General features: G+C 36.5%; 1 protein-coding gene and 1 non-coding gene across 2 annotated transcripts; one reads left to right on the forward strand and one right to left on the reverse strand.

Moving 5' to 3' along the window:
- Window positions 1–601: 601 nt before the first annotated feature.
- WDR44 (WD repeat domain 44) lies at window positions 602–69,421 on the reverse strand. The gene is made up of 20 exons (XM_010985857.3): window positions 68,932–69,421; window positions 46,075–46,108; window positions 40,205–40,279; window positions 35,527–36,163; window positions 34,911–35,041; window positions 33,715–33,810; window positions 32,300–32,436; window positions 31,187–31,270; window positions 27,622–27,728; window positions 26,694–26,845; window positions 25,018–25,156; window positions 23,659–23,723; window positions 12,869–12,982; window positions 9,448–9,570; window positions 6,602–6,793; window positions 6,295–6,396; window positions 5,967–6,082; window positions 4,852–4,979; window positions 4,328–4,462; window positions 602–1,661 (listed from the first exon to the last, which is right to left on the reverse strand). Exons 1-20 carry the CDS (start codon window positions 69,006–69,008, stop codon window positions 1,567–1,569), a joined length of 2,739 nt encoding a protein of 912 aa, XP_010984159.1. The 5' UTR covers window positions 69,009–69,421; the 3' UTR covers window positions 602–1,566.
- Window positions 69,422–73,584: 4,163 nt separating this feature from the next.
- Window positions 73,585–73,656, forward strand: TRNAV-AAC (transfer RNA valine (anticodon AAC)). Its single transcript has one exon. It is a non-coding gene; the product is annotated as a tRNA-Val (tRNA).
- The last annotated feature ends 70,523 nt before the right edge of the window (window positions 73,657–144,179 follow it).

Below are 144,179 nucleotides of genomic sequence, written 5' to 3' on the forward strand. Positions count from 1 at the left end.
AGGAAATATATGAATATGGCAACACCCCAATTATCAGCCACTGAAACATCAAGCACCACAGCAGACAAGTCCTCAGGCAGAGGTCAGTGAAAGCCAAGCAGCCTGAAAGAGTTGAAGACATCAATCACACTGCCATCCACACCCTGAAACTAAGAAAATGACTGGTTAGACAGCCAATGGCATAACAACATCAGGTAGAGCACAGAAGAGCAAGCAGAGAGCTGGGGAGAGGCGAGTGAGAGAGGGGAGAAGAAAGCACAGCACTGGCAAGAGGAAGACAGCTGCATAGGGGTAAGAGCAAAGCAAACAGTATGCAGTGAACTAGAAAATCCAGGACACCCCAACACCATGATGATTAACAAGGATACTTCCCAGCTGCTCACCTACATACTGAAAACATGCAGTAAAGAACTTGTAAGCATATAGATGAACTCTTAGCAGTGTTCATTTTAGAACTAGAGATTTTCTTTAAAGATATGTAACTAATGCATTATAATTCAGGGGTCTAATATTTGGTCTTCTGCTTGCTAAAAATCAAATTATAAAACAAGACTCAATTTAGTGAAGTCAACTGAAAATAAAGTCACATGTTTAACAAGTGTTGGCGACCAACTTTTAATAATACATACTTAATTTTCAGAAACATATGCTAACCATCAACAACATGATCAGGGTTCTTCACCCCAGATGTTATTTCATTGGTACTTTATATCAATATTTACAAAGGCTTTCAAATTCAACAACACAAAACAAAACAGCTTAATTTTTAAAACTACAATGCTTTAAAAAAATGTAAACAGTTTATTTTTACATTATTGTAAAAAAGAAGACTCATTCCTTAACACGGCTTAATTTTTTTTTAAGTGAGCAAAGCCTGGTGCTCATGGATAAAGAATGAAAAGAATTTTTTTACATAGAAACATTGTGCTCCAGTGTGGCAAAAAAAAAAAATTATATATACACATACAAAGAAAAGAATCTTAAGTCCACAATTTAGACCACACAAAAAAAAGATCGTCCCCCAAATTGAGAAATTTATAAAAACCATTTACACATGGTTGTTGACCTACTGAAAACCTATATAACATTTTCAAAACAATAACTCAGTCAAAAGATATCACTTTTCTTAAAAATGAAATTTTGTGCAAAAGAAATTATTTAAGCTAGAAACAAGGACCACCCCCACATAAGAGGCCAAAAGAGCCACTGAAATAATTTAACTCTGTTAGATTTAGTGCATGTAACCAAAAGGCACACACATATGATTAATATATTAATATATTTTCATGCAGAAACCTGTGCATGTTCACAATTATATAACAAAACACAAACATAACAAAATGTAAAGCCTAATGTTTGGCAACGTTATTCTAGCCACACTCCTTTCTAGTCTGTCAGTCCAGGGTTTACTAGATCATTAACACTGCCTCTCAAAAAATATATTATATTTGAACAACTTCCAATAAAAATTAAAAAAGGATGTTAGCCTGAAACACTATAATATTTTTTTCAGTTCTGATACGTATAGAAACTTACTGATATATTTACTTTAAATGTCATTTCAAATTAAGATACATTTTTCCTTTTGTTAATAAACACTTTGATTGCTCCAGTAAAGTCAGCAGAAAGAAGAACTTCTGTGTTATCTGTCTTCATAATACCTTAAAAGCATAAAAAAAAAGTTTTTAGTTGATTTTAAAGGAATATGAAGCCTGCTGCCACAAATGACACATGCCCATGACTGTCCACCTCTGGGGCAGAAGAATGTCTCCCCGCCTTTTCAGTCTCTCTTTCCTGACTTGCTTCTGTAATCCGCTCATCCTCCTGTACGTCGCCTCTCTGAGGCTCACTGCCACTTACCTTGTGTCAGCTGGTCTTTCCCTGGTGTAGGAAGATTATAGTCTCTCAGGGCCTGGATGCCTGGATTTATCCTCTAAGTTGTCTAATACTTCATTTCGTGGCAAGAGGCTAGCGTGTGATTCAGCCCCAGGACTGGATGCTGGCAGGATGGACGGGATCAACTGGGCAAATCTTTTGCTAACAGGTTCATTAACGGGGTTGACAGGAAGGTTTACGGCAGAGCAGACAAACTGAAACTGCCAGGAAATGAAGTACACATGATGGCTCTATGAATGCTGAGGGCACCTTTGTCTTTCCAGTCTGTGCTGAGGAGCCATGTAGCTATGCTGAATGGCAGGAACGCTTACCTCTTACATTTGCCAGCAAAAGCATTTAACAAACAAAATTCAGTGTTAACCAAGTATTATACATAGGTAAAAACTGTAGATTTAAGAAGGACCGAGGGGGAGGGTATAGCTCAGTGGTAGAGTGCATGCCTAGCATACACAAAGTCCTGGGTTCAATCCCCAGTACTTCCTCCAGAAATAAAGAAATAAATAAAACCTAATTACCGCCCCCCACACACAAAAAAAAACATAAATAAAATAAATGAAAATTTTTTAAAAAAGGACTGATTAGTAAGGAAGAAAATAATCCAAACTTTGACTGGAAAGTTGTGTATAGGATGAGTGGGCCAAAATGGTTTACTTAAATTTGCTAAAAACATACCCTAAGTCTTTGAACATTCCAAGCTACCCTTTCAGTATATCTCAAAGTAGTGCTGCACAGCAGAAGCAAGAAACTGAGGGATATCAGAAAGGCTAGCGAAGAGAACAATTCACCATATACATAGAAACGCTTTATAAGGTACAATAATAATGAAGATGATGTTTCTTACATGCCAGGCATTTTGCTAGGCACTTTATACATGTCTTCTTTAATTCTTATCACAACCTTGTAAATGAGGTATTAGCACCATTTTAAACATGAGGAAAATTGAAGCTTAATTTGCCAAATATGTCAGGAATAGAGAGAGAGAGGGCAATCAGATATATCTTATGATCTCATACCCTGAGATTAAGAGTTTATTCTTAAGAGTATACCTAGACAGGTAAAAAACAGCAAACACAAATCTGAGTATGATCCAAACTTGTGCCTCTTTAAAAAGGACCCAGTGAAGTAACTGAACCTTGTTAATATGGTGGTTTTTGAGAAGTTTAAAAAAAAGTACTTTTCATTTTTCCTCAAATGGTTTGCAAAGCTAGAATTTTCTGTGGAATATGTAAGGGAAATGTATAGAGTGTAAAAAGGTATCACTGGGGAAAAAGGAAAGAAAAAGAAATCCAATCAAATGACTTAAGTTAGAAGAGAGAAGCAGTATTTGATTGAGAAACAAACAAACAAAAAAAAGAAAATGAAAATAAATGTTTCCAAATAGGCATTTAGTAAAGGTGTAAGAATTCTGAATTGGTTTATTTTTACATCTTGTAATTAAAAGAAGTGCTAGACTGAAGTTCATCTTTGTTATCAAAAATTTTCTTCACAGACAGAAGAAATAGTGTATTTAGTATAGTGTAGAGTACAAATAATACCACAAGGGAAATTACTTGATGTGAAATGTGATAAAAATGCTTGAGAACTTTTAAATATTCAAATATTTTTACACATACCCTTTGTACATTGTATCTATTGTTGTGGTTTTATAACTCTCTACAAGGCCTGGCTGTAATCTCTAAAGTGAGAAAACACATTTAATAAATTATTTTGCAATCGATTTTAATAATACAAACTTGTTTTCCTTAACAACTGGTCCAAATTTACATGGTATTACCTGACTCTTAACGATTAACAGGGACCAGTTTTATATAATTGGCACTCAATACTACTTGATGGTTTCTTTTCACTTCCTAATCTGAACATCTGATATAACTGAAAGTACTGCTCATTCTCAAAGCACACACATGCTGCAAAGGGCAAGAAATTATAGGCTTGTAAAACAGCTGTCTATGAGAAGCTGTAAACTTGTGGCAAGCAGAAAAGAACACTGTTTTCACTTTGGTTTAATTCACTTATTCTGCAAATGTTTATTAAGCACCTACTGTATGTAGGTAAGCACTGTGCTAGGCACTGGCACTACAACAATAAAACACAAAGTCTGTCCTCACAGAGACCACAGTGCAGTAGAAGAGACAAATAATAAATTATATTTATTTCCTCTTTGTGTTTCTCCAGAGAGAACAGTTGTTCATTAAAAAAAAAATTATGAAGTTTCAAAATTTTCAGTTTTAATTCGCAGGTGAATTTAAACAAAGTAAAACTTGCAAGAACTATGTTACCAAAATGTTCAGAAATGGACACCTGACAACTATTATGTTGTAAACAAGAAATAGTCTTCATACTCATGAAAAAATCGTAATACTCACAGGTCAATGAGGCTATTAAATGCTAACTAGAGAAAATGTAGGACAAATAAAACACAAGTACCTACCAGAGGGCATGGTATCCAAAACTTCGACATCTTCACCTTTATCGTTACCTTCCGATTTTTCAGACTGCACATCCAAGGACAACATCAAACTCGGATTTGGAGCAAAGATGGCTGATGTAACAACTGCATTATGTGCTGGGAAAAAAAATTTACTTCAGGGTAACTAATAAATTTAATTCTAAACATCAAGAAAAAAAATAAAATATGCAAAAAATATAACAGTGTATATTATATGCAAATATCTAAAAAGTAACATATAAGTAAATAAGAACTATTTAAAATTCCAAAATATTTTCTAAAAAAAACTCCATATACAAGTTCTGAGATTCCATGACTTCTCAAATTTTAGATAAGTGTAAGTTCTTTCTTGGTATAGAAGAATCAAACAAAGCCAATACAAATCAAAAGCAGTTATAATTGCCAAACTCTCTCTCTGCAATAATGCCTATATACATTTACTTATAGTTCATCTCCACTTTAACTTTATTCATTTATAAGACATACAAAAGTAGGCATTTACTTACCTTTAATACCTTCCCAAAAGTCATTACGATCTCTCCTGACTGAAGTAAACTTGCTTAAGTCATGGTAAGTACTCCAGATATAAACATACTTATCTTCTGAGCCACTAACGAGGTAACTAAAATCATGGCTAAATTTATGGAAGAAAGGAAAAAAAATCAAAGTTGTGGAGTTTTTAAAGTTTCCCTCTATCAGAGCTTCCTACTTTAAAACACCTAGGTATTTTTGTTGCAATACAGACTCCTAGTCTCACTCCAGAGGTTCTGAACATGTATGTTTGACATGGTGGGGCCAGAGGCACTAGAATTTCCATCAGAGTTCTAGGTAACTGCTGTTGGGTTAACACTGGGAGGAATGCCTACTTAAGAGAGAAGTAGAATACTTTACCAATTAATTTACGGGGTAATTACTGAGTAATTCAAGAAGAAAGGAGAACTAGTAAGAAAAGGGCTGAAATAAAGAGGGCTATAAAAGGAGAAGAGGTAGGTATTTCAGAAGAGCCTGCAGACCCCAAATTAAGAGTTCAAATAATGTGGGAAGGTATATAGCTCAGTGGTAGAGTGCATGGCTAGCATTCACAAGGTCCTGGGTTCAATCCCCAGTACATCCATTAAAAACATAAATAAACCTAATTACTACCCCCCTAATAAAAAGGAGTTCAAATAATAACGACATGCAAAGGTGTAAATATAGGACACTGTACTTTAGGGTGTCAAAATGCTTTATTAGCTTCTGTTCCTAAAAGGATCAAAACCATGGGTAAGGTGGGTAGCGATGGGGTAAACCTCCTTTAAGAAAGCTTACATAAAAGTACAAAATCACAAATTCTGGAACAGGGAGTCTTCTAATCCTGGCTCTGCAACTACCAGTGTGACTTTAGGCAAATTAATTTTTTTGGTCTCAGTTTCTTCATCTGCAGAGTAGAAGCAAGTCAAACTGTTATCTACCCAACAGGTGGATAAGGTAAGTTTTGCATGACTGATAATACGAGATACCAGTTGCACAAGTGCAAAGAAACTAACACCACCATATAAACCTAAGGCATATCTCAATGAAAAAATGGGAGCAGAGGAGAAATGTTCTGATCTCTTTCGGGAATTTCTCACTGCCGATTTACCTGAAACTTGCTTTGATCTGGCTGCTGCTGTTGACATAACCCTTATACTTCATGGACAGTGACAAATCTCTAAGATCATAAAGTCTGATTCTGGAGTCATTTGAGGTTACCAGTATCTAAAAACAAATCAAAGGAAAAGTTAAAAATACCATCTTTTAATCTGTTTTAAGGTATAACCAAAAAAGGGTGTTACACACATACAGAATATACTTCAAAACTAGAAAAAGCAGTATTCCATAGGAAAGGAAATATATTCTTAGCCAAGATATAAAGAACTTCCAGGAGTCTTAATATAATGTGGAGAGAGATGGTTTTGAAAGCTTAGTACCTTATTTTCTCCAGGTAAAGGCTCAATGCCAGTAATTTTTCTTCCAACCTTGTTGCGCCCTCTGGTGGATCGGACATGTATTTGTGTGTGGTATTTCAAATGCTAAAAAGAAATCACAATTTAAAAAGATCAGAATTAGAAAGAACCTCAAAGATTATCTAAGCCAACTCACAGACAGACATGGTATTATTTGTCCTAATTTATAGATAAGGCAGTTAAAGCCCATAGAGGATATATCAACTTATCCCAAACCACAAAAGTGTTTTACTAAGTATTTAAGCGCAATTTAGACAAGATACCCATTTACCTCTGTATCATAGAAAATACATCTGCCATCATATGTTCCAATCACTGCATATTTGCCATTCTGACAGAAATTTGCAGCTGTGATCAATTTTGTTTGACCATCTACTTCATTCCACAAAGCCACTTTTTTGTCAGGTATGTTCCAAAGGCGGAGCTTTCCATCCAATGACCCACTTAGAAAATACCTGTCATCCTAAAAATGTGGCAAAAGAGAAAGCTTTCACTTTACCACATTAAGAGAAACGAATTAGCAAATAAATACATTAAGTCTTATCAGAAATAATGTTTAAAATATGTAGATTTCATTTAAAAAGTATTAAAGTAAGCATTACTTCATTCACTAAAAATAACAATTAGTAACCTCAGTATTCATTTATACTGAGAAATTATATTCTAATCATTAAACTGCTTTTTTCCGAGGTATGCATGTTAACAGATAATGGGTTGGAGTGTATATTGTGTAGGAGAAGGATTCTGTGATCAAATAAGTTTGAGAAATTCTGGGTTACAGAAAGTTAAACAGGATTATCAATTAACATGCATTCTGAATCTCTAAAAAGGGGATAAAGTATGCAGCATTTTTCAACTTAATTGGAAACACACAGACTTTGTGTGTAGGGGGGCGCTTGGTAGGGGGTCAGGTAGGAACATCTAGCTGGGCTAGTCCTTTCAAGGAATATGCTTTGGGAAACATTATCCTATAGTGGTACATCTGCTCATACCCTCCTTGGGATACATGCAATAGCTGGATAAAGGAGTAACTAATGCCAGTCAGTCCACTGAACCAGTCAGTTTCTGGAACTCTGACACCCTGTCAGCAGATAATCACTTCGCTATTTAAATTCGCAACCTCAAACCAAGAGTTTTTGGGGCAATTTGATCCCACAGAGGACATCTAGCAATGTCTGGAGACATCTTTGATTGTCACAGTTTACAGGGTGGGGTGCTACTGACATCTAGTGGGTAGAGGCCAGGAATGCCGCTAAACCTATAATGCACAGCACAGCCTTCCCTCCCTCTACAACAAAGAATTATCCAACCCAAAATGCCAACAGTGCAAGGCTGAGAAACTGTGTTCAAAACTAAACCAGATCTACCACTAAACTGACCTAATTTTTGGTAACATAAGAGTTAAAGAGAAAATAATTGAGATACCAAAACAAGAAACAGACTTCTCCACTCAAGACCATTACTCTTACAGACCTCTGAAGCCTGTCAAGGATAACCTACACAGAATGGGCATTTTTATACTGTGGTGTAGTAGGCTCGACTCAACATCTACTAGTAGGAGAGTCGAACAACTTAAAATACTTCATCTTGGTCTTACAATTTGGAATTTGTATATATGCACATACATATATACACGTGTGTAAATGTATGTGTATCTCCATTTTGCTATTTCTTTTATAACTCATCTTGCTTCCAGGTAACATTATTTGATAGAATTACATTTCCTAAGAAAATGTCAACATCACCCCATTTTTCCCTAGCCCCTCTCAAAAACTCCTCAGGTCAGCATAATTTTAAAAATAAGGCTTTCACGTTTTCAAAATAAAACCAAATAAAAGTATAGAGAAATTATTGACTAAACAGAAACCGTAATAATAAAGCACTACATAGATAACAACCACCACCTAATACTCCTCTCTTGCCACCCTGATATGTTATAGTTAAAACAGAGGTGGGGGGAAGGATTTTGCTCACAGTTGCTGACAGGGGTAAATCCATCCTTTTGTTGCATCCTTGGGTGACAGGATGGGGGTATTATTCAGAAAGAAGCCTTGAAAGCTTGATGGTCAAAACTGATACAGTATTAACACAGATTAAGCATTTTTAATTTTCAACAGTCTTAATCAAGTCTTCTCTAAGGGCTTAGAACTATTACTGCCTATGTTATAAGCCTGCCCAGGGAGGGAAATTATATTGAGAGAAAAAGTCATTCTTCTCTCTTAATCTGGGGAAAAAGAGAAAGAAAGGTGAATACAAGTAAAAGGCTGCATTAAAAAGACAATGGGTGTTAAACATACAGAGATGAGGACATGACTGAAATGTATTAATGGAAATCATCTACCAGTGTAGGGGAGGGAAAGCCAACTAGGGGCAGCTGAAGCCCTCCACTTATTTCAACCTAGCTGGTGGAGCAGCTACAACATGCAACATCCCTTGTGCTTATAGCTGCAAAGAACTAAAACTAATTTAGCCTTATGTATTTGGTGGCTCTATCCCATAAGAGCATAGGATAGGGCTACAATTCCATGAGGGTAGATTTTACTCCTTTGGTTGAAATCATATGAAATACTTTGTTTCTAGAGGAAATATGTTGAAGGATTTTCTACACTGAAAATGAATAAGAACGGATCTCAAGATTAACAGTGTTTCCAGACATTAGATAGGAATTCAGTAAATCTTGTAATGAATTTTGGTCTTTGCCTCTTTCAACCTTTTCCTCTATGTCTCTTCCCTTCCCAACCCTTCTACAACTATTCCTGCCTATATGCTTTCCTTTCTCATTTATCCACCTGCTGTCTTGTCTTCTTCTGCCAACTCCAACATCTCTCCTCTTTAACAGGATACTTTATTTCTTTATTATACCCTGCATGCCGTATTAAAGATTTGGGATGACTTTTCACTGTTATATTTAGACCATAACTTTTCCAGTTCTTCTAATGCAGATTAGCAGAATATTTATTTCTTTTCTCATTTTCAAAGCAAAATGAAACACTAAATTCAGTTGCTTTTAACTATGGGGCTGTTAATAATTTTTTTCCTGCAGTCCAATTACCCTCCAGAGAAACTCGGTTCCCTCACCTTCCTTATAGTATAACAAAAAAAGGTGTAAACACTTACTCTTGGATGGAAAGCTATGGCAGTGACAAAATCTATATGTTGAAAACAACAAAGGCATTCTCTTCTGGAAATGTGCCAGAGTCTGACTGTTTTATCCATTGAAGAGGAAAGCAGAAAGTAGTTCTACGGATAAATTGACATTGATTATTTTATCACCATGTGAAAAAAAATGCACTTATACCATAAAAGTGAACTTTTGGTTTTAAGTACCTCAACAGTTTTGCCATTATTATTGTTATATGCAGCATAAGAAAGAACAAAAGATTATCCAATTCACTTGAACAGTCCCATTTTTTTCCCTGAACAATTAAATACTGTATTTCTTTGATTCTGAGACTTTTGCACATTACCTACTCTGAAATTAGGATGAATCTTATGACTTTTGTCAAAAGAAATTTGCTAGGCACCAGTAGAGGACTAAGGTGTGCCTTAGTTGTTAGAGCCTGCATATATTGGAACTTAGCTATGAATACAAGGCATCTATTCACTTGATTGTCACGTCAGTTATTTTCAAATCGATAACACTGGTAAATTTTAACTCACATGGATTCCCTAACTGACACTTAAAATGCCTTAAAAAAGATTACCCTATAATGTAGCACGGATATGAAAAGTTATCGTGTACCTGTCACACCTTAGGCAAGAAAATTAGAGAAAAGAAATTGTCAAATCTTTCAGGACAGATCACAGAATTTTCAAAGCTAGAAGAAGGTGGTGTAACCAATTTAAGCATTGTGATGGCCCATCACCCAGAAACCAAACACCTATCTGTCAAAAGCTTCCAGCTGGCAGTAGCTTTTTAATTTCTAAACACAATCAATTTAAGGAGAGAATTATGAGTTATACTGAATGAGGAAACCCAAATGAGACCCTTGTATTCTTTGTATATGTAAAGGTACTAAACAAATTGAAATAATGATGACATTGACTGAGTAATTACAATGTGCTAAACATTGTTCTTAGCACTATACAGCAACCCTATGAGGTAGGTACATTATTAGCCTCTTTTGCAAATGAGAACACTGAGGTAGAGAGGTTAAATAATTTTTCTAGGACTACCCAGCTTGTCAGTGGCAGAGCTGGGATTCGAATCCAGGTAGTCTGGCTCTAGGTCCAGGCTCTAACCACTATAGTATTCTGCAGAGTGCTTACGCAGAACACATGTTATGAAAAACAAGATGCTTTGTCGTTTGCTTAAAATAATAAGACTCTTTAATGTTTAAATGTGAAGAGACTAAGCACAAACGTGGATTTTGGTATGTTACTGCACTAATACATGCATGCTACTTGGGCCAGTTTAAAAAAATGCACATTTTATGTGGTATATCTGTTTTTAAATAGATGGTGTACCTTACATTTAAAAATAGAATTCTGGAAGATTTATAATAACTTTTGAAATATTTAATAACAATTCTTTTTATTTTCAAGATCCAGTCAGTTCCAGAAAAGTTTTGAAGAGTACATGTAGTTTGCTTTATATTTCCTCCTGATTAATAACAAGTGTATATAAACTAAATCTATGGTCTGCTGTTAATTAAAACTGACTTTATCCAAGTCTTGCAATAGTCCATTGCTTTAAGCAAATGAAAGAAATATAAAGACATTCTTAAAGTGAAGATGCTGAAGACATGTTAAGACTTGTTCTATTATGCTATCTATTGAATCTATCTATTGAATCCATGAAATAGTTTTCTTAAACTAAGCATGATCTTGGGAGTCAAATTAGAGTCAGATCTAAGTTCTACTCACAACTAGTTTTGTGACCTTGGATGGGTCAAAGGCCCAGTCTTCTAATCTACAAAATGAAATATCACCTACCTCACAGGGTTGTTATTTTAAGAATTAACAGGTAATTCTTGTTACCTGGCACAAAGTAAGTCTTCAACAAACAGAAAACCCACCATAAACATCAACTGTGCTAGACACTGAAGAGAAACAGCAGTAAAAAAAAGATCTGGTCCCTACTCTTGAGGGGCTTAGAATCTTGTTGCCAACAAGACCTAGAAATGTACAAAGGTAGTTAAGTAAAAAGCATACAGATAAAGGCCTTAAGAACAAAAAGTAAGGTTTCCTGGAGAAGACTTCAGTGTGACTCTCGCTGAATTTTCAGTCTGCCAGCCTGCCCTACAGATTTCAAATTTGCCTGGTCCCACAATTATATGAACCAACTCCTTAAAATAAATCTCCTTATGTATATATATCCTCTTGGTTCTGTCACTCTGGAGAACCCTGACTGATACAGTGGCCAGTGGAGAATTAATTTCTTCAGTTAGTGCTACATTTCAGAAAAAAATACTGGTTTGCTTTAAGAAAGTAAAATGAGTACAGGGTTCCCAATTAGGTGCTTTGTACTTCTTATTCTAGATAAATAAGATTATCGGATTAAGGACACTTCAGATTTCCATCTTCTGACAACTCAGATTTCACACAGGGTGGGGAAGGAGTACAAAGATACAACGGGGGCTCAGTTTAAAACCAGACTACCAGGTGAGGCTCAAGCTTATTCCTGGAGCTTAGAGAAAGATACTGTGACAGATGGGCCATGAAATGCACCCACAGCATCTAAACAAGTATGACAGGAGCAGTAATTAATAAGTGGAGTGATTCAAAGCTGGAGCTCAGGGAAAGCCTGACTTGCCAATATATACCAGTGATATCTTTGTGCTACATCAGGTTTTCCTGACATAGTTAAAATATATGGGCATCACCGGTATCCCTGACAGTATTTTGTAAACTCAGATAACTTTTCTCAACTTAAGGCTTTTAAATATCACTTTTCCCTACAAATTCTTAATATAGTTTAGATTCTGATTACTGACAAATTTTAATACAAAGAAAATGTAAGGTGTCATGCATTTATTACAAAAACTGCTTCATGCTTCAAACACCTTAAATAAAATTAAAAATATTTCTTAAAATTTTTGCCAATTTCTAAGATATTTCATCAGTGGCAAAATAGTGCCCCTCTACTTCTAAAATAATTTTCCTCTAAGGAAAACAAAAATCACAAATTGAAGACATACCACTGATTTGTAGAATATAATTCTTAAATCTAAATTAATAAGTTTACAAATATAGCAGATTAGCCCTAAAACAGTCTTGATTATATAGATAAGGCTTCACCCTTGTAGTTGAAGTCATATCCATTTTGTTGAGGATACTTACTTGCCAAAATTACTTTATAAAAGAAGCAAAAAGTACAAGTATATAGACAGATCCAGAGAGAAGCTGTTAAGTAAAGATTTTCTTATTAGCCTAATCTGACGTTTCTCTTTTTTAACTTCGATTAATTTGTAACTCCCACAAAGTATATATGAACATTCAAACACTGATAGTGTGACAATCATACAAATAAAGTATTTGTTTTTATCCTGAAATAGTTACATAGAATTAACAGACAATTCAAATAAGACTTTCTTACTTTAGACCATGAAAGATCAAGGAGATCAGCAGTATGGCCTTTATATTTGCAAAATGGCCGTTGTCGAAATGGTGCATTTTTATCATCAGGGTCTTCATCAGCTCCACCGCATACCTATTTAGATATGAAAACAAATGTTAAAACTAGAAAAACAAAAGGTTCATACTCTTTCCACCCCATGTGTTCTCTCATTATTTTGTATGACACCGGATTGAAATCTTGATCCACCAAAAGCCGACTCCCCTTTATGCTGCATCTACTACTTATCACCTCCTCACCTCCTTGTCCTAAGAAACCTGGATTATCTTTGAAGACATCATGCTACCACAATAGTTCCCTCCCTAACAGAGCCCCCACTTTGTCTCTTTTTTGACCATCCATTCCTTCAGGAGAGGCAGGAGCCAGCACATGGGGTGATCACAGTCGGTCTAAGCTAATTCAGATGAGCTCATTCCCGTTCCCAGTGATGACTGGTTTAGGCGTGGGCATGTGCTATGATTTTCATCAGACACGAGGGCAAGTTTATCTGGGGGAGGGGGAAAAAAAGGGAGGCTTCTAGAAAGATTTCCTCACCCTTAAAAAGGGGTATACTAAAGGGACCTTCCTCTTTCCTGCCTCTGAACATCGTTGTCTGCAGGTGACACCTAAGACAGTAGTAGCCAGTATACCATGAGGGGAACTAGCCCAAGAGAGCAACAGATAAAGAACAGTAAGGCGGGAGGATGGCAGGACCTTATATCCCTGATGATACTACTGAGCTGCTGAATTAACCAACCCTGGAACTGCCTTACCTCCAGACTTGCTTCCTCATTGGTTAAGCCATTTTCAGTTGGATTTCTGTTATTTGAAGTCAAAAGCATCCTGACAGAGGTAGGTAGAAAATAATGCCATACATGTGTGCTGTGCATTTAGTTTTACAACATGCTTTTGTATTCATTATCTGAATGAATCCTCACAAACTCTGTGAGGTAGTTATTAACTTTATGAGGATGAAGAAATTAAGGAAAAAATGAGGCTCAAAGAGGTCAAAATAACATATTAAAGGTCACACAGCCACCTGTAAACAGCAGAACCAATGCAAAAATACAAGTCATTTAACTGTAAGTCCAAAGGTTTCTCCTCAAATGTTTTAAAGGATGTTGCATAAGCAAAAATATGGAGTGTCACCTAAGCCTTGCATATTTAGGGAAGGGCAGGTAGGATGACAAGGATGGAGAAAAAAGCATATGGAGATATAGTAGGGGGGGATCAGGGTAGAATGGTACTTTGAGATCAGATAATAAAGAGCCTTGGATTTATGGCTTAAAATGTCAGATATTCTAAGGTGATGGAGAAGCAACACAAGTTTCTGAAAAGGAAAAATAACATGATCTGACTGATGTCTTAGAAAGAGAACCCTAGGCAATAATGTAAAAGATGGTTTGGAAAGAGAGAGGAGGCAGGAAGAGCAGTCAGTATTTTAAGTAAGAATAATGAGGGCTTGAATAAAACAGTGGCCACGGGGATAGATAAAAACTATCACTGCTATCTGTCTACAACTTTACAGTTTATAAAACCATCTTCACATCCACTGTGGAGGTAGACCAGTACACAGATGCCTGACCCTTTGCTAAACACTTCTAATCCTAGATGACTACAGCTACTTCCCCTAATTTTATGGCCAGATTAGTGAGCACTGCTGGAAGACATAAAACTAAACAGGCTTGCTCTGTTACATAAAATTCAGCTTTTTGCTTAATAATCATTTTCATTTTAGTAACTCTTTAGCATATTTCCTCTAGCAGTGATTCCAGATCTTTTTTTCCTCCTTAAACATCCATTTTCTTTTCCCTGTACTCTACATTTTTTCAAAATACTTAAATAATGTATTTTTTGATTATAAAGTAATATATGCTCAGGGTAGGTAAAATTCAGAAAACACAGAAAATAGAGGGGAGGGTATAGTTTAAGTGGTAGAGCGCATGCATGAGGTCCTGGGTTCATTCAGTCCCCAGGACCTTCTCTACAAACAAACAAACAAACAAACCTAATTACCTTCCCCCAACAACAACAAAAAAACCTCACAGAAAATAGAAAAACTAAAATCAAAACCACCTATAATTAGCTAAAATTTTGACCATCTTCAATCTCATTTTTCAAAAACATAATTGAAATTATGATTTCATGATTCACTATCTTCCTTGTTATCATACGTGAGCACTTTCAGTATTTTACTCCTTGGAAACATTTACTAGCTTCATATGGATACACCACAATTTAATCATTCTCCAATTTGTTGGTCATTTAGACATTTTCATTTTTTTGCTAAATAAATAGCAATTCAATGAACATCCTGGAACATGAATCTTTATCCCTATTTTATTATTTGTTTATCCTAATATCAAGGTCCAAAGGCTTAGAGACTTTTATAGTATCTTGTTGTTTAATAAAATTAGGTATGTTTATTAAAGAAAATTTTAGAAATAGTGAGAAGTATAAAGAATCAAATAAAGATGACCTAAAACCCTACCCCCTAGAGATAACTACTAGTAATAATTTAGTTTATTTCTCTTAAGTTTTAAAATATATAAATGTTTGTAGATTTTTTTCAGTCAAAATTGGGATAATATATCTAATTGTTCAGTGTGCTTTTTTCACTTTACATTTTATTTAGAATATTTTAAATGTCATTAAATAGTCTTTGTAAACAATTTAAGGACTGCATAGTATTCTACTGTACGGATTATACTATAGTTTCTATTTTTCAACTAGTAAAAATTTAGTTTGTTCAGATTTTAGCATTGTGAGAACACGAATATGAAAATCCTGCTTACATTTTTGGACATATAAGATGATTTCTTTATGACAGAGTTTTAAAGGGAGAATTACCAAGTGAAATGCTATATAGTTTATCTATATTTTTCTGAATAGATGTCTATATGTAGAGAGATATTTATATCTCTATATCAATATAATGAAGTTTGATATCAAACTTTATCATGGACATTTCAATTGTATACAGTAGTAGATAAAATATAATAAATATTATAATAAACCCCATATATCCATCACCTGCTTTAATGATTATCAACATTTTACTTATCTTGTTTTATCAGTCGTCCCACTTTAATGGATTTGCTTATTTTTGCTGGAGCATTTAAAGCTAGATCTAAATACCCATGATTTTATTAGTAAATATTCTATATGTATCTCTAATTAATCAATTCTTTTAAAAAATAACTAAATATTATCATACCTACAAAATACCATTTGTATCATCTAATATCAAATCCATATTCAAATATCCTGATTATCTAAAAATGTCATTCTAAAGTTGGACTGCTTTGAAACCTTGTAAGCCTTCTCATACACTTACTATATATACCAGATACTGCATTAGTTACTTGAGATTCCAAAATAAATAAGATATTTATTATCTACTTAGAATCTATTCTTAGTATTTAAAAGCTAGAATGAGACTTTTATAATATGTCAGATTATTTCATTCTCTGTTCAAAAAGCTCCCATTGGCTTCTATCTTTCTCAGAGCGAAAGCCCACGTCCTCACAGCGGCCTCCATGTTATGACTGCCCCATCTACACCTCTGTGACTTGATTTTCGACTACTCTTCCCCTTGCTCACTGGCTCCAGCTACCCAGGCCTCAATTATTTCTTGAACTATAAGGACTCCTGCCTGATAGCAGTTTCGCTTGCCATTCCCTCTACCTGGAACGTTCTCCAAATAGCCAGATGATTCCTCCCTCACCTCCTTTAGATTCTCCTCAAATGACAACTTCTTAGTGAAGCTTGTCCACCTTATTTACCTCCCATCACTCTACTTTATCTGCTTTTTCTCCATGAACTTTATCGCCTTTCAATAAATTACAAAATTTTACTTAGTTTCTGTCTCTTACCAATAGAATAAGCTTCGTTATAATAGGTTTTGTTTCTTTTGTTCACTACTCTATCCTCAATTCCTAGAATAGTCAGTCATTAATACATAGTAGACACTGAATAAATATTTGTGGGCTAAATGAAAACATAGTGCCAGACCTTAAGATGCCAACTAGCGGAGCATAATGGTTAAGAGCATAAGCTCTAGAGACAGATCAGAGCTGGGTTCTAATTCTGGTGCTGTACCTACCAACTGTGTGAAATTGGTGAGTTACACAATATCTCTAAGCCTTCTTTCCTTCATCTATAAAACAGGGTTCTTTTTTTTTTTTTTTAAACAGGGCTCTTAATAGTACTTCAGAACGACAGTACCAAGGCTGTTGTGAGTTTAAATGAGATAAAACATAAAATGTACTTAGCAAAGTACATGGCACATTGTAAGAGCTTATAAAATGTTAGCTGTTGTTCGGCACATGAATTTAGATGACTTCTGCTTATTTTCCATGTTTCCTCCTTTCCTAGATTAGACATGCTAGGGAAAAACAAGTCACCTTGTTTTACGCTTTGGCCTGAGCACAGTAAGAAAAGAAACAACCATCACAATAAAAAAACTTATAAAAGCATCAAATAGCTTTGTCTTGCTTTTGCTTAAATTTTAATTTAAAGCAACTAAGATCCAAACTCGTTGGCCTATTATTCAAGAACACACATCACGTGGAACTCATGGACCTATCCCTCTACATCTGTGACTTCACACTTCACGCTCAAAGCCAGCAGCACCTAGTTGGTCCTACTCACAGCTCTTTCTTCTGCCAGGCATGTTCTTCATTTCTCCAAATTCTACCTACTCCTCAAGTCTCCAACCAAACGCTACCTCCTCCTAAAGCCTTCCCTGATCTCAAAGACAGAGGCACTCTGCCCTTATTAATTTCTGTGGCATGTAAATTACAGTAATCTATGTGTATGCCCATGAGTTTAAGTTTCTAGTGGAGGGCAGGCAGGCCCAGCATCCGTTTATCTTCACCTGCACCAGACCACTTTGTTCAGGGCGGTGTATGCATCCTGGAGAGTGCTCAAATGTTTGTTGCATTGAAAAATGAATGAACATCACATTTTAAAGCAAACCAACCAGAGTTCATGGAGTTATATGAGCGATGTATGTCTATCTGAACGCAATGATAAGAAAAGGAGCTGTGACTGGGGAGTCAAGCTGCAGACACAGGAACAGTGTTAAGGAGTGGTCTGGGCATAAATCTTCATGTGAGCTGAAATAATACCAGCCGAACGCCAACCAAGATTAGTGCTTAGGCTCAAAGAACTAACAGCCACAGAAGGCACCCCTATTAGCACTTCAGGATTAAAGGATGTCTGTGAATCATCAAACTGTGGGTGGCCACAAGCTTTATCTCAACAGTTCCAAACAAAGGGTAGGTATGAAAATGCATCATTTTTACCTTAATTATCTATAAGTAGATGTGATACAAATATCTGAAGACATGACTGATTAGACCAATTTTCCCAAAGAGTATTCCAAAAGAAAGATCTGGTCACAATATGAAGAAATGGGCAAACTGTGTACTCTGCAACTTTGCTTATGGCTTGAGAGAAAAAAAAAATCACTGGCTTGTTTAAAATTAAGAATTTATTCCTTGGTGCTTTGCTTCTAATTTCTATTTGACAGTTTCATGCAACCATGTTAACTGGACCTATCAAAGGTTAATGATGGTGAATAAAACCTTGTTTTCCAAAAAAAACAAAACAAAACATGTTTAGCTATTGTTACATAAATTGATATAGTATGTAGTAAGTGCTTTTAACAGGACTATGGGCAAAGTACGATGGGAACAGTAAGGGAACACATGAGTAAATTACTCATTAGGTGAAGCAAGGAATGTTTTGGTGAAGAGATCTGAGTCTTAAATGAATTTGCCAAGCAAAGGGGAATAGCATATATAAATACATGGAATCAACAAAAGTTCTGACATTCTTGTTGTGGCATGAACAACCAAGTGGCTCCGAGCATAAGGTCTGGAAGAGGGAAGGGTAGGAAATGACACTGAGAGCTGAGGTCAGGCTGATCTCTGAAAGATGGAGTCATTCATCTAAAGAATTTAGACTTAATTCTATAGGAAGAAAAAAGAGAGCCAAAACGAGTTTTTAAACAGGAAAGAAACGTGATCAGATCTTTTATAGGAAAGTAATTCTGCTGGCAGTGTGGATGAAAGACTGGAATCTGGGAGAACAACTATAATGGTCCAGATAGGAGATACAGGCCTGGATTGCAGTAGTGCAAATAAAAGGAACGGCCAGATTCCAAAGACATTTCTGAGATCAAGCAGGCAGGATTTGGTAAATGAGCAGACACTGAAGGGAGAGGAGAGAGTAGAAAGTGATCACAGTTTCTAACTCAGGAGATGGTATGTGTATTAAACAATGAACTGATATCAAGTGTATACACCATCAAAGGAATGGTCTTCTCGGGAAAATGATACTTAACTCTGTTTTGGGCATATATCATCATTGCCAATATCTGTCTTCCCCAATGCATCACTCCTTGACATGAATTATTGACTGCATCTTTATATTTTCAGTGTCTAACACATTTTTGACATTTAATAATTGTTGACTGAGCCAAATCTAAACCAATGTCTCTTTTTAATAAAATACTGCATATGAACAATTTCACAATAATTGCCTCCCACTCCCTTATAGCCTTTTCATTCAAGTTTTAGACCCTCATGATTTTGAAGGGGATCAGAATATATCACCCCAAAATATGCCCCTTTGAATAAGTATTATTTTGAGTTGAAGGCAACTGAGAAGAAACAGACACAAGAAAATGTCTGCCCTCCTCCTCTCTACCTGAAAGCAGAGCATGAAATGCCCTTTGTGAAGGTGTCTTCCCCTCACCTCTCCCCTACCAGGAAGGGAAGAATGAATCTTATCTGTATAAACAGAACCTTACCAAATACTCCTTATCTTCCATTAGTTTCCCCCAGTAGATTTACCTTCCCACAATTTACCACCCCTAAAAGCCTAAATCCCTTTTTCTTTGTCTTGTCACTTTTCCACAAATGCATTGCTCTTGGCTGAAATGATATATAAACCCTTGGGTTTAACCACTTCTTTGGGCCTTCACTATTTTTCTCGGAAGGCCTCCATATGCATACATAATAAGCTGTTTCTCTTCTTAGTCTGTCTTTCGTCAGGTTATTTTGTAGATTCCAGCCGCAGATTCTAAGAAGGTAGAGGAAAATTTTTTCCTCCCCTATAGTCTACTCTCAAAAATTCTAAGCAGCAGGTAAATGTTGCAAAACCCATATTGATGTTCCACTAACCCAGTGCACCAAATGTAGATTTACAAAAAACATTAATTTTTAGGTACACAGCACACTTAACAACTTCTAGTGTCAAGAAGAAATGTTACAAGTCTCTAGTATAATGGAGCAAACTAAGCACGCCCCTCTTCCTTTCTTCCTTACGTTTACTGAGCTACTTCTGGAAATCAATAGAAACAGAGTGTAACAGCCAGAATTCTAGCTTGGCATGACCAACGAGTAGGTGAGTGATCTTGGTTCTGTACACCCAACTGTACAACAGGTATTTTTATGCATTTTATTTTACACGGATGCTAAGAAGGCAAGAGTAAGAACGTAGTTCAAAAGAGATAAATATCAGATATCACCATCACGAGAAAAAAAAGAACACACATATCAGGAAAATAAAGCCCACTGTGCTTAATGTGCCTCACTGCAGTGAGTACTAGGTTCAAAGATAGTACCAGATACCAAAACCCAAAGGCATACAAAATAGAGGCCTCTTTTAAGTATCCCCGTACAAAATGACAGAAGTGAAAGAAGCCCCAAATAATCTTTTCCTGAAGACAACAGATACAAATGATACCAACTACTCCAGAAAAAAAGCTCGGTACTCCAGGGGGTTAATACTTTTTGGGTCAAAGAACGACTATGCTCTTCATTTAAAAGACTTTGTATTCAAACTAGATTAGGAGTTCCTTAGGTTTTTGGGGGGGAAGGGGAGACAGAAGTGGTTAAAAATCTGTAAGTAGGATTGTTAAAATAAGCATAATACAAGATGGTACAAATAGTCCCTGTTTTTAATAGTAATCAATGTCTGGAAACTTTATGGTGAATTAAACTAATAAAAGCAAACCCTTTTCCCCTAAAGCAAAGCAGTTAAAATTTTCGCTGCTACATTAGTCAGTGAAGGCTTTATGGAGGAAGTGGGCCTTGAAGAATGGGCAAATTTTGAGCAGAAAAAAGGGAGATTGCAGGCATCCAGACAAGGGGACTGGGAAGGAATAAATAAAAGGCACAGAAGCAGGAATTCAACACTGATTCGGGCCTACCACAGTCAGGCATGGGGTTGGGCTGCAAAGAGACTAAGATCTGTGAAGTACAGTTCTTAGCCTTAAATCAGCCTTGAGCCTAGCCAGCGAGACAAACTGCAAGGAAGGCATGGTAATTATTATCAGTGTTAAAGCACACAGGACGTACTGTCAGAACAGTGAGGAACAGTTTTGCCTGCCTGAGTCAGGGAAAATAATAAGAGAAGATAAGATATTTGAGTTGAATCTTGAAGGATGAGTAGGGCTTCACCCTGTGAGAAAAGGGGACAGGGAGGGCATTTCTGGCAAAGCAAGCAACATGAACAAAGACATGAATGTGAGAGTGTGTTTAGGGTACAGACCCATATCCGGCATGGCAAGTAGGATGCACAGGTACTAGGGAATTAGAACTGAGTTAAAAAGGTAAGATGAGGTAATATCAGGAAGGACCTTATTCTGTAGGTGACAAGGAGCCATCAGAAGATTTTAAATCACAAATGGCAGTCAGATCTTTATTTTGAAAAAACAAAAAAAAGCAGCTGGTAGCAGTAGAGACCAGAGACATAAAAAACAATTAGGAGGCCACAGCAAATATTTAAATAAGTGTCAAGGGCCTAGATGGTGTGAGTGATGAGGGGACTGACTCTATAGGTGAGGGTAGAGTACATAGAACAATTATCTAATTTGAAGTGTGGGCAAGGAAGAAAAAGTAATAGAGAGTTTCTGACTTCAGTTAAAAAAGGTAATTTATGGATGTTGATGCCATTAAAGGAGGTTCAAAAGAGGAGAAGCAGGGCTGTGGGCAGTTAATAAAAGTATATCCATGAATGATCATTAACATCTAGCCAGTTACTCAAGACAGACACCTAGGAATCACCCCAGGCTGCTCACTTACTACTCCAGCTAATCAGTCATTAAGTCCTTCGGTTACATCTCTCAAATTCAGCTCCTCTTTATGGTTTCTAGACCCACTGCTATCACAATCGAAGCACCCATTTTTCTCCTGGGTTGATAGCCTCTAAAGTGGGCTCCCTGTCTCTAGCCTAGAGCCCCCATCCAATCCATCTTTTACACTGCTACCAGAATGCTCTTTCTAAAACAAAAATCTGAATATTTTAATTAACTTTCCATCCAAACCCCTCAAAGTCCATCCTCCCCCAGTACCTTGAGGATAAAGTTCATGTGTCTTAGTTTAACATAAAAAGCCATCCAAAATCCCAATCCTACCTACCTTTCCTACAGCTCTCACACAAGCACCCTTTGCTCCAGCCACATGGAATTTCTTGTAGTATCTTTAACAGGCCATGCTGTTTCGGCCTCCATGACTTTGCATTTGCTGTTCGCTCCGATATGCCCCTTCCCTCTTTCTTCCTTGTCTCATACAATTAACTCCTTACTCAAAGCCTCCAGGAAACTTTTCCTGACACTCTGACTCATAAGGCTAACTTGCATACTTGTGGAGTACCTTCTATAGAATACTACCATCTGATACTGTAATTGCAGATATATCTATTTCACTAGCCAGCAAGGTCCCTGAGGCTGGAGAATATGTCTCATTTGACTGTGCAGAATCTAGCAGTGTCTGGCACATGTAACAGGCACTCAAACAACATTTGCTGAGGGAGTTCAGTATCAAACTATTAACTGATGTGCTTGAAGAACATGTAGGTGGAGAGAGCCTATAGATATTGCTATGTGCAAAGGGCAGCATGCACAATAAGATTTCACTGTTGTTAAAAAAAACATAGAACTATTGGAAGGAAACCAGAATTATGGAGCTAAAGCCAGATCAGGATTGGAGGCAGTAAGTGAACATGCCAACTGAGAATGGCCAAAGGACAGAATCCTAAGAAAGAGCAACATTTAAAGGGGGTGGAAGAGGAAGAGACAGCAGAGATACAGTAAGAAGACAAGGTAAAACAGAACCACAGAGAGCTGAGAGGAGTATGATTAGAGCAGGGAAAAATTAGCCTCAAATAGTACAGAGCCAATGAAATCCCAGGAAAATAGTATTGAGCAGGGGGACATTTTAGTTTCTCTTTGTTTACATTACCCATGCTTCATTCAATAAACAAGAAGCATAGGAGACAGCTTAGAATAATATTTCGCATTCTGCTTTTTAGGTTTATATATGTAACCTTCCAGCTCTGAGGCCAAATGAAAATCATTAAGATATTTTAAACTACCCGACACGTAGATAAAGCATTTATTAAATCAAGAAGATGGAAAACTAAAATATTTCAGTATTTTTTTCTTTCCTTAATTATCTCTTATTCAGGTATATGTTACCATTATTATTTTTTAAATATCTAACATGGAATTAAGGGGAGGGAATTTTTCTATTTAAGTTTACATTAGTATGGTAGCTTGAGTAATACTAGCTAGGATCTGAAAACATTTAAACATCACAATTTTTCATTTACCAATTCTAACAGAAGAAACTCTCATTTCTAATGCATCTCAATTTTAAGTGCTTTCAAGCATCTGTAATTTCTAATTAAAAATAAGGCACTTTGTGGTAAACAAATCATAGTATGTAACAACAGTAACCATAAAATAATGAACATACCCCTGTATCTGTATCAGATTTTGATGAATTTAGACTTTCCTGAGAAGGTGATGGGGACACACGTCCTAAAACAACATAATAATTGTAAAAAGGCATGTATGTACACAAGTACAAACACACACACACACACACACACACACAATCAATCAGAAATAATGATACAGTAACACCTAATTAAAAGTCATAGAATATAACATTCTGAAAAAATACATTTTTCTAGACAAGCAAAGCATTAACTCTTAGGCACTAAAATATTTTTTTATCATTTTAATGTAAAATCCTTATAAAATAGCTTAATCATTTCCCCAATTCAATAAAATACTGTTAAAACCTCGTTACTATAGTAAAGACATTCTTGTCAATCATAACAAGTAGCAAGATGAACAATACAGGGGCAGAAAGAGTCTGGGCTGGGTTAAGTCTCCAAGGCTACTGAAAAGTTTTTCTCCTCCAGGCAGGGCAATAAAAGAAATGTATAGTAAATATAGTTTTACTTTTTGTCTACTCATTATCATGTTGAACTATGTATTACAACATACTGCAAGCAACCCCACAGGGCTGCAGTATAAGGGCCTCACTTGCCAGTTTAGTGGCTCTCCCTAGATTTCTATGTTCTTCAAACAGCTGCTTTGACTATACTCTGTACTCCTCCCCGTGGCCACCTATATTCTCCTTGCTCCCATCCCTAAACTTCTTGTATTCAGCCTTGGATGACTGGGTGGGGAGGGGTTTGTGGAGGAAATGCATTGCAGTTAAATAATGACGATAATTACAAGAAAGGAATCTGGTAAACTTAAAGCTCCTATTTACATCAATTCTACATAATTTGCTGATAACTTACCATGATACAGAAATATTTCACATAGTTGTTTGTAATAATTGTGTACACACATCATGTTCTGAGGTTTCTCTTTTCCATTTAATCTATTTTCACACAGCCTTTGATGTACTGACAAATCACATTTACTTTCCATAGCTGTGTTTCCTTAATCATTCTTTACTTATTAGATGTATATATTATTCTCATTCTTTTTCTAGACTAATCAGAAATTTCATTTTAACCTTGGCAAGAACTGAAGGTTGCCAGGGGAAACCAAGTAATTTTGTTCTCAATAGCTGATGATTTAACTCTGCACTATACCTGAAAAGAGATAAAGTCAAAAATTTTGTGATAGCTTTTTTCACTGGGTTTAGATGCTTTTTGCTGTTGATGTCTGTCTTACTCTTAGGTTTCTGGCTTTTATGGAAAGTAGTAGTTGCTGTAAATGATTGCCAGATAAGGGGGCATTATTATACCTAAAATGTAAAAATGCCAGATGTCTCTAGATTTTTTAACTCCCACCAATAAACAAAAAATACCTTCAGTATTGTATTTCATTCGCATATTGTTGAAATAGTCAAAAGCATTTTTTAAAGCCCATATTCTCACTACATTGTCTTGTCCAGCTGAGGCAAGTAATCTGCCACAGTGAGAAAATTTCATGGTCCAAACAGCTCCCTATGAAAATAAAGGAAGGTTCAAAGTTATTACTTTAAAAGTTGAGACATGATTTTTAAGCCAAAGAAAAAAATTATGCCAAATTATACATACTAAGATAATGCTCACATTACTAACACCACTTAAAGCCAACAGTCTAATGGTGCTATAATACCACAAAAAGGGACTTTTAGAAGAGAAGAGGGATAAGACAGTTGCAGTTTGCCATAATATATGCTAACAACTTCAAGATACAAAATCTTGTCCACACACTAATGGAAATGGGAGATCTGAGGTGGCCAGAAATCTTTATTGAAAAAGCACAAATCCTAGTTTGAGATCTCAGTCTCCTAGCCGAACTTGAGGGCGAATGGGATAGGAGGGGCCACAGCCCTCAGAAGAGAACTAACAACTGCTGACCCGGGCTGAGCGAAGAGTAAGGCCCACCTCAGCAGTGACCCTCATAGCACTGAGTATTTAGAAGAAGTGTTGGAGTGGTGTGGTCTCATTCTATTTTTCTCCTCAGAAACAAGGCTTTGCAGCATATGGCTAGAATTCCCAGATAGATACTGAAAACTGTGTGTGTGTGTGTGTGTGTGTGTGTGTGTGTGTTGGGGTGGGGTGTAAAGAATGTGAACCCTTAAATTGGAAGGCCTAATTCTATTACAACAAACGTTGTTACAAACACTATTATAACACACATCTATGCAAATCAAAAAGATTATCCAAGTTAAAGGCAACAGCTTATTTACTGGAATAACATTCATTTCCACAAAATTCAAGTATGTTAAGAAATTTGTCATTTGAAGCCTACTACAACGAGATGTTTACTTAAAACTGGAAATAATGAAAGAGAATCAATACAGTACAAGGAAATTAATCAGATTCCTTAAGGAAGTTACTATAATCCGCTCAAACATTTTATGTGAGGATTAGGAGCACCAAAGTTTAACTCAAAATCTGGCTGCCATCTGATAAATTTAAGCCAAATTTAGATTTAAAATCTAAATAGATAAGTAGATCATGACCCACAGCATCACTTATCCAGTTCTCAGTTTATTACTACTTTCCCTGTGTTCCTAGCATTTTCAGAGGGTAACTGAAATGTTCACTTGTAAACTTTATATCTACTCTGGTACTTTTTAACTCTGATAGACAACATGTACATCTATCTCTTCCCATGTTCTAGCTGTCACTTTACAAAATATACTGAGCTTCTGAAATATTTGTATAAATTATCTTAAATACACCAGGGAACATTTTAAACATTTTTTAAAGTGATAGATTACCCTTAACTGCTTTAAATTTTCATACCTTTCTTTGGTAAAAGAAAGTTTATATAGCTTTCTTAATGATACAGACTTAGAGTTTACTTATTCAATAACTCAAACAACAATTCAGAGATAGACTCTGCATTACCTAGTCATTAAATCATATTAATGTCAATTTACCCTTCTCGGCTCAGGCTAGCAAAATTACACACATAAGAAGAGATCAGCTTAGTATATGTCTCCATGAAAACAGATTCAATCCTGAAAAATAAAAAGGGGTTGCTTACCATATGTTCCCCACTAAGATCTTGTACCACTTTGATCTGATCAAAATCATAAGGTCCTTTGAAGCCATGAGCTGCTTTGAATTTAACTGGTCTTGTGTATGGCATTCCTTCATCATCACTTGATGAAGGATCATCTTGATCAGTATGAAACACTGAATAGAAAAGCAACAGAAATCACCACTAGCTAATGTATATATAGCTGCTGTTGTATTTTCATACCTACTGCTTATTAAGAAGATTCATTAACTGGAAAAGCAAAATCTGTCCATCACTAAACAGCATGTTGGTTAACAGCATGGAGTCTGGTACCAGATTGCCTGGGTCCAAATCCAGCTCTGTCATTTATTACCTGTGTGACCGTGGGCAACATACAGAAACTGTGCCTCAGTTTTCTCATTTATAAAATGGGGACAATAATGGTACTTAACCTCATAAAATTCTTAAGAGGATTAAATGAATTAAATACAGGTAAAAATGCTTAGAACAGTGTCTGACACAGAATAAATACTATATAAGTGTTTATTAAATAAAACAAATGAATATAATTACAACAAAGGCATAGGAAGTTAAGGTCTGTGCAAATTTAGAAAATGTAACTAATTTTAAAAATATTTATAAAAACCGAATAGCCTTACAAAACTAATTTACAACTGACTATTGAATACTCAACTCTTCCAGGTTGCCACAGTCACAAAGTATGCACAAATTCATGTTTAAGATGCATAAATTCATTTTTATTCCCACTTATAAAACTGATTTTATGTGAGGTTTTAAAAGTGAGAGTAACATTATTTATTGAAATGCTAAGATTTTAGCTATTGGGGTTTATTACTCTCAATAAAAGAGAATGCTTCTTATACATTACAGGCTAAATGTAAATGATTACGAATCAACAGAATATTCAGTTGAAATATTCTATTTCACTCACCTTCATCTCTAACGCTTTTAACTTTATTTACAGCTCGTTCACCATATTCCTCAGCAAGGTGCTTTGCTCTCTTTACTGATTTTCCCAGGAACTTCTTTAATTGAGTCCTTACCAAAAATACACAGAAAACCCCACCAAATTACTTATTTACTCAACTAACTGTAAAAGTTCAACAATTCAGAGATAATTTCATGAGCTATGACTGGTAAAGTGTATTATTTTGAAATAGCTCCTTTTTTTATATAAACAGTAGGTCTTTGAGCTCCCAAATCCCTTGTTATATGGAATAAATATATTCGAGTCAATATGGCTACAAAGGAAATACAGGCAGTTCTCCTCAATGAACAATATCATATCATCTACAGCATTAGTTTTCAATGGTGAATAATAATCACTTGGCAGGAATGGAGTGAGAAGGGAATATTTAAAGTGCAGATACCTGGGCTCTATCCCCAGATTTTCTGATTTAGAGGGTCTGGGGTGAGGCCATGAATCTGCAATGAGAGTTGTTTTGAGAAGACTGCTTTAGAAAGTCACCCCTAAAAACATTTTACCAATAAAAAGAAATGTAAAGAGGTATTTACTTACAAAATAAAATGCTCTGGTAGCCTAAGATGGCTCCTTGTCCCTTCTCTTTCAGTCTAGGTGTTTGCATGCAATATAGTTAGGCTGAGCTTTCCCAGTACGTATTCCCAAACAATGTAATGCAAATGTGCATTTGTTGCTTTTTCAATTTTCTAAGTCTCAAATTTCATATATTAAAATTATAAAAAAACAAAGCACAGTACATGATATTTAAAACCAAAACAAAATCTACAAGCCAGGGGTAAATTCTTAACAATTTGTGGGAGCACATGATATTAAGAATAGTATTTGAAAAAGCTGCTAAGCATATATACAAAAATGTTCACTGTAGCATTGTTCAGAATAGGTAAAAAGTAGAGATAAACCAAATTTTCATCAACAGAGAAATGGATAAATAAGTTATAGTATATCCTTTCAATGGAATGCAATAAAATAAATGAGGCAAACCTCAGTTCTTTAAATGTACCAAGCTCTTAGTCACCTCAGGACCTTTGCACATGTGGTTATTTCTGTCTGCAACAGTCTTCCCCTGGCTAATTTCTATTCATCTTTTAGGTTCCAGACCAAATAGCTCTCTTTTAAAAAGAGAGCTATTTGGTCTTGACTCTTTAGTCATATACGGCACCCCATATATTCTTTTATAGTAACTACTACAAACATAGTTAGAATCATCTGTGTAATTACACACTTAACTCTGTTTCTCTTATTTAACTGGATGCTCTATGAGGGCAGAGACTATGACTGTCTTCCTCACTATTGTATCTACAGCACCAAACTCCCTTGTCTGACATAAAGACTGCAATATGTTACTATTGGTACTGACATGAAGAGATGTCCACTACACAGCAGGTATCAAAAAAAAGGCAAGTCAATAAACTACAGACACAGTATAACCTCACTTTTGTTAGAAAAAAAAATTCTATGGAGAATATACCTAATGATTATTCCTGGGGGTGAGAGTATGAGAAACATCCATTTTCCTTTTTACCCATCTCTGTATTTATTACTTTTGATAATCAGAAAACACAGAAGATAAACTCTTTCATTTTTTGAGGTATAGTTGGTTTACAATATATTAGTTTCAAGTACACAACACAGTGATTCAAAATTTTTATAATTATACTCCCTTTAAAGTTATTATAAAATATTGGCTATATTCTCCATGCTGTACAACACATCCTTGTAGCTTAATTACTTTACACATAGTAGTTTGTACCTCTTAGTCCTATCCTTATCTTGCCCTTCCCTCCTTCTTTTTCTACACTGGTAACCACTAACTGGTTCTCTATACCTTGATATAGATTGAATACAGATATAGAGATTAAAAACAGATAAACCATTTTAAAAATCACAATAAAGTCTTTGCTACCTATAATTCTGAAGTTATATTTTCTTAACTATAGGTTTAGTACTACTTTAAACAAGAGAACAGGTATTTTAATCATTTTGGTTGAGAACATTTCTAAAATACAAACTTTTGTACCTTCTTCAGTGGCACTTAATGTTCCATAAGTTTCTTTCTTTAATAAATAAGGTCATTTATCATCTTTACTGTTCTTTAATACATTCAAACCCTTTCAAATGGATTGTAAGCAGGCCAGAATATTGGTTCCCCTCTTCAAGGTTTTATCTTCAAGGCAACAGGGTAAGGCCCAGGGAAGCCAGAACCCTGGGCCAGTCTTCTTTGGCCATCAGCTGCTTCAGAATACCCCAGAGTTCAGTGCAAATAATACCATATTCTGTATGTCATGACATGAGAAGAAGCTGAAAGCACTGCCATTCGGAATGGTTGTGCAATGCATGAGTCCTTCTTACTCTTCTGATTCCTCTTTTGCAATCAGAGTATTATCTGACATTCTTATGTGTTGACTTACATGCTGTCACAGTTTACTGCTTCCATTTTGCTGAGATCAGATACTAGATGACTAGATTTTTAAAAATTATGCAAGAAGTAAGTATAAAGGCTTTGAATAAACCTAAGGAGCTTTTCTTTTTGAAAAATAATGAGCCTGAGTGCACAGATTAAGTGATATCTTTCTTGGATGTCTATGTGTCTCCTGAATAATTCCTAATTCTCCAGTTCCTGATAATTGCCACTGCTAGACAGCCAAGGCCCAGATATCTGAGATGTTACCATATACCTCTATTGTGAGTATACCTTTTCTGAAAATTCTCAATGCTTTCTTTGCTACACTTGCCACACTAAGAAAAGATCAGACTCAAGTGGAGAACTCACTTTGGGCCTTAGACTGAATTATCGCCAATTAAGTCACTTCTGTATAATCAAGCAAAACCTACATGCCCATCATCATACTAGATTTTTGTAGAGGAAAAAGAATAATGACATGATCAGAATCCTTTTTCAACATATGGTCTAGTTCTTTAATATGTATTCATCTTATTTTTTAAAATCAGAAAACAGTTTAATATGACTAAAACATTATGCTGTACACCAGAAATTGATACACTGTAAACTGACTATACTTCAATTAAAAAAAACAGAAAACAGTTTAAGATAAAATAAAATAAATGGCAAATGTAAGTTATATAGGCTATAGGTGTCACTGAAATTGAGAAAAGGAAGAAATTTATTATAAACTGGAGTAGTCAGGAAGAATCTCATGTAGTTGGGTTTAGAAAGACAAATTGGATTTGGAGAGATGAAGAAAAATGGAAAGAGCAACTTTAAGGACAATCATGTTCTTCTACCAACACTTCTGGTACCTACCATCAGAAAAATACTACAAGCATGATGCAAGATTTACTGAATATTTACTGTATGTTAGATGCTATAAAAAAGACCAGATGCTACAAAAACAGTCTCAAGGAACTCATCATCCATTGGCCGAAGGCAGGGAGTGGAGGTAGTGGATGGACATATAAACTGGACAGAGCACAGACTTAAAATAGTGTGGCAGTTCTCATTTTTTAAAAATAAATAAAAGCTTGAAATGAAGAAAAGGGATGTAGTATAACTCACGTTTTCTGTTTTAGCCTTCCACCATCAGTATCTGTTTGTTGAGACTGTAACTTCTCTTCATCATCAGACTGTGCCGCGTCATTACTATCAGAAGAAGAAGCCATTAAAGTAAGTCATTTCCCCTATACTTCTCAAAAACCTCTATGTATACTTACAATACAATTAGCTAATCAGAGTAAGAAAAAAAAATTAACATGATTTATATAAGTTTAATTTAAAGGATGACCCCAAGAATTAAATGACTTGAAAGATCAAAGAGTAGAATCTTTAAGCAAGGTGCAATGTACAAAACGCAAAAGCGTTCAGCTTAGGAACTTATGAAAAACCTATTTTGCTGTGCAAAATATGCTGCACAGAAATGACAAATTAATTTGTAAATATCTTCCCCCTTACTCATAAGGCCCATCACGTGAAAGCTTTGCTTTCACAGAAATTACTTCTTAGCTCTACACACATCTCACTGTAAAGTCAATCTCCTTACTCTAAAGCCATTTTCTGACCCTAAAAAGACAAAACAATTATTTATAAAATTTCTGATACTTAAAGCAAGGTTTCAGAAGACCAGGTGTTTATCCCACATGGCTTTTTAGCCTCAGTATGTTTTAATATTGTTTCTAGTATAATATAAATCATTTTAAAAGAAGAGAAACCCAATACTATGAGATTTAAGATATATGCTATTTTTGCCAAGTAATTTTAGAGTCTTCAGAAAGAATAAAATTGAATAAAGAAAATGTGACACATACACACACACAGGAATATTATTCAGCCATAAAAAGGAAGGAAATTTGGCTATTTTTGACAACATTGATGGACCTTGGGAGCATTAAGCTAAATTAAATAAATCAAACTGAGAAAGACAAATACTGCATGATATCCCTTATATGTAGAATAAAAAAAAAGAAAAAGAAAAAAGAAAGACAAAAAAGAACTCATTTTGAAAAAATGATAAAGGTTAAGAATACATACATTAACTAACTCTATTTTAATTCTAAATTTTAAAAAAAGAAGGCTGAATGAAACCAAATTAGGAACTGTCATTGTTCATAAACAGAAATCTTCACCACTCTGAATGAAATACTGCAAATGGTAAATAATAACATTAGGCCATACCTTACATATTCCTTAGTCCTTCTCATGATGTGTAGAGTGAGAGGATTAATACCTGTTGGCAGTTTCTCTTCTGCAAGACTCAAAGGTATTTCTTCTCCAGTATCCAGGTTCTTAATCATTACACTGGCTAAAATTTCCTAAAGTAAAAAATAATACCAAGAGAACCTATAATTTAATTATCTCTTTGACTCTACAAAATCCTCAAAAATTTAAGCTAAAGACTTTCTAGATACATTCAGTACTGTGTATAATAATCTTTAACATTTTCAGTGAGATACAATTCATACACCACAAAATACACTTATTTAAAGTGTTTAATTCAATGGTTTTGAGTACACTTACAGAGTCGTGCAACTATCACCATTATCTACATTTAGAACTTTTCTACCTCCACTAAAAGAAACACCATACCCATTAGCTATCATACCTTATTCCTCTCTCCCAGTCCCTGGCAACCACTAATGTACCTCTATGGATTTGCCTGTTCTGGGCATTTCATATATATTAAATCATACAGTATGTGGTCTTTTATGATTGGCTTCTTTCACTTAGCACCATGTTTTCAAGGTTCATCCATATTGTAGCATGTATTGAAATTATATTCTTTTAAATTCCTAAAATATAGTTGATATGGATAGATATACAGCGTTTATTTATCCATTCATCAGTGTTGGACATTTGTATTGTTTCCACACTTTGGCTAGTATGAACATCTTTGTACATTTTTTGTGTGAACATGTTTTCATTTCGCTTTGGTGTACACGTAGGAGTGGTATCGCTGGGTCATGGCAACTTGATGTTTAATATTTTGAGGAACTACAAAACTGTTTTCCAAAGTACGATAATTTTTTAAATTGTATTGTTTAAAAGAAACAAAAGCTAAGACTTTGCTTCAAAACTTCATTCTGAATAAATCTGTCAATAGATGTATACTAAACTTTAATGGTAGGAAGTCAGCATTGATTCCATGTACGCTGTACCTCACCTAACATGTATAAAACCATATACCTATAATATATGATGTTCTTTTTAAACCTGCTTTCTATAAAATATAAGCCTTGCTTTCAATACATTTATTTCACCATATAATTGTGAAAGTGCAAGTTTAAATCAGAGTTACAAAGTCTAGCGTATTAAAAAATCAAAAACTAAGATGATCTTCAATTTTCGTTTTCTTCTATGTTATGATTTTTTTTTGCCTAAAAGCAATAAACTTAAACTTTTAAAAATCATGGTGAAATATATATAATATAAAATTTACCATTTTAACCATTTTTAATTGTATAGTTCAGTGGCATCAAGTACATTTACACTGCTGTGCAACCATCATCACCATTCATCTCTAGGGCTTTTTCATCTTCCCATTATGACCTTTATATTTTATGTTTTCAAGAACAAAAAACATCTAATTATACCTCATCAGTAAGCTCTCTCCCAGAGTTGGATCTAGGTCTCTGAGGACCCATCACTTCACCTGCTATTGTCTGCCCATCAGGTGCTTTTCCATTTTCCTGAAATTACAATTTTATAAACAGAAAATAGACTGAGTCAATTTCTATAAATATTCAATTATTCATTACCACACACAGTTCTAAAAAATTCCATAATACAGATAATGGAGCCTACTGAAAATTTAAATGGAACACTCCATTTCAGTCCTTTATTCCCAGCATGTTGAAAAACATCAGGTACCAAAACTATTGCTGCTTGTGAAATGTCTCAAGTCGTCTTGAAAGCAAATAAATGTTCTCTTTGAACCTGGCCCAAAAGCAGTTCTCTACTAGTAGAATGCAGCACTAAGATTGCCATTAATCAGGGCTATACACATGGATAGCTCAAGGGCAGGGGTTGGCAAACTTTTTCTCTATAGAGCCAGTTAACAAATATTTTAGGCTTTTTGCTTCACACATAGTATATACTGCATATTCTTTTTCTTTTTTAAACAATGCTTTAAAAATGTAAAGACCATTGCTAACTTGGGGCCCCTATAAAATGAGGCCACTGCTGACCTCTGCTCGAAGGCTATGACAAGACTAGTGTCTTATCTCCCAGTCTGCTAACTTGTCCCAACGACAGCTACCATCTAAGTAACCCTTGAGTCCCAGAATTTGGCTGTGGTAGAAATTCATGTTAAATCCTTTCTATTGCCTTGTATATGGATACATAGCCTCGTGTATGAGGGTTTTTTTCATGATTAGGAAAAGGAAATTATATATATATAAAAATAACCAATTTTGACCACTATAGGTTAGATAAATGAAGACTGTAGTTGGTATTTATTAATATCAATAATATTACATATAGCAGCACCTGTCATTTTTTGAATGCCTTCTACATGCCAGGTACTTGGTATTCTTCAGCTCATTTCAATCTCACAAGAAACCACCAAGGAAGGTTTTTCCCCCCATTTAATCAGTGGGACATCTTAGACTCAGATGTTGAATAGCTTGCTAGAATCAGCCAGCAAATTAGTAGCAGAGCTGGGCAAGGAATGTAAGGAAGCCAGGTTTGGGGGACTGGAGAAGAAAGAATGTTCAACAATCAACAAACAAGCCAGTTGCAGAAAGTTGATAAAGTCTATCTCTATTAAATATAACATGAATTCACCAACCTGGGCAGTAACTATTTTATCTCCGCTGGTAGCACTTGCCAAATCAAGAGAAGGCTGAGAATCTTTGACTGTACTCTCTGAAGCCATGTTCGTAGGTAGGAGAGTATCAGATGTAACATTCTCCTTGGGAACTGCAATAATAATAGCAACAACTAATATTTACATAGGACCTTATACAGAGCTTGAAAAGTGCTTTAACCCTTATTTGTCTGATTCTTAGAACAATCCTATGAGGAAAGTGGTTTTATTACTTTTATTTTTTATATGGGGAAACCAAGGTTCAAACAAGTTATTTAAATTCCTCAAGGCTATACAGCTTATACATGAAAAGATCTAGGACTTGAATTTAAATCTTAAGTCTCCAAATTCTATGTTCTTTTCACCATGCCACACTGGCTTTCCAATGGTAACAGATTTGAAAGTCTGAAATGTTTTATTATAGTAATGTAACTTAACACCAATGTAAACATTTTGACTTTCTATTACTAAAATAAGTTTTATAACTTGGTCATCAATGTGGTTATATATAGCATGAACTGAAAAAAAATCAGAAAGTTAAACAGTTTCAACTCCAAAGACTCCCCACAAAAATAGTTATTTCTCAATTAATACTTGCCATCTAGATCAGGTGTCTTAAGAGCCTCAAACTCCAATTCGCTTTTCTTTTTTCTTGGTGGTGGAGCAGGTCGAGATGGAGGTGGAGGTCTAGGAGGTGGGAAATTAGTTGGAGGAGGTGGCCGTGCTGGAACAGGCTTCTTCGTACTAGCCACTATATCAGGTTCTGGAGTAAGCTGTCTTGGGGGTTTGGCAGGAGCAACTTCTTCCACAGCAGCAAAATCTTTAGTAGATAAGGAGTGAGAGGATACAGGTTCTAGAACATCACTTTCTTTGATTTCCACCGCTTCCTTGTTCAATACTTCTGTTTCAGTTTCAGGCACGTTAAGCTGTTCAGTTGAACTTATTTCAGTTAACTTAGTGGTTTCATCTACTGGCTTCTCACATGTGTCATCAGAAGGAAAACATTTTTTTGATTCTAATTCAGCTTCTTCAAATACATCTTGACTCTCTGCCTTCTGGGAATCTTCCTGTAGTACCTGATCTATGGCTAACAGTCCAGGTATATTGCTAAGATCTGTGCCAGCCACGACAGGACTGGCAGTAGCCTGATCAGAATGTCCTTTTCCTTTGGAATCCAAAGAGTCATCTTCAAGCTGTAGTACTTTCTGACTCTCTTCAATAATACTTTCAATAATCTGATGAAAGGTTAAAAAGCAGTTTAAAAAAAAACAGTGAAGCTATTTACAAGAACATAATAACAGCAAATCATTTATATAGTACTTACTGTGTGCCAGGCAATGTTCTTAACATTTTATGTACTTTAATCTTTACACCAACCTTATAAGATAGCACTCTTCCTATCATCATTACACAAATGAGGGAGCTAAGGCATAGAGGGATCAAGGGATTTGTGCAAGGTCACAAATCTAGTAAGTGATGAATCTGGCATAAATGCAGGGTGTTTGGTTCCAGGAACTGTACTCTTAACCATTATAATAGGTAATCTGTGTTAGTATGTGTAATCACAAAAGTTCAATCAACCTTGTTAAACAAAGTTCAAACCTAAATTTACATTCAGTTGCTTCATGTCAGTTTATTTACATATTTATTCCAAGTTAGTTTCAATAAGTCTGCTGGTTTGAGCCTAGTTAACAAACCTATGAGAATCAAAACCACCTTATATAAGAATTCAAGTTGTTTAGCTCTGAACTCAAGCCTGACATAGAAAGCCAGCAGATGGAGGGAGATTAATGTTCTCCAACAGACCACATCTAATCCCCCGCTATGCAGAGAGATGGCAAAACTATAAAAAGAGTTCAAACACTCAGCTCACCTTGCCTTTTTTCCCTTTTATTTCTTATGTGTAGTTGAAAAATACAAACAGGCTTTCTGTGTCTTCTACCAACATGTAGAAGAAAATAAACTTTCTATCCAGTCCTGTCATTATTAACACATTAAATCTCCCAGCCCACTTACCTTCCCACCATGGAGCCAAGGATGACTTCCGCATTCTCAAGTCCTTGGCTCCAGAAAGTTAATAAAATGTGTCATGGGACCATCCTGATCTAGTTTACCACAAACACATGCTAAGTTGAACTGGATATTATTCTACTGAGGAATATTCATCCCTGACTTCCCAGCATATTCCATATATTAATTTTTATCAATCTTCAAATTTTTATCCTTGACCTACCTCGCTTTTACCAGAGGAATATCAACTAGAGTCCACCTAATTTGTCAACTATGTAGTTACTGAGCACTGAGTACTTTAGCAATAACAGAAGCCAGATCACAGTGGATTTCAGAATAAATAAGAGGTGAAGACAGAGAGGTAGCCAGCACCATCACTGTTCTCAAAAAGCTTGGCTATACATAGAAGAGGGTGCAAGAAAGTGATCTAGCATTTTTATAAACTGAGGGGAAGAAGCCAGTGGAAAGGAAGGTAACGTTCTGGAGAAGAAAGGAAAGAGGGTCTGCTGTGTGTCAGATCCAGTACACACATTTTCTATTTAATCTTCACACAGGCCTTGTGAGGTAGCTGGATTATCTCCCTTCTACAAAAACAGGAATCTTAGGTAAAGGCCTTAGGAATTTTGCCCAACAGTTTTGTAGTAAACTACAAAGTCAAAGCTGAAATCTGGGTTTTTCTCAAAAAATCCAGTGTTCTTTACATTATACCATTCTACTCCGGACAGGAAAAAAAAATGAATAATAAATTCTCAGCAAGAACATGAAAAAGAGGTAAAAGATAAAAACAAGTTAGCAGGTGAGGGGAGCGAGAGATGATGGAAAGGAGTGAATTCAGGCTTCTGAGCCCCTACCGTCTACACGTAGTGGGAACCAAGGTTATCTGCTGGAAGTGAGAAGATGCAGGTGGGCACAGGGAGCATGAGGCGAGTATCAGGGTCTGAAATAATCACCAGGCATAGTGGAAAGGCCTATGCCGCCAGAGGACTTCAAATGAGGTTGAAAACTTTAAGTCTTCTCTAATCCTTTATCTCTTCCTCTTCCAAACTCCTATCATTCTTACTGTTCATTATAATGAACTAGAATATAAATACACAGTAGTACATGAGCAAGCTCTGTACAAATATTTTCTCCACACCAGACAATTAGTTCCCTGAAAACAAGATCCATGTTTTCTATCTCTTGATACGCCCTCACAGCCCCTATTCACAGTACCCAGCCCTGTATTTTTTTTTTCTAGGTTTCAGGAGGCAGCAAATGGGGAAAGACCAAGAGAACAGTGAGAATCAAGACCAACATAGAAATGATCATGCTAAAGCAACTGTTTGTTTCCTATCACCTCCCTGCGTCAAACAACTGTTTTCCTAGCAACTGTAGAATAAAAACCAGATGTTTTAGTATGACATAAGAGGCATTCCCATAATCTGGCCCTAACTTTGGTCTCTAGACTCATCATCAAACATTCTGCACATTCCTCATCTCCATGCCTTTGGTTATGCCTTTACTCTCCCATCTCTGCCTGCCCAAATCTTATCCATTCATCAAGAACCAGTTCAGATGCTACTTCCTCCTTCCCCATTCCTACCCCCAAGCAGGAAGTAAAGTCTCCTTTTGTGTTCTTATAATAGTTTGCAAGTTTATTTGGATACTCATTACATTCTGTTTTTGTGTTTATCCAATTTCTTCTACTAAAATGCAAGTTACTGGGAACATTAATGTTGGATACTTAATTCAACTGAAAAGGCTAGAACTTAAAAAGTAACACCCAGTGTCTTAAGACTCACTCTACTGCGCCATAGTGTTTACTCACTATTTTTTCAGCTTCTAAACTCTCCTTAAGGATCACCTTTTGGGGAGCTACTAACTATAGTTACCCATTTGTAATTTATCCTAAAAAAATTATTAAAAATGGAAAAAAAAGCTCTTGTGGAAAATAGAAACATTTCAGGTTTTCAACAATAAAAATGGCTAGATACATTACATTTACTTGATGAAAGCTGATAGACCACATGAAAACTGAGTATTGAAATCATGTAGAAATATGATGAAAATCTAAAACTAGTAAGAGGAAAAGGTAGAATACAAAATTCTATCAAAAACAACAACAACAACAACAACAACAAATTCTATCTACACTACAATAAGGCCAAAAAAAAAAGTATGCAAATTAGTGAGAACCAGAAGGGAATGCCAAAAAATCAAGACAGCTGCTTGTTAGTGTAGAATTGTGGGCAACTTCTGATTAAAAACAAAAAAAAAATGGTGGTACCACTCTTGTCATCTTATTCATGCTGACACACAATACCATTTCTCCCAAAAAGGAAATTTTTCTTTTTAAAGAAAAAAGTATTATCACTATTAAAAAATAGTCCATTAAATTTCTAAATCCCATAAGGGTAGAACAGTGGATCTCCATTGTGGGTGATTTTTGCCAAGTACCCTGCCCCCAGACATTTGGTGATGTCTGGAGACATTTTTGGTTATCACAATAGGGTGGGGGGTAGGGGAAATGTACTGACATCTAGTGAGTAGACGCCAGGAATGCTGTTAAACATTCTATAATGTACAGAACAGTCTCCCCTTCCCTTGACAACAAAGAATTACTCAGCCCAAAGTGTTGCTGTTGAGAAACCCTGGGATAGAGAATGTGTCATCTTGTTGGTCTCTGGAAACCCACTGGCTAGAACAGTGCCTGGGGCAAAGAAAACACTCAAAACTAGTATAAATGAATGAACACATACCTTTCTTCCTCCTTGGGTTTTAGCCTGATACTGTGAACTACCCATTGTCAAAATTTTTACCTTATACTCAGTCTTTCCTCGTAAACCCAACTCTGAAGCTTCATACCATCAATCCTTTAAAAGGTATCAAAGGCACTAGCAGAGTAATGACTTCTTGTAACCTCTAAATCCTCAAGACATCAGAATTTGCTGCACTGAGCTTTTCAATACCTTTAACTCTTGGTACTAACCTGAAGAGTAGCTACAGCTTACTCTAATAAAAATAAAAGCATCAAAAATAAAGCACGTTATAAAACATTTTTCAAAACACTGTTTTAAGGATAAATTACCAATTACTTCAATTACAAAATGACTTCTAAAAAGCCTGATGCATCTTAAATCACAAATTCAACAGAGTCAAGAAACATTTACTGAACATCCACCACGTACAGGGCACTATACTAAAACAATATAGAAAATGTTCTGCTTTAAATATACCATTTAAATACGACATCTGCTCAGCTAATATTGACATTTTATCTTACCAACCTTTTTAGACACATCTTGTTTCAATTCTTGTACAGGAGACTCATTTCCAACTTTGTATGTGGTGTTCTCTGTTTCCTATTTTAAAAAGGAAAGAAACAGACCAAATGATGATATCTTTTCTTTAAGACTCTGTTTAAAATGGGTACAAATTAGAAATCATAGCATTAACAAATCAAAGGCACACAGAGGGCTTAGATATCTGTATACTGATAGATGCCCAGAGATTTTATGCCAATTGGGACAATGTAGTTTGCATAAGGTTACCAATCAGTAATTTTCTATTTGTCTACAGCAATAGGATATTTTCCTTTAAATATACCCAACCTTTTAACATTAAAAAACTATAGGAAGATAAGAACTACTAAGTACCTTTGCAGCTTAAAAAGATTAAGGATTTAAGGAAAGGGTTGAATCAGAATTGTTCTTTTTCTCAAAGTACTGCTCCATAAATATGAATAAATACAAAAGTACATAATGTAGAAAACCATATTCAGAGAATTGTTTTCTTAAAAGCAATGCTTTACATAAGAAGAATCAAGATTTAACTGGAAATTAAATGAAGTCCCCAGAACAGTAACAGATGAAAAATTTAAACCCACCAAAAATACATATATATCTACGTATACATTTATATACACATACGTACATATATATATATATTTGGGGGGTTAGAGAAGCTAGAAATGGATTTCTGCTGGAAAAAAATGTGGGTAAAATAAGATAATTATACATTTGCAAATCTTAACACAATATTCTTTTCTGTCTTAAGTTTTCTTTACATTTACAGAAGTATAGCAATTTGAACACTACTATTGATACTGAGGAAAAAAACTTTTCATAATTCTTGGTGTTTATCACAGAGCTTGTCAGAAGGTCACTATAACCATTTTTGGCAGATTAGTGACTAAAGATACATAAGGATGTATATGAGTATTAAGGTAGCAATTGTATAAGTATCAGGATATGATCATAATAGGCTCCATGATAAAATTACTCCAAAGATTATCATAACACTAGAGATTTAATGTGCTAGAGAAATTTCTGAAGGACTTTCAATTCTTCAAGCTGAAAAGTTGTTTCACTGGATTCCTCCCAGCATTGGGGAAATACTACTAATCTTACACAGATTCTTTCAGATAAAAGTTGCTTGATGGGATTTGAAGTGTTAGGAAAAATCCAAACTCTACCACAGGCCATGAAAGCCTAACATGATATGGCCCTGCCAACATCTCTGACATCTTCTACATCTCACACCTCCCTCTCCCACCACAATCCCATAATTACACTTTGGCCAACTGGATGGTTTCTTATTTTCCTTAGGGTCATAGCTCAAGGATGAAGATTTCTTTGAGTGTATGTCACTTCTGTACTAATGATTTGTGAAGCTGAGTTAGCCTTCCCTGACCACCTTAAAATAGCCTTACCTCCTTAAATTTCTATCACATTATCCTATTTTTTCTTTTTCTTCATTGTACCTACCATCTGAAACGACCTTGTTTATTACTTGCTTATATTTTATCTTGGAGAATGTAAGCTCCATGAGAGCAGGCAGGGACTTGTTTGTTTTGTCTACCACAACTTAACCAGCACTTAAAACAGTGCCCGGAAAAAGTAATCATTTGCTGAATGAATGCTGAATAATGCATGCTCAGGCTTTTCCTCAGTTAATACACAGGTCTTAAGCTTATGTATCTTTTTGTTGAATCTTGGTTTTAAACTGTAAAAAAAAAAACCCTCTAATTAAAACCAACTAGTTAGATAATCTTGACAAGATGAGGGAGAGAGAATTCTTGAAGGCTGATGGTCAGTAAGAATAGTTAATGCATATTAGAGAAACCCCTTCAACTCTCCTATAAATTACGTATTATCCTCCAATAACTGTCCATTAGTAAGAAAATCAGAAGCACTGTACAACCTGATTCTGTGGATATTTCCCCTAAGTTAACCTAAGCAAAAATATATACTAATAATTCCTGTACCTCAATTTAATTTGTTTTAATTAAATACTTAAAAAGATCACAGATTAACATTCTTACACTGACCAAAACTGCTAAGCAGTGGCTAGACTTCTATTTTATTTGGCTTTAACAAAACTCTCTTGGACTTTGAACTTTTGAAAGATATCAACTCCTGTAAGGTAACTGTTGCTGAGTCCTAATTTAAAGGAGTGACATGGCGCCTATCAGAGGATCTGATCTCTAGAGAAGTTAATCAGAAGATTTCTTAGTAAAACTTGATTTAGTAAATACAGTCATCTATGATTCTCTCCTTAGTGCTGTCTAAAGTCCAAGTCCTTCCCCCAATACCTCAACCAGGCTTTGGGGATAAAGCAATGGAAGCCAAGCATGTACCTGTAGACAACCAACACAAACTTAGCTAGACGTAAGCCAGTCCTCAATTATTACCTTTTTCTGGAGATGGGCTACCCCATTACTAAAGCACAGTTCCTACTAAATCCTAACTTCCCACCGTCAGGCCATTTCTCTAACTCCTACCTGTCACAACCTCAGAAACACGCTTCCTTAAAAGGTACGGTAGATCACTCAATTTCTAGCAATTCACACCACTGTTTCTCTCCATCTGTGTTGAATATTAGAGAGCTGCTTGTATCCTTCTCATAATATTCAGTTACAAGATTTGAGCTTTTTAATTTTAATAAGCACATCCAACAAAAGACTAACTCAGCTTCACAAATCATTTGTACAAAAGTGACCTACACTCAAAGAAATCTTCATTATTATCTACTAAAGAATATTAAGCTAAAAATGTTAGTTATTAAAAAAATTTAGGTCACTTCTAGTTTTTAGTAATGAGGAAGCAGAAGCTATTAACTGTGACAAAAGTGAAATAATAAAAAAAAAGTTTTAGAAATGTGACCTCCACTCTTTTTTGCTGAGGAGAGGGGAAAAAAAAAAAAACCAGGAAACAACGCTTAAATAGCTGTAATATCTATCCATCCATCCATTCCTATCAACACTATCCTGTTGGAGTCTCATATCTTGACATTCTGTCTCTTAATAGCTCTCTCTGCACTTAGTCTTTTTCCTCCAAACATTCTTCCACCCTTCTACCACTTATTTCTTGTTAATTCCCCAGCAAAAAACCTTGGAAAGCACAAATTGCCTTTTAAATATCTTGCTTCATAATTTTAAAGCCCAGAGTTCTTAGCCTGACAGTCAGGGCTCATGGAAGACTAGCCCCCAAGTTACTTTTTCAACATTTCACCACTGAAATGTTTACATTGGTCATACCAGTCTTTCAATGATCCCAGCAAATCCTCTGCCTTTGCAAGTTAATCAGTTCATACTATTGCCTAACATACAATGCTTTCTCAATTTTTCTTTGTCTACCTAAGCAAATCTCTTCCAGTTTTCAAAGCCTAGCACAAGTTCTACCTCCCCTCTAAAACTTTTCTCTGCTATTCCAGGTAACAGTGCTCTCATGACTCCTTTATTTCTCCCTGCCTCCTTCAAACTCCTTGTAGTACTTAAGGTCTATTCTATTCTACAAACATCAGTACTTCATATATTATCCCTTCCTATCTATGTCTCTTCTGTGAGATTGTAAAGTCATCAAAAATTGGGACTATATCAAATTTTTCTTTGGCTTGCTTAAGATATCAAAAGATATACTATTATACATAATAAGCACTCAATAACCCATGTACATCCATACCATAGAATACTATTTAACAATTAAAAGGAATGAACCCTTGATGCATGCAACAACTTGGATGGATCTCAATTATCTGAGGCTAATCTCAAAAGGTCACATATATATGATTCCATTTATAGGACATTCTCAAATGACAAAATTATAGAGATGGAAACAGATTAGTGGCTGCCTGGGGTTAGGGATGATGTAGGGGAGGTAGTGGGTGTGACTTCATAAAGGGAGATCTCTGTGGTGATGAAATAGATCTGCATCTTGATTGTGGCAGCGCTTACATGAATATACACATGTAATAAATTGACACAGAACTATACACTCACATTGTACCAATGTCAAGTTCCTGGTTTTGATACTGTATTATAATTAAGACATAACCCCTGGGGAAAATGGGTGAAGGATAACAGGACTTCTCTGTACTATCTTTGCAGCTTCTTGTGACTCTGTAATTATTTCAAAATAAAAAGTAAAAAGAACAATATCCAACTTCATATTTATTTACTAAGTATGTACATTTTCTATCTAATTTCATTCAAGTTAAGGACAATCTATGATTATTGAGATAAAATAAATTCCCCAAACCTATTTGTTATAACCCAAAAATATCTTAGCACTAAGTGGCTTTTAAAATCTACAAGCATAAACAGCAATTGTGGAGGGGGGGGCAGAGGGTACAGCTCAAGTGGTAGAGCGCATGCCTAGCATGCCTGGGTTCAATCCCCAGTACCTCCACTGAAAAATCAAATAAGTAAGTAAATAAATAAACCTAATTACTTCCCCCTGCAAAACAAAACAAAACAAAACAAAACAAAACAAAACAAAACAAAACAGCAATTATCTCTGGATAGGGGGTTTGGGAAGTGGAGGGTAAGGAATGGAAGGGTAGCTACATTTTCAACCAACTACTTTTTGCACTGAGTGAATTTTTTTTGCATATTTTTTAAATTGAAGTGTAGGCAGTTTACAATGCTGTGTCAATTTCTGGTGTACAGCATAATGCTTCAGTCATATATGAACATACATATATTCATTTTCATATTCTTTTTCACCTGCACTGAGCAAATTTTAATCATGTCCATGTATTATTTTCTTAAATGGTTTTATTAAATAGAGTCAATTCAAAGGGACTCTTACAAAATATAGGGAATAAAGAATTATGATATAACCTTTCTTAAGCACTCAGTTTAAGGAAAAAAAAACAGCATTACCATTAGCATTCAAGTCTTTTGTACATCATCTCCATTTCTTTTACATTCCTTCCCCTTCTGAGATGACTGATATCCTAAACTTTGTGTTTATCATTCCCTTGCTTTTCTTTATAGTTTTACTATGCTTGTATCTTTAAATAATATATTCTTTAATTTTGCATGCTTTTGAACTTAATATAAATGAAATCTTACTGCATGTATTTTTCTGTGACTTGTTTTTTTCCTCCACTCAACACTATGGTGCTGAAATTCATCCATGTTACCATGTATAACTAATTTATTCATATCCACTGCTAAAGAATATTCCATATACATATACCATAATTTATCAAAAAGATCAGTACTCAATGTGTATAAATAGAAGGTAGGGACACTGGAACTGAAAAAAAATAGGGCATGTTTGAGATTATACATGCATATGTACAGACATACACACAAACACAACCATACACAAATATACACATACAGTATATATTTCTATTTGATGTAAATAGTTCTGTTTGGTGATATTTTTGTATTTAAAATGGCTTTCATTGGCATAATGTCATATCAAACCACTTTACTTGGACATAAGGATAAGACTAATTTTTATATATACTGATGATATCAATACATGTGCCCAATAAGAAGTATACATGTGTTTCAGTTACTCCACTTGTTTTTCATGCAAATAATTATGTTTTCAATTAAAACACACACATACAAATACAAATATTTTATAATTTTTTATAAACCAAAGAAAACAATAATAAACCAAAGAAAAATCAGTGGAAATCTAAAAAATACTTATAGTCCCTTCCTTACAGTACAACATTTAAGTATTTCTAGAGTACCCAATCACACCTTGAGCAAGATACAACGACAATATTACTTAGCAAAAAATAAATTATAGATAGCAAAAGCAGAAAATGAAGAATTACGTAAAAGAGGAATGAATGAAAAGTTTATACGATCTATAGAAACATACTTATAATTTCAGAAAGCACAACTTACCTTTAATGTTGAAATCCCAGCCTCTTCTGGAGACCTGTTCAGAAATAAAAGCAAAGCGGCGTTCAATAGTGGAGATGAGAAGGGAAATAATTCCACAGACTCATTAAAGACAAGCTCACATTAAAATATATATATATATTGTAATTGAAAAAATCTTCTATACATCTAGAAGATGTAGAAAACATAAAAAATTAAAGTGATCCATAGTCTTAACCACCAAGAGATTTGAGTTTGTATTTTTTGTCCTCCTAGATATATAATACTATAATTAGCATCTTTGTGCATAAAATTTTGTGCTTCTCCATGATAAATTTATTTAAAATAAATTTCTCTAAAAGTGGAACTGCAGGTGAAAGGTAAACACACTTTTCAGCATTTTGAGAAACTCTCAAATTGCCCTCCAGAACAGCTGTACCAGTTTACACTCCCACTGCTGCGAGTGCCTGTTTCTTAATACCCTTGTGTATATATACCCTAAATAAATAAATAAAATGCTTAGGATGACACAATATTTTAAACTGACTATACTTCAATTTAAATATATATATGTAAAACATAAATAAATAAAAGTTAAAACATAAATAAATAAAATTTGTACTTCTCTGATTTACAATACGTATGAAAAGTTTCATATGCATTAGACATTTATTTTGCTTTTGAAAAGAGCCCATCTTTCTTCACAGCCCATTTTTCTACTGGAGCAAGCTCTATTCTTAAACACAGACTACTCTAGATATAAAATTTTAAAAAGTAGTTTTTCACAAATTACTCTCACCCCTACTACATTTTTCCTCAAACAGGAACAGTTTGACACCTGCTTCAAAGCATAAAGAAGAGACACATCTTTTATTTCAGGGTTATGCAGTAAGAAATACTTTTAAATGATTAATATTAATATGTCATTCCTAAATTTTTTTAAATGCAGTGATCACAGATAATACAACTTTGCGTTAAAAGGCACCTTCAAGATCATCTAATCATAGACCCTTTTTTTATAGATAAAAAAACCCGAGGTGCCAAGAGATTGACTTTCCCCAAAGTCACACATTTAGGGGCAGAACCAAGAGAAGCATTGAGTCCTATTATCATGCTCTTCATGTGCCAAACTGAGTAATCCATATTTGGTACAGGAATCTTTGACCTCTAATCAAAACAGTGTGATAAAAAATTACTTTTGCCACTCAACAGAAAATCAACTCCTTTATTCAACAAACATTTATGGAACACCTACTATGTACCAGGGACGAAAAGAAAGTTGATTAAGACACAACTCTAGTTTAAGTTTTTTTTTTAAAGCTTGTTTAAAAAACAAAAAAGGTAGCTATATAAAATAGTGCCCACCCATTTAATTGCAATTTCTGGACAACATAATTTTCATGTTAACAAAGGAAAATTTCCAGAAATGAAGATTTTTATATCTCCAATAATTTTGCTTCCCTGGCAAACATACACTGCTCTGTAACAAAATTCTATTTATCCAGAGATGATCAAGAGCAAGGCTACTCCAATTTAAAAAAAAAAAGAATAAAGATTCTACATTAAGGATGCATAAAACAAGTGCAATCAAAACAATAACAAAAATTTTTAGAACAAAAACAAAAATTCTTGAAGGGGCTCAAATTTCCATGTGGCACCTATTCTGAATGCCAATCAGGGGGGAAAAAATCAGAGACAAGAGGAAATAAGATTAAAAAAGCAAAAACAAAAACTTAAGTCCTATGAGGTAGAGAAGGAAAGAAAAAGAAAATCTGCCTTCCTGATGACCCCCCACTTTGAGAAACCTGACTAGGTTTTTTTAGCTGTCAAAAAAAAACAGAATAGGGCAGCACATTTATCTCTTGTATGTAACCGGTTTCATAAAGATAACTTTCTGGCTGATCATTCACAGGATCTAAATTACAGACCAATTGTTGACACACATGGAAATAGTTCGGATTGGATTTACCTATAGCTGTGTACAAACTATAAACAGTAATTTATTAATTCCTTTTGAGAGCCAAGAGAACACAGTGAAAAGAGCATGTGCTTTTGGAGCAGATAAACCTTGTCTGAATATTGTTTCTGCCATATAGCCTATGTATGATCTTCGTCAAATGATTTAATTGCTCGAAGCCTCAACCTTCTCCTCTGGAAAAGAGGTAAAACCATCTATACTCCATAGGACTACTATAAGGATTAAGTGAGAGCGCACATGGGGCACACACAGTCAGTGGTAGTTTCTTCAGCAGCTCTGAATTGCTCCATTGAAACTCACAAATAATGTGTCACCAAGTTTCTCCAAGAGACTTTGGCAGTCTGTCAGTAGTGGGGAGCCTGCGACCAATTTCTGGAACACAGAAAACATACCCTACCAGCCCGTCTATCTCCAGCCCATTTAACAACAGGGAACATGAAAAACACCAGATTATGCTGAGCTGATGATAAAAATAGGATCCTGCTTGCATTTTGTGATGTCATTAAACAAAAAATGAATAACAAAAGCCACTAATGTTTGTAACATATTTTAAATATTATAAAGTTAAGGTCTTGGTAGGTAGTAAAACATTTCATAGCTTCTTCCAGTCTAATTAAGCCTAAAATTGTCTTTAACAGGGTAGTCTGTAAGACCAAAATTATTCTGTGACACATTTTTTATCTATTTATAGAACATTAGCATCTAGTAAAAAAGTAAAAGCATATTTATAATTTGCAAAGTTGGCTAAAATCATGATGGGAAAAGAATAATTCATTTCACCATAAGAAACAGTAAATTATTATTTAGTATTCCCACAGGAATACTTAACAGAAGACTTGTAATAATAATCGCACAATGACCATCACTTACTAAGCATGTGCCAAAAATTGTGCTAAGACTTAACTTGTTTTAGCTTCTTTAGTCCCCACAACTTTCCAATGAGGTAGTTATATTACCTTCCCTATTTTACACAACAAAAAAACTGAGGCTTGGGTCAGATGAGGTAATTTAAATTGCACTTCTAGTAAATAGTTGGGCCAGAATCTGATCCTGGGCAATCTAACTCTAGGGTCCACTCTCTCAGCTACTTTGCAATATTGGCTCCTTTCTGTGCAAGGTCTTAAAAGATGACGGTTTTGAAAATATTCTAAGCGGTGCTATGAATGCCAAAGTAAAGGCAATTAGCGCTGCTTCTTGGGTTGGACTAAACTGATTAAGTCAAAGGCTCTGAATCCTGATCTGCCTTTAACAACTACAATTAATGCCTAATTGATTTGGCATGGCTGGGGAATAAAATAATGAAATGTTCTATATATAAATTGCCCGAGAGATGAAGCTTCTCTTTGAGTGCCAAACTTCCGAAAGCATTTTAATTATTTTTGAATTTCAAATTTCAAAAGCAGCTTGTAAATAAGTACATTATAGACTAAGCCTTGCCATTTCAGTAATCTTTCCCTTGAAAATACCTTCTTAAACAAAGGATTTACAATTGTACATTTCTTACTGATTCAGAGTAATTATCATGCTCAAATACTACACTCTATTTTAATACAGTAATGCCCCTCCAGGGACCCTAAGGTGCAGGGAATTTATTTGCCTTCGCACTATAAGACCCTAGGCTACTATGCTTGGAATGTCTGTGTTTTATAGTTTTGCATCTCTCTACTCAATTGAAGTGTCAGTTCTTACAGCTGGCCAAATGCCTGCCTTTAAAAGCTTTCCTCCCCATCCCCTTCTAATTTTTGCTTCTAGTCTGCACTGAGCTGGGAAACCAGACTTTTAAAAATGGAATTGTATGGTAGAGGAAGAATCCAGAGATTCTGAGAGTCTCCCCAGACAACCATTCAACTCTTCTCTGTAATTCAGTGTCTAATTTCAAAGTAGAGATAATAACATTATACTATTTCAGAGTGATTATGTGCCTAAAGAAAATAACTATTCTTGTTCGAGTTTGGGGACTGGAGAAATAGGGGACTAGGTCAAGAAAATTGAGTTCTACTCTTGGCTTTCCCAACCAACTACCAGCAAGAGCTTTAAGCAGGGCTTTTTAGAGTTTCTGTAATTTTAGGAAATTTTAAGACCCTTCACTGGTTTGGTAATGAAGATGTAATTTTTATACCAAGATTAATGATCTAAATTTTATACTCTTTGATTCCTTTAAACTTGAGATATATTATAGAAAACATAGACATAGTCCAGCGCGCACACACACACACATCCAGAAATGTCCAGTTAATACTTTGATCCACCTAATCAACTAGAAAAATATTCCTTCACAATTTTCCATAGATAATGGAGCAAATTAGATTCCTCCTGTTTAAAGGTTAAGGTCAGTAATTTTTCCCAGAAAAGGTAAAAATGCCTACATAAAATACCCCACACAAGTGAGAAGTCTTAAGAAAACTCTGAGGTAACAGAGAGACATATTTAAGTATTGGTAGTTTACCCCACTTTAAATAAAACCTTTATAAGCCAAAATGAGAACTTCAAAAGTTCATTTTTTATTTCAAAAGTTTTCATTTTAGGGCATTCTTAAATCAAATGTTTTTGATGCATTTAAATACTAGATTAATACAATTTAATTGAAATAAGAAATCTGTTTCTTAAAAAGCTGAGCAAAAATATAACTGTAATGGGCTAAAACTTCCTTGATCACCTAATAGCGTAAAAAAAAAATCTTCCAACATATTCATACTAATCACAAACACAGTAAATCTTTGATTTTGCAGCATAATTTCTGAAATTGAAGACAATATCTATCAATGGTACTATTAAACTCAAACATGAAAAACAATTTTTGAAATAGCTCCAAAATAAAGTCTACTTTAAACAAGTATTGGTATTCTACTAAAAATAAAAAAAAAAACAACACCCACATGGCTTATGGATCCAATACTTAAATTATTTTTAGTGTGGTTTCCACTTAGGTTTTGAATATAAAAGCAATTTTAAGATTAGTACTTCAGCAACTTTCAATACAAAGAGAATATTTTAATTAATTATATCCTGTTTTCTGTAGGAAAGTTATTTTCATGTACACGCTATGTTGAGTTTATACTAACGAAGCTCATGTTTGGATATAAAATAATGTGACAGATGCTTTCTCCAGTCCCTATCCATTTAGCATTTTAATTATATGAGTTTTCCTTTTACAGCTAGGATATTTGTGTTCAGTACCAACGCATTTTAATACCTGCACAATATTCATTATCTTAAAAATGTTATGTGGCTTCAAAACACTGCTCTGGTCACTTTGCAAGATGGTATAGGAATTATTTTTCTTTTATAAACTATGACCTGATCCAGTAATAACCTTCAGATACCTGAGGTAAAGTTTCATTAGAATAATAAGGTGATTACTCCCAAAGGTGGGTGCCTAGTCCTAGGATTTGGATCTGATGACAATAATTACAACCTACCCAAAGTTGCTCACCAAGTTTCCATAGGAAGCAAATTCTATGTCAAATCTTTTATAAACTCTGACATAGTAATACTGCATTCAATACAACTTCAGTGAAAGGTACAAATATGCAAGCAATGCAACATTTTATTAAAAACCCTCTTAGCTTGATTTTGGAATTTGCTAAACTCTATTCTCTAATTTAGTATGTTGAAAACAGTATTCATTTACTTAATGGAAACAAATCAATCCAATAGAAGATGCATAGCAATATGCTATTTTTAAGAGATTTGGATGCAACATTAACTGTGGGTTTTCTGTCACAGGTTAGAAGTGAGCACACTACCTATTGATGTTATGTAGTGTTAAAAAGAAATTAATAGCAATTCTTTTCAAAATCCTAAAAGGATTTTAAAAAATCAGTAAGAAGGGAAGAATTTTTTTTAGTGTTTGAAGGAAGTAAGCATCATTTAGACCAACTATCTCATTTCACATGTGAGGAAAATGAGGCCAAAGGTTAAATTAATCCATTCAACATTTACTTACTGCTTACCACTTACCAGCACAGTGCTAGGCACTGAGCGTAAATTAGTGAACAAAGCAGACACGGTCCCTGCCCTCCCAGAGCTTATGCTAAGATCAAAGGCCTACTTAGGTCCAGGACCCAAGTCTCTTTGCTGATTCTAAAAAACTGCAGCCTGTCAATTTACTCTAATAATTCTAATATTCTCTTCCTGGTTTCACATAGGTAGGTAGCTGGTCAAGTGAAACTGGCCATTTATTAAAGCCTTAGTTATCTAGGAATACTACCACAAATTTCCTAGGGAAGACTTGGGGGGTCCCAAAAACTGAAAGGGCAAAATAATATCAATCTGGAAGGAAAAGGGCTATAAGTTTAGCTACACAGTGAAAGAACATGAGCTGGAATCAGTAGATCTGAGTTTTAGTCCTGAATCTGCCAGTAATAATGTATGTGATCATAAAAAATATTTTGGGGGAGTTTTTCCAACTTTTAATTATAGCTATTTCAAACATATACAAAATTGGGAGAATAATATTATGAACCTACATGTACAACATGTTGACCACGGTCAATAATGATTAATATCAATACCCCTCCCTCCACTCCCCTGCCAGATTATTCTGAAGCAAATCTCAGAAATTATTTCATTTTTACTCATAGAAACTTCAGTACGTATCTAATAAAGAAGTCTCTTTAAAACATAACCACAATACTATTATCAAATTTAACAATTCCTTATTATACAAAGTCAACATTCAGACTTCCCAGATTACCTCAAATTTTTCTTGACAGTTGGTTCACTTCGATCAATATTCAAATAAGGTCCATGTGTTGCAATCAGTTGATATGTCTCTTTCAATCAGTAGGTTCCCTTTCATTCTCTTTTATTTCTTGAAGCTCATGTATTGAGGAACTAGGCTGTTCATCCTGAAGAGGATTTTTTGGGCAGTGACACTATTATGTATGATACTATAATAATGGATACATGCCATTATGCAGTCGTCCAAACCCATAGAATCTACAACACCAAGAGTGAATTCTAAGGTAAACTATGGACTTTGGGTGATTATGGATGTGTCTACATAGGTTCATCAATTGTAGCAAATGTAGGAGATGGCTATATATGTAAGTGCGGAAGGGGTATATGGAAAATCTCTGTACTTTCCTCTCAATTTTGCTGTGAACCTAAAATTGCTCTAAAAAATAGTCTTAAACAAACAAACAACACTAGGTTGTTCACCCTGTAGAATTTCTCACTGTCTGAATTTTGTTGATTACGTCTCCATGGTAACATGTCATACGAAATATTTTAAATGAAAATATGCAGAAGAGATTGGAGGGATGGAACAGGCACATATCCAAGGAAAAGTGAAAAAACCTAAGAACAGTGTCAGAAAGACTGGTGCTCAGAATGTGCTAGGATCTAAAAAAAATTACCAGAGACAGTTTTTCATTATTTTAATTTACATTCAGAACAAGAACAACAAAAAGAAAGTGCAGGTCTCCTTATACATGGATAAGGAGTATAATGTAAAAGGCTGATTCAATTCTTTCTTTTCCAATGAAGATTACTGATAGTGAAACCAGAAAGGGAAAAACAAATTTTAGAATGAGGAAACTGAATCCCAAAACATTCAAAGAGATAAAAGCACCTAGCTACTCTAAATGAGTTCAGTTCTCCTGTCCCAGACAAATTATATCTCAGTATATTCTGAGAATTTACAGAGCTCAATCTCTACCTAAAACCTCTGAAAAATCAGTGAGGATGGAAGAGGATGCTAAGGAAAACATTCTAGTAGTCAACACTGGAAAGCTGGGAGATGCTGCAAACTATGAACAGATTTGCTTGATGTCAATCTCAAGCAAAATTCTTAAACACATTGTGAAATGGTTTAAGAACCCTAGGTGTGGGGAAAAGAAACTAAGAGTCAGTAAGCATTCACAGAAAGCCAATCATGCAAAATTAATCTAATATCCTTTTTTGATAGAGTTACTAGCCTCGAATATAAAGGGAATACTGTACACACAGAAAAAATCTGGATTTAAGCACTGAATTTTATAATTCCTTCATGATATCCTTTTAGACAACAATACACTTAGGTGTATTGGTAACTGGTTGAATGTTACTCAAGGTGTGTTGATCAATGAAAAACCATAAGAAAATACCAAATAATTTTTCTTGTGCTCTATCCTACTTGATGTTCTTACTAATGTCTTATATGAGGACGCTGATGGCATATCTACCAAATTTGCAGATGGCACAAAGTTGGAGGGATAAGGAATATACTGGCTGACAGGATCCAAAAATATCTCAACAGGTTAGAATGGTAGGCCAAATCTTAACAGAATGTAATGTGATAGGGATAAATGTAACATGCATGATTGGGGAGATATGATTTAACAACAGATCATGTGAAAACATTTTAGGTATTTTGTTGATTGCTCAGACAGAGTAAAGGCTGTGATATGACTGCTGAAAAAGCTAATGTGATCTCAGGCTGAATTAACAGAACTATTATGTCCAGGGCAAGGGGAGTGGTAACTTCTACTCTACTTCTCACTGATAAAAGCATACTTAACAATATCATGTATCATTGGAATACTACATTTTAAAAGGAACACTGATAAAACAGAACATATCTAAAAGAGAGAAACCAATTTGGTGAACGTTCCAGAAACTGAGTAGAATGATACAAAGAACTAAGGATGACTAACGCAGAGAAGATAAGAAAGAAATGAATGCCTCTTTACACTTTTTTGGATTTATTTTGGAAAGTACAAGCAGTGAAACTTTCCACATAGGCTAATTCTGTTACCAAAACTTATGTTTTAATTTAACTTTTAAACTGTTATTCTATATTCAATATGTACAAGAGTATCATGTAGCATACACATGTAATTATGAAGCATAACAAATAAAATGAACTGTGACTGTACCATGTCACCTGAGAATGAGAACAGCATCCAGACCAGTGCAGCTACTGTGTGCCCTCTTCTGTGCTTTCCCTTAGTGGGAACCACCAGCCCACATGGGACTTATCTTTCCCCTTCTTTTTCATTTTTAAAATGCAGTATATCTCTAAACGATATACTGTTAAGTTTTGCTATTTCTGAGCTTTGTTTTCACTGACACACTTACAAAGAAAAAAGTGTTGGGCTCTTAAAATTAAAAATGCACTAAAAAATCTTGGTACTGTGTCAAAGGCTACCCTCGTCACTACACACTCAGTTGTATTTCAGTCTCACAACTGTGCCGATACCCACTAGTCACCTGCTTTCCACCCCCGCCAGGGTTGTCAGAGTTAGCAATGACAAATACAGGCTGCTCAGTTAAATTCCAGTTTCAGATAAACAACAAATACATTTTCAGCATAAGTATGTTTATGTGAAATTGAGATTTAACTGGGAGCCCTGTATTTTATTTGGCAATTCTACCCTATTCCTAAATTAAGTAAGTGGCCAATTAATCTTATGGTCTGTTCCTGTGTGATAAAGGGACAAAGTGGGAGGAATTGCATGGCCAATGTCACTGTATAAATATTAATCTAAGTATTCAACAGCATTCACTGACTGGGGAAAAAAACTGCACATGTGTGAATTCAGTCAAAGCTTTTCAGGGGGGTGGGTATAGCTCAGTGGTAGAGCGTGTGCTTAGCATACACGAGGTCCTGTGTTCAATCCCCAGTACCTCCATTAAAAAAAAAAAAGCTTTTCCGGACAATGCACTCAGTTTATATGCCCAAATGCAAATATTGTATATATGCTATTATGTATATTTTCCAAAAACACTCAGTGAAGAGTAGAAAGGTGTATTAACAGCTTCGTTGTTTTGGCTTAGATTGAATTCCACAAAAAACAAAAACAAAAACAAGGTGGCTACTGTAAACAAACCAACAAATCTCTAGATACATAAATTGACTTATAACCATTATTTATAGATATTTGTATCATTTTGAACTGTCCTCAGACAACAGGTTAAAAATGAAGTTAGCCTATAAAGGCCAAATAAACATCAATAGATAACTTTCTGGATAAATAATCAATTAAAATTATGTTGTCATTGAAAAGGGATTCATTATTCAATTTACAAAGTTATTTTAGGACACTCTTCACTTCATAAAAGGGGTATTAGAAATATTTCAGATACATTGTTTCTTTTTCAATCAAAAAACTGACAAGCCTTCTGCAGTATGAGGTAGAATCTGCTTTTCAATTCTGTCAATACATGATCTCAACATCCTCCCACAACCTGAAGCACTAATAGCTCCTAGATTTGAATGGCAATCAATGTAAGTGTGTATTAAGAACCCATATAGATTAGATTCCTCAAATAGAAGCCAGTTGCATTTCCTCGCCTGTCTTACTGCAAAACCGACATTTTGAGATGAGGTACTGACATGGCTGACTATTGTAGGAGTCTAACATGGTTTTTCAGAGCTTCAGCTAGTGGTTTCTCTGAAGGCAATCATTGGATCACCTTTTCCAATTTTAAACACAAATCTTCATCACTCATGCACTGTGGCTTTAGGATAATCAGGACTTAAAATCACGGTGCCAGTGCTTAAGTCTACTTTTTAAAAGAACACTGAATTTCTACCGTTTCAAAGAGCCAGGTCCCATAAACCATCCTACCTCTAGTTTCTCACCCTTTAGCTATAGACACATTCTCTGCCTTTTGGATTTGGTGTTTTTGTTCCCTCTTACCTGAGGGTTAACTAAAACACACACACACACACACACACACACACACACACAATCTATACGCCTTCTGAGAACAGGGTGGAAGGAATGTGCAGACTAAATGTACATTTGCCACCTGCTTCACAGTCAACTAAACAACTAGGAATTAAAAGACCCATTACCTAAAGCACACAAAATGTAAGAGTAATCTCACATTTAACATTTCCATTTCTAGACTTCTCTTTATACTGAGTAAAAAGGACACACCAGCAATCGGGCAACACAGAGAAAAATGGACTAACGCGGTCTTCTTTTCTTTTTCTGTCAGTAAGAGGGCTCAAATTTTTATTTTAGGTTCTGAGAATAAAAGGTGGTTGGCTCTGAAGAGGCCTCTTGTCAGGTTGCAAAATTCCTGACAGACTCTAAGAAGGTAAAAAGGAGCAATGACATGGAAGGAAGAGTACAGAGTGAGTCAGCTAGAATAAAGCTGGTGGCTTGGCAAACATTGTTCTTGTAAGAAGGTGACTACCAAGGGCTTAACAGAGAATCGCCTTATAGCTTGATTTTGTTTTTACCCACATTGTCTTTTTGTCTTTGCCATCAGGAAAATATAAAAGTAAGATGACCTTAAGCAGGACATCAAGGAATTGAATCGAGCAAAGAATAGCTTGCCTGTACAGAAGTGTCGGGATTCTAAGGTTCTTGAGGTGAACAGGAGATGAGTATAGATAAGGCCCCAGCAAGTCATTAAAGTAAGTGGGTAATGAAAGGGTTTTGATTTCTAAAGCCCAGCAAGTTGAAATAGGAAGATCTGATGGCAAACCAAGGCCAACGCAAAAGTGCTAAGTCTAAGCTAAGAATCAGAAGGGTTCTGGTGCTCACAAAACACTGATGTGAGGATTTCTTCCCTGACTTAGGCAAGGCAGGAAAGCAAAAATCAAAAGCAAAAACAAACAAAACCCCAAGTTCAAGTTGAACAAAAATTAAGAACAGTTCAAATTTAGAGAACAACATACTGCTTTATTTTTTAAATCTTATTCTAAGTGCATAGTTTTAAAAAATTCGGTATTCACTGGAATTAAAATGTATATAATGATGCATATACATCATTAATTAATGCATTTGTTAATTAGTTATATTCTTATGGCATGTTTTACTAGATTATATGCTAGCATAATACCCTCCATAAAAGGGGGTTTCCCTAGATACATGGTAATACTGGTTTATTAACAAGATTAACAAAAAGCCAATAATATAGTTATGGCAGTTATCTAATAGGGAATTAACTGAATCCTTAAGATGTGGATTACTACTTTTATTAGCCTTCAAAAGACCATTTCAAGTTTTAAATACTATGAAAGCCAAGAAGTAGAATATATCTAAAATACCTAATAACTATTTTATCAATGATGTTAAGAGAAATAGATGGTGAGAAAATTTGGCACAATGGCTCTGTTTTCTGAAAGTAGGTTTTGTCGCAACATTTAAAAATGATCTATAATGAAATCAAAGGAAACTTTATAATGAAATATAAATCCAGTCATATTTAAAGTAATTACAAACTTAAAGTGGACCCTTAAGCAATAATATCTTGTCTAAAACGACGTGATTTTTTCAAAACTAATTTGCATAATTCATATTATTTTATGCCATATTCCTGAAAGAACAGCTTGATAATCTGTTTATTGACAAAATAACAGAAAAATATAACAGTTCCCTGGGCCTACTCAAGAATTCTAAACTAAAAACATTCTACTCTGCACATTTACAACCATTCAGTAAGTACCCACATGCAAACAGTAACTCCAGGATAGGACAGCTATATCACAACGTCCCAATTTGTCAAAGTGGATTTGATAAAAGTCACATCTATTAATGATTCAAAGTAATTTCTAGTAAAATCGCAACAGAAACAGAAAACTAAATTTATGACTGTCTGGAGAAGTCAATACTAATGCAATCATGCTAAATCACTTTACTTTTTCAAAAGTAAACAAGATATTGGGCTACAGGCCATATTACAGAAGCTTTATCAAGTTAATGTGCTAACATGATTTTGTAATGTATCTAAAACACCTAATGGTGTACTAACCTTAAAAAGCAAATGCCAATAACTTGTAAGGTCACCCATATAGAAATTAGAGCTCTAAAGAAACTGTCACAAGCCCTTCTTTTAAAAAATTTAAATAAATCAATTCTATTATCAGTGAACTGATTATTTAGACTGCGATTCTTTGATTTTCTCCTTCTGAGTTCACTATTCATTACCAAAGATGGGAGAGGAACAAAAAAAAAAAATCAAACCAAACCATTAATTATGTTTCTTAAATTACAAAAAAAAAATACTGTTATCTCTGATAAAGATTTGACGGGAAAGGAAGTTGTAAACTAATGACTAAACTGAGGTTTTAGTGTAACTGGTAACATTTATTTTTTTCTATTTTTTTCCCACGGGGGGAGGTAATTAGGTTTATTTGTTCGTTTGTTTGTTTTAAGAGGAGGTACTGGGGATTAAACCCAGGACCTCATGCATGCTGAGCATGCACTCTACCATTTGAGCTATACCCTCCCCCTCTCCTTTTCTTTTGTAACTGGTAATATTTAATTATTCATGTTCTCCCTCAATATCATGAATAATAGAAAATTGGGCATATTTCGGTAAGATTTAATATTAAGCACTTTAGTTTATAAATTCTACTTTTATGCTTTATGTATCCGAATTTCTACTTCTGCATTCTTTAATGAAAGTTGTATTGATAAATGTTCTAGAAAACTCTCAAACTACCTAGAATGCTTACCTACATAAAACAATCTGTAGGTCAAGTTTATTATTTAAAAAAGATTATTCCTTATTTACATCTTAAATAGTAATTACTGAGAATGTAATTTTGCTAATTATCTAGCTACTATGAGTGCATTTTCCCATTAATGTGATAGCCAACAGAGGTCTGATTAGGTGGAAAATATTAATAACTACCACATGCATTCATTGTGACTGCTAGAAAACACCTTTGAAGGGGAAGGGAAAAAAAAGAAAGAAACATTGTGTTTCCAATTAGTGGCTTGTAGCCAAAAATATGAATCAGAGTTAGACAAAAAAAAAAAAAAAAGGGAAAAAAACCCCTGTGGCCTAACTAAACAACTGACAACAATCTACAAAACAATTACAGAAAAAAAAAATCTGGGATCAAGACCTTTTGATGAGGTACAGAAGCCCAAATCACCAGTGTTTCACATATTGTGGGGTTTTCCCTTAGGAACAAAGAACATACCCTTTGAAATGCAGTTAGCAGTGTCTGGGATCCAGCTCTTTCAGTAGCAAGGTTATTTTCTGACTTAGCTACCATACCATAATCAATTCTGTCAAAGCTTAAAAAGAAAAGCATAAAAAATACTTCTTGTTGTTTTAAACAGTAAATTATACATAACCAAATGTCAGGAAAGTCAGCCTCATCATTCTAATAATTGACATTTAAAATATACATCGCAAAATGTTTACAGTTTAGAAAAGGAAAGGAGGGAGGACCCTAATGTTTTGCATCTCCATTCAAAACCATCATCTGATTACCACAAATTAGTGAAGTTCCACTTTTGCTGGCTGTCCTTGAGCCTAGTTTTTTCTTATTTGCAAAATTAGGATAATAATTGTCCTGCCTATCTCACAGAACTTTTAAAACGAATGTCCAACATTAGTTGACATGGCATTACCATTCTTTGCGTGTTTAACAACATGCAGTACTATAATGTTTCTTCCCTATTGCGAATACACTCATCCCTGAAAAACAAAAGTTGCTAACAAGGAACGATCTGATTGCAGCATAACTGGCAACACCTCCCAAGGCTTCACTGTTAACATTTAGTATTTATTGCATACAGGATGTCCCCAAGTTACAAAGGTCCCACAAATCCAAAACTTGTCCTTGCCTCAACCCGTTCCCTTTCTTCCCTCTTCACTCTTACAGGACCTGATGTGATGTGGATGTGAGGGAGTGGTGGGGGGTGAAGATGTGAGAGAACCAGGAAGTCAGAAAGTAGAAGAAACTGTGAAGAAGTGGAACACCACAGAGCATGCCTATTCACCATCCATATCGCCACCTAAACCTTTTGTAGCTGCTACACCTCAACTGCAGACATTTCTCTATGCTGGGAAATAAGGCAAAGGTTAAAAGTCAACAGCCAGTAGCTATGACCTGGGATAAAAAGGATAGTAAAGTTCACTTAAAGGAAAAAAGACTGATCTGTCATTAGCCTTAATCTCTAAAGCCAATCCCATAAAGATAAAACACCAATTGCAAAATATTGACAAACTTACTCACTTTCACTCACGAAGATACTAGTTTTATCAAGCTACCTATTCATTCTGTTCACCTACCTTCCACTAGTCCAATGACCTACCCAACCCGTGACACTAACCAGTTCCACTTACCAATGCGTCTGCTATATCCAATTGAACCAATCTTTCCCTTATTCCTTTCCAAAGGCCCATCCATTCACATATATTTCATTCATCACTGTTCTTTCTCAGTTGTAAAGAACGGCAAGTTATTATGTTGGGGAAATCTCTGTACTAATGACTTTGGGATAAGCTAGGAAGGAGAAAGTTGGGGGTGAATTGGGTGGAACTGGGGCTGGGAGAAACATTCAAACCACCTGCCATTTGAGTAGATAAGCGTATTTTAAAATAGAAAATTTTAAAAACCACACAGAATGTTCATAGTCCTGCTAATAACTAGAAAGATGATTCCCTCATTCTCCCAATTTAAATAAAGACTTTCAGGAACAAATTTAAAGGAGGACTATGGATATTAAGTTCATCCATGGCTAGTCTTTTTAGTTCAAGAGCAATGCCAGAAAGAACACTCCCACTTCTCTTGAGCCTACTTAGTAACCAGGATGCCTGCTTCTGAGAAACTGGTTTTGAATGCAGCTCTACGTTCTATTTACTGGTTCTTTAGAGAGCTTGATCTGTGGTTCATAAGAATGTCTATGGTTCAGTAAGTTTGTACTGGAATAGTCCATTACAATTAGTAGTGGTCAAGTAGGTTTTATACAGGTATGGCCTGCTCTGTATAGGCTACCTACTGGAAAACATTGTTAAAGTCAGTCGTTTCCGAAAATTCATTTCCATTTTCAGTAGTTTCCAAAAACTTTATGCTTCACCTTTGGCCTTCTTTTTAAAAAAAATTTTATCTCCCCCCCACCATTCTTTTTAAAAATTTTAAGAATAAGGGCCCTATGGATAAAGTAAAACCTTTTCTGCTCCTAAGTCTATTTGTGCAATTAAAATAAAGTTCTCCTTAGCGCATCATCAGAATTTAACCAGTTTTGAATAGGATACACTAATTTTAAAATGAAACCATTCAGTGGGAGGGTATAGCTCAAGTGGTAGAGCACGTGCTTAGCATGTGCGGGGTCTTGGGTTCAACCCTCAGTACCTCCTCCAAAAAAAAATAAATAAATAAGTAAACCTAATTACCTCCCCCACCAAAAATAAATAAATAAATGAATGAAATGAAACCATTAAAATCATGATTTAAATAAAAATTCAAGCCAGGAAAATTTAATTTAATCATTTCACAAACTTATAAGCTTACTAAATATTCTAATTCAAATTCAGAAACAAACACTTTTTGAAAAGTACACACAATATCTTAAGAGTAAAATTCTAATTTGATTTAAAAAAACACTACTTATTGTTATGTACGGAAATGGGTATCAATATTGGCTAAATCACTAACAGATTAACCACCTCAGTTAACTCAAGAGATTAACTGTGCATGTTATTAGAAGTTATTACTACACAATACAATATTAACAAGCACGAGCACCAAAAATAAACATTAACACAAACACTAATAAACTACCATACAAACTATCAGTTCATATATCCTAAATGTTTTTTCAGCAGCCTTATTTTTAGCAAGACAAACATATTTATAATTTAAAACTATTTTAGTTATCTGAATTCTGAGGTTTTTAAGAGATTACAAAATGTGTCTGTCAAGTAAATAGAAATACATAATAAAGACCCAAACAACTATTCAGTCTTTACCTTTTTTCCCATTTATTCAAAGGCTGAAAAAGGAAGATAATCTTTCCTATTAAAATTCTAAACTGTTTTCTCTAATTAGAATTAAAAAGTCCATTCTTTCTACAACCTATAGAAATCATTTTTGTTAGAAGCCAGATTATTTATTTGGTAGTTGTTAATGAATCAAGGTAATTCTAAGTCACTTCAGCTAGTTTGTGATGATATAGAGTCTAAAATCACATCTGCACATATCTCTTAAATGGTCACTCTTGATCTTAAAATTTATTCTAGCTGATATGACAAAGGGATGGTCATTGGATGGCAATGATGCAATGCATTCAATCTTCAAGACAATGACTAACAAGGGAAATGAGAAAATTAGTATGAGAAAAACGCTGCCTAAATGTGTTCTTGTTAACTTCTGTGTGTTTAAAATGTTTGGAGACAAAAAGGTTTTGTGGACTTAGGACCAATTGACCCTGATGGAATGCCAAGCTGTAAACTGCCAGACAGCTGCAGCTGGTAATAAAATGCTAAGACCCAAAGAGCTTTAGCAGAACCTGATTATATGGTAATCCTAGTATTTGAGAAGGCAAAAGAGCTAGAAGAATAACTGATAGGCTGGTTGCTATAGTAACCAAGATAAATTTGTATACTGACTGGGGAAAAACATTGGGGTTGTCATCAGGTACGAGGCCCACATTATGTCTTATGTGCTTTTTCCACAATTTTGAATCACGAGATGACAGACCAACACAAAGACCGCTCAGTTTGAAATAAGAGAATAGATAGGGCTCCGCTCTGAGGACTAAGGAAAGCACCCAATTAAAGGTTTAGCTTGTTAGCAGAATAATATCCGACAGCTAGGGCGGAACAGACCTTGTGAAAGTTTGTAGCAATTAGCTTAGCTCTGGGTAGAAAACAGAAATGTAGGTTAATTATCAATGCAAGTTAAATATCAGTAGAGCATCATAAAGTACCCACAATTTTTATTACTTTAAATTTTGTTTGAGGTTTCTTATGGGCTGTTAGTTTCTGACAGAAAGGATTGTTTAATTCACTGTGTAGGTGTGTATCTAAAACGATAGTAAATAGTGTGATTTGTCTGATCTTAGTTATCCATCCCCCAGGAAGCAGCCTTATAACCTGGTCTCTATACCTTGGCTGCTGGGGCTGTCTTTACCACCTACTCCATCACCACCACCCCCATTACCACTTCCTTCCTCCACCCACATACCCCAGGAAGTAATTACGAGAATTGCAGGCAGAGTATGAGGAAACAAACAGCCTCTTTAAGGAGCTTGCCTGGCAAATTCACCTGACTTTGTCAAAATCAAAACAGTGAACTGAAGAGAACACATGGATTGTCATGTAATGCAATGGTTACACAGTAAGTCTCAAATATCAACAATTAGAAGTTATTTTTTGTTCTGTAGGATCACCATCAAACTGTTAACATCCTAAAACTATCCAGGTTTTCAACATTTTTAAAGATCAATTTTTACCTACCCCACTTTATGAAGTAGGTTATCACAAGAACAGATTAAAGTTTTCAGTTTACAGGAGTTTGTACAGATTCAAATTGAGCCCCCAAATTGCTGTACTGCTTCAGACTGTCCTGCCTCCACTAGTCACCAACTGACAGTTCGAGGCCACTAAATTTAGAACTTGAATTTACTAATTAATATGCAGAAGGCTCTCCCCCCCACCCCGATCCTATTTCAATAGGATGTTACACGGGTGACATAAAACAGCATATGTAAATATACTTCTATCAATCCACAAAGCCAATAGCAATCAAATATAATCCATGATTAAATATAATCTGTGCTTAAATGTTAACCCATGAACAGCCATTTTTAAGGACTCTTTCCTTAAGTGACCCGTATCACACAAAATTTTTTTTATTGAAACTTATATCAAATTGCAATTCAGAGAGAAATGTTTCTTTTTTTAAACATTTTTAAACATTTTTTATTGATTTATAATCATTTTAAAATGTGTCAAATTCCAGTGTAGAGCACAATTTTTCAGTTATTCATGAACATATATATATTCATTGTCACATTTTTTTCTCTGTGAGCTACCATAAGATCTTGTGTATATTTCCCTGTGCTATACAGTATAATCTTGTTTATCTATTCTACAATTTCAGAGAGAAATGTTTCTGATGCCTAAGTGAGAAGCTGAGTTTTCAACAAAGACAGTTACGCAACTTTTTATTTTTTAGACCAAACAATTCTTTGGGACAGTTTGATCTCAGTTTTTGACTTAAAAATCAAGATTTCATCATTATTCCAAATCTAAAATGATAAACTGGTGGCTGACTCTAATGAAACTCGTAAAAATAAAATAAAACAAATAACAGCTCCTGTTCTTAGATCAGCTATTCTGTCACTGTTTTTTCATCCTGACTTAGAGAAAATTAGTGGGCAAAAGTTAGGATCCTAAAAAACAGTCCATGTCCTCTGACAGCAAGGCATGAAAGGATCAGAATCATGGTAGATAGCAACTGACCATCTTAGAAGTCCCACTAACAGGGTAAGTGCCAGAAACCTGGGATACCTGGCAATACTTTCCCTCCTTCTATAGATAAGGCAGTATGGTATAGATGAGGATTCAGGAGACCTGGGTTCTAGTCCTGAGTTTGCCACTAATCAGCAGCGAGTCACTTCCCCTCTCTGAGCCTAGGTTTCTCTTTCAGTTAAATGGGAGGGCTGAGCTAAATGATCTCATGTCCCTTCCTACTTTAAAAATGTTACTATTCTATGCTTCTTTCCAAGGCCTTGAAAATATTTTGGTTGCCAATAAAACAAGGAAGAATGCTCAAGATGTCATATTTATTTTTATAACGTGTTCTCAGTGCCAGCTTTTAGTATGTGTATGTGTAATCCACACAAATTAGTAGGAACATTTATTTCATATATAATTTACCCAGTAAATATTTAATTTCAAATCTACAAGTCTTGAATCAGGTCTTCAAACTCTCTTCAAATTAAAGATGAGGAAATGAAATGACTCATAGTCCAGGGCTTTTTTTCTACCATACCAAACTTCCTCCTCCCTTTCCTGCTTTATCAAAAGACAGCACGATAGCAGAAAAGAACACTAGACTGTGAAACTGATCTGGATTCTAGTCCCAACTCTGCCATTAATTTGCTGTGGCACCCTGGACAAGTCACTTTCCCTGTCCAGGCTTTGGTTTTCACAACATTTTATATGAAGAAGTTTAACTAGATGTCCGTTCTAGCTGTAACATGCTATGATCTTATAACGTTTCTATCTGACATAACAAAATACACATTCCTGAAAGACAAAGTGGAACTTTCTAGCAAAGAAAACTGAAAAGCTTAGGCTGCTAGTTTTAAATATATGCATCAGTTCTATTCAGCAAGTTGGTCCTAAAGCATTTTACTCCAGAATCTCTTGGAGGAGGTTACCCTTTATACACACACAAACACAGAGCACACACCCAGTGTGGAGCAGTTACGATATACTAGAAAAAAATACTGGAGTAGGAGTCTGAAGAACTGGTTTCAAATCTCAGCTATCACTTACAAACTGTGTCTCCTAGGCCAATTCATTAACCTCTCTGAGCATAAGCTTCCTTATAAAAATGAAGATGAGAATAAGGAAACCTGACCTAAAATGTCAATCAAAATAAAGCACTATAAATGTGGTGTATATTGCAAAGATAGACAAGTGGAGATGATCTATCACTGTGGAAAAGTAGGTTGCATTTGAATTAAGTCTTTCTATAAAAAACTGGGCTGATTTTTAACTTATTACATTTGTTTTCAAGGAATAGAATAATAAAGCTGAAGACACCATTGGAGGGGGAAAAGAAGAAATAAATCAATTTTAGGAAATGGATTGTTTATTTGGATTCTGCTGATTAACAAAACATGAGATAACTCTCAACTGCCTACTCAGTTTACTACAATTTGGTGAAATGGTCTGTGTATACTAGAACACACAATAGCAAGGAATATTTCTTACAATATTTCTTACTCAGTCTGTTAACCTCTTAGAGTTTGTACGGTGTATCACTCCAGTTCATCTCAAGGGAGAGAAGATATTTCTGATGACCAGATATCTAGTGACACCATCTGTTTCCACAAATCCAAGATTTCTCACTGCATTTCTAGGTTATTAGTTACCCAGCCAAGTCTCCTCACAGTACCTTATGCAAATAAGAAAAACTGTCACAAAAGATAGAGGAAATGTTAATGACGCCAAACTTGTGCAGTCCTCCCAGTACTGCTAGTTCTTTTCAGATGCAATTCTCCAGATGAGTCTAATTCTCTTCCAAATCCCCTCACTAATACAAGATGGAGCCGTGAAATTCACAGAGTAGTTTTATCCATAGAGCTCAGCACCTTCAATTCTTTGGTCAGGTTAGCATTAAAATCAGAAGGCTAGGTCCCAAGAGACTTTTTCACTTTTCACCTAGTATATCAAAGGATCGAAGTGCTTGAGAAGGTATATTATCCCATGAGGGAAGAAGTGACTCTATCAATTCTATCAAAATGATTCATTCGGTTTAGATAAGTTAAATAACTCCAAGTTCTGCATACTTCCTCCCAAAGTAAGCACTGTATGAAGTTAAACGTGCTAATTTCAACATAAGAAGGAGAAGGGAATGAACATTTGAGTTCTTTCTCTGTGCTAGGACTGGACTAGATAATTCACACAGGTCCTGATGTAACTGTCCTTCAAAATTAAATCTGTTATATTCATTAAAAAGGAATAATATTCACATAAGTCTAAACTGATTAAATCTTGGAGGTTACCCTTTATCGTCTATTGTTATTTCCCACCCCCTGGCGCTAACACACACACACATACTACAGGATCAGGTCTCTCATTTAACCTGAATGATAGTTCATTACTTTAAGGGGAAAATCACAAAGATAAAATTTAATTTCAGGGCACTCCAATGTATTTGGAAATCCAAGTGAATTTTTTATCCTCTACCATCTAGCTATGAATTTGTTTTAGATATTGAACTTAAAGGACATTCACTGCCATCTCAAGTTTGGTAATTGCTACCCAAAAATCCTGTAATGGTGATACGACGGTTGATGAAAACACACAATCATCCTCAATCTACCAACGCACATTTGTCTCTGATTTCGTTGCTGTAACTTTTGGGGTATACATTATATATAATACATATTAGGTTTTAGAACGACTTCTAGAATGTACAGATAACTTTATTTACATCAAGGTATTTTTTCCACGGGGTAAGCTTGCAAATAGAAGGCAGCTGACTCCTGGAACCATATTAGTAACTTACATCAACATACAAATTTTACCAATTCTCAAGTTCTTACAGCATGAGAATGTATTTCACTGCCTCTAGCTCCACACAAGTCCGCAGAAGAGTTCGGTGAAACCGATTTAAACACTACTCCAACTTTGAAACGTGAGGAGTGGGAAAGCACAAGTCAAACGAAGCATTTCAACTACTGTACTTCCTACACAGAATCTTCCATATTAATTACCACTAAAATGTCTTGCAGAACTAGATAAAGAGCACAAAGCTGTGGTTCTCCTTCTAACCAAAGATTACTCAGCACTTGTTTGTATCTCTGTAGTCGGTTGTGAACATTTATGTCCGGCTACTCTTTAAAGTAGCCGCATTCTCCCTAATGGTAAAGGACCTTGTCTTCGATTTCCTTTGCCTCACGGTAAAATGCTATTTTAATAAAACAGTGTCGAGCAAGAGTACATCAGCTAGAGGACTTTCCTAAGTAAACACCCAGTCTTCCCGCCCCCCCGCCCCCGCTCCTTTTCTTTTTGTGCAACGAAAAGAGGACGGCAAATAGGGAGAGTTACAGCCACCTCTGAAACGAATAGGTAAGTTAGCGGCAAAAGAAAGAAAAAAAAGACAATGCAATTTCCCTTGTTACTGTTCCTTTTATCTATGGTCCCCAAGGCCAAAACGGATGCTTCAAAGGTAAGCTCTGAACCCCACAAATACAAATCTTCGGTTCTCGGGTTCGTAAACTGACCCACCACGCAAAAAGCTGGACGAGAAAGGGGCTCCGAGAGAGCCCCCGGGGCCGATCACCAAGGAAAAAAGGCGGAGGTGGGCCCGAGGTGGGCGATCGCCCTCCCTCGACTCCCTCTGAAGTGCCCCAGTGAGACTGAGAGGAGCAGCGGTGGCGGACACAGCGGGACCTGGGAGGGGTGTAGGGGAAAGACACAGGAGAAGCCGGGGGACAGGAACGCCCGGCTTCTGGGACATAGCTCCAATTACTTACCCCACAGGGTAGCCTCCCCCTAGGTGCACATCTTCAGGGGCATCAAAGAATTCCTCGGTGTCGCTTTCCGACGCCATTTATAGGACACACCCGCGGGTGAGGGGGCCGGCGCCGCCTGGAGGGAGGGTGACTCTCGTCTCTTCCTCGTTGTCCTCCACCCCGGTGAGACCGTGGGGAGGTGGGTCCCGGGCGAGGATGAGGAGGGAGCAGATGATCTGAAGTGGGGAGCCGGATAGGGGCAGGGGGCCGCCGGCAGTTGCTAGACTGCGGGAATGACCGGCGCAGCGGTCTCCTGAGGAGGCGGCGGTGGGTCCAGGGACTGTTGCTGCCGCTGCTCCCGGGGATAGGTGTATAAGGAGAGCGAGAGAAGAGGCGGTGGCTCTCCTCAGTGGGGGAGGGCGGACACTCCGACTACACCAGCTCCAATTTCTCCCGCAGCAGCAATTACAGCAGCTGAGAGAGCTAGTTGCCCGCAAAATACGGACGCGCACCTACCCTCGCGAGATTTCGGGAGGGGCCGGTACAGCGTGGGTGGGGCGAAGAGGTGGTGGGGGCGGTACCAGAGAGGCAGCGCTCAGATTTCTTCTACTCGGGAAGCCTATCAAAACAGCGCAAGCGCGTTGAGGGCGTTTGGTGCGGGCCGGAAGTAGCCGGGAAGGGTAGGGATGAGCGTACTGAGGGGAGGAGTCTAGAACCTGCGTAGGCGCGGCGCGGTGCCTCCGCTCTGTGGGAGCGCGCCTGACGTAGGTGGGGTCTTGCGGAGTGTCCTACCCACTAACCATGCTTTTCCAAAGAGAGGCATTTTTAGAGTGGTGATTTTGGGTCTGCCTTTTTTTCTTGTGAGGACATGCTGTCGGAAAAAGTTGGCTTCGCAGTTTGAATTTACGTCGTTTTAATTTATCCAAGCCCGGAATATTCTACCCTAGGGCGTCGGCAGGTCCACCACCTCTAGCGTTGCGGGCATAACCCGTCTTATTTACTACAAGATCTCTAATTGAGATCCCTAGATACGATCCTGCCAGAGGGTGAGTCCACGAGAGATATGTGAGGAGTGTACCAGTTCCATGGAGTAATGATGGATTTATGGCTGGAGCTGAGCCAGTGTAGGGCCTCCGGTTACTTTTTCTCTACAAATATCTGTTGTTGCCCACACTTAATGTGAGAGAATTCTTACTTACTGGCCAAGATGTGCGTCAGCCAAATGGTGAATATATATTGAGCAGATTCCATTGCAAGGCCAAAAGCTAGTTACTTAATTCCGATCCTCGACTGCCCAGTGTCCAGTGATGAAAATAGAAGGAAACCAAGATGTTCTTAACGCATCATTGACCATCGAAGTGATAATACTGACTTTCTATATGATCGCGAGGCACATTAATTTTTCCCACTGACCTGACAGAAAGGCCCTCTGAGCTGTTTGCGCAGCCTCAATTGTTGCTCAAGATGGTAGCAGAAAAGACAATTGGGAACAGGGGCATTGCCCTAAAGAGTCTGGAATGGGGCTCTAGAATCATCCATGTAAAGCAACCAGGAAAAGAGCTGGGGTTGTCTGGCGGACTTGTGTAAAACCAAATGCCATATACTGTATATTCTGTATACAGGAGTTCAGGGAAAACACTGCATAATCAAATAGGGTAAATTTTTTTTTTTGCAACAAACCATGTGGTTATTCATAGGGGGTACATAAATACCAGTAAATAGTTTCCTTCAGTGCAGGTCAGCCACTACTGCCAAATTAGTTTAGGCCAGGTTAATCTGACTGTCAAATAAGTTACTAAATATACAAACCAAAAATTTTTGGTTTCCAGAGCTTTTTGAACTTAAGAGTTGCACATAAGGAATTTGTGGATCTTTGTGAGGACATGACTTTTGTCACAATCCAGTAATTATTAGCTTTTATGTGTTTTAAACATGTTAATTTCCGAGGTATAAAAATATATCTCAAAGTACTAATTTTTTATCTTGTTGCTCACTAGGAAAGATAATGCTTTTTTCCTTATGGATTATGGAAAGATTTAAGTGAATAAACTATCTGAATTTATTTTCTTCCTAGTTACCGAATAGTGAATTTACATTTGCCTTAAAAATTAAAGTTTGGTGTCATATACTATTCTAGGTGCTGAGGATAATTCAAAGATGAAGAAGAGGACTTTGTTCCTGCCTTTCAGGAGCTCACAATCTAGCAGTGGAGAAAAATACGGAGTCCTAATTTGGTGCTTTTTTTCACTATACCATACCACCTCTCTTGGACCTTTTAAGGTACCTTAAACATTATACTTAGAAAAAGGTTAAAATGAAATAGGAATGATAAGCTGATTACATTTTTAGAGCTATTAAAGTTATCTATTTAAATGCTTTTATCAATTGTATGAGAAAGTGAATTTCTGGGAACATGAAAGCACATGTATACCACCTATCCTCATTTTTAAAGATGTCAAAAGATGTGTTTGTTTTGCCTGAAACATCTGTTCTTGAGTTTTAAAGCGGCAGGTTTTAGGCTTAGTCCAAGGCAGTGGTTTTGAAGCTTTTCTCCTTATTAGAAATGGAACCCTTTAATCAAACCAAATTTCATGCAAAAGCCCACATATCATAAAAATAAAAGCTATTCTAGGGGGGAGAGTATAGCTCAGTGATAGAGTGTGTGCTTAGCATGCACGAGGTCCTGGGTTCAATCCCTAGTGCCTTCATCAAAAAAACAAATAAAAACCCAATTACCTCCTCGTCCCAAATAAATAAATAAAATAAAAATAAAAATAAAAATAAAAATAAAAATAAAAATAAAAGCTATCCTAGTTGAATCAGGGATATTTCAGGTCCCTGCCTGCTTGGCCTTCTCTGAGTCTCAAGAGACTGTCTTAACGCTCCATTAAAAAAAATGTGAGGGGTGGAGGTATGCTCAGTGGTAGTGTGTGTGCTTAGCATGCATAAGGTCCTGGGTTCAATCCCCAGCACTTCCATTAAATAAATTTTTAAAAAGTAAAAAAATGTGAAAACTATTGCACCAAAGCAGGGGTTGGCAAATTATAGTACTGGTACACTGGACAAATCCTTCCTGCTGTCCATTTTTATAAATAAAATTTTATTGGAACACAGCCAGCCCTATTTGTTCATATATTGTGTATGTCTGCTTTCAGAGCAGAGTTGAGTAGTCGGGACAGAGACTCTATGGCCCTCAAAGCCTAAAATATTTACTGTCAGGTTTTTTGCAGAAAAATTTTGCCAACCCCTGATCCATAGGATACTATTTTCTAGGGTACCCCAGCACTGAAATTGCACTCGAATTAAATGGTTATTTGAATTAGTTTCACAACAGAATTGTATAATGCCATGAAATCATACCTATAGATAAAAATGACAATCAAATATTTTCCGACCTGGCTCACTCCCAATGACTATAAAAACTATACAGGTCTAAGGCTAAGTAAGGTGAGTTTAAGGAACCTTTGTATGCCTCCTTATCTGCATAGCATAAACTCTACCTAAGGGTTTTAACGGCTGGGGTCACAGCTAGGGTATGGAACAACTTGTCTGTGGGATGCTTGCTCTCTCCTCTTGTCAGTAATAATACAAAATGGCTGTATCCTTGGGGCCAGTTTTGCTCCAACCCCAAGGGTAATCACTCAGAACATCAGTGATAAAACTGTAATGCATGTAGGCTTTGTTATAAATAAGAGTTAAAATGATAACTCAGGGAAAAACTTTTTATGTATAGGGTTAGGTGATTTGAAATACAATATTGACATGAAAAGATTTAATATTGCAATCTTTATAAGAGTTTTAATGAATTTTAAAGTATCAGAATCCATAAAAAAATTCATTCTGAAACTGGCCAAAATTTTTCAGGGCCAAAATTAAATTCTGTAATCATCAGCTTTCAATTATCTGTTTGAAAAGTCAGTTGTGTTACAGATTATAATAGTAAAAATTCAAAAAATCTATTTGGCTTTGGAATTTTTATATCTCTTTCAGGTCCACTCCACCTTCCTAATGATGGTTTATGTTAACATTAAAATGAATTTTTAATCTCTGAGCACACAAGAACTGAAAGTAGAGAAAGACAGTCTAGAAATGTGTCAAGAGACGCAGAAAGCCAGCCTGGGACTGAAAATGTGTTACTATAGTGTAATGGAATATTTTGTTGCCATGTATTACTGTTCAGGACCCTGGAAGAAAGCTAACTGGTATTATCTTAAGCAAAAAAAAATGTATTTATTCACTTACATAATTCAATACAGACTGCTATAGCACTTGTCTGTTCCTTTGTGATTAATATAGTAGAGAACATTTTAAGCGTAAGGCGAATTTTGCATTTGTTTATGTGCAGTTTTGTCAACCAGAAACATTAGGTGAAAGCAGAAAACTACACCCTGATGAATCAAGTTGCACTGAAATACATAAAATGCACACAGACAGACTTCAGATACCTACCAGCCACCTCAGTGCATTGTCTGTTTTGAGCCACACCCATCCACATCTAGTGTTACAGCTTTCCATCTGATTTCAGATAACCCTCCTTCTACCACTTAAAATAACTCACAAGTTGCAACCCTTCTGATACCCATTTCCCCAGGCAAACTTCAGGTCTTTTTCAAAATAAAGTGGCATATTTACTGTAGTATTTATGTATTTCTTAACCATTTAACATGTAAGATGGGGGGTATAGCTCAGTGGTAGAGTGCTTGTCTAACATGCAAAAGGTCCTGGGTTCAATCCCCAGTACCTCCATTAAAGATAAATAAATAAATAGATAAAAGCTTAATTACCTCCTTCACCAAAAAAAAAAAAAAAAAAGCAGTACATGTAAAACTGGACCACCGTTTCTATTAGGCCTGTATCTTTGTGTGTGTGTGTGTGTGTGTGTCACTGACAAAGTGTTTGAATGTTGTGCTCTTAGCCCCATTTCCCCCATAAGCCCTGTGGTTTTATTTATTTATTTATTGAAGTATAATCAGTTTACAATGTGCCCTGTGGTTTAAATTGAACAACTTTGCATAGTGCAGTAATTTTTAGGAAAGCATATGTTGTCTTATAGCAGCGCTGACTGTAGTCCAGATGAAGTAGCTTCAGGCATGGCTGGATCCAGGTTCTAAGCAACCTCAAAACTCTCTCTTTCAGCCTGCCTCTTTGCTTATCTCTGTTTCTTTTTGTGCTTTGGCTTCAGTTTTCCTATCACAGACAGCTTCCTTTTTGTAGTCAGCAAAGGTGGTTGCAAGCAACTTTAGTTTATAATGTCCTGATAATTCTCAATCCCAAAGGAAGTAAGATTTTCTCTCTCTCAGTGTTGATATATTAAATCTCAGAGTCTGTGTTGATTGGCCTTAGGAAACCCCTCTAGCAAAGGGAATAAAGAACTCTGATTTTTCAGGACTGGGTCAGCTGATTCCTTGCTACACGCCATGTGGGGAGAGACTACTGTGATCATCTTCCTCACTAGGACCACATGGAGTATGCGATGGAAATTTTTTCTAAGAATGGGTTTCTAGCAGACAGGAACAATGGGCTAACCACAACAAGTTGTTAAGGGGTAAGTCTCTGTATTCATTGACATGACAGGAACTCATGATGCATTAAATGAAAACATGTTATGAAATAACTGCATGAAGAGTAATCCCAGTTATATAAAGTTATTTATCTATGTATCTATATGTATATTAAGCATAGAGAATTCTGGAAGAATGCTCACAAATGATTGATGGTGTTTGTCTTTTACAGACTTCCCCAATAAGTGGTCACTCAGGAACATGGAACTTACTAGTTACACAATCCATTTTTTGATGAATGTTAACAAATGTCTTCACTATATTTAGCCCAAATCTGCATTTCTGTAATTTCCAGGTTATAATTCTGGCTATTAAATCCATACAGAACCTTTTATCTATTTAGAAATGGTTATCAGTCCTCTTAATGTTTTTTATCTTGGAAATATACATTTGACCCTTGAACAATGTGGGGCTTAGAGGTGCCAACCCTCTGTGTAAGTCAAAAATCCACATATAACTTTACAGTCAGTCCTCTGTGTCCGTGTGATTCTGCATCCACGGATTCAACCAACCTCATTTCATGTAGTACTGTAGTATGTATTTATTGAAAAAAATCCACATATAAGTGGACCTGCACAGTTCAAATCCATGTTGTTCAAGGGTCAACTGTATGCTGATGTGTTTATACTTAATGTGTTCAGAGATAAAGATAAACGGGAATTTCAACTGCACAATTAGAGTGGTACATTAAATAAGTACGTGATAATATGTGTACATACTAAACATGTCCACCTTATGTACAGGGTACCTGTCTAATGGTATGCCCCCTATGTGTACCTAGTGATAATATGTTACATTAGAATAGCTGTTTATACTTTCTGAGAGAGTTTTACATGTCTTACTCAATGGTAAAATAATAATTGCTGTCATTAAGTTAGTGCTAGATATTGTATTAAGTATTTTGCATATATTATTTCACTTAATCCATGCACTATATGGGGATTATACTACTATTATAACCATTTTATAGGTAGGGAAACTGAGGTTAGAAGAATTAAGTAACTTACCCAAAGTTTCACAGCTAGCATTTAGTGGTCAAAATTTAAGCCCAAGGTCACACTTTTATTTTATTTTACATCTGTTGTTATTATCTCTGCAGAGTTTCCTCTGGTTTGGCTAGCTTGTAGCAAATGAGATGTGTTAATGAGTGAAGTGTCTGAAATAATAATATTACAACAAAAAAATTAAAGTAATTGATTTATATTTTTTTCCCCCATTTTTATGGTATTTGAATGGGACTATCTCAACATTGGGGGTTGTAGTAGACAGAATTTTAAGATAGACCTCCAAGATTTCCTAGCTCCTAGTGTACACACGTCTTCTCCCAGTTATTCAGTTCAGTGCTAATCCAGGTGCTGCTATGAAGGGATTTTGCAGATATAATTAAAGTCCCAAATCAGTTGACTTTAAGATAGGGAGATTATACGGGTGGATCTGACCTAATCACATGAGCCCTTTAAAAGCAGAGTCTTCGAGTGGTGGGAAATGAAAGTCAGAGAAATACACTCTGGCAGACTTGGAAGAAAGCAAACATCTGAAAAAAAAAAAAAGCAAGCAAGCAACAATCAAGCAAGCAAACATCTGTGCTGTGTACTGCCTTTGGGGGCCAGGAGGTGTGGAATGTGGCTTCTAGGAACTGAGAGTAGCCCCTGCTGATAGTAAGGAAATAGGGACCTCAGTCCTCTAGCTGCGGGCCCCGAATTCTCTTAACAACCTGAATGAGGTGGGAAGAGAACCCCAAGCTCCATATGAGAAGGCACCCTAGCCTACACCTTGATTTCAGCCTGGTTGGACCCTGAGCAGAGAGCCTAGCAACACTGTACACAGGCTTCTGATCTGTAGAACTGTGAGCTAACAAATTAGTATTTTTTTAAGCCACTAACTTTGTGATAATTTGTAAGGGAGCAATAGAGAACTACTCCAGAGGTAAATATCCTTATCCTCCCTCTGCCAGTTAAGAACCACGGATCTAGGTAGATCATGCAAAACAAGCATAACATATCAACAGGTGCTGTTTGCTTTCTAAAGTCCTTGAGTGCACTTGGGAATAAATATAACACTGGAGTGAACATTAAGGTGTAATGTAACAGAAGAAAAAAACAGTTCAGAAAAAATAACCTAACATGCATTTAAAATATGAAAGAAGTATCTTGCTTCACATACACTCACACACACAGTACACCCCAAGTTCAGCCCTGTTTGCAAAGTATTCTCCAGAGCCTCAGCAATCCTGCTACCATGAGATTTTGCAGACTCTCTGGTTCCCCTGCTTCTGTGGTCTTTAACTATTGAGTGAACCTACTTGCCTTTAGAATTTACACTTAGTTTCAATGTTAGTATTAATACTGACCTTCCAGTATTTTTATCTGGTTTCGCTGTGTTTGCTTGATCATTCATTCATTCAGCAGAGCGCTTACTGTGTTCCAGGCATTGTATTATTAGTGGGTTAACAGTGGTATGGCTTAGTCCTTCTGGGCTGGGCTTTTCATTCTGCCATCTAAGCTCTTGATTTGCACATTGACTTGTCGCTTCAGTACTCTGTACCTGGAATCTGACACATGTGATCCAGACCTCTGGGAATTGGGCTCCCAGTAGTCATTGCCCAGTCCCTGAATAACTAAAACCCTAGCTTTTCATTTATGGCTTTTGCTTATGTTCCTCATCTTTGAAGACTAAATTCTGGTCACCAGCCTTCTCCAGCCTACCTTGACCACAGTCTTCCTTCCTGTGTTCCCTGGATAGTGCTAACCTATGGGCCCGAAATCTATCTTTTCATGCCAGATCTTTTTGCCTACTTCAGTCATCCTGTCCACCTGGGTCACATTGGCTGGCCATTCTGGTTGATCAGTATCTCTTCAATCCTTAGACCGGTTTGCCCATATGCATCTTGAAGTTGAGAAATTTTAGCTTTTCAAATTTTTAACAAAGTTTTACACCTCAAAGGACCATTTTGTCAAAAGTAGACAATTTATTTAAAAACTAATCATGAATCTGACCTCAGTCTTGAACAAAAGTGTAAAAGTCATGACCTCAGAAGAGGGATGGGGGGTGAAAAGGGAATAATCATTTGTTCTGCACCAATGATCTGGCTGGCTGGCATTTTACATATTATCTCAGTCATTCAATTCTCCAATCTTCTTCCTGCTGTATTTTTGTTTTAATTTTATGGGTAGGGACCTGAAGCACAGTAGCAGTCAGAATTTGAACTTAGGTGTACCTGGCCCTTAAATACATGCTTTTCCTAGTATACTGCATCAAAATACATACTTTTGTCTCTGTTTTTCCTTTTGAAGGTTGCAGAATGGCCAAGCTAGGAGGTAGAATTAACAGAGCTTACCTGCCAGATAGCACTTTAGACTCTGAAGGAAAGATCTGCGTTGACTGCACATACTCTCACTTCTAGTATTCTGGAAAGAAAAAAAAAACATAAGGCTTATTCAAGCAACTGCACTCATTGTCCTTTGCTCCTTTTGAAGGACATGAATGGATATCCTGATTGTGGTCAATCCAGGATTGTCATGTGGGCAAATGAAGGGTTGGCATTAGCCTAATAAGTTTAGTAGACAGAGTTGAGTAAACTTGCTAAATGTAGCCTAAATCTGAGGATTTGTATATTTCACTAACTTTGGAAAAATTTCAGCCATTCTCTCTTTCTTTTAGATTATTTTATTTTATTTATTTTTTGAAGGGGGGAGGTAATTAGGTTTATTTATTTATTTATTTATTTTTAATGGAGATACTAAGGGTTGAACCCAGGACCTTGTGCATGCTAATCATGTGCTCTACCATTGAGCTATACCCTCCCCCCTCAGCCATTCTCTCTTATTCTATTTAATATTTCCTTCTAGAACTTCCATTAGATGCGTGTTGATCCTTCTCATTATATCCTCCATATGTCTTCACCCGTCTTTCGTATTTTCTCTCATGTGTATTTTGCTATTTGTGAGCACACGTTTATTGGATTTTTCTCTTTGGAGATTGAATTAAAGTGAATTCTTCCAGAGGAGAGTTGCACTTACTTTTATTAGTCACCTGGGAATACTGCCAATCCAGAACTATTTTAAGCTAAATTTCTGGTATGAGGCATTTTGGCCAGAGAGGTAATGTGAATTCTGGACCCAGACCTGCCTGGAGTTATGATGTCATAAAAAAAGAGAGAAAAAAGAGGGTAATTTTATCTCTCTCTCTCTTTTTTTCTTTTCTACTCAGAGCCAAAACCAAGACAAGCACATATCTCTATAATCTACCTCTGGATGGTAGTTTTTCCCTCCTCTTCATCCATTGAGAGCATCACCCCTTGGGGGTCTGACTTTAAGTAGAGAAGGAAAGGGATGATGTGTGACTGATCCAACTTCTAAACTTTCCTGGGCCCCAGGATTTGTCCTTTTTGTCCCTTGCACTTGATTGGCCCATTAAAACCACTAGGATTTTTAAAGCTCCAAGGTTATTAAGAACCAGTAGCTATGCAAAGGTAGATGCCAACTTCGTAACTCCCTTTTTTATTCTGGGTTAGTGCTGACTTATCCTTACTGGCTCTTATTTTTGCACCATCTCAATCATCAGCCCTGCATTTAAAAGACTATATTCAATCTAGCATTTCTACCTATCTATCTGTCTGTCATTTTAAGATGTGCTAAACTGGAGGTATTTCTTCGGCCATGTCTTCTGCTGTATTACCTCAATTCAACTCTATTCCACAGAAAGATGTCTGGATAAGTGGATTAAGATCTGGTGGAATTATCGTGGAGGCAGTCCTTCAGGCAAAAAGTAAAACTGTATATAGAAGCTCTGCCTTTGGGTTTATATGGATTAGGCAATTGCATAGTTGTGGATATGTTTTACTAGATTTATTATGCCTTTGAAAAAAATAAGGATGTTTGAGGTCCTGGATCAGGCAGTGTAACAGAACTACTTCTACCAGCAGCAGGTCCTGAAGCAGATGCTTTCTGGACTAGAGAATTGCAGAAAGTAGACTAAGCACTATTTGGGTGGAGAGTGAGAATCCATTCTTTCCAGAAGAGCGTAAAGATATCTAGTCTGCCTAGGAAGTATAGAGACTCAATTTTTTTTTAACATTTTTTTATTGAGTTATAGTCATTTTACAATGTTGTGTCAAATTTAAGTGTAGAGCACAATTTTTCAGTTATACATGAACATATACATATTCATTGTCACTTTTTTTTTTTTTTTGCTGTGAGCTACTGTAAGATCTTGTATATATTTCCCTGTGCTATACAGTAGAGATTAAATTTGTTTGAAATTGAGCTACTTTATTACTGAGGAGCCATAACCTTTTGTCTAAGAAGGGGTTATTGATTTCTTTGATTGGAATCTAAGTCTTCCTCCTTTCGGTATACATCAGTTAGTGGACAGCTATTCAATGTCCATCATTTTGGTTGAGGGGTGAAAGTCAATGAGGCTAATAACGGAAACCCATTTCCCCTGGCCATATGCCATATGTGGGAAACTCAAAGTCTGAGCCATATCTCATACTAGCCCTGGGAGAGACTCTGGATACTATCAATCTCTGAGGATGCCCATTGTAAATCTAAAAATCATTCCATCGATCAAAAGATAGACAGCAAGAAGTGATTAGGTAGTAATACCCTGAGCTAGTGCTGCCCCAGGAGTCAGGGTTGGTAGTTGAGGATGTTTATAGGGTTATAGAGGAAAAGTTGTGTTATGGACTTGTGTAGTAAGAGAAATAGAATTTGTTTTCAGTTTGTTTGTTTGTTTATTTATTTATTTATTAAACTTTTTTATTGAGTTATAGTCAGTTTACAATGTTGTGTCAATTTCCAGTGTAGAGCACAATTTTTCAGTTATATATGAACATACATACATTCACTGTCACATTCTCTTTCGCTGTGAGCCACCACAAGATCCTGTATATATTTCCCTGTGCTACACAGTACAATCTTGTTTATCTATTCTATGTATGCCTGTCAGTATCTACAAATTTCGAACTCCCGGTCTGTCCCTTCCTACCTCCTTACCCCCTGTGTTCAGTTTAGGTTCAAAACCATGAGTGACAGAAACTAACACAACATTATAAATCAACTATACTTCAATTAAAAAAATTTTAAAAACTCCAAAACACGAGTGGCTCTTCCCAGGAAAATGTATCTAAAATGCATCTCCCATTGTCTCACCCTGAAAAATGCTGATTTAAAACGTGAGAGACTCCAACTGTTCCAGAGAACACAGATGCAGAATGCTCTTTAGACCAGTAGTTCTCAACCTGAATTCCCTACTGAATCCGCAAACATAAGTCTTGCCAAAATCTCAGGTACCCTGGACAGAAGGCACATACTACTTGAGAAACTCCTCAGTTGATTTTCATATATCCCCTTCCCTCCTCACCGGCTAGTACAGTAAGTAGTCAGTTGTTTGTAGAACATATTGGAAGGAAATAAAGCTTAACGTAGAAATCATTTAATTTTCGATACTTAGAGCAAATGCATGGGATTCCTAATAAGCACTCTGAAGCAAGAATTGGATCTCCCAGGTCAGTCAGCATCGGATAATAACAACTTGGGAGACAGACAGTGATCCCCAGATCCTCGAAGGACGATGTACACTGAGCCTTCAAAAGGAAAATATGGAGATTGTATCAAACCCACCATAGACCCTTATAGTTTGTTTTATCTAAATATATGCAGTATGTAAACAAGCTCTGTGTGTGTGTGTGTGTGTGTGTGTGTGTGTGTGTATGAGTAGGTATATAGTTCTTGTTATTAGAGTTCAGTTCAGGTTCAGTTATTCTCAACAGATGTTTTTGCTGTCTTCATAAAGTCAAAAATTAAAGAACTTTCCACATACTATTTTGGGTGTATAACTTGATGACCATGGTCAAGATCCTAACACCTAACTAAAGTAAACAAAGCTGAGTAAACAGCACATCTTACTGCAGTGGTTTTCAAACTATGTGCTGTCCTAGGGAGCCAGTTAAAATATAGATTCTGAAACTTCACTCTAGACCTATTGAATTCTGATTTCTGGGAGGCCCCTGAAATCAGCATTTTAAGGAGCTTCCCCCAAGTGACTGTGATGTAGGTGCTCCTTAGATAATACTTTAAACAAGATTTATTTGAAGAAGATTCACATCATATTTTCATACTGTAAGGATTGTCATTTGGCCATCAGACTGAGGATTCCAGCCATAAATACTCAGAGAGACATCTATAGAAAAAAATGCCTTCCTTCCTCAAAGTGACTGTGAGATTGGGGAGAGGAGGTCTAAAACTGGGACTATTAAAATTTAAATATAAGAATCTTAAGTATATGTAATGATTAATGGCAATTAGTGTGTTGGGAAGGATGCTTTTGAAGATGTGTATTGTTCAAGCCTGAATAGGGGAAAAATGAAACTACAGGGAGGTAAAGAAATGCAGCCCTACATTGTGGGTGGGTGATACCTAGGGGTAAACTTGTTAAAAAAAATAAATCCAAAATCCAAAGGTGGTTTTTGGAAAAAACGAAAAGAGAGGGAAGAGACAGAAAACATGGGATGACCAGAGTCAGGGACAGAAAGAAGCTCAGGAGCACTGGGTACAGAATATGTAATGGAAGGCGGCAAGTACAGCAGCCAGGGAGAGTCTGGAGAGAGGCAGCAGAGAGAAACTGACGTGCATGATGCTACCATCCTGGGAGCAGGGACCGGCAACAGTGTGGGAACAGGGCCTCTGTCACAAGCAGGGAGAAAGAGATAGAAACAGGGCATCCTGGGAGCAGCCAGAGGGAAACTAGCCAAGTGGGTGATGAGAGGTGGTCAGGAAGTTAATGCTGCTTCAAGCTGAAGCCAAAACCCCTGTCTGTTGAGGGCCAGATAACAAAGGCCTTTGCCCTTCTAAAGACCAAAAAGGAAATTAAAGCTTATATTGTAATCTGGGTCTGGAAGGTGGGAGTAGTGAAAATTAATTAGAAAAACTAGACTTGAAGGTTGGGATCTAGTGACTGTTGTCACTTCTGTATTATAAAGAGTATTGGCAGTGAATACTGGAAGGACCTACTTAGTGGTTTAGCCCGTGCAAAGTTGAACAATACTTTGCCATTACCACAAATGTAAATAGCTTTTCCCCAGATTTTCCTCTCAGTACTTTAAGTTTACTCGTGTCTGGAATAGGCCAAGGGAGCTGGTCAGTAGAGAAAAAACGAGGAGCCCAGCTGGAGGGGATGCAGGTCCATTTCCTCCCATCTGCAACCCCAACAGAGCTTTCAGTTAAAGCAAGATGCTTACTCTTTAAGTCCTGAAAATAGGAAGAATGTTTGCCATTTTTATCTCCAAACGATCCTCCTTAGAATAGAGCTGAGGCAGCCATCAGTCTCCTGGCCGTCTGTAGCTATGTCTGTGCTCTTACATTAGAGTTTGTTAATATGTGTTCCAACTACTTTTGAACCTTGGTTTTCGTGATCAGACTGCACATACACCAAGGTACTTTCTTGCTGCCAGTCCATGGCCTGTTCAGGTCCCTGTTTTGGATAGGAGTTCCGGCCCTTAAAACCCTATGTGTATCTAGAGAAATGAAGTGAGAGGAGTTGAGAAAGCCTTTAACAAGACACCCCTGCCAAAGCAGGGTACAGGTTAGGAGAATGTATGTCCCAGACCCAGCTCAGGTTAGGCCTTCACACTTCCCTATGGGCCAGAAACCTCCAAACTGGTTGAGCACTCTTACCTAGGATGAAGACCCAAGTTGTCTGGTGTCTTTGTTGTGGAATGACAACAACAGGTGTCCTGTATTTCCATGGTCTCTTAACTATCTCTCTTCTAATCCCAGAAATATCTTCAGGTTTTTTGGGCTGGGCTGGATGAGCTGTCCTCGGGACTTTTTAGCTAAGCAGCTGTTGATAAGAATGTGATGGTGTAATGAAGGCATCTAGGGAAGCTGCTCTGGGGATAAATTGTCCTTGGTCACAGGATCGAGTTCTATCTAAAAAAGAAAATTTTAGGTGGCTTCATTGCACTCTGTGTCTCCTACCAGACCCTAGAATGCTGCTGCATGCCAATAGTAAATATAGACCCACAAAATAGGAGTAGCTAAAATTATAAATAACTTCTAAAGAGATTTATTAAGTCCTCTATAATGGTTTTATAATAAATTATTATAGGAAGCTAGAATTATTATAAGTATATCTTTGAGTAGGTTGAGGTAGTTGTCAATGAGGACAATCATGTTCTTTTACACTATTAGTGACAATATTTAGTCTAAATCAGCAAGACAATTCTTATGTTCTTCTGAAGTAATGCTACATCATATTTTTACAGAAGAGAATTATATGTGGTTATTATATAGTAAAAATATTAATGGAAACTTGTATTTTTATATTACTAGGAGGCTTTATTCCCTTGGTCATTCGTTTCTTTCCCACTGGTACTAGGATTGTAAAATTGAATAAGACAGTTTATTCCCTCAAAAACCTTAGAGTTTAGAAAAGAGGACAGGTATGCCTAAACTGCTTGAAATACAGTGTACTTTTAGAGATATGTGGTAGCAGTGGTTCTGAACCTTGGATACACATCAGAATCACCTGGAGAGCTTTGAAAACTCCTGATAACCAGGCAGCACCAGAGTGACTGCCTTTGCCTGGAAAGAGAAGGAAACTCCATAGCTGAATTTTGAAGGATGCCTAGCTTGCCAGGTTAGAAAGAGGAGGAAGGGCATTGTAGACAGAGGAAATAGCACTTGCAAAGGCACAGATGGGGAACTGCAAGTTTGTAGATATCAGATCTTAGCATGCAAGAGAGGGGGCTGTGTTTGGAGAAGTGGGCAGGAGCTAGATCTTAAAGAGCCCTTGAGATATTTGTACTTTATTCCATATGGAGCCACTAAAAGGTGTTAAGCGGGGGATTGCCGTGTTCATGGTCAGCCTTTTGGTTTAAAAGCTCTTTCTGGTGGCAGTGTTAAGGGAGGAGGAGACAACCCCAACAGAGAGACCTGTTAGGAGGTTATTGTAAAAATCCAAGTGAGAAGTCCAGTGGGTCTGGACTAAGGCTATGGCAATAGAGATAAAATGGAAGAAATAGATATGAGAAATACATCCGTTTATATCAGTTTGGAGCATGGAGGGAGGGGACACATAGGACAAGGAAGCATGAGACTGTGGAGTTTCTCCTTAGGTGACTGGGAGAATAAAAACATCATGGACAGAACAGAAGCCACAAGGGGAAGTCACTTTTGGGAGGCATGTGTTTGATTTTAGTGTTTAGTTAAACGTGAAGTGGTGGACAATCAGGAAGAAATTGCTAGGATGCCCTTGAATATACATTTGAAAAATGATCAGGGCAAGCAATAGAAAAGCTTAGATTTGTACTCATCAAAATGATAGGGGAAAAAATGATAGAAACTGAGGGAGTAAATGGATTCTCTGAAGTTTGACAATTTTGTTTCTTCCCTCTTTCTTTTGCTTGCCATACCTGACAGCCCCCTAGTGACAACAAGCACTTACTACATTTCTTTAAAGTGCTTCCTCAGTTAATGTGATCATGAAATAGATCTTCAGAACCCTGATTTGGTCAAGATATTATTGTTTTAATTTCTCAATATTAGTGTGTGGCAGCACATCTATGCAACAAGGGCCTCAGGGGGTCTCAGTTTGAGCCTAAAGTTGCTATTCATCGTGATTCTAGGAGATTCAAGAGGACTTGAAATTGACCTACCAGAAATCTAATTTATACGTGGGACCAAGGAGGCCCCTGAGGAAGAATTTATTCCAAAGCAGCGGTATCACATTAGAATCACCTAGAAAGCTTTGAGAAATACTGATGCCTATGATGCATCCCAGACCAATTAATCACAACCTCAGAGGGTGGGACCTGGCCAGGCATCAGACTTCCTCGGGTAATTCTTTGCTGCAGCCAAGATGGAGAACTGTAGCTCTAGAGGATGAGAGCGTAGAGATACACAGGGCTGAGTCGAGGATACTGGCCAGTGCAGCAGGAGAGGAGTGGTTCTGGGTAAAGCATGTTTCTATCAATCAAGTTGCCCCTGGGTTTAGCCCCCAGGAGTCATACCTGTGGCCATACCTGAATTGCCATACTTGAGACCTAGGTCTAAGGAGCTGCAAAAGAGTAAAAGCTAAAATAATGGTGTCCTCTAAAACTCAGTAGGATGGTAAAAGCACAAGAGGTTAAGAGCTTTGGCATTGGCAACAACACTGTCAGGACTGGTGATGCTGATTCCTTCATTCAGCAAAATTTTACTGAGAGCCTGCATTTTGTGCCAGGCTCTAGCTGAGGTGCTAAGGTTACAGTGGCAAACAGGATTGACAAGGTCCTTTCTCTCTTGGATCGTGGATTCTAGTTTTGTTGGTGGAAATGGACTAACAAAACAACATCAGATAGTGAGAAGTGCTGTGCAGAATATTAAATGGAGTGATATGATAGAGAACAGCTGGCTGTTTACTTGAATTGGTAGGTCAAGGATGGTTGCTTTCTGCAGAGGAGACATTTAAGGTAAGGTATGAATGACGAGAAGGAGGCAGCCCTATGAAATGCAGGGAGAAGAATATTCTAGGCAAGAGGAAGAGCAAATATAATGACCCAAAGGCAGGAGAAGCTTGGCATGTTTGAGGAACAGAAAGGAGGCCAGTGTGGCTGGACTGGATTGACTGAGGAGAGACTAGCACAAGATGAGGTTTTAGAGGTGGTCAGGGGCCAGATCATGTACAATCAAGTGAGTCATGGTAAAGAGGCTGACTTTTAATCTAAGTGTGTTGGAGAGTCACTGAATGGTTTTGAGCAGGGAAATGATAAGAGCTAATTTATATTTTAAAGGCTCATTCTTACTACTGTCATGGAAGATGGATGGATTGGTGTGAGAATGGAAACAGGGAGAGCAATTAGGGTATTTGCAATGACAAAAGTAAGCTATGATGGTGGCTTGGGCCAGGGTGATAATAGTGGGCTTGGAAGGAAGTTGACATATTTGAGATATATTTTGGAGGTTGAATCCATAGGACTTAGAGATAAATAAGACGTAGGGGTGAGGGAAAGAGAGGTGCCAAGATGATGTGATGGTGGCAGCAACATCGGCAGTGGCATCGTTGAGGGCAGTAGCTCTGTCGGCAGTGGCACCTTGAGTGTTTTTGACAACCGGCATTGGCACTTTCAACTCAGATATCAGCTCACGTGACCTTCATGGGCATTGTTTGCATACTAGCTACTCTTGGTGGTGGAAAGAACAGGAGACATCATTACTGGAGGAAAATGGCAGGCACCACATGGCAGCAAAGCAGACTCATTTACAGAGCATATGTGAGATAGCCTCTGGGGACTTAATGCCAGAAATATTTGGGAAAGATTTAAGAAGAGTTATTTTTAACTTCTGCAAAGCAGATGGGAGTGAAGTCAGAGATATACCATTTTGTGATTGTGCTTGTGAGCCCATATTATCCATAAACTGCTTTGACAAAAGTAATCTGGATTATTTTAAAAGAAGTCCCAATCAAAGCTCTGCTAAATTAAAGATTATCAAATATATGGTTTGTAAAAATTTCCCCACCCACTATGTAAACATTAACATTTTTATATTGCAATTGTATAAGAAATCTTTAGACACATGCTTATAAAGATTCAAACAATACAGAAATTAAATGTTATAATTGTCAGTCTTCCTCCATCTGCTCTGCAGTTACATTACCCCACAAGAGGTAACCATAATGAACAGTTTAGTGAGTTTCTTTCAGAATATTTTTCTATGCTTTTATATATATATGCTTTTTTGATGTTTTTATATATTAAATATATATAGATTATTAAAAAGCATATAGAAAAAAGCATATATAAGTGTATAAAAGCACATGAAAAAAGCATTTATATGTCATTTATATTTACAAACACACTTACAGTTTTTTAATAAATAAAATCATACCATAAATGTTGATCTGCATATTGCTTTTTTTAATGTTACAATGAACCAGAAGCATCTTTCCATGTCAGTGAATCTTCTTTTTTCAGCAGATGCATATATTCCATTATATGAATATCTTATAATATATCTAATCAGTCCCTTATTGATGGGCATTTCATTTTATTCTCACATTGTACTTTGTACACCTATGCTAGTGTGTCTGAAGGTTAGCACTCTAGAAGAGGAATTGCAGGGTTGAAAAATGCATTTAATATTCTGCTGGATATACAACTAGATTGTACTCTAAAAAGAGTGGACCTAATTACACTCTCATTGATAGTATTTGAGAGGCTCTCTTTCCCTACACCCTTATCAACACTGGATCTTATCAATCTCTTTTATCTTTACCAACAAGATGGGGTGAAAATTGGCATTTCATTATTGTTTAATTTGTTTTTCCCAAAATATTAGTGAGATCAAATATTTTTCATATGTTTAATGTCTGCATTTTTTAATGAATTTTTTATTGATAATCTTTACTCAGTTTTTTGGTGGGTTATTTGCCTTTTTCTCATTGATTTGTAGAGGCTCTTCATATATTTTAAGTATTAATCCTTGAAAGGGAATATATATATGTATAACTGAATCACTATGCTGTACACCAGAAATTAACATAGTATTGAAAACCTACTATACTTCAATTATAAAAGATCTTAAGTATTAATCCTTCTTCACAAAATAGAAAACTTTACTTCCTACTCTGTTTCTTATCTTTTACCTTTGTTTATGTTATCCCTTGTTTTACAGAAGTTTAAACTCCTGTTGTAATCAAATCTATCAATCTTTTAAATTTGGTGTTTGGATTCTTGCTAAGGAAGGCCCTCCCAATTGAAGATTATGTAGAAATATCCGACTGCATTTTATTTTAATACACAATTTTTCTTTTAAGTGTTTTCTTTCTTTTTTCTATTCTTATTACTTAAACATTTTAAACTATTAAGTATATATTAAAATAGTATAGGCACAATAATAAAAATAAACCCCTGGGCACATGTGATCCAACTTAAGAAACAGAACGTAATCTGTGGATCATCCTCAGCTGTGTCTCCTTCCCTCCCCACCAGAGGTAATCACTATCTTGCCTTCTGTTTTAAACATTTCTTTGTTTTTTCCCTTTACATATTAACCACCTATGTATAATGTATTTCATTTAATTTTTAAAAACTGAGTAGCAAGCACTTATCTCACTATATTAGGAAAGGGCAGTATTGCCATTATTAAATAAAGGCTTTCAGAGGAAGAGTCTGGGGCATAGCCTGTCTTCAGCTTTCCTAAGAGTTTCTAGGAATCCTTTCTGAAGGAATTCTTGGGCGAAGTCCTAAGTGAGCGCTGCTGTGTTACACAGTGGTGTACTGGAGCCGGCTCCTACTTGCTGATGATTATATTCTTGGAAAATGTGTGTCATGTTGGCAGCTTGAAATTGGCCATAATGGGAATATTTACATCATGAAAATTGACAAATTATAAACTCAAGGCTTTTTCTTTTGATTAAAAAGCAAGCCACTTGTCCTGAGAAACAGGGTTCACAACAGTCAGGGCATCTGGCAAGGTTGTGGTAGCGTGAAGCAGGTTTTGAACATTCTGCAGAAAGATGACCAGACAGAATGGGCTGCCCTATATTTTTTAAACTCACCATGACCAACCTTTAATTCTCAAGTATAGGTCAAAGCATAACACTTCTGTGTGTATATGTTGGGGGTGGGGGTGGGGGATGAGAATCTCCAGTGTTATTTGAGATCTTGCCTGCTTGAAATGTCTTTCATCTACCCTGTCCCTTGATTTTTTGGCTGAGTATAGAGTTTTAGATTGGAAATAATTTCCCTTCAGAATTTTGAAGGCATTGCTCTATTGTCTTTGAATTTCCAGTATTTCATTGAGAGGTGGCTTAGTGATAATGATTCCAATGTTTAAGTTATGGCAGTGGAAGTGGGCAGCTGAGGCAGCCTGGAGAAGAACATCATTGGATGTGAGGAGGTCGAGAAACTGATTGACTAGAGGGGTTCGATGGTCATCCACGTGAAAATCAAAGTCACCAAGAATGACAGCAGTAGTTTTGGAGAGCAAGATGTAAGATTCATAGCAAAGTCTGGGATGACAGCAGCAAGGTGATTTTTAATGAGGAATGAAATGCCCATGAGAACAGGGGCAACAAGGAGGGCACTTTACCTCCAAGTCTAGTGGTGTGACTTGTGTGGAAGAAAAGCAGCCTCCACTTGAGAAGGCTTCAGGGAAAGCACTGTGCTCAGGGAAGTGTGAGGTTTTCATGAGAACAAGAAGGTGAAGGGAACATTTAGGGAGGAGACTGAGGATGTGACAAAGTTTAATGTTGATACAAGTAGAGTTCCAGAGGACACAGTTGAATAATTAGGGAGGGTAAAGAGAGTGAGAGATTGGGTTATCTTAGAAGAAGAGAGCTGCATGAAAATTAACATAAATTATAATAAAGGAGAGGTTTGGATGTCTGGTGTGACAGAAGGAAATAGGCTATGTAAGGCCCACTACGCAATTGCTGGATGATGAGGTATATACGTGTAACATTGTAATAGATACTTAAATATAAAATGAACATTTTAATAGATTTTAATGTAGAGTTTTAATAGTCAATAATAATTTGCCTGCAGAAAAGCTTGAAGCAATTTGCAATCACTCTCACTATAGGGTTTAAGAGAGTCCATTTCTCTACACCCTCCTGAGTAGCACTGAATGCACAATTAACAAGTATTTGATTGTTTTTATTTTTGCCAACCTGAGAAAAATAGAAGATTGCATTGTTTTTATTTTGATTACTAGTGAGGCTGAACATTTAAAAATGTTTTATTGGAAATTTGTACTTATCTTTGAATTGCCTGTTTGCCTATTTTTTCTTTGGATTCTCTTTTGCTATTGATTTTAGGGAACTCTTTATTCTTTATGGATATTAATCCTTTAATTTGTTAATGTATCTTATCCCAGTTGTACTTATTAGTATTTTAATAAAAAACACTTGATTTTTATTTACGCTGTCATTTATTGTACAATTTTAGATTTGTATGCAGTCAGAGCTGCCATTTTTTATAGCTTCTGTGTTTTGTGAGTTGCTTATGAAGCTCCTCCTATCTCAGTATTGTCACATGTGTCTTGTATTTTCTTCTATTCTTCTGTATGTTCTTTTTTACATTGAGATCTTCAATCTGTTTGGAATTTATTTTTGTATATAATAGACTCTAATTCTCCCCAAATGAATAGAAAGCTTTACTAACCTCATTTATTAAATAATCATTTTCTTCCCCTCTTATTTGAAACACCACTATTATTGATACAGGAAAAAGAATGTGGGGCGGGAGGATGGCGTGTCTCAGGTCTAGGTTGAGTCCTTGGGACTCACCTGGACAAGTGTGGGTCCTTGGCTTCGTGCAGGAAAGAATTCAAGAGTGAGCCACAGCTGAGTAAAGGTAGATTTATTCAGAGAGATACATACTCCATAGACAGAGTACAGGCTGTTTCAGAAGGCAAGAGAAAGGCCACGAGGTGTGGGGGTTGCGTGCCTAGTTTAAAGTAAAAGTAGATACATACTCCATAGACACTGTGGGCCCTCTCACTCTGAAGGGAGAGCGGCCACGAGGTGTGGGGGCTGTTAGTTTTTATAGGCTCAGTAACTTCATATGCTAACAAGTGGGAGAATTATTCCAACTACTTTTGGGGAAAAGATTGGGATTCCCAGAAATTGGGCCACCGCCCACTTTTTGACCTTTTATGGTTAGCCTGGAAACTGTCATGGTGCCTGTGGGAGTGCCATTACCTTGTTAATATATTATGATGAGTGATGAGCGTATAATGAAGCTCAAGGTCTACTGGAAGTGAAATCTCCTGCTGTCTTGGGCCTCAAGGCCTGTTGGGAGTTGAATTTTCCATCACCTTGGTGCTAATTGCTGTGTCATTCCTTGAATGGCTGTTCCCTGCCCTCTTCCTCCTGTCTCATTATCACATACTAAATCCCCAGATGTACATAGATATGTTCCTAGACTGCATTCATTGCTGTTGCTTTATGTAAATTTTGCTTTGTGGTAGAGCAAGCCCATTCTCATTATTCTTTTTCAAAAATTTCTGGGATATGCTCTTACAGAGGAATTTTAGCATTAACTTTTAGCATTTCCAAAAATTTCTTTAGGTTTTTGATAAAAATTAGATTTAGATATTAATGTAGGAAGAATTGTTTTATTTAGAATACTGCATCATCCTATCCAAGAATTTGAAAGATTTATTTGCTTTAGTGAAGTTTTCTGATTTTTTCCATATAGGTTTTACACATTTTTAAAAAGTATTTTATAGTTTTGCTATTGTTCTAAATAGGTTTCTTTATTGCATTTTCTAATTAGTTGTTACAGTTATATCAAAAGCAGTTGATTTTTGTGTAGTCATCTTTTATCCTGACTGATATAATTTTATTGGCTTTTGTTTTATACTTTTCCTGTTAGACCATCATATCATCAGTAAATAATTCCAATATTTAGCACCCCCTTCTTTTTCTTCTTTTTATTATTTTTTTTACTAAAACCAATGTGGTAAATGTGGACATTTTTTTCGTGTCACTTAATCCTGATAGCTCCAAGGATAAATGGCTGCTAAGCCTGTATCTCTTGCATTTTAAATTCAGATTTGGGTTTTAAATGCTAGCTGGATGTTTCCTGGAACTTTAAACTCAGGAGATCTAAAACTGAATAAAATCCTAATTGCTCACACCTGCCCAAACCTGTGCCTAGTATTCATTTCTTCATTTCTGTTATTCAGGTTTAAATGACTCAATTATTCTAGTCATTCAGGTTCAAAATCTTACTCACCCTTGATTTTCTCCCTTTCCTCTCTCTTGCTACTTTGTTTAGAAATTTCTCTTGATTTGGCTTCTATCCCTTGCTATAACACATATCTATCTCCTCCTTTCTATTTTTACTGTTACCCCCTTCAATCTAATTTACAGACTATTTTTGGGGGCCCTCAATTTTTAGATACAGTACATAGAGATGCAAATGTAAATAAAACAAAGTTCCTGCTCTTGAGGGGTTCACAAGGAGTGGGTGATGGTTCTTAAAATTAACTAACTACAGTACAATGTAATAGATGCTACAAGAACTACATGTTTAATAACCATAGTAGCCCAGAGGAGGAAGTGATTATTTCTGCTTTATGCTGAGACAGAAAGGGTTGACATTTGAGCTGAATCATGAAGAACAAGTATAATTTTTTTAGGTGCAAAAAGAGTGGCAGAAGAGGCATTTTTGGTAGAGGAAACAGCATGAATATATGTCTTATGTATTATTCAACAAGTATTTATTGAGTGTTGACTATGTGTCAAGCATTGTACTGAGTGTGGAGCTTTAAGAAGCTCTTAGTCTTGTGGGAGATACAGATAATCACAATAAGAAATTATGTAGAATATAGGTTATTCTTTATTAGAACAGTCAATTCACTCAATGAAGATTTCCTTTGGGCCAAATATTTGGATATAGAAGCAATATATACACATGGTAAACAGTCAGCCAAATTTGACAAATTTCTTAAAATATGTTTATGACTGGGTTTGTAGCAGATTCTTTTCTTCCTCAAGGCACTACTTTATTGCTGGATTGGGGGAGGAGGATTGGTTTAACAGTCAAATGATAGAACGCAGTTCATTTATTTGTTAGTTTAACAAGCAAGAAATTATTGAGGGCCTCTTGTGTATCACATATTGTTAAACCTTGGGGATACACAGAGAGAAAAGATGGAGTCTCTCCCTAAGAGAGAGCTAGGGATCAAATGGGTTCACTGGCACACAAAAATATAATTATAACACAGTGAACTAAAAACTGTGATACAGCTTCATATTCTGTATCATAGGAAGTTGTATGAAAGATGCTTAACCCAGGGAAGATTTCCTGAAGGTGATGATACTTGAGCTGAGGGTTCAAGAATGTGAAGGAATCAGGCAGATGAAGGGGGTGGGATGGCTGAAGCATTTTTAGAGGGAAGAGCACCAGGAAGCCAGAGAGATAAGTGGCATGGTGCAAGTGGAGAACTACAAACAGTTTGAATTGCCAGAACATGAAATGCAAGGCAGAGAGAAGTGAGGAATTTATTAAAGAAGTAAGAAGAGGGGGAGGGTGTAGCTCAGTGGTAGAGTGTGTGCTTAGCATGCACAAGGTCTTGGTACCTCCAATCAATTAATAAACCTAATTACCTACCCCCCCAAAAAAAGAATTAAAAAAAAGAAGTAAGAAGAGGCTGGATCATGGATGGCCTTGTAAGCCAGTTTAAAAAGTTTGAACTTTATCCTACAAGTGAAGGGGAACCAGTGGGCGATTACATGGTCAGGTGTGCATTTGCAGTCATCTAGCTCTGTTGAGGATAGATTTGAATGGAAAAATTATTAAAAAAGAAAGAAAGAAAGAAAGAAACAAACAAACAAACAAAAAACCCTCACAACAGCCAGGTAGGATTGGGATGGAGACTAAAAGTACACAGTATCTTTGGGGAAATTGTTTAGTGTGAAGTAGAGTGGTGCATTGGAAGAGACCTAGGGGTAAATGGAACCTGAAAACAAAATAAATTATGGCCAAATTGTGAAGGACGTTGATTGCCAAACTAACCAAAGAGCTTGAACTTTATTTGATAGGCACTAAGGAATTGGAAATAAATGTGTGTCATGGTCAGATTTATGTTTTAGGAAGACAATTCTGCTAACAGCAAGATGAATTGCTTTAGGTAGAATAGCTTTAGGGAGAGCTACAAACTATTATCAATAGGGACAATTTCCCAGGGGTGTTTGGAAATTAAGAATAAGTAGGGGAACTGCAATATTGTGATTTGTAAGAAATATATATTTGGTCATTAAGATGACCAAATTAAAATAATCATAAATACGTGGTCTGCATTCATGATTCCTGGCTCACAGCTCCCAAAACTTTTGGAATTTAAGAGCAGTTGGGAGCATCTTTTGTCATAATATTTCGTCTATTGTCCTCAGTTCCTGAAATCGCTTCAGAGACATAAAGGTGAAATGGGTGTCTTGTTATTCATAGTAAGCTCCTTTCCACCACAACTGGTTTTATGTTAATGAGGTAACTTTTGGAAAGCTTGGAAGGATGGGGGCTGGTTGCCAGGGGAACCAGCCAAAAAGATAGAGTTGGAACTTTTAGTCCCACCCCCTGATTTCCCGGCAAGGGAGGGGAGCTAGAGGTTGTATCAGTCTTCAGTGGCTAATGATTTACTCAATCATGCCTATGGAATGAAACCTCCATAAAAGCGCATAAAGTCAGAATTCAGAGAGCTTCCAGGTTGGTGAACACTTGGCGATTTGGGGAGAATGGCACACTTGGAGAGAGCATGGAAAACTGTGCCCTTTCCCCCATTCCTTGTCCTATGAGCCTCTTCCATCTGGCTGTTCCTGAGTTATATCCTTTCATATTAAACCAGTAATCTAGTAAGTAAATGGGTTTTTTGAGTTCTGTAAGCTGCTCTAGCAAATTAATCGAACCCAAGGAGGGAGTTGTGGGAACTTATGATTTACAGCCAGTTGGGTCAGAAGTACGGTAACAACCTGGACTTGTGATTGGCATCCTGAATTGGAGGGGATTGTTGGAATCTCCAATTTGTAGCCTGTTGGTCAAAAGCACAGGTAATAACCTGGTTTTGCAACTGACACCTGAAGTGTGTGTGTATATGTCGGGGCAGTCTTGTGGGACTGAACCCTCAACCTGTGGAATCTGATGCTATCTTTGGGTAGATAATGTCAGAATTGAGTTGAATTGTAGGACACCCAGCTGGTGTCCCGAGCATGAGCATTGCTTGATGGTGTGGGGGAACCCCCACACATTGAAATTGGGAGCAGAACTCCAAATAGGAACCCTTTGGGCCTTGTGGGTCTATCTTGTACTTTCTGAATCAGAGTGTGATTAGTTTTATTGTTGTTATATATTTAATAACTCTCTACCCTCAGTATACCCTATGCTGAAACCTTGATTAGTTTATCATTGCATCCTCACCCTCTCTTATGGTATATAGCACATAAACAGTACTCAGTGTTTGTCTGTTGAATTAATGTACCCTTGATCTGGGTGCATATTTCATATGTGTGGGTGTGTGGGAGGATACTTGGGAAGGTATTTTTCCAGATGACTGTGGGAGTTAACTGTGGCAGAAGTGCCTTTCTTATGTGTGGACTTCTCTCATTTGAACATAAAGAAGGTCCTTTGGGAAGAATATCCATCCTCTCATTTGCTTTCCATCTCTACAAAGGGTCTCTGGACCTCAGCCATTAATTGTTCTACTTAATGTTCCTTGGCTCTCCTTATTCTGTTATTGTAATTCCACAGGATGCTTGGTGGATACAGTTTTTAGGTATTCTGACTTATGTGATAGGGAATCTGATGTGTGATCTTGCCTATATTGGATGTGAAACATTTCTTTACAAATACTGTCCTCCTTATTTGTCAAAAACTTAGTTTTCTGATTTGCTAGTTAGGTTAGCCAATGGTGTTCTGACCTTAGCATCACAGGGGCTTGAGGACTTAAAAGTAGTATATCTGTAGCTAGAATACAGGAATTCTTGTTTTTACACTGTTCTTAACTTCAACCAAAGCCATATTCCTTAAGAAGTAGGTTCAGGAGTAAAGTAGTATATTTTGAAAGAAACATGATTAATGACTCTCTCCATAGAATTGGGGGTTAGTCTGAATAACTTAGCACGTTGGGGGTAGGGTAGACAAGGATAAAGGCATGGGATAACAGGGATTCCAGTTGCTGGTATGTTGTGGCTGCAGCCAGGGACTAGATAAAAGCCTTCCTTCTTGAGAAGGTCTGTTAGTAGGGTTACTAGGGTGGAGGTGGAAAACTGGGGGAACTACAGTAACTGGTGATGTCCTTAATAGTTTAGGGGGTTTTCCACTCCAAGATAACTGATGCTTTGTCCAGCATTTGGAAGGTGTCCCAGCCAAAGAGAACTTGTCCTCTACACTTGTAAGTTTTTTAAAATAAACATCTCTAGGTTGGCTCAGGAGTGTTACTGTGACAGCTGAGATGCAGGGAGTTCTTAAGACTAGTGAAACTTTGGCCAGGAAGTTGTGAGGAATCCTAGTGATAGTCTTTGGAAAATAGTGAGGATGTGTGACACAGGACAAGAGGGCATTATCAGATAATCTATCTCTCCTAGATTCACCTGGGAGGTGCCTTTCTACTACCACTAACTCGAGTCCAGATGAGTATGTGCCTAGGAGGTTGAACTTTGGTTAGACCTAGTTCCTCAGAGTTGTAATGTCAGCAAATAAAGTTTACGGTGGCTACTTACAGTTACTACATTGAAGCCACAGTGTTATGGAAAATGAAGAGCACTATATTTTTCTTCTTTATCAAGATCACTAAGACATTATGACAACTTGTTAATCATTTGGGAAATAAAGAGCCTTGTCTCCTATCTTGTACCAACAGAAGTTTCAAGTATGTTACATAGTTAAATGAAAACAATGAAACATAAAGTTTAGGTACATATTCATATAATCAGCATGGAGAAGGTCCTTCTAAGCACAAAGACAAAAACAGAAAACAGAAAAGGAGGGAAAAAGGTAGATAGGTATATTTGATTTCATACAAATTTTAAAAATTCTGAAGGATAAAAAGTACCATAAATTAAGTGACAAATGGCAAACTTGGGTTAATATTCTTAATATATAAAGAGCTCTTATGAATCAATAAGAAAAATATAAAGAGATGCATAGAATAATGGGCAAAGATCATGAATGGGAAGTTCATAAAAGAACAAATAAATAAAACCTGTCAAATTCACTAATACTCAAAAAATGCAAACTAAAGGATTAAGATAACAAGATTTTGCACAAATTGCCAAGTTTAGTGCCTACTATTGAAGGACTATGGGAAAGAACATCTCATATACTGCTCTTGGGTATTTAAATTGGTACTAGATTTTGTAGGGTAATTTGGTAGCATGTATTAAGTCCTTAAAATGTATGTGACATGGATATTTTGTGAAATAATTTTTAGTGTATTTCCTTTTTTTAATAATCTGATAGCTTTCCATCAAGTCCCCAGGGAATGGAGAGAGTGAATGCCATGTTGAGAAAGAAGGGACGTTTTGTGTTGTCCAGATAGGGAGAAGTAAAATATAGCCCTTTCTGATTCCTAGAGGAGTGGCCTAGGAAGGAGAAGGGGGTGGTCTCAAATAAGTTTGAGAGATTCTTTGAGCAGTAGGGCCAGTTCTTCACATCCCTAGGTTCAGACTGGGAAAATGGCAAGCTCCGCTAGAGAAGTATTGTGTCCGTCATGATGCTACCCAGATAAGAGGTTAACAATGGCATGATGGCATAGTAAGCTGGAAGAAGGGAAAAAAAAAATCATCCCTTTGTTTCTATAACACCAAGATTGACATAGCTGGAACCTGGAGAAAGCTCTGGAAAGTTGCTGGGACATGGGCCAGCTTACTCCCCAAATGACACTGGGATAAGATGACACCAAGCAGAGGCTGTGAGTGACCAACTTCTAGAGATGAGTTGTAGGGACAATAGTCATGCCTGTCATACTAATGTTCCATACCAATAATCTGTGATGGAGGTGCCATATGATAAAATCAAGAAGGCAGACCTCATTAGTCTCAAAAACCGGACTAGGTAAAGACATCAGCAGCAACCCCCATGGGCTTTGGAAGGTACCCAGAGACAAAATGGAATGAAGGACCAGCAGAGACTCAAAGGCCAGCCAGTGGCCAGGGTCTTACCCTTAATTGCCATGAGGACATCTTGGGAAGGAGAAGGGAGAGAAACTTTGAAAATCTGAGCATTTATCCAAAGGAGATTATTTGAAATATAAAAATACTACTTTTTAAACTTGAAGAGTTAAAAATATCTTTAAATGGCAAGTTTATGTCAGCATGCCTCCTGTATTATCCACAGGGACAAGAGTTTTAAAGAAACTTTCTTTTCTTTCTTCCTTCCTTTCTTCCTTCCTTCCTTTCTTTCTTTCTTCCTTTCTTCCTTCCTTTCTTTCTTTCTTTCTTTGTTTGGAGCGGAGGTAATTAGGTTTATTTATTTATTTATTTCTGATGGAGGTCCTGGGAATTGAACCAGGACCTCATGTGTGCTAGGCATGTACTCTACCACTGAGCTATACCCTCTCCCCTAGAGAAACTTTAGATAGAAAAAAATAAAGATGCTACACATATTTGGTCAATGTGAACTGTAAAGTGTAAATTTCATGTTCATATTCTTTAATCCAGCCATTACACATCTGGTAGTTTATTCTAAAATAATTTGACAAACTCATACACACTTGTATACATACAGATGTAACCAAATATTCATCATAATATTGTTTTAAAAATTGAAAAACTGGAAACAACCTAAATGTTTAATCATCTGAAGAATGGTTACATTATAGTAAATCCACACAGTGACTGACAGTATCTCTTAGCGTAATGTCCTTAAGTCATTATAAAGAATAAGAAAAAGCTGTATGTATTAGAATGGAAAAGACATCTACGTCATATTGTTAGGAGATAAAATCAGGATGAATAATATTATATATAGGATGATCTCATGCACATAAAAGTATTTAGTGATCTATATTCACATAGAAATATATCCATATTCTATAGGAAAATAAAAAAGATTTTGGGAAAATTAAAAAAGTTGTACAACTGAACATAGAGTGTGATCCCATATTTGTTTAAATATGTATACGTAATATATAACTTATGTGTATTTATACACACACACACACACACACACACATAAAAGAAAGTCTTAAATTACCTGCACCAAATTGTTAGTAGTGATTACCTAGGAATGATGAGATTACGTAAAATTTTCACTCTTACACATTTCTCCGTTGCCTAATGCTTTCCCCTAATGAGCTAATATTTTTATTAGAAAAATCAACATATTTGTTTCCTTTTGAAAGTAAAAATGTATAAGTTTAGTGACATGAAAAATATTTTTAATGTAAATATAGTAAAAGCAGATTACTAAAAATGTGTGAATTAATATTTGTTTTTACAAAAATGAGTACATGTGCATATAAATAGGATATTTAACAAAATATTGAGAGGGGTTATCTCTGGATCTTGGGATTAGCAATGATTTTTATATATATTTTTTGATGAACATATTTTCTAATTTTCCTCTGATAAATATATTTTGTGAAATTAAGGGGAAAAAAGCACAAAGTATCATAAAGGCAGAGCTAGAGTTGATGGCAGATTTGAGGCAGTTTATGTGTCTTGCAGGGAAAATGTGATCATGCAGGACTGGTTACCTAACTGGCCAGGCCCATTGCAAAATGAAAATGCTTTTTTTCAAAAGCAAGAAAAAATTGTTGTTAAAGTTCCTAAAATCTAAAGCTTTTTTCTTTATTCCACATGCCTTCTCAGCTTGATCCATTGTCCCATTGAGCTTCACTTACGAAACGTAAATTCAAAGATTAAATTATTAAGAATTTCAAGATGGCAATAATGTAGCATTAAATCAAGCACAAGCCTTCTGAGTGGGGCCCTGTGTGACCACATAAGTTTCACTCCCTTGAATCTGGCCTGATTGTCACCAAGAGGTGGGGAGCGTGGCTCTGAATACCATTGGCCAGAGACACCCATGAAACTATGGTAGTGTCTCTTCTTAGCAGCTGCAGAACAGTTTGGAGTGACATGCTTAGTTGGGACACAGATTAGGCCTCTCTGGTCCAGGCTCTGCTTTGCAAAGCTGTTAGTTTACCTAAGCGTATATTTGAAATCCATTTCTACCTATCTTGCCTTCTGTGAAGGACTCGTGTTTATTAGACGTACAGCATTGACCCAACCAATTGTCCCTTTATTTGTGGGCTATGTGGTTTCCTAACAGTGACAGTGTTCTGTTTCGGACAAAGGGACTTGTCCCATCAATGTTTAGTGAGAATTTTAGCCAACTCTATCACATTTTCCCTTCTTGCTTTGGAAGTACTTCTAAGTTTTGATTTCAGCCTCATGTAAGTCTTTTCTGAGTCTTCCTACCTTCTAACTCAACTCTCCTTACTGCAGTTCTATAACATTCCTTACCAGTTCCTGACAAGCAGGACTGGAAATTCTCCAAGTCCAAGCAGCTAGTGGCAGCTTCCCTGCAGTTCTGTCTCATTAAGATGAATGGAGGCTGAGCAGAGATGCAAGGCAGAAATGACCTGAGCTCCTGAGTTGAGGACCCCTAGGGTGAGGATTCTGTAGAAATAGGATGGGGGCAGTAGAAAGGTGAAGAATTAGAACATAATTGTTAGAATATAGTTTGAGGAAAGGTAAAAGTGATTGAAAAAGAGGTCTGTGGAGAGGAGCGAGGACTAGGGAAACCTGGCCAATTTTAAACTTGGAGATATGTTAAAAAATAAATGCCAAACGAGGATTAAAAATTGTGATATATTTTAAATATATACATTTTACATTGTTTTTTCTTAACATGGACGATATTGTACAATATTATTCAGAATAAGGATTTATAGTATATTATAGGCTGTTACTGGAAATAAGACACAAGGTTAAAGTTATATGGTGAATGTCTTAAAAATTTTTTAAATTGTGGTAAAATAAACATAACGAAATTTACCATCTTAACCAGTGTTAAGTATACAGTTCAGGCATCATAAGTGCATTCACCCTGTTGTGCAACCGATCTCCAGAACTGTTTTCATCTTGCAAAAATGGAACTTTATACCCATTAAACAACTCCCCATTTCCCCCTCCCTACAAGCCCCTGGTTAACCACCATCCTACTTTTTGTTTCTATGAATTTGACTACTTTAGATACCTCATAAAAGTGAAATCATAGAGTACTTGTCTTTTGTAACTGGCTTACTTTACTTAGCATAATATCCTTAAGGTTCATCCATGTTGTAGCATCTGCCAGGATTTCCCTCTTTTTTTTAAATGCTGAATAACATGCCATTGTATGTATATATCACATTCGTCCACCGATGGACATTTGGGTTTTTTCCGTCTCTTAACTGCTGTGAATAATGCTGCTATGAACATGGGTGTGAATATATCTCTTTGAGACTCTGCTTTCAATTCTTTTGGATAAATACCCAAAGTGAGATTGCTGGATCATTTGGTAGTTCTAGTTTCAAAATTTTGAGGAACTCCTATATTGTTTTCCATAGTGGTTGCACCATTTTACAATACCATAAACGTTGCACTATGGTTCCAGTTTCTCCACATTCTCACTAACACTTGTAATTTTCTGTTTTTTTTTTTTAATAGTAGCCATCTAATGTATGTGAAGTGACGTTCCATTTTGCTGCTGAGTATTTTTCCTTACTATGAGTGTACCAGTTTTAACTATCCACCTGTTGAAAGACATCTGGGTTATTTCCAGCTTTTGACTATTATGAATAAAACTGCTATAAATATTCTTAAATAGGTTTTTGTGTGAATATAAGTATTCATTTCTCTGGGATAGATGCCCAGGAGTGCATTTGCTGAATCATAGGATAGTTGCCTGTCTAGTTTTTTAAGAAATTACCAAACTGTTTTCCAGAGTGGCTGTACCATTTTACATCCCTACCAGCAACATATGAATGATAGTTTCTTTACATCCTCACCAGTATTTGAATGTTGCAATTATTTTTTATTTTTGTCCTTCTAATAGTAGTAATATCTCACTGTGGTTTTGATTTCTACCTCCCTAATGGCTAATGATTTTTTAACATATTTTCATGTGCTTCTTTGTCATATCTATATCCTCTTTGGCAAAATGTCTCTTCAATGTCTTTTGCCCACTTTTTAATGGATTATTATTATTATTTTTTTACTGTTGAGTTTTTAGAGTTTTTTTATACATTCCATATATTAATACTTTGTCATACATGTGATTTGCAAATATTTTCTCCCATCTGTAGCTTGTAGCTTGCCTTTTCATGTTCTTAACTGGATCTTTAACAGAGCAAGTTTTTCATTTTGGTGAAGGTCAAGTTACCAATTTTTCCTTTTATGAATTCTGCTTTTGATGCCAAATCTAAGAATTCTTTGTCTACCCTAGATCCCAGAGATTTTCTCCTGTTTTTTTTCTAAAAGTTTTATAGTCTTACACTTAAATCTGGTACGTTTTGAGTTAATATTTGTATAAGGCATGAGACTTAGATTGAGTTTTCATTTTTTGCTGATGGATGACCAATTGCTCCAGCATCATTTGTTGAATGAAAAGGCTAAATAATACAGTTACATATTATACATAAAATGTATATTGCTAATGAATATTAGCATATATATTTTCCTCTCTATATATTCTGGTATTATTATAATCACTCTTGCTTTCTTTTGATTAATGTTTGCATGATATAACTTTTTCCATTCTTCTACTTTTAACCTTACTATTATAGCTATTTCTTGTAAATAGCATGTAGTTGTGTCTTTTTTTTTTCATTATAAGACAAGTTGGGTCGTGTCTTTTAACCCACTCTGTCAGTTTCTGTTTTTTCCTTCCAATTTTATTGAGATTATAATTGACATACAGGTCTGTATATGTTCAAGATGTACAGCATACTTATTTGACTTACATACATTATAAAATGATTACTGCAGTAAGTTTAGTGAACATCCATCATCTCATATAGGTATAAAATAAAGGAAAAAAATGTTTTTCCTTGTGATAAGAACTCTTAGAATTTACTTTTAACAACTTTCATATATAACACACAGCAGTGTTAATTATATTTATCATGTTGTACATTACATCCCTAGTACTTACTTATCTTAAACTGAAAGTTTGTACCCTTTGACCACCTTCATCCAGTTCCCCTTCTCTCTGGCCCCCACCTCTGGTAACACAAATCTAATATCTTTTTATATGAGTTAATTTATTTGTTTTTGAAGTATAATTGACTTGCAACATTATGTTCCTGGTGCACAACATAGTGAGAGACTATATATATTACATTATATATATTTCTGTATAATACAAAATAATCACCACCATAAGTTTAGTTACCACCTGTCACCATACAAAGGTCTGTTTTTTTAATTGGTACATTTGTACCACTTAACTTTATTTGTTGATATTTTGGAATTAAATCTGCCATTGTATTTTTCGTTTTTATTTCTCTCTTTTCTCCTGCCTTCCTATGGGTTACTTGAACATTTTTAGAATTTCATTTTAATTTATGTATAGTGCTTTTGAGTTTATCTTTTGGTGTAGCCTTTTTAGTCATTGTTTTAGGTGTTATGTTGTTTCAGGTACACGTAACTTATCATAGACTATTGGTGTGGATTCATTTTACTGGTTCAAGTGAAGTACAGAGATTTTACCTCCTTATGTCCTTTTACACTTCCCCATTTATACTATATTTGTCTAAAGTATTTACATACATTAGAACTACATCAGACAGGGTTATAATTTTGCTTCCATCTTCCAGTGTAATTTAGAAGACTCCAGAGGAGAAGTAAATTCTATTTAGCCATATTTTTGCTTACCATATTCTTTCTGATGTTCCAAGATTCCTTTTTAAAAAATCATTCCTATTCATTTAGAGAACTTCCTTAAACCATTCTTGTAGGGAAGGGCAGGTGGGGACAGATTCTCTTAGTTTTCCTTCATCTGAGAATGTTTTGATTTCCCCTTCATTCCTAGAAGATATTTTTGTTGGATGTAGGATTTGGGTTAACAGTTCTTTTCTTTCAGCATGTGAAATATATCATGCAACTTCTTTGTGGCCTGCATGGCTTCAGATGAGAAATCCACTGCCATTCAAATTGTGTTTCCCCTATAGGTAAGGTGGTGTTTCTCTTGCTGCCTTTAAGAACTTTCTCTTTGTTATTAGTTTTCAGAAGTTTGACTATTGTGTGTCTTGGTGTGAAATTCTTTTGAGTTTATTCAGTTTGGGGTTCACTCCTTGGATCTGTAGGTTTATGTATTTTGTTAAATTTGAGAAGTTTTCAGCTATTATTTCTTCAGGTACTTTTTCTACCCTGCTTTCTTTTCCCTCTCCTGGGATTCTCATGACATGAATATTATAGTTTTTGTTATAGTCCTAGGAAGCTTTGTTGATATTTTTCTGATCTATTTTCTCTCTCTTGTTCGATTTGGGTAATTTTCATTATTCTGTCTTTGAGTTCACTGATATTTTTTCTCTGTCCCCTCCATTCTGCTGTATAGCCCATTCATTGTATTTTTAATTTAAGTTATTGTATTTTTCAGTTCCAAATACCTATCTGATTCTTTACTCTTTTTCTTTGCTAAGATTTTCTGTTTTTTCATTTGTTTCAAATATGTTTATAATTGGTTATAGAAGCATTTTTGTGATGGCTGCTTTAAACTTTTTGTCACAAAATTTATTTTTATCTTCTTGGTTCTTGGTATGCAGTGTGATTATTTACTGACATCTGGACATATTTGGTATTATGACACTCGGGATCTTATTTAAACTTTCTCTTTTAAGTGCCTTTCTTTGACACCACTCTGGCAAGGGAGGAGGGGCACTGCTTTGTTATTGCCAGGTGGGTTGTAGGAGTCCACGTTCCTCAGTTGGCCTCTGTTGACAATCGTGGGAAGATGGTTTGCTCCCTGCTAGTGCTAGGTGGGGGTGGGAATTCTGGCTCCCCCAAGGCCGCCACTCATACCTCCTTAGCTGCTCACCACATGGTCTCCAATGACACCATGGTGGGGATAATGAGTGGCTTCATTAGCACTGGGCAGTGGTGAAAGACCTCTTTTTTTTTTTTAACCTTTTTTATTGAGTTATAGTCATTTTACAATGTTGTGTCAAATTCTAGTGTAGAGCACAATTTTTCAGTTATACATGAACATATATATATACATTGTCACATTTTTTTCTCTGTGAGCTACCATAGATCTTGTGTATGAAAGACCTGACTCTTTACCAAGCCTCCTGATACCACCCCAGCATGCTCTGTTACTGCCAGGATCCCCATGTGGTCTCCACTTCTACCTTTGCAGGGCGGCTTTCTCTCATTATCACCTACCAGAAATGAAAGTCCTGTCACCCTACTCGGCCTTCTCTGACACTACCCTGGAGAGAGTATTGGGAAGTTTTGTTACAGGCTGGAGAGGGAACAGAAGTCTAGGCTTGCCGCTTGCCCTTTGCTGCCATGGGTTAATTTTCTTCTGTTATATTTGGCTCCAGCAGAGTAGTTATTGTCTAAAAGTTTTCTGTCTTGCTGGTTTGCCCCTCTCCTGGTACTTTAGATAGACAGAACAGTCTTTTCTTAGGGCTTTTTGTGTTTGTGCCCTTTGTAGTTTCTCGGATGCCAGTTTAGTCGGCTCCAAATCTGGTATACGTGAGGCAAAAAGAACCCAGGGAACTCACTCACTCATCCTGTTGTTCCTTGTGTCCCAAGGTCCCTAGACCTTCTGCTTTCTCTCCACCTTTTAGAGCCTTCTTTTGTTTATTTTATATATAATGTCTAGGATTTTTAGTTACATTTAACTAGAGTAATAGGAAAAAGTATGTCTACTTTGTGGAACCAGACTGGATTTATTTTCAATCTGACCTCAGTCTCCATTTTGAAGTTTCTTTACATTTATTGTATTTACTGATACATTTGGATTTGTTTTCACTCTCCTATTGTATATCATTTATTTGTCTTGTTTCCATTTCCTTTTTTCTCTTTTCTTGTTTTTGGTTTGGTTGAGGCTACTTTGTTTCAATTTGAGATTTAAACTTTTTTTTTGGTGTTACTCTTAAATTTCTAACATACATACTTGAGTAAACAAAATCTCTTTACTAATAAAATAAACATCTCTACCCTTTTCCAAAACAAAACAAGAACTTTAGAATAACTCCACTGAATACCTCCCTTTGCTCCCCCAGTGTTGTGCTTGTTACTGTTGTCCACCTTATCCAAATTAGACATTATTTCATACAGCCAATGCTTGTTTGGCCTTGACCACATATTTTCTAATTTCCTTCTAAGTTATTTCTTTTTTAATATCAGCCCTTCCTTTGGAGTTCATGTTTCTTCCTTCAGAAGTTTATTCACTGGAATTTCCTTTAGTGAAGGTCTTTTGGAAAACTTCTAGTTTTCATTTGTCTGGAAATGTGGTTTGTTTGTTTGTTTTCCCTTGTTTTTGATAGATAGTTTTGCTGGTTACAAAATTCCAACTTGACAATTATTTTCTCTCACTGCTTTGAAGATATTATTTTATTTTCTTCTGACTTTTTTTCTTGCTTTTGAGATGCCTGTTGTCAGTTTGGTTTTCCTTTATAATAATCTATGTTTTCTTTATGGCTGCTTTAAGGTATTTTTACTTTTGATATTTGGCAGAATTGTGTTTAGATTTGTGTGAGATAATAGAAAAAATATATTGGCCTCTGCCTTTGGTTCCTGGCACAGAGCTCCTAAAACCCTTGTAATTTCCTAAGTGATAAGAGCACTAGGAGCATCTCTTGTTCTGATACCTGCCTTTGGCCCCATTCCTGACACAGGGCTCCTAAAGTCCTTGTAAATTCCTAAGTGATAAGAGCAGTGAGTAGCATTTTTTGTTCTAGTGAGGTGATTCTGGGTGAGCTCTTGGCTGGCTCCTGGATGGGGGCTGGTCACCAGAAAGACCAAGCCATGATTAAAATCTTGGGATTTCCTCCCCCCATTCTTCAGAGAGGGGAGAGGGGCTGGAAATGGAGTGAGTAATTGATCACACACAGGTGAGGAAAACTCCATAAAATCCAAATAGTAGGGAGTTCTGAGAGCTTCCAGGTTGTTGAACACATCCACACTGGGAGGGTGACACATCCCAACTCCGCAGGGACAGAAGCTCCTGCACTTGGGACCCTCCCAAACCTTGCCCTATATATCTCTTCATCTGGCTGTTCATCTGCATCCTTTATATCTTTAATAAACTGGTAAAGGTAAGTGAGTGTTTCTCTAAGTTCTGTGAGCTGCTCTAGCAAATTAGTTGAGCCTGGGGAAGGGAGTCATGGAACCTCTGTTGTAGCAAAATTGGATGGAAGTTGTGGGTAACCTGGGGACTTACTACTTATACTTGGCATCTTAAGTAGGATAGGAGCAGTCTTGTGGGACTGAGCCCTTAACCTATGGGATCTGACACTATCTTTGGGTAGATAATGTTAGAATTGAGTTAAATCACAGGATATCCAGCTGGTATCACAGAAAAAAAGACATAAAAAACTCCACACATTTGGTGATCGGAAGTGTCAGAAGTAAAGTGGTCTTTGTGAGTATGATGGCTATTTAAAGGAAAGGAGAAACAGGAGGAAAGAACTTGAGTCCTTCCCAACACAGGAGGTAGATTGAACTGTGGTTTTTCCCTGCATAGAAAGGAAAAAATCTTGACTTTTTCCTTTATAGTTTGGAATTTCTTTTTTAAAAATCCTCTTTATGGTTTGTGCTTTCTGAATTTGAGGATTTATAACTTTCATAAATTCTGAAAATTTGTCTGCTAATGTCTCTTTGAATATTGGTTACTGACAAGTGCAAAAACACCCAGGGCTGGTGGAGTATTAACATCTGATTACTGTTCTGCTATCAGCTTCTTTTTTGTTTTTGTCCTCTGAAGATTTACTCTTCTCTCTTGCAGGCTGAGTTTTGTTATGCATCAAAAATAATAAAGATAAACCTACAGAATTTCTAGTTATTTTGTAGCAGGAGATTTTTTTTTTAAAGAGAACTAGTCTTCCATATTCCTGGAAATGGAAGTCCACAAAGGTCTTTCCATCACTTTGTCTCTGAGACTCTATTATGACTTTATTGTAGGTAACATAGAAGAGTTAAACTCAGGGTAACATTGAGAGTTACAGTTGAAGGCTATTGAGAATATTGGGTTGGAGGCAGCTGCCACGTGTGGTCCCATGAAGCTGAGCCCTGGGGTTGAGGGTTTGAGAGAGGTGGTAAGGAGTAAGGTGAGCTTTGCCCTCTTTTTAGTTTTTTGATTTCCCTCGTTTCCTTTCTGACCTTTGCTAGCTGCGTTAAGTGTTCGGCACATTTTTAAAAGGTCTTTTAGCCTCAATTTCATCATCTGCCCATTGAGAATAATAGCTTCAATGTTGTAAGACTGTTGAAGAATTAAGTGAGATGACATGTATAAAATGTTTGGCTCAGTGTGTGGCACAAACTTTGAAAAATATTTTTATTTTTAAATTGAAATATAGCTGATATATGATATTATGTTACAGATATACAGTATAGTGATTCACAAATTTTTAAAGGTTATACTCCATTTATAGTTATTATAAAACATTGGCTATATTTCCCATGGTGTACAATACATCCTTGTAGCTGATTTTATACCTGATAGTTTTTACCTCTTAATCCTCCTCCTCCATCTTGCCCCTTCCCCTTTCCTCTCCCCACTGGTAACCACTAGTTCCTTCTCTACATCTGTGAGTCTGTTTCTTAGTGCATTGTTCTTCTATCAAAACAAACAAATCCTTTAATGGATCATACAGACTTCATCTGATGACTGAAGCCTGAAGAGGGGATGGTACACCTAAAAACAGGAAAATACTAGTAATGGTGCACAACTGAACTTTCATAGTGGAACAACATGAGGCAATATTAGCTAAGTAATCCTATTACTGGAATCTCTATTGTGTTTTTGCTTTTAGTCATTCTATTCTGTGATACTTTGAGTAAAACATGTTGTTTATTATTTTAGTGTTAATCACATTTTCCTGTAATATATAATTGAAAGTTCTGTTGCATTTGGAAGTTGTAATTTTTAAAGAAAGAATCAGGGGACAAAACTCTTTGCAGAGCAATGTGGTGCCCAATTTGGTAGGGCAAATCAATGACAAAATGAATTCCTTATTTAGTAAATTCTGCTTTACAGTAAAGTTTTCAGAAACTTGGCAATTGTGTTCAGTTAAGATTAACTATATAAACATTCAGTGCCATAGCGTATGATTAAAGGGGAAATCAGAAAATAGTTTTTCTTTCAACCCTTAGACTATAGCTTGTGTGTTGTAGCTAGAAATAGAGCAATGGATTGTTACAGAGAGCGCTTCTTTAGCAATTCCCTGTGGCATGTGTTTAGCTTCCTTCCCTCCATGGCTAGAGACGCCTGTCCTTTTGCCAGCTGCCACGTTCAGTTGTCTCAGCTATTTTGGGCTCCAGTGGGTGATTTCAGTGGGGAAATGATTGTACATCTCAGCTTCTTAAAATGTCCTGTTCAAATGTATTATGAAAAAATTGGAGGTGGAAATCATAATCTTTCTGAAACAGTTTGTTTGAATTCTGGGGAATTGGCCAGGTTGTAAACTTCAGAAGCCTGCAGAATGTAGTTTAAAAAAAAATTGTTTATTAATTTTAAGTACCTTCTGTGAAAGGGGTTTCAGAGTAGCTTAGCAAACAAAAGAATGCTATGGACTGTTTGCAGTAAAACATTGGAATCTTCAGACATTCTTATGGGCAAGGGGAAATAGGCGAGCAGGGTGTGAGTGGAATGGTAGATGGTACAATCAATTAGATTGGTAGCTCATTACCCAGAGAGATAGATTAATGTGATCCTGGAGGGATCCCTAGTCTCACCAGCAGGGCTCTACTTAAGACCTATCATGTGTTAAACATTTTCATCAATAACTTGGGTGGAAACACAGAAAGCACGCTTGCCAGATTAAAGTATATCATAAAGATGAATGCAACGGATCCAGAATCGATACAAAAAGAGTTTGGCCAACTGTGTTAAAATGATGAAATTTAATGGGGATACATGGACAGGTCTATACTTAGGAATGGTGATGTATTATTAATTGGCAAAATAGTTGTTCATACTTAATATGCTATTGGTTTCTTCATTACCTGTGTAACCATGGGCAAGTTACTTAATCCTGTTTATATATATATATATATTTTGTTGAAGTATAGTCAGTTTACAATGTTGTGTCAATTTCTGGTGTACAGCACAATGCTTCAGTCATACATGAACATACATATATTCATTTTCATATTCTTTTTCACCATAAGTTGCTACATGATATTGATTATAGTTCCCTGTGCTATACAGTGTGAACTTGTTATTTATCTATTTTATATATAGTAGTTAGGATCTGCAAGTTTCAAACTCTCAATTTATCCCTTCCCACCCCTTTCCTCCCTTGGTAACCATAAGTTTGTTTTCTGTCTGTGAGTCTCTTATCCCGTTTGAGTCTCAGTTTCCTCATCTATAAATATATGCTCATGGTAAAAAAAAAAAAATCCAGTAGTGCATTGGGACAAACAATGGAAAGGAAGTCCCCTAGACCCTCAGTTCCCAAGTCCCTTTCTCTAGACATAAAAAAAAAATTCTTTGAGTGATAGTGTGTATGTGTGTGAACCTTCTTTTTTTTAAAAAAATGCATAATATGTACAATATTTTTCTCCCATGATTTTTTTTACTTTATCTTGTAGGTAATTCTATGTCAGCACATATATAACTACATAATTTCCTCCCTGTGATTAGCTTTATTTATCTAGTATACAGATTAAAAGCATAGATTCTGAAGCCACACTACCTGGGTTCAGATCCCAGCTCTACTACTTACTGGCTGTGTAACCTTGGGCAAGTGACATAACCTCTGTGCCTGCAGAAGACACAGTGCCTAGGACCTATTATATGTTTAAGAGTCTATGAAAGTGTTCTCAGTTTAATTTCATTTAAAGTCGGAAGAACAATGAGTATAAAACTAATGAATATATAATAATGAATCCAGGCTGGATTGTATTTGTCTTTATATACCAAAGCAGTTGTAAAATATAATTGTGTCCCACAGAAACCAAAGTGCTCAGGGCCCACGGAAGTCATAACGTGACCCTCTGTGCCTGGGTTTCAGCATTTGTGAAATACAGATTAAAAATAGTGCCTACTGCACAGGGTTGTTATTGCAAAATACCCAAGTTAATATTTGGAAAGCTGATAGTGTTTAGCACATGCTGATTTCTACATGTTTATTAAATAAATAATTAAAAAAAAATATGGACATAGTAAAAAACAAAACTCAAGGAATAGAAAAGTAAATCTCTTTCTAATCACTGATTCCCAGTCCTTCAATTTCCTTCCTCAGAAATAGCCACTTTTACCACATATAGATCTGTTATTTTTTTAAACTTTCCCCTATTTGATGGACATTTCGGTTTCCAATCCTTGCTATCGCGATCAACACTGCAATAAATACCCCTGTACGTGTGTCATTTTGCAAATGTGGGAATATAACAGTAGGATAAATTCTCTGAAATGTAATTGCTGGGTCAATTATTTTAAATTTTGATAGATATTGCTAAATTGTTACCTATGCTGGTTGCACCAAATTACACCCATCAGAAATATAAGAATACATGTTTTCTTGCACTTGCTTCTAAATAATGTTATCAAACTTTTCAGTCTTTGATAATTTGCTAGGCAAAAATGGTATCTTATTATAAGTGTGCATCTCTTTAATTATGAGTGAACTTCAGTAATCTTGACATTCTAAAAGCAATTTCCTCCTTGTATTTGTGAACTGTTAGTCCATATCCTTTCTATTGATCTTTTTCTTTTTGAGTTATAGGGGCTCTTTATCAAGGAAACTAGGACTGGGTCTGTGATGTGGATTGCCAATATTTGTAAGCTTGTCTTTTGACTTAATTTATAGTGGGTTTTTTTTTCTGTGCAGACCTTATTAAATTTTAATGCATTTAAGTTTGTCAATCTTTTCTTTATGGCTTCTGGATTTTATGCCCTGTTTGTAAAGTCTTTTCTCCACTTTGGGATTTTTTTTTGAACTCCCATGTTATTTTTTTATTCTTTTAAAAAATGTTTGAATCTTTGCATCTAGAATTATTTTGAGATAAGGACTGTTTTTCCTTGAAGAAAATTTTAATTTTTAATGTAGTCAAATATAAAAAAATTTTCCTCATGGCTTTTATATTTTGTGTCTTATTTAGCTGGACCTTTCTTATCCCAGGATCATAAATGTATCTCATTTTTTCTAATGTTTTAGTTTCTTAAAAACTAATTCCATCTGCAGTTTAATTTGGTGCAAGGAATGTGGTAGGGATCTAGGGTATATGTAACCAGTTGTCACTACACCATTTGTTGAATATGACCATTTCCTCTACTGATGTGAGATGTGCCTTTTATTCCTAAAGTCCTGTATATATTTGGCTCTATTTCCGGACTGTATTCTGTTCCATTGCTATATCTGTCTGTTTATGCATCAGTATCAAACTGTTTTAAATACCATAATGTTAAGCAAATATATATTTATCCCTAGTTTATTAAGAATATTTTAAATCAGCAGTAGATGTTGAATTTTGTCAAGTACCTTTTCAGCATCTATGAAAACAATAATTATTTTCTCCCTTAATCTATTAATAAAGTGAATTATGTTGATGGGTTTCCTAACACTAAAAAATTTTTTTCATCCAGAAATAAACTCACTTGGTCACTGGTGTGTTCTTCTTTCAATGAGCTATCTAATTTTATTTGTTTCTATTTTGTATAGTATTGTTGCATTGATATTCATAAGTGAAATTGAGCTCAAACTTTCTTTGAAATTTGAAGAAATTTGGATTCTTGCTATGAAACAGGTGGAATAACATTGGAGTTATCTGGTACTTGAAGATTTGGTAGAATTTATCTGAAATTTCTGGACTTCATACATTGTGGGGATACTCTGACAACATTTTCAATTTCTGTCATAGTAATTGATGTTTTTCATTCCCTTCGAAGAGTTAATTTTGATGATTCTAATTTTCCTAGGAAATAGGCCATGTCACCCAAGTTTTCAAATTAATTTGTATAGAGTTGAGTAAATTACTGTACAATAATTCTTTTTACTTCATTGGTCTGTGGTTACTTCTCTGTTTTCAATTTTGTGATTTTTCTCTTTATTTCTATCAAGTGAGTTTTAAAAAATGACTTTCATGACATAATTCACATTACAGTTCACCCATTTAAAATGTACACTTCAATAGGTTTAGTATGTTCACAGAGATCTACACGTAGCACCACAATCAATTTTGGGAAATATTGTATACTCAGAAGAAACCTTTGGCTATTAGTAGTCATTTCTAATTTCCCTCCAAGACCCTCAGGCTTAGGCAACCACAAATGTCCTTCTTTCTGTATAGATTTGCCTATTTTATCTATTTCATATAAATGGACTCATATATTATGTGGTCTTTTGTGATTGGCTTCTTTCACTTAGCATGTTTTCAAGGGTCATCCATGTTGTTATAAATTTTAAAATGTAGATCTATATTTTACAATTTCTCTTGTTAGTTTACCATTTGTATTAATCAGCTGGGGCTGACATAACAAAATATCACCAACTGAGTGGTATTTTAAGCAACAGAAGTTTATTTTCTCACAAATCTGGAAGATCAGGAAGTCCAAGATGAAGGTGTCAGCAGGGTTGATTTCTTCTATCTCTTGTTGGCTTGCAGGTGGTCACCTTCTTGCTGTATCCTAATGTGGTTGTTGTTCTATGTCTGTGTCCTAATCTCTTATAAAGACACCAATCATAGGATTATGCCCACCCTAATGACCTCATTTTAACTTAATTAGCTCTTTAAAGGCCCTAGCTCCAAAATACAGTCACATATGAATTATTGGGGATTAGGGTTTCAAAATATGAATTTTAATGGGGAGGATATAGCTCAGTGGTAGGGTGCCTGCTTAGCATGCATGAGGTCCTGGGTTCAATCCCCAGTACCTCTATTAAATAAATAAATAAAGCTAATTACCTAACCTCCCCCCCAATTTTTTTTTAATTAAAAAAAATTAAACAATGAATTTTGATGGGACAAGATTCAGGCTATAATACCATCTTTTTTAAAATTTACTTTTTATTTGTAGGGGAAGGTAATTAGGTTTTTAATTAATTTATTTGTTTATTTATTTATATGGAGGTACTGGGGATTGAATCCAGGACCTCGTGCATGCTAAGCATGTGCTCTACCACTGAGCTGTATCCTTCCCCCAGGCCATAACACCATCTTAAAGAAAAAATCAAACCTGTATAGGTTAGTCTGCTTCTACATATATTTTTGATCAATTTGAGCTAAGTCAGTCAAAATGCTCAGTTTGTGTGTATGTGTACAAAATCTCAGTCTCATTTAAAATTATTTTTATGATTACAAAATTAATATATGTACATTATACACAATTCAAATGCTACAGAAATACCTAAACTGAAAAGTGAAAGTCTTCCTTAGCCTCCGCTGTCAATAGTATACAGCTTATTCCTCTAATTTTTCTTCCTTACATACAGATACCAACAATGAAAATGGATTCTATTCAATATAGCATTTTATAGCATATTTTCTCATTTGATATGGTATGCACATCTTTCCATGGTGGTACTGATGAATCTGTCATTTAAAAATATGTATAATGCATTTTGTTTTATCCATATACATGATTTATTTAAATACTTATATTGATGAATATTTGGATTGCTGCCAACTTTTAGCTATTTCAAAAAACCATGAACAATATTGCAATGAATATCCTTGTGCATTCATCTTTGTACTCTTATAGGAGTCTGTCAAATAGTTTTCTAGATGCTGAAAAACTATATTTAAAGGTTATGAACATTTTTACATAGCATTTTTGACTTAGAGGCTGTTCCTGCAGAAGGTGGAGCATGTTGGCAGAGACTACAGGGGAATCAAAACAATGTTTAGAGGTCCACTTTGGACACTGTTCTGTCCTGTCTTTTTGAGGGGCTCATTTTGGGTCATTTCCATATCCATTTTTGGGAAATTCTGATATAAAATTATCTTTTAAACTTTGGCTATTAGGCTTTAAAAATTGTTTTTGAGAAATACACTACCTATATTGGAAAAACCTATGTATTTAATATTGCATTGTTTGATGCAAATCCTATTTTTTTTTCCTTTTGATCTTCTAACAGCTAACATATGACGCATTTCCATCTCAGCTACAGGAGTATGAATTATGAGTATGGTAATTCTCCTTTTCCATTAAAGATAAAGAACCCGCTTGTGGATACATTTTGCAAAACATATCCACAATGATGTTGCCACATAATCCTGAAAGTGTAATTATTCTGTATCTCTGTTATGTGTGATGTATTTCTGTTCAAAATATATTCACGTAGCACAAAGTTTACATCTCAGAACTATGATTTGTTTACAGTTAGCCTTCACACACAATATGCATGCTATATTCATGATCTATGCTAAGATTTTTATACTTGTAAACATACAATATTTATATTAAATATAGACATACTTGCAACCCAATGTACAATAAATGATACCTGCCACAGGCATGAGACACAGGCAAGAGGACTGTTCCAGTCTCTCATTACATTTTGTTTTCTTCTTTTCCTGTTACCATGCCAGCAATCTAACAGTTTTGTTGTCATTGTATACTGCCTAGATTAGCCTTCTACTTCAAATCAACAAAGCCAGCATTATCCAATTACAGGCTAAGAACGGCCTAATCTTCAAGACCAGCTGCCATAGGATGGCATATGCATCCCTTTAATCAAAATTACAACATCTTATTCTTTCAATTTTGCCCATTGCGGTAATAGCAATGCTGAGCAAGAATACAAGAAAATATCTACATTTTGCACTGATTTGTTAATCGCTTCTCCCAGCATTTTGACATAATGTAGCATAATGCTAAATTCAGAGAAAGCTTGTTTGAAAATAGCTGTATTTTTTTCTTTAACTGTTGTTGCTTTGAGTTTTCCTAATGAATAAAGTTGTGTTCAGACTCCCTTGATTTCTTTTTTACTGTCCTTATTTAAAATATTTTTACTGCTTATAATAGTAATGCATGCTCACTGTAAAGCAATACAGAATTAAAAATTGCAGTATATAACAGATAGTGGAAGTAGGTTGCAATCCTCTCCTGCAGAAACTCTCTAAAGAGATAATTGTATATTTTTTGCATGCTTATTCCAACATATATGTGTTATTTTAATTATTCATATAAAATATACATATGTGATTTTTATGCCTTGCTCTTCTCTCTTTTTAAACTTGTTTCTTAAAGTAAGAATTATTTCAAAAATAAGAATAAAAAAAATGAATGTGTAGGTGCCCACCACCCACCTTCATAAAATCTTAATATTATGTTTTAATATTAAAAGAAAACCAGATTTATAAAATAGAAACAAAAATGTACAAAGTTGAGATCCCCTGTCTTTCTATCCTTCCTTAATCTCATTTTCCTTTCTTTACAGAGATAAGTGCTATCACAGATTTGTATATATCATTTTGGTACCCAGAAACAATAAGTAGTATTGTTTTCTGGGCTTTTAAAACTTAATATGGATTGTGTCATTTTATATATATATTTTATATATATAAAATTTTGAAACTTCCTTCTTTTCACCTAGTTTAGATTTTGCTTACCAACCGCTTTTCCTTGCTTCTTTTACCCCCTCTACCTCTACTTGCCAATCTTTTGGTGGATTAATAGAGCTTTCTGTGTTCCCTTTACTTCTGCTGGTTTAAAAGCTATGTATTATACCGTTGGTGGGAATGTAGTTTGGTGGAGCCATTATGGAAAATAGTATGGAGATTCCTTAAAAACTAAATATAGACTTACCATATGATTCAACAATCCCACTTCTGGGCATATATCTAGAGGAAGCTCTAATTCGAAAAGATATATGTACACCAATGTTCATAGCAGCACTATTTAGAATAGCCAAGACATGGAAACAACCTAAATGTCCATTGACAGATGACTGATAAAGAAGCTGTGAGATACACACACACACACAGACACACACAATGGAATACTACTCAGGTATAAAAAGAATAAAATAATGCCATTTGCAACAACATGGATGGACCTAGAGATTATCATACTAAGTGAAATAAGTCAGAGAAAGAGGAAGCTGGGTAAGGAATAAATTGGAAGTTTGAAATTTGCAGATACTAACTACTATATATAAAATAGATAAACAACAAGTTTCTTCTGTATAGCACAAGGAACTATATTCAATATCTTGTAGTAACCTATAATGAAAAAGAATATGAAAAGGAATATATGTATGTATATGTACGACTAAAACATGCTGTACACCAGAAATTAACACATTGTAAACTGACTATACGTCAATAAAAAGAAAAAACGCTATATATTATTTTTATCCCTTTAAGATGTCTCAACATTTTATAATGCATACTTAAATATACTTTTTCTAATGAAGTGAGCAAATTATTCTGTCTTGCTTACTACTATAAGGATCTTAGCACACTATATCCTATTCATTTACTATTTCCCCTATATTGTTACTGTTTAAATTATTTTCCAAACATGCATAGCCTCTCCCACTGTCAACATCCCCAGCCAGAGTGGCACATTTGTTACATTTGATGAATCTATAGTGACACATAATCATCCAAAGCCCATAGTTTACATTAGGGTTCACTCTTGGTGTTGTATATTCTATGGGTTTGGACAAATGTACACTGACATATACCTACCATTTTAGTATTATGCACAATAGTTTGATTGCCGTAGAAATCCTTCGTGCTCTGCCTGTTCATCCCACCCTCTCCCCTAACACCTGGAAGTCACTGATCTTTTTACTGTCTCCATAATATTCCCTCTCCAGAATGTCACATGGTTGGAAACAGACAGTATTTTGTCTTTTCAGATTAGCTTCTTTCACTTAGTAATATCCATTTAAGGCTCCTCCATGTCTTTTTGTGGCTTATTAGCTCTTTTTTTCCCCTCTAAAGTGGTGGATAATATTCCATTGTCTGGATATACCAGTTTATCCATTCAACTACTGAAAGTTATCTTGGTTGCTTACAAGTGTTGGCAATTATGAACAAAGCTGCTATAAATATCTGTGCAGGTTTTTGTGTGGACATAGGCTTTAAGCTCCTTGGGGTAGATACCAAGGAGCACAACTGCTGGGTCATATGGTAAGAATATGCTTAATTTCGTAAAAAATTGCCAAACTGTTTTACAAAGTTGGCTGTAGCTTTTTGCATTCCCACAAGCCATGAATAAGAATTCCTGTTGCTCAATTTTCTAGCCAGCATTTGGTATTGTTAATATTTTGGATTTTGGCCCATTTTAATAGGTGTGTAGTAGCAGAATCTCATTGTTGCTTTAGTTAGCAATTCCCTAATGGTGTATAATGTTGAGCAACTTTTCATATGATATCTTCATTCCTTTACTTTTAACCTATATGTAGCTTTATATTTAAAGTGGGTTTCTTGTAGACAGTATATAGTTGGGTCTTCGGTTTTTTGATCTCCCTTGACAATTTCTGCCTTTTAATTGTGTATTTTGACCACTGACATTTAAAGTGATTATTGATATAGCTGGATTAATATCTACCATATTTATTAATGTTTTCTATTTGTTGCTGTTTTTCTTTTTGTCTTCTACATTTTATATGGCTTGTGTGGTTTTATTGGAGAATTCTATATGATTCTGTTTTCTTTCTTAGCATATCAGTTATACTTCTTACATTTTTCATAATGGTTACCCTAGAGTTTGCAGTATACATTTACAACTAATCCAAGTTCACTTTCAGATAACACTATACCACTTCATAGGTAGTGCGAATACTTTCTAATAACAAAATAATCCTAATTCCCTCCTCCTGTCCTTTGTATCATTGTTTGTCATCCATTTCATTTATATAAACATTCCAAAGTATGTGTAAGCTATATATAATGGAATATATTGTTGCTATTAATATTTTGAACAAACTGTAAACTGTTAGATCAATTAAGAGTAAGAAGAAGAAAAGCTTTTATTTTACTTTCACTTATTCCTTCTTCAGTGCTCTTCCTTTCTTTACGTAGATCTAAGTATCTGACCTATATCATTTTCCTTCTCTGAAGAACTTCTTTTAACATTTCTTGTGAGACTGGTCTACTGGCATAAAATTCTCTTAATGTTTGTATGTCTGAGTAAGTTTTTATTTCTCTTTTACTTTTGAAGGATGATTTCAGGGTATAAAATATTAGGTTACTTTTTTTTTTTCTCCCAATACCTTACATATTTCACTCAACTTTTCTTGCTTGCACGGTTTCTGAGAAGTTGGATGTAATTCCTATCTTGTCCTTCCATAGATAAGTTTTTTTTTTCCCCTTCCGGCTTATTCTTCCATAGATAAGTTTTTTTTTTTCCCCTTCCGGCTTATTTCAAGATTTTTTCTTTATCTTTGATTTTCTGTAGTTTGAATATGATATGCCTAAGTGTAGTTTTTTGGCATTTATCCTACTTGGTGTTCTCTGAACTTCCTGGATCTGTAGTTTGATATCTGATATTAATTTGGGGGAAATTCTGAGTCATTACTGCTTCAAATATTTCTTCTGTTCCTTTCTCTTCATTCTTCTGATTGTCCTATTACACATATATTACACCTTTTGTAAATGTCCCACAGTTCTTGGATAGTCTGTTCTTCTTTTTCTCAGCCTTTTTTCCCTTTTGATTTTCAGTTTTAGAAATTTCTGTTGAGATATTTTCAAATTCAGAGATTCTTTCTTCAGCCTTGTCCAGTACACTAATGAGCCCATGAAAAAGGCATTCTTCATTTCTGTCACAATGTTTTTGACCTCTAGCATTTTCTTTTGATTCTTTCTTAAAATTTTTATTTCTCTGCTTACATTATCCACCTGGTCTTGCATGTTGTCTACATTTTCTATTAGGGCACTTACCATATCAATCATAGTTGTTTTAAATTCCTGGTTTATGAATTCCAACATCCCTGTCATCTGAGTCTGGTTCTGATGCTTGTTCTGTCTCTTCAAACTGTGTGTGTGTTGGGGGTTTGTTTGTTTGTTTGTTTTTGCTGTTTAGTATGCCTTGTAATTTTTTGCTGAAAGCTGAACATGACATATTGGTTAAAAGGATCTCTGATTAATAGGGTTTTAGTGGTGTGGTGATAAGGTGTGAGGGGAGGGGAAATGTTCTATGGAACTATGTTGAGGTCTCAGGCTTTTAGTGAGCCTATGCTCTGGGCTGTGAACTTCACAAGTGCTTCTCAGTTTTGTTCCCCCTTAAGTGGTACAGAATGTCTAGAGTGGGCAGGAGTTGAGGTTTTGCCTTCCCCTGGGTTGGTTAGATTCTGATAAGACTCCAATAGGTTATGTGCTGGTGAAATAGTTTCTTTTGAAGGCAGGCCTTGTTAAGAAGAACAGAGCCTTCTGGCTTATTTTAAAACATGGTTTACTTTTTTCCTCCTGCTGGAAGCTGTAGAGGATTTTTGTCAGATACTCACTGTGAGAACCTGTTAGAGCTTCTGAAAGTAAAACTCACCAAGTGTGGGGGTTCCCCTATGACTGGGCCCTTCTGGAGTTTTTAACTCTTAGGCTCGTCCACACTTGAGCCTCCAGCAATTTGTACAGGTTTTCATGCTCTAGTAATGGTTCCCATGGGGGTTTCTGCTTATGGGTCCTGCTCCAATAAGTTGTGAATCTCTGTATTTGCATGTTAGTCTCTCCAATTTTGGGGCAGCGGTTTGCTCTGTGACCTCGTTTCTCTGATGCATCTAAAAGAGTTTTTTATTTTTCAGTTTGGTCAGCTTTTTACTTGTTAGGATGGAGTGATGACTTCCAAGCTCCTCATATGCCTGACTGGAAACTGAGTCTCTCTCTCCCCATTTTAAAATTGGGTTATTTGTCGTTTGATTATTGAGTTGGAAGAGTTATCCATGTATTTTGGCTTTAAGTCATAGTTTATTTTTGACTTTGTGGTTACTTCAGTGCCGTAAATTTCTTTATTTATTTTTGGACTGTCAAATTTATTAGTCTTATGTTATGGTTTTGTGTTCTGTGCCATGTTTAGAAAATCCTTTCCCACTCGAGAATATAAAAAAAATTCACTCACATTTTCTTCTAATACACATCAGATTTTTTTTTTACATTTAAATCCTGCCTGATATTGCTGAGCTAAAGATAAAAATGATTCCAATACCAAGAACATCTTTAGGAAAAGTGTGTAGAATTATTATAATAAGGCAGTAATTTGTCTGTTTTGTTTGTCTGGAAGCAGTCTGGCCTTTGGCAAAATGTGAAACTAGTCTGTGGCCTCCTCTCCTCCCAATAGATTCCCCTTGGTCCAATCGCCCAATGCTCTTTTGCTGTCATGTAGCTTTCTTAAGAGCTCTGTATGATCCAAAACTCTCTCCCATACTAGTGTCAAGTATTCATTCTCACCCAGCTGCCTGTTCAAAAGAAGCTAATTTGTATTGATCACAGCTAATGTATTGCACCTCCAAGAAGTATTTGCCTTTTACTTATTAGAAATTCAATGCCTTAAACTAGAGTAAAGAAACGCTGAAGAGTTTTGGAGGTTGGTCTCCAGGGAGAATTTTTTTTTAAGTGAGGGAACTTTCTGGTTCCTCCATGTTGAGGGATTACCTACTCTCTAGGATGACCCAATCTGGATGATTTTGCTCCTGATTAGGGACTGATGTTGAAGTCATGCTCATCCTCTGTCCAATGACTAATCTCTCATCCTCCCTTAATAGACTCTTAATGTCCTTAGTTTGTTCCTTTAATAGAGGATATTGATGTATTTGAAGATTTTTGTATTTTCAAGGGCGTGTCATGTTATTCTTCAAACAACAGTCATTTATTTCCATTATGAAATCTAATGAGACTTTGTACTTCTTTCTAAAATTTTATTTATTATTAAAAAATTTTTAAATTTAAGAGTAGTTGATGTATAGTACTATATGTTACAGATGTGCAATATAATGATTCACAATTTTAAAGGTATGCTCCATTTATACTTATTATGAAGTATTGGCTATATTCCTCGTGTTGTACAATATTTCTTTATACCTCTTAATCCTCTGCCTCTATATTGTCCCTACCCCCTTTCCTCTACCTACTAGTAACCACATGTTTGTTCTCTATATCTGCTTCTTTTGTTATATTCACTAGTTGGTTGTATTTTTTAGATTCCACATTTAAGTGATATCATACAATATTTGTTTTTCTCTGACTTATTTCATTTTTCATAATGGTCTCCAAGTCCATCCATGTTGCTGCAAATGGTAGAATTTCACTTTTTTGTGGCTGCATAGTAATCCATTGTATATATATGCCATATCTTCTTCATCCATTTATCTGCTAATGGGTGCTTAGGTTGCTTCTGTATCTTGGCAATTATAAATAATACTACCATGAACATTGGGGTGCATGTATCTTTTCGAATTAGAGTTTTTGCTTTTCCAGTATATGCTTAGGAGTAGGATTGCTGGATCATATGATAACTCTATTTTTAGTTTTTTTTAGGAACCTCCATACTGTTTTCCATAGCAGCTGCACCAATTTACATTCCCACCAACACTGAGTGAGGGTTCCCTTTTCTCCACACCCTCTCCAGCATTTATTATTTGTAGACTTTTTGATGATGGCCATTCTGACAAGTGTGATATATCTCATTGTGGATTTATTTGCATTTCCCTGATGGTTAGTGATCTTGAGCATCTTTTCATGTGTCTGTTGGCCATCTGCATTTCCTCTTTGGAAAAATGTCTATTCAGTTCTTTGGATCATTTTTTGTTTGTTTGGTTGTTTTTTTGATGTTGAGTTATGTGAGCTATTTATATATTTTGTGTTTTTCTTAATTGAAGTATAGTCAGTTTACAATATTGTGTCAATTTCTGTTGTACTGCATAATGTTTCAGTGATACATATACATAAATATTCCTTTTCATATTTTTTTCATTATAGGTTACTATAAGATACTGAATATAGTTCCCTGTGCTATACAGTAGAAACTTGTTGTTTATCTATTTTATATACAGTAGTTAGTATTTGCAAATCTCAAACTCCCAGTTTATCCCTTCCTACCCCCATTCCCCCCGATAACCGTAAGTTTGTTTACTACATCCGTGAGTCTGTTTCTGTTTTGTAAGTAAGTTCATGTGTGTATTTTTAGAAAAATTTTCTTCGGAGGGGGTAGATAATTAGGTTTACTTATTTGGTTTTGGAGGAGGTACTAGGGATTGAACCCAGGACCTTGTGTATGCTAAGCGTGTTCTCTACCACTTGAGCTATCCCCTCCCCACCATGTGTGTCTAAGATACCACATATGAGTAATATCATATGGTATTTTTCTTTCTCTTTCTGGCTTGCTTCACTTAGAATGACAATCTACAGGTCCATCCATGTTGCTGCAAATGGCATTATTTTATTCTTTTTTATGGCGGAGTAGTATTCCATTATATAAATATACCATGACCTCTTTATCCAGTCATCTGTTGACGGACATTTAGGCTGGTTCCATGTCTTGGCTATTGTGTATAGTGCTGCTGTGAACATTGGGGTGCATGCATCTTTTCAAATCAGAGTTCCCTCTGGATATATACTCAAGAGTGGGGCTGCTGGAACATATAGTAAGTCTGTTTTTAGTTTTTTTAGGAATCTCCATACTGTTTTGCCTTAATACATTTTAATTGATGAAAATTAAAGATCAAATAATCATTAAGGAATCTCTGATTTCACTTTTATCTCTCTGTCCATGACGACATCACCTATTATTTTGACTTCATTGTATTCATCCCAAAATGAAAGTCAAAGGAATGAGTTCCTTTTCTATGGACATAAGCAACATGAAAAAGAAGGTTGATTACTGTGAGATGCAGATATATAATTTATCCACCGCTCATCACTTGTTACATCAGTTGGTTGACCTAAAAATTTTAAGCATTGGAAACAATGTCAACAACTTCAGACTATAAATACCACTGATCTCTTAGAAGATAAATTTATATGCAGCTAATCTTGAAGAAATCTCAGAAAACTGATAGGAAACAGGCACACTAGGCCTCAATATTCAGAGATGTGTCTTCCCTTACATTTAAGAAGAATCAAATTTATTATAGTTAATAATACACATTAATATGGATAGAAAAATCATAGACCATGCTCTGGATTTTGATTTGCTCTTCAATTTTCTAATAATTTAATGATTTTCTGACCATCTGACTCCATTTTCATAACTCTTTAATTTAAATGGTATTTGATTACAATCTTATCTTGTTGGATTATAACAAGTGGTGATCGAGGAAAATGTACTAGCTGATCTAATTTTTTTTCACTTGAATTGAAATTATTTCTATCCATATCCCTATGGCATTATTAAACTGAATCTCATACTAATTTACTTCAGATAATGTAAAATATTTCTGAGAGTTTTAGATACCATGTATAGTATATATATTTCAGGTGACATAAAAAAATTCTATTCCATTATCTCACAAGTACAAGATACTTTGTTTTGGTGAATTATGAGTATTTCTTTCCTAATTCTAATTATCTTCTTAGTCTTAGTTTGTTGAATTGGTTTCCTAGTAACTATTAAAATAAAAGCTTGTAATCTTTGGCTATGAGATTATCTTCCATTCTTCCCTTGCACCATTGTATTTTATATTTTTATTGCAGTAGCTATGGTGGTAGGATTCAAATGAGAAGTCAGTTATATATAGGGACAAATGAATAAAATGTCTTTCCTTATTTGAGTAAGTAAAGCTTCAGTTGATTGGCTGAATATCATTACACACATTTCATATTTGTTTTCTGTCAGATCTAGAGGTATGGCTAATTAACACCTTTTCAGAGTTACACCTGTGAAAGCTGTGTGAGCCTTTAGAGGGAAGTGTTTTTTTTAATCTTGTAATTTGATTCTACAATGAGAGCCTAATGAAGGGCAATTTGCAGAATAAGGAATGGGCACTCAAGGAGATAGCCATCCTTTATTATTGGCAGTGCCCTGGTAAATAACTTTAAATTTTAGTGCTCAAAGCAAAGGGGACACTTTAGATATTTACACTGAAGTGGCAAAGGATCTCTCTTTAAAAATTTAAACCATTGAAAGAGTGACCTATACTGAGGATCAGTTTCATTACTGGTCATTGTGATGTTCTGAATTTATTCCACATATGGCCATCTGTCCTCCAATGCTGGCTGAGGGTTCACCGTTTAGATTCTGTTTGCTGAGGGATTAAGTGTGAAGAGATGAGGCAGGTGTGGTTGACCGGGCTGGGCTGATTATCTCATTTCTGGATTCCTAAAATAGGCTTTCAATAGATTTCTGTCCTTCCAGTTTTCCTCCTCAGTCAGTTTTCACTCCTGCTACTCTTACCCTACCAGAATCTCAGTTATGGCCTGGTTTTCATCCTCTTGCTTTCCTGCCTAGAAACTTCACAGACTACCCTCTTTCCATAAGCATAAGCATAGTTCATAATCTGATATTCAAGGCCCTTCATCATCTTGTCTAACCACCCATTTCACCCACTTGTTCTTCAGTGTCCACCAATGGCCCAGGACAGCTAGGTCAGAACATTGCTGGACCAGTAGCAGAGTTTTAACTGGAAAGTGCCAAAACTATGTCCTGGGAATCAACTATGTATTAATTCCAGGACATAATTCAGAGAACATCTATTTGAAGTCCATGTATGGAAGACTTAAGAGAAATAGAATAGGGTGGAAAGTGTATGTCAGGCTGGGAAGGGAAGTTCAGGAATTAGGACTTTAACTATAACTAGGATAGTAGTTATTGGCAACACATTTTATGTGGTGCCTAGTACCTATTGGTAGGAATAGGTATCCTTTTTTAAACGAGCTACACTGAGCAAGTCACTAACTACTTCTTCTCATCTCTGTCCCCAGACCCTGTGCTAGGGAGTGTGAGGAGGTGTCCGTTTGGACTGTAGCTCGACTCTGGTCCAGATACTTCAGCTGACCTTAGTAGTGCCAGGAGGAGTCTAAGATTTTTTTTTGTCTGAACATTTGTGCTTTGGTGGAGATATCCAGCTGCTTGGTAGTCATTTGCAAAATGAGTGGAGGGAGAGGTCTGGCTGGAGAGGAATTTGGAAGTCACCAGCACATCTCATCCAGAGAATGGATGAGATCCTCCATGTAGAACATGTCAGGTAATAGAAGAAAGGGGCTGGGGAAAGAACTCTGGAGAGCACCAACACGGAAGGACTGGATAGACAGAGACAAAAGAGGCCAGCAAAAGCAGTAGGAGAAGAGGCAAATAGCAGTCATGGTAACTGAACTGAGAAGGAGTTTCAGTAAGAAGGGAGGAGTCAACAGGACCAAATGCTGCAGAGAAACCAAGATAAGATGTGGCTGGAATCCTGTCTATCAGATATGGCCATATGGAGACCAGAGGCGGCCTCAGCACAGGTGTTTGGGTCGAGCAGTGAGATCAGTTCATGTGCTTCTCGGGTGTGCAAGTAGACAGAGTAAATCTGGGTTACTCATGTTAGATATTTTACTGAGAAAGAAAGGAAAGAAAAGGAAGGGGCAAGAACCCTATACAAAATGAAGGAAGGATATTTAAAAGAAAGGAAAGCCCTGAGCTGGTGTATAGGTAGAGGAGAGGGGTCAGAGGAGTGGGAGAAGTTGAAGGTAAACAGTCCTGGGTGGGGCAGGGGGAGGTGGGAAGGATGGAAATTGGAGACAGGTAGGGGTGGGAGGATGGGGGAGGTCCAAGAGGTGGGCAATAGCCCTGAACAAGAGGAGCCGTATCCCTTCCTCTGACAAAAGAGAGTGGGTTACAGTTACAGGGAGTTGGCAAAGGGAAAAGGAACCGAGATGGGGTACAGTTTCTATCAGCCACCTCTTACCAGTTCACATCCTCTTGACCTTGTTGTCTCAGGGAACTTGGCTGTTGCTTCTGTCACAGCCCCTTCTCTCAGTGGGCTTGGACAGACTAACAGGGTGCCACCCAGCAGCTTCTCAGCGCAGGGCCTAGTGCTTTCCTGTGGACACTGGGGCTTGAGACAAGGTGCATGGTGTAGCCTGGAATAGCCTGGAAATGCAGAAGAGATAGAGGGGGGCAAACCTGTGACAAAGCTAGCTGTTGAATTCTCTTTCCATCCTCCTTGTTGACTGATGTGAAATGCAAGTCATACATCTACGATCATGTTCTGATCAGTCTGAAAGGGTCCCGTGAGTTCAAGATAAGATTGATAATATTGCACCTTCATATTGACTCTCTCATTCCTTCCTTGCCCTCTTTCTCCCCCTTCCTGCTTCCCTGGGTGTGCACTCTAATAATGTATTAGGCTGAACCTTATGGTTTCTGTATGTCAAAAAGGCTGAACTTCAGCACTTTCGTATGGTTCAACCCAATAGCACATAAACCATTGCTCTGCCTTCTGGGGAACTCAGGCTAAGAAACACTTAATGGTCTCACCGAAGCAGAGGAGTAGTCAAGTCACCTGCTGAACATGAGCTCTTATTAAGAGCTGTCAATGACTGAGTGACTGCTGGGTGTCAGGCACTGTGTTCATTGTTTTACATGTATAATCTTATTTAACATATAAAGTAGGTATTATTTTCCCCATTTTTCTCTTGAGGAAATTGAGGCAAAAAGAAGTTAAATAACCTGCTTGATACCATCCAGCTGGTAAATGGTGAAACCAGATTTCAAACCCAAGTCTGTCTGATTTCCAAACCTGTAATCTCTTTACAGCACTATGTTGTCTTTCCTAAGATAAATGTGACAGGGAGTTCAAGAAAGACCATTTAAAAGGTTTGACTAGAGGTAGTGAGGGCCCAGCTAGATTTGAAATTATGAGTTTATAGTGGCTCAGATTTATACAGTGGTACAGTTTTCTCCAGCTATGTTCAGCCATTTGGCTATAGAATCAGAGAAGTCTGGTAACTGAAATGATTCACAAGTGGGGTATGGTTTTGACAGTCAAAGATGGAAAGAAAAGGAAGCAAGGGGATTGAGGATACAAGAGAGTATAGCAATTGACCACAGCCTCCAGACTGGGTAGGGGAAAAGTGAGGCCAGGTGGAGGTAAACTGATTGTGAGAAAATAGAGGGATTCTGAGGTCAAAGATCAGATTTACTGGGGAGTGAAGAATTGGAAAGTCTGTAGGATGAGAGTTGTGGTGAGAGTGGGAAATTGGTTTGAAGGTATGAAAGGTATAATATTTCCCAAAGGAATGGGTTGTTGAAATAGAATAGAGTTAAAAATCACTGGAATTGAGGAAGTCAGGGCACTATGAGGCCATGCAAGTATCATCCTTACGGATTGGAAATCATCCAGGATGATGGTGGGACTAGAGGTGGACCGTAAACAGATGTCAGAATCCTCAATAAACATGACTGAGCTACTAGATGGGTCCATGACAGGAGAACAGAAGTAAGGAGAGGTAGGATGTGGTACATATCATTAGTGTGAATTTCAAAAAGAAGGGATTTGTCTTTTTGTGCACAAGTATGAAAGATTAATAGTTTAGACTAGAGGGTGGCAAACTACCCAAGGGTCAAATCTTGTCTTGCTGCCCGTTTTTGTAAATAAAGTTTTATTGGAACACAGCCATGCCCATTTGTTTGCACACTGTCTATGGCTGCTTTTAAGATACAATAAATAGTAGAGTTAGGTAGTTGCAAAAGAGCCAGTATGTCCCACAAAGCCTAAAATATTTACTATCTGGTACTTTAAAGAAAAAGTTTGCTGACCCCTGGTTTAGAAAATGCAGTGGGAGGAGTGAGGAGAATGGTGACATAGCTCTCCCTAACCCTCACCCCAGCTTAGAATATAGGCGGTGGAAGAAAAAACAGCCTCAGGATGGCTTTATGGGACATGGTGCTGTAGGTAGAGAACTAGAGAACTCCCTTTCAATTAGCAACAGGAAATGGAGGGAGTATTCAGGGAAGAAATGGAGTGGACTTTGTGTATCATGGAATATGCGTTCCTGACTGTGCAGTGAAAGTGTTAGGAGAGAGATGAATAGTTAAAAAGTTGGATAAAGAAGGGAGGAAGAGAGGATTGGCATTGAGAATATTGTTGGATTATTGATGTCCAGCCAGAGATTGCAATTTGGGTGGTGCCCAAGGATCACAGGCATAAAAAGACGAGGAGGAATTTACCCAATGTTCTCATTTGGGTCAGGCCTAGCTGCTTCCGGATTGCTTCTAGTTTAGCAAGGAATTCCAAATTCCAGAGGCAAACTCTCCGGAGCAGCGGGGCTTCCAGGGCAGCCCCAAGCCTCTCTAATTTCCGTGTTTTGTCAGTCTGAGAAAAATGTCATCTGTTAATTTTTGAATATTGAATACACTCCTGTTTTCCCTCTGTTGGAATATTCATGGGTTTTACTTTCTGTCGTGGACTTATAAAGATTGTAAATTTACTTTTTTTGTTACCTAGCCAGAGAATGTGCATACTGGTAGCTCTTGTTTGAAGGTAGTACATTATTTTAAAAATATATTTAGAAGGTATCCCTGGGTCAGAATCATCTTCTTTCTTTTCTGTCTTGAATAATATTCAGAACCATAAGTTCCATCAGGTCAGGGACCATAACTGGCTTTTTCATTGTTGTGTTCCTAGAGCCTAGGAGTAGTAAAAGCTCAAGGAATTTTTGGATGAGTAAGAAATGGTTTTTCCCTTAATGGAATATGACTTTGGTATTAATATTAAAGTACTGGAAAATACCGTATCAGATTTTCCATGAAAACTAGTGCTAGCTCAGACTTGGGGTGGGGGTGATAATCTATAGATTTTACCAAACTGAAAAAAAGTACCACAGGAGACCAATTTTTTAGGAAAAATTGTGAATTGAATTATATTAACATTGGTGGGTTTTTAGAAATGTGTCATTTTCAACAGGATTTGAAATGAATGATATTTGAGGTGGGTAAGGGGAGGAGAAGGCACAAGGTAAATGGTGTAGGGACACAAAGTCTAAGCTCTCAGCGCCTTGGTCCATTCAGGCTGCTATAATAGAAATACCATAGACCTGGTGGTTTAAACACCAGACATTTATTTCTCATAGTTCTGGGGGCTGGGAAGTCCAAGATCAGCGTGCTGGCAGCTCCATTATCTGGTGAGGGCCTGCTTCCTGGTCCATAGATGGCCAACTTCTGGCCGCGTCCTCACACGGTGGAAGCGGACAAAGAAGCTCTTTAGGGGCTCTTTTATAAGTGCTCCACGCTCGTGACATAAGTACTTCCCAAAGGTTCCACCTCCTCATACCATCACATGGGGGATTAGGTTTCAACATGTGAATTTTGGAAGGACACAAATGTTAAGTGTATAGCACTCTGCTACAATACTTTACATTCAAAATCATAAGCAGAATCATTGCCAACGTAAGAAGGAACAAAGGAGGTGGTAAGCCAAAGAATTACAAATCTATGATGGCCATGAGAGGAATAGAAATTGAACCAGAGGTCTTGTCTTGCCTTCACGTATTTTGAGAAGGAATGTGTACCAGACCATGGCTTCAAGTTGTTTATTTAGAGAGAGGCAGTATGGCATAGTGGTTTAGAGTCTGGGCTAGTGAGTCCTGGATCTTCCACTTATTAGCTGTGTGGCCTCGAGCAATTTATGTAACTTCTCTAGGCCTCAGTTTCTTCATCTGTAAAATAGAGTTCATAATAGTACCTAAGTTATAAGGTTGTGTGAGTAACTTTCTCTTTCTCTTTCTCTCTCTCTCTCTCTCTCTCTGTGTGTGTGTGTATGTTGGACATAATCTGGCTCATAAGAAGAACTCAAAAATCATTAGTTACGATGATGATGATGATGATGATGATGATGATGATGATGATGTTTGGTATCAAGTAAAAAAGACCGTAGCTACTTTACTGATTCAGGTGTAGCTTCTTACCAGTACCCAGTCAAATAACCAAGTGAGAGGTTTTAGTTCATTTTAACTTAGCCTTGGCCATTTTGGCACTGTGAGCATATCATGGAAGAGGATTTGCAGTTTGTTGGAAGATGTAGTCTGAATTTTTTTATCCGTTTTTTCCCTGTGAGTTTCTAGGACAATACTGAAAGTCTTGGCATTGTCTTTGGTGTACTTCAAAATCATACCATAAGGTGGCGCTCTTGCCCCACTCTAGAATCACAAGTGGTTTGAAATTCAACTTGAATAGATGGGAATGAAAGCAAACTAAAACTGTATGCAGTCTTGTTACACCAAAAGTTGTCCTGTTTTTTTTTAAAAGAACAAAGTTGTAAGAAGTTTGAACTTTAAATATCTTGCAATAGACAAATACTTCCTTCTAGAAAAATCAAAGTATCTATTTGAAGATTTTAGATTCAAATCAGAAACATGAGAAATTCTAAAAAACCAGGCAATCTAAAATGAGTTGCATAATAGAAAGCACTTTACATAATGAATGCTATGTTTGTGTGTGCGCGCGCGCATGTGCGCGCACATCTCAATCTCCTAAAAGAGTCTCAAATTGATGTCTGAATGTGCTGCCTCTTGGGAGGTTTGAGGAAATCTGGATCAGTTGTCTGAAGTCATTTCCTTACATATTGCAGGTGTCTGCCCCAGGTGTCTAACGTGGCTGTAGGCCTTCAATGCTGATGAGGATGATGGACCCACCTGTACACCTTGTGGCCAGCACACCGTGAGAGACAGAATGCCGTATATTCTCACTGTGTTCATGACCAGAGTTCTGGATCCTCATTCTGTGCCTAGTGCACCAAACCTAGTTGCAGGGAATATCAGAGGCTGGTGTAAGTTGTATGGTTGAGGTTCCTCAGGGCTTGATCAGGAAATTCTTAGCTGAGTCAGAAGAGGGCATCATCTGTGGAGGGATCATGAGTGATTTTTTTTTTTGTATATGTATATATATATATACAAATATATTTTCTTTATATATATTCTGATTTGAATCTAAAATCTTTTATAACCCTTCTCTATTGGCTGATCTTTCTTAAAAAATTCTTTAAAGTGAATATATTGTATTTTTGTAATCAAAATAACCCAGTCTCCATTTTGAAAGAACAAAAAAAGTAAGCAAAGTTGAAAACTTGATGAGATCCAAACCTCTGATCTTGGAGGAGAGCCCAGAGTATTACCAAAACTAAAATAAGGGCTAAATATGAGTGTTGACATTGAGGTATCGAGCCAAGAGTCCAGGTTCTGGGTGATGAGAATAAACAGAAACTGATTGGAGAAGGATGCATATGGTGGTGGTGGGTAATCCTGAACAAGTGCTTAGAAAGAAAGGAATCCACCCCTTCTGGGTGAGCAAGGCTAAGCCTTCCCAGGGTCACCTGGGTGCCTGACAAGTTCTGTGATGCACATGAGGTGGAAAGCAAGGTCCCTGACTTGGCTCCTTGTCCAGAGCTTCTGAATTGTGGGTGGGAGGCCAGTACAGTTGGCCCTGCATATCCACGGGTTCTTCATCCTAGGACTTAATCATCTACGCGTCAAAAATATTAGGGAGAAAAATTGCAGAGAGTTCTGAAAAGAAAAACTTGAATTTGCCATGCACTGCCAACTATTTGCATAGCATTGACATTGTATTATATATTATAATTAATCTAGAGATGATTATAAGTATACAGGAGGATATGCATAGGTTAATGCAAATACTGCGACATTTTATATAAGGGACTTAAGCATCAGTTAGGTGGTGGTGGAGTCATCCTGGAGCCAATCCCTGCCAATACTGAGGGACAGCTGTACTCAATTTCCTGGTCTGGGGTTGTTGGGGTGGTTCACGGCTGGGAAGTGGCAGGTTGGGTCTTGAATGGGCTGGATGCAGGCCCCTCCCTTTTCTTGGATTACTGGGCCATTCTCAACAGGTGACACTCTAGGGTGATAGTTTTATAGACAGCATTCCTGCATTCCCCATGTCCTGGCATGCAGTGATGTTATCTCCATGACATGTAACAGCTGGGAATGCTGTGTAGTACTCCAGAGGGAATCTCTGTTTGGTGAAGAAGAACTACTTTGGTTAAAGTAGCTGAGAATATTCATCTGCCCAGTTCTCCCCACTCCAGCCCCAGACCAGCTAGGAGACCTGTTAATTAGTTTTGCCTTGAGTAAAACTACTTGGTCCCATCACTGTGTTTTTCCTCACAGTGCCTCACAAGAGTAAGGAAGATGGTGCCTCTTCCATATTACCCAGGTGCCTGATGGGAAGCACTGGAAAGCTGCCTAACCTACTGGAGTTCTCCTGTCGTGTGTGTGTGTGTGTGGGTGTGTGCGTGTGTGCGTGTGTGCGTGTGTTTCAGAGAGAATGAGAGAGCGAGAGAGTGAAAGCACAAAAGTCAAAGGAGCCGGCAGATTTGATATCTGGGCCAGAAAGCCATGGTTCAAAAAATTACTATGAATGGAGCACCATGATTTATGGGATCAGAGGCAGCTATGAAAGCTGGAGTGCAAATAGGAATCAACAGTTAAGGAAACAATAGAAGAAATTGGTGGAAAATAATTGAGATGACCAGGAATCCAAAGGCAAGATACTAGCAACTGATATTTTAAAATCTGTTTGGTGTTATGCATGTTTTGGTCAGCATATGCACCTTTTTTTACTTGGATCTTTATAGCATTGTTGTATTAGCCAATTAATTGCCTGACTTGTTTGTTTCCCAAATTCTACTAAAATTTTACAAAAAATGGAGATTCATGAAATGAAAGAATTGACAATGATCGTAGATCCATTATTTTGCCTTTCTCACCATTGGAAAGTGCCTCTGTATATCCATTGGAAAAGAAAAATTTTAAGGCCCCAACTTGTTTTTCTATTTAGATGAGAAATGTCATGTCTTTGTGTAATTGGCTTTATTTTGAAACACAGTTTTTTTCAGGCCAAGTTTGTTTCTCTGACCCAGTTTTTTCTTCTCTTCTGTCATTTGGCTTATTTAAAATATGAAACTGGGAACCAGGCACTTGAGGCCCCATGATGACTATGTCACAGATTTGGTATGTGATCTTGGCCAACATGCTTAATAGAGGAAGCACAGAAAGGTTAAATGGGGTTCAAAGGACTGTACATACGACCTGCCTCATTAAGATATTGTTTAGGTCCAGTATGTTATTTTTACCCAAAATCAAAGCAAAGCAAATTAAAGCAGAACACAAAATAAGGCCTTTTTTTCTCCTCTCTGTCCCTTATTCCCTATTCCTCTCCCTTCCCACATCTGCTGATCAAGTCCAGAGCAGAGAAGTTCCCTTCTCAAGATAGCTCTCGTCCCTCCTTGTCCGGGTTCTTGAACAGTCTAGCAGCATCTTTTGGATACACTTCTGGGTGCTTGGTCTTTGCAAATGGAGAATTGTATTTCCATATATACAAAATATAAAAACCTGTTTTGAATCCTCTCATATGGCCCATATCGATCAATACTGGGTATGCTGAGGGATCTAGGCCTAATCTCTGTTCCATCCATGGTTAACTGTGTGCACTCAGGTCCCATTTGAGGAGTAACAGAAGGGAATGCTGGGGTCACCAACCTGCTTGATAAAAACAAGTTGCTTGCTAGAAAGCCCAGGAGAGGACTTGGTGCTTGAAGCCATCTGAGCGATGTGACCATAAGCATCAATTTATCCCTGACCCTATCACTGCAGCTCATATGCCTATCATGCATATTAGATTAAAAATTACAAGAACAGTAATGTACTTTGAACTTCTTGGAAATATAATTTCAAGTCATAATCACAATAAAGCAGAGTTATTGCATTATAACATCTATTTGAAGGTCTGGTGATGTAGATTGTGATTCCTGCTAATGCAATCTGTAATAGCCAGGACTCCAAATGGCTCTTTTCTGGTTCTAATTTATATGCGTAGCTATAACCAAATCTGCTAGTGGGACTATATTAGAGTCATGTGTTCTGAGTTGCACCAAATAAGGAAACTCTTTTAGAGCTCTTCTTTATAATACATAAAGCTACACTAGAGTATATTGGTTCAGCTGCAAATCAGACAGAAATTCCTCTTCCAATCATCCAGGCTGGAAAACTTGCCCTCCTTGACACCTCCTTTCCTTTTCTCTCCCTCTATGTCTTACAGATTTCACCCTCTATGGTGGATTCTGCCAGTTACCTCCCAAAATCCATTCTTCCTTTTTTTTTTTTTTTAAATAAGAGAAACTAGATACATTTTCACTCAGCTTTCCTTACACATGTCCATGTGACTAAGTTCTGGCTAATGAAATAAAAATGGCTGTTCATTTCAGGAAGTCTCCTTAAAAAAGTAGAGATCACACATTTCTTCTCTTCTTCCTGCAGCACACTGTCTGCAACAAGGATGTGAGGGCTGGAATTCTGGCATTCATCTGGAGTATGCTCTGTCATCAAAAATGACAGCGTATACACTTAGGAGTCTCAATCCATTAAGATTTCATGGTGTTGTCATGCTAGTCCTGGACTGCCTCCTTCTGAAATTCTTATTTAAGCCACCCTTATTTTGTGGTGGTACCCAGAAAAGAAATAGTTTTGAGGAGAAAGATAATGGGTTTGATTTGGGGCATGTGAAATATGAAGCATTGGCAGGTCACTTGGGGATAAATGTACAAGATTGGAGCCATGGAGAGAGGGTAGGGCTGAAATGAACCATGCAAATTTCACTGCTTCTGTTCTCCTGCTGTCTGGTGTTGTCATTAAAATCCAGAGGATATAGATTTAGTTCCACAGAGCTGCTTTGGGACATGTTAACCTACACTAGAAGTCCAGTAACCATCTTACTGGCCCTCCAGTCACTTACAGTCCTTGTCTTTTGAAAGTATTTTGTACGTTGTTCCCAAGGTAACTTTTTTGTTATTGAACATAGTTGATTTACAATGTTGTGTTAGTTTCTGGTGTACAGCGTAGTGATTTTGTCATACATATGTATATATTGTTTTTCCTATTCTTTTTCATTATAGATTATTACAAGACCATGGTAATTTCTTTAAACCATTTTGACCTGTGCCTACTGACTAATATCTAATTTTCCTGTGGTGACAGTCAAGACCCCCACAATCTAGACTGAACCCACTTTCCAACTTGTTTCCATTGGGTCTTCTCATGCACCCCATGCATTAGACTCTTTGTCCTATTTAGGCTCCACAGATTTCCTTTTTATGCCTTTGTACACACTTAGGATCATCACTAGCCCATCTTAGTGTGAAGGAGAAAAAGGTATGTGTTCCTCAAAATACTCCCATCTGTCAGAAAATTATTATAATGTACTGATGTTAGGAAATAGCATTTTCCTGCGATCGACTAGAAGATTTTTGTAATAAATATACAAGGCACTAATCTTTGGAGTAACAAAAGTTATTAGAATATGAACATTTTCAACTAATCAGGATGTCAACAGTGTGGATAGTGCCCTCTAAGTTGTGGCACTCTTTTGTAGCAAACAGACTGAAGGACCATGAGTGGGGCTGTTCCCTCCACCAGAAATCCCACCTACCACCATCTTCATATGTCCAAGGGCTACTTGAATGCCACCGTCACAAAGCTTTTCCTGATTCTTCAAGGTGAAAATAAATCTCTTCGCACCCTGAAAACCCAGTATATTTTATCTGGACCTCTCTCAGGGTATTTATCACTTTTTAATAGTATTTTATATATTTATGTTCTTGTCTCATCACTCTACTAGACTTAATGCTCTTTGAGGGCAGGATGCATTTATGATTTACTTTTGTAGCTTGATAATACTTGGCAGAGTACCTTATATTTAGGGTTACCATATGTCTTAGTTAGCCTAGGCTAATCTGGGTTTATTCTTGTTGCTCTGATGTATTAATAGTGACCCGTTTCACATTCAGAATGTCTCAGTTAGAATGATAAATTGTATAGTCACTCTACTTATGTGGTATTCTTTCAGTAAATAATTGATGGATGAAAGCATGAATAAATGATGGGGATTAAGGAGCCATCCACATAGAGAAGGTAATTGAACATGTGCAGTTGGTAAGTGCAAAAGAGAGAGCATACAAAATTGACACAACATTGTAAACTGACTGTACTTCAATTAAAAGATAAACTCTGAAATAAACAAAGAAGAGAGAGCATACAAAAAATGAGGGACAAGGATAGGGCCTATGGGGAATCCTTACATTGAAAGGGTACAGGAAAAGAGTCAACAAAGGAGACAAATCTAAAAGGGTCAAAACAATGAGAGGAGGGAGGATATAGCTCAGTGGTTAGAATACATACTTAGCATGCAGGAGGCCCTGAGTTCAATCCCCAGTACCTCCATTAAAATAACCAACTAAATAAATAAACCAAATTACCTCCCCCCTGCACAAAATTTTTTAAAAAAAGAAAAAGAAAATTAGGGTCATGTAGCAGAAGCCAGGGAGAGAGTTTTAATAGGGATGAAGTGGTCAACAGGTCAACATTGGTTAAAGCTGCGGTTAGGTCAAGCAAGGTGAAGTCAAAGAAAAAGCCAGTGAATCTGCCAATTATTCAGTCATTGCCAACTTTCAAGACAGCAGTTACAATAGAGTGTAGTCGAGTGGAGGGGTGATAGCTAGATTGTGAGGGGTTAGTGGTGAGAAAGGAGTCAGTGGGCATTGATTCCATTTGACTTGTGAAAGGAAGGTGACAAATAGGATGGTAACTTGGGTCAAAGACAGAGGAGCCCTGAATGGGTTTATAGACTACGGGAAGGAGCCACTGAAAATAGCTGATGGAACAATTTTTTTCAGGAGTGTTGAGGGGATGGGATCAAATGCCCAAGTACAGGACTCAGCTTAGGCAAGAGAAAGCGAGACATGGCATTCTTGGAGACTTGACCTTGTGGTCCAGGCAAAGTACCCCGCATCCTGCAGTCTGAAGAAAGAAGGCAATGAGAGAGGCTCCATGGCCACAGCCCTTGCGGTGAGGTAGGTGGTGAGGTCATCTGTGAGGGGACAGACAGCTGGGGTAGGAATGGGGACTTGAGAGCAGTGGAAAGAGTTTGGATTTAGAACAACTGTTCTGAGAAATTCCCGAGGGAGTCAACAAGAGGCCTGCCAAGCAGCAGTGCGAGCCCAGCTGAGGTTCAGCTTCCCATACCGAGTGAGATAGTTATTTCCACAGAATCTAGAGAAAGTATATTTCTCAAGCTTATTATCAAAATCGACTTCTTTTTTTTCCCCTACCAGGAAGAGAATTAAAGGAGAACATGCTGACAGTTTACAACACGACAGAGAAGTAGGAGCATTTAGTCTTTCCCCAAAGTCTGCTGTTGCCCAGTTACCTGGAAGTCTTCTAGCACCCTGAGTGAAAATGAATGCTTCATACAGGTTGTTTGTGGGCAGTTAAGAACATAGACCCAAAGCCAAGCATCTTGTATTTTCAGAGGTACTCAGGGACAAACCTTGAGTTGCTATGCCCGGTTCACAGGAAAGTCAAACACTGACATTTCTGTGACATGGAGCATGAAGTTGCAAATAGCCTGTGTGATAAAACCCGATTTAACCAGGCAAAACCTTTAAGCTTACAAACGGCCTGTTAAATCCGCCCAAGACCAAATGTCAGGCATTGCCCTTTAAAGCCCAAGTAAATGACCACCGTATTGGTGGCTTAAAATGAGAAAAGTTAAACATCTCACATGCCCACAGGTAATCTTTCCAAATGTCGTTTAATCATGCATTCATAATTATTACTGTGTTCTTGAAGGAGGATAACATTTGGAGACAACTGTTTGGCCAAAGTGTTAGGCATTATTTTCTTGAAAACAGAGTTTGCTTCCTTTGTTTCAGTGGGGAATCAGGGTGGCATTGGTCCAACAGCACAGCTGCCCAAGTGCATAAACAAGTGACTCCAATTCTTTTTCACCCACCTCTCTAAGCAAAGTGCAGGATCTACACATATGCACTCGATTAAGGATATTTTCATGTTTGTGTTGCCGGAGTCTTCCAGTGACACACATCTGAGAGGTGAGCAGTAAAACAGAATCCAGGTCTTCAGACACACATACATAAGTCACCATAAGTGATTTCGCTTAGATGCCTGTAAATTACTCACAGTTTCCCTCTTTTGTTTACTCAGTGAAAGGATTGTTTATTAAGTACCACCTGCATTAAATTATATGAGTATTTATTTCCTTTGGAAATAATTAGCTTGTTGTTTATGCACCATTTTCTTAAACCTCATCAACTGCTGTACCATTTCAAGGGCATTATGGAGGGAGGTATAAAGCACACCATTTGGGAAGAGCCTTTCTCCATCTGAAGAGGAGTATGTATGGCTCTCTCATTTCAGTCTGAAAGAATTCCCTTTACTAATTCTGCTATGTGATTCTCATTAGCAAATCGATGGGCATGACAGGAGCTAGAGGCAAAGGAATCACCCTTCTCTTCTAGAGAGCCCAGAAAATCTACTTGCTTCAATAATAGGAATTATTATTATTACCAAGCATTTATTAAGTGCCAATACTGTACCAAGGATGGTGTTAAATGTTCTCTCTGTTATTTTATGTGGTTTTCACAATAGCCATGTGGAGTGATTAGGAAGTTTTTTTTAAGTGAGAAATCTGATAATCACAGACATTTAATGATTTCCCCTAACATCATACAGCCAGAAAATAAGTGAAAGAGTTGGGATTTGAATCCAGGTTTTCTTATATCTATCCCTCACCTCAGTGCTTAATTCAGGAACACATTTTAATGTTTTGGCATTCCAAAATTGGAAGTGCCTCTAAAGGCATATCTTTCTTCCTCATGAAAGGTTATCAAGCAAGTGTGTACCTTCCCTCTACAATGAATTCTCATTTGTCTTGTCTGTGACTAGCTGTCTTCGTTTTGCACATTTGTTAATTCACTGATGAATTTGCTTTTCCTTAACTATTACTTGTTCATCTCTGAGTTCTCATGGAGGTGTAAAAGGACAAATATGCAGGCTAAAAATATTGAGGCAGTTTACCCAAATGGCTGCTAAATTCCAGAAGAGCTCTGATTTAACCAGCTAGTAATTATAGACTTAGCTATGCCCTGGGCCCAATCACAGCCACTGAAACATAACTTCCTACTGCAGAAGCCTAATCAGAGGTAATTAGAGGAGAGCACAGGTGGTAAGTGTCGCCTGGGAGAAGAATTAGAGCTGGTTTCCACCATACAGTACCGAGAAAAATTACACGCTGGCATGCTCCAAGCCAGACCTGCAAGGATCCCAATTCCCTTCTCTAAGCTCTAGCTGCTGCCCGCCTCACCTTACTCTGTGATTTTAGTCCTGCCATTATCTATGCAGTGGAGGGCAGTACTCTGCAGTGGGTTAGGGTGAGCTAACAGGCAACAACTGGGGGGTGGGTATATGACCCATTCTCCATCAGTTTGTTCTGTTCTCCCAGTGGCTATGTCAATGCCTCCAAGATGTGCCAGGTTATTTCCAAACCCCTGGCCATGTTATTGATACAGAGGATGATTTGTAATTGTTCATCATGTGCACCTGCTGAATTGTATTTGCCCATGTAGGTTATTCAGCTTTTAGATCTCTGCAGCCATTTTGTAGCTTCAAATCCTAATAGATTTCCAATGGAATGTGGACCAAATGTGTAGTCCAATCAATGAAAAAAAAAAAAACTTTGCTGAAGGAATGAGTTCTAATACCAATTCCATGAACTCTAGACCTACATGTGATTGGCATGCATAGACCTTAAAGGTGTGCAAGACCAAGAATAACAAACCTGTACAGAATTATACTATTGCCTACAATTTGTAGAAAATTAACAAACAAGGAGCCAAGTCATTTAAACAAAGGGCAGCCTTGGGAAAGACTCTCCATGGAAACAAATATTCACAATTCTTAAGCATACATCTGGTCCTCAACTATTTTTTTTTTTGGCTTAAACAACAAAAATTTATTTTCTCAATATTTCTGGAAGCTATAAATCCAAGATCAAAGTGTCAGCAGGGTTAATTTCTTCTCAGCTTCTCTCCTTAGCTTGTAGTTGTTCATCTTCTTGTGTTTTTATTTATTTATTTTTTTTAAAGATTTTATTTTATTGAGTTATAGTCAGTTTACAATGTTGTGTCAATTTCCAGTGTAGAGCACAATTTTTCAGTCATACATGAACATACATATATTCATTGTCACATTCTTTTTCACCATGAGCTACCACAAGATCTTACTTATATTTTTCCCTGTGCTGTATAGTATAATCTTATTTATCTATTCTGCATATGCCTGTCAGTATCTACAAATTTTGAAATCCCAGTCTGTCCCTTCCCACCCCCCATCCCCTTGGCAACCACAAGTTTGTAGTCTATGTCTATGAGTCTGTTTCTGTTTTGTATTTATATTCATTTTTTATTTTTTTTAGATTCCACATATGAGCGATCTCATATGGTATTTTTCTTTCTCTTTCTGGCTCACTTCACTTAGAATGACATTCTCCAGGGACATCCATGTTGCTGCAAATGCCGTTATGTTGTCATTTTTATGGCTGAATAGTATTCCATTGTATAAATATACCCAACTTCTTTATCCAGTCATCTGTCGATGGACACTTAGGCTGGTTCCATGTTTTGGCTATTGTAAATAGTGCTGCTATGAGAATTGGGGTGCAGGTGTCTTTTTGAAGTAGGGTTCCTTCTGGATATATGCCCAGGTGTGGGATTCCTGGGTCATATGGTAAGTCTATTCCTAGTCTTTCGAGGAATCTCCATACTGTTTTCCACAGTGGCTGCACCAAACTGCATTCCCACCAGCAGTGTAGGAGGGTTCCCTTTTCTCCACAGCCTCTCCAGCATTTGTCCTTTGTGGATTTTTGAATGACGGCCATTCTGACTGGTGTGAGGTGATACCTCATTGTAGTTTTGATTTGCATTTCTCTGATAATTAGTGATATCAAGCATTTTTTTTCATGTGGCTGTTGATCATTCGTATGTCTTCATTGGAGAATTGCTTGTTCAGTTCTTCTGCCCATTTTTGGATTGGGTTGTTTGTTTTTTTCTTATTAAGTCATATGAGCTGCTTATATATTTTGGAGATCAAGCCTTTGTCAGTTTTATCTTTTGCAAAAATGTTCTCCTATTCTGTAGGTTGTCGTTCTGTTTTACTTATGGTTTCCTTTGCTGTGCAGAAGCTTGTAAGTTTAATTAGGTCCCATTTGTTTATTCTTGCTTTTATTTCTATTGCTTGGGTAGATGGCCCTAGGAGAACATTGCTGAGATATTTATATGGAATCACAAAAGGCCCAGAATTGCCAAAGCATTACTGAAGAAAAAGAAAGAGGCTGGAGGAATAACCCTCTCAGACTTCAGACAATACTCCACAGCTACTGTAATCAAAACAGCATGGTATTGGTACAAAAACAGACATATGGACCAATGGAACAGAATAGAGAGCCTGGAAATGAACCCACAAACTTTTGGTCAATTAATCTTCAATAAAGGAGGCCAAAACATACAATGGAATAAAGACAGTCTCTTCAGCAAATGGTGTTGGGAAAACTGGACAGCAGCATGTAAATCAGTGAAGCTAGAACACTCCCTTCCACCATACACAAAAATAAGCTCAAAATGGATCAAAGACTTAAACATAAGACAAGATACAATAAAACTCCTAGAAGAAAACATAGGTTCTCAACTATTAAAACACAGAGCATAGGTTTCCCTTCCATCCAATTTCCCATTCATCCACTAATGATTGTTTCATTTTTTATTGTTTTGTATTGTAATGCATTAAATGAAAAGAATAGCCATATATTTCAACCCTATCACTCACCACCTATTTTGTGCTGATTTATACTGACATAAAGCCAGACAAAATGCAAACTAAGAGGACCACTTGAAGTCTAATAATCACAATTACCTTGAAACTTTAAAGTGTCTGCATCTACATCCTCTCAAGTATTGACAACACAAATATTGGAGCTAAGTGTATGCATCTTAATTACAATTCAGTATGCACAATCAAAAGAAACATTAGGAGTCTAATTCAAGTGTTTGTTCCTTTACACATTGTAGAGAATACAAACATGTGCTTGGAAATGAATATGAGAAGAAAATACATTTTTTTCTTTCATTGATTTATATGCTAGAATGAAGAATTGCTATTTGATATTGTACATCAATTATATTTATTTTACAGAAAGCAATGTTCACCTAGAAAATCTCATTTAGTTTTAGTTGCCTCTATTTCTAGATAATATGGGTACTTAATTGTTGAGAAGATTGACTATTTAAACATTGGGTTTAAATACTATTTATGAAAAATCCCATTTGTAATAATTTAGTTATGATTTTCATGCATTTTATTCACTGAGTTACAAACCTTTTCCTATTTCTTTATATATTTTTAAAAGTTTTATTACTAGACTAGTAAAGCAAGTACAAATGGAGAGAACTTAAAGTAAGATTTTAAACAGATATTTGCACATCCATGTTCATTACAGCATTATTGACAGTAGCTAAGAGGTGGAAGCAATGCAATGTCCAAGGATGGATGAACGAATAAACAAAATGTGGTACATATGTGCTATGGAATATTATTCAGCCTTAAAAAAAGAAGGAAATCTTGTCACACACTACAACATGGATGAACCCTGAGGACATTATGCCAAGTGAAATAAGCTAGTCACAAAAAAACGAATGCTATATGATTCCATTCATGAGATGGCTAAAGTTGTCAAACTCATAGAAATAGAAGGTAGAATGATGGTTTCCAAGGGCTGAGGAGAAGGGAAAATGGGTATTGAGTTTCAGTTTTGCAAGATGAAAAGTTCTAGAGATCTTTTGCACAGCAAAGTGGATATACTTATCACTCCTGGACAGTATGCTTAAAAGTGGTCAAGATGGTAAATTTTATGATATGTGTGACCACAATTAAACATTTTTTAAAATTAAAAAATGAAGTCATACTGGAGTAGGGTGGGCCCCAAATCCAATATGACTGGTGTCCTTATATGAAGATGGCCACGTGAAGATACAGGCACAGAAGAAAGAGTCTGTGATGATGGAGGCAGAGACCGGGAGTTAATGCAGCTACGAACCAAGGAGCACCAGATTGCCACCAGAACCTGGAAAGAGGCAAGAAAGGATTCCCCTATAGGTTTCAGAAGGAGCATGGCCCTGCTAACATCTTAATTTCAGACTTCTAGTCTCCAGAACCATGAAAGAATAAATCTCTATTGTTTCAAGCCACCCAGTTTATGGTACTTTGTTATAGCAGCTCTAGGAAATTAACCCAATCAAGGATATCCTTTTGTTCACTGCTGTATGCTCAGCATCTAATCCAGTG

This window comes from Camelus dromedarius, chromosome X (assembly GCF_036321535.1).
Source record: "Camelus dromedarius isolate mCamDro1 chromosome X, mCamDro1.pat, whole genome shotgun sequence".
Lineage (NCBI taxonomy): Eukaryota > Metazoa > Chordata > Mammalia > Artiodactyla > Camelidae > Camelus > Camelus dromedarius.

Coding starts and splice junctions, on each gene's coding strand:
- WDR44 (XM_010985857.3), bottom strand. CDS start 69,008: ATGGCGTCGGAAAGCGACACCGAGGAATTCTTTGATGCCCCTGAAGAT. Junction 26,846..27,621: donor TAAAAGCGTTAGAGATGAAG/GTGAGTGAAATA, acceptor TTTTCTATTCAG/TGTTTCATACTGATCAAGAT. Junction 6,794..9,447: donor CCATAGCTTTCCATCCAAGA/GTAAGTGTTTAC, acceptor CCACATTTTTAG/GATGACAGGTATTTTCTAAG.